The 144,179-nt window shown below is 42.8% G+C and overlaps 1 protein-coding gene across 1 annotated transcript; it reads left to right on the top strand.

The window, feature by feature from the left end:
* Positions 1–48,774: 48,774 nt before the first annotated feature.
* On the top strand, positions 48,775–134,940 carry YES1 (YES proto-oncogene 1, Src family tyrosine kinase). Its single transcript, XM_073550874.1, has 12 exons — positions 48,775–49,127; positions 93,601–93,858; positions 102,292–102,391; positions 103,204–103,302; positions 106,068–106,171; positions 109,297–109,446; positions 125,434–125,589; positions 128,919–129,098; positions 131,013–131,089; positions 131,175–131,328; positions 132,025–132,156; positions 132,702–134,940. Exons 2-12 carry the CDS (start codon positions 93,606–93,608, stop codon positions 132,908–132,910), a joined length of 1,614 nt encoding a protein of 537 aa, XP_073406975.1. The 5' UTR covers positions 48,775–49,127; positions 93,601–93,605; the 3' UTR covers positions 132,911–134,940.
* Positions 134,941–144,179: the final 9,239 nt, after the last annotated feature.

Raw genomic sequence — 144,179 nt, 5'->3', positions numbered from 1 at the left:
CAACGGTCCTATGCCAGTTGGCAAACCGCTGGGCCTTTTCCTGAGAGAATGACAACTTATCCACCACTTGGTCCCAAATCTGCTGCATTCTCTACCACAGTGTCCACACCTGGGCAGGCTGAAGATTCCACTTGCCCTGAAGAAAATCGAGGATGAAACCCAAAGTTACAGACAAAGGGCGACATCAAAGTGGCAGAACTAGCTCTATTGTTTAGCGTGAATTCGGCCAAGGGCAAAAATGAGACCCAGTCATCCTGATCAGCAGATATAAAACATCTCAAATAGGACTCCAAAGTCTGGTTTGTTCTCTTAGTCTGCCCATTGGTCTGAGGATGAAATGCAGAGGAGAAAGATAACTGAATTCCCAGATTGGAACAAAAGGCTTTCCAGAATCTGGAAACAAACTGGACTCCTCTGTCCGACACAATGTTCTCAGGAATCCCATGCAACCGAACCACCTGTTGTAAAAACAAGGGCACTAACTCTGAGGAAGATGGCAACTTTGGGAGTGGTATAAGATGGACCATCTTAGAAAATATATCACAAATCACCCAGATAACGGTCATTCTCTTAGAGACAGGAAGATCAGAAACAAAATCCATTGAGATATGGGTCCATGGCCTCTTGGGCACCGGCAGGGGCATTAACAACCCACTAGAACGAGAACAGGGTTTAGACCGAGAACAAGTACCATAGGACTGCACAAAATTCCTGACATCACGAGATAAGGCAGGCCACCAAAAAGACCGACTCACCAAATCTCTTGTACCAAAAATACCTGGATGACCAGCCAATGCGGAGCAATGAACTTCAGACATCACTCTCTTCCTCCACTAGTCAGGAACATACAATTTTCCCATAGGACAACGCTCAGGTTTATCTTCCTGAAATTCCTCCAGGGCGCGTCTCAAATCGGGCGAAATGGCAGAAAGAACTACCCCCTCACCTAGGATGGTAGTAGGCACGGTCACAATAAGAGAATCAGCAAAGAAACTCCTAGAAAGGGTGTCTGCCTTATCATTCTTAGTGCCAGGAAGAAAAGAGACCACAAAATTAAAACGCGTGAAAAATAAGGCCCACCTAGCCTGTCTAGGATTCAAGCGTTTGGCCGACTCCAGATAAATCAAATTCTTGTGGTCGGTGAGGACCACAACTTGATGTCTAGCTCCCTCCAACCAATGTCTCCACTCTTCAAATGCCCATTTCATGGCCTACAATTCCCGATTCCCCACGTCATAGTTGCGTTCAGATGGGGAGAACTTTCGAGAAAAGAAGGCACAGGGATTCATTTTACAAGTCGCAGTATCTTTTTGGGACAAAACAGCTCCTGCACCAATCTCAGAAGCATCTACCTCCACCTGAAATGGAAGTGAGACATCAGGTTGCCTTAAAACCGGAGCAGAAGTGAATCTCCGCTTAAGCTCCTGAAATGCCGAAACAGCCTCTGGAGATCGATTTAGCACATCAGCGCCCTTCTTGGTCAGATCAGTCAGTGGTTTGACAATACCACAAAAATTACCTATAAATTTTAGGATAGAAATTAGCAAAACCCAAAAACTTCTGGAGAGTCTTTAAAGAAGTGGGCTGATCCCAATCATAAATGGCCTGTACCTTGGCCGGGTCCATTTCAATAGTCGACGGAGACAAAACAAATCCCAAAAATGAAATCCTCTGTACACCAAAGAGGTATTTCAATCCCTTAACAAACAGGGAATTCTCCCTCAAAATCCGGAACACAGTTCGGACATGTTCCACATGAGAATCCCAATCACTGGAAAAGATCAAAATATCATCCAGATAGATGATCAAAAACTTATCCACAAAGTCCCGGAAAATATCATTCATAAAGGATTGGAAGACAGAAGGGGCATTAGTGAGCCCAAAAGGCATCACCAGGTACTCAAAATGTCCCTCCGGAGTATTAAACGGCATCTTCCATTCATCCCCGTGCTTGATGCGAATAAGGTTATACGCCCCCCTGAGGTCAAGCTTAGTAAACCAGCAGGCACTTTTAACTCTGGAGAATAAATCAGACATCAGGGGTAATGGGTACTGATATTTAACCGTCATCTTGTTAAGGGACCGATAGTCAACACAAGGTCTTAATGAACCATCTTTCTTGGCCACAAAAAAACCCCCAGCACCTAAGGGTGAAGAGGATGGTCTAATATGACCCTTCTCCAATGACTCCTTAATATAGGATCGCATAACATCATGTTCGGGTGCTGATAAGTTGAAAAGACGACCCTTGAGAAATTTACACTCAGGCAATTGCACAGTCATAACTCCTATGAGGAGGCAAAGACTCAGACTTACTCTCACTAAATACATCAGAAAAATCAGCCAAATAATCAGGAATATCATGAGACTGAGGAGAGGTGGAGAAAACAGAAGTGTCCCTAAGAACACACTGACAACCCCAACTCACCACAGACACAGATTTACAATCCAAAACTGGATTATGAGTTTGCAACAAGGGAAAACCCAGAACAATAGTATCATGCAAATTGTGCAGCACCAAAAATGTACAATTTTCTTGGTGGTCTGGGGCAACTCGCATTATCACCTGGGTCCAAAACTGAGGTTTATTCTCCGCCAAAGGAGTAGCATCAATACCCCTCAAAGGAATAGGCATCCGCAGAGGTATCATAGGAAAACCACAAAGTTTAGCAAAGTCCAAATCCATCAGATTCAAAGCTGCTTCTGAATCTACAAAAGCCTTAGCGGAAAATGTGGATAAGGAGCAGATCAGAGTAATTGCCAAAAGAAACTTAGGTTGTGCACTGCCCACAGCAAATGTGTGTGCAAATCATTTCTCTCGTTTAGGGCAGACAGAAATAGTATGAGAGGCATCTCCACAGAAAAAACACAGCTTATTACGCCTTCTAAACTCCTGATGCTGGGCCCTAGACAAAACCCTATCACATTGCATAGGTTCAGACGTATGTTCAAAAGGTGGCAATGCCTCTCGTGTAGTTTTACGTTCACGTAAACGCCGATCAACTTGAATGGCTAATGACATAGAATCATTAAGACCAGAGGGAACAGGAAATCCCACCATCATATCTTTTACGGTCTCTGATAAACCCTTCCGAAAGAGAGCTGCCAATGCACCATCATTTCATGTAGTAAGGACCGATAACTTTTGGAATTTTTGACAGTATAACTCTGCAGAATCCTGACCCTGGTTCAATGCCAATAGGGTTTTCTCAGCTTGATCAATAGCATTAGGTTCATCATACAACAACCCCAAGGCTTGAAAAAATGCATCCACATTAGTCAGAATAGGATTTTCAGGTGTCAGAGAAAAAACCCAATCCTGAGGATTGCCGTGCAGCAAGGAGATGACAATTTTAACCTGCTGCGCAGAGCTCCCCGATGAGTTAGGCTTCAAGGCAAGAAATAATTTCAATTATTCTTAAAATTCAAAAATTTAGACCGATACCCAGAAAAAACATCAGGAGAAGGGATCTTTGGTTCAACAGCATGTGACTGAGCGAGATAGGCGGAAATTCCCCGCACTTCAGCAGTGAGCTGCTCCACACGATCAGACAATTTCTTAATCTCCATTAGAGAAAAAATCCTCCTACGGCCCCAGAGAAGAAGAGGGAAAAATACATATAAAAAAAATTCTGACTTTTTTACCCTTTTTTTACCAATTTTTTCCTACTTTTGAGTTCCCTAGAATCTGCGGTATGGCTGGTGATTCTGTTATGAATGGGTCACCGAGGAGAAAAACAAGACCAAGCCAAGTCACAGAAAACCAGAGAGTTTGGTAACTACGCGGATTGCAGACCCCTGATCCTAACCACACAACTAACAGCAGCCATGGAGCATACCTACGATGATTCTAGATGCCTCGTCACAGCCGGAGGACTAAATAAGCATAAAGCAAGAAAAGGGGAAATCTAAAACTGCCCCAGAGCAGACCCCAAAGGAATAGACAGCCCCCACACATGTATTGACGGTGAGACAAGATGAAAACACAAACACAGGTAGGAAAATAGGCTGAGCAAACGATGGGGCCCACACTAGCTAGAAAGGACAGGAAAGGAAAGATACGAACTGCAATCACGCCAAAAAACCCTGCAAAAATGTCCAACACTTCTGATAGCAAAAAATACCCTGAAGTCACTAGACTTCTCCCACTATATCAACACTCTGGCATATTCTGAGAACAGAGGAAAAAGAGGCCAATCTAGTAAGGGACAAAAAGCAAACTGGCACATACAGTGACATAAGAGTGGAAATTCAGCACAGCCCCAGCCGGGGCTGGCTGGCCACACAAAAAACTGAATAGACTAAACCAAATCAAAAGTGAACATTAGCAAAGACAACTTAACTTAAGAAGGCAGGAACTGAGCTGGAAACTAAGACCTCAGGAGGCAGGAAAAAATCACCAGCATGGGAATAGGGAGTCGGCTGTCTTAAATCCAGTCTGAGACTCCAGATGTCCAATCCTCTTCCTCATTATCAGGTGGCAGGTCTCTGTTAATTAGATCAGCTTCACTACCTCCTGCCACCACCAGAGGGAGTCCGCAAAGAGAACTCACTCTCCTCTGTCAGCACAACCAGCTCCCTCACCAGAAACCAGAGGCAGACCAGAAAATGAGTTCACAACATACAACATTTTTTAAGAGCCATTTGCCACTTAATTTTGATGACACTGGTGAAAATTGCAACTTATGATGCTTTCACTCCACTTTCGACCAGCTCTGACAAAATCGGACGAGCTTGGCATGATGGGGCTTGACAACCACCGTTCATCAAATTCATGATGAACAGGGGGGTTAATTACAACACAAATCTAGCTCATCAAGACCGGCATGAAAATCTCCAGTCTTGATAAATCAGGGACTGCATATCTGCTTCATGAAATGTGGAAATTCTTATTTCATATAGCACAGTTCCTAAAAGCGGTACAGATGCCATGTAATAAAGGTTGTGTTATACAGCCACCTCCCTGCATATGCTGTAATATCTGCCTAGAGGCAGACTTGGAACGGTTTGTGTCTCAGAAAGTTGCGCAATATCGCAATTTCATGTTCTGAGGCAGCATTTATTAATCATTCAGAAGCTTTTTAGATCCTGCTTGTAGGTTAAAGTCGTATCTGTGACATAAATCTGTGGACAAGTTTACTGTACGATGCTGGCACTAGAAATATTGAATGACTATGTCACAAGATGCAGTTTTATTATTTATTTTACGGTAAAACCATCATTATTTTGAGTAATGGCTGCAATATATTGTCTCACAGTCCTTTGTAAATGTGTCTAATGCTATTGGCTCATGACCACAGATATTTACATATAGCATAGACCAAAAATATGGGGTTACTGTTATTCCATGCTATCAACATGGCTATATTTTATACCTGTTAGTTTAGATCAGCTTTCATTGGAGAAAACTTGAATATTTTCTGCAGGTAGTTGGCAATAATCTGGTGTATCTACAACTGTAAAGCGCTTTAGTCCAAAATGTGCATTGTAAATACTGTACATAATCAGGGGAGTTAGAAGACTCTAAAGATACCTGAGTCAGGGCAGACAGGAGAGGAATCGATTGATTAAAACTGAATATAGTGATTGTTGGCATCAGGAGATATGGGGAAAGTAAACACAACTTTAAACAAAATCACTATAACTACTGTATACAATATCACTGTATACAGTATGCCACCATATGTACTGTTTATATAGTCGCTGTAAATGCTATAGTCTCATTGTAAGAACTGTACATTATTATTATTAATATTTATTTATATAGCGCCATTGATTCCATGGTGCTGTACAAGAGAAGGGGTTACATACAAATTACAGATATCACTTACAGTAAACAAACTAAGAATCACAGACTGATATAGAGGGGAGAGAGGACCCTGCCCTTTCGGGCTTACATTCTACAGGATGGTGGGGAAGGAGACAGTAGGTTGGTGGGCTGCAGCAGCTCCAGTGATAGTGAGGCTTTAGTAGTGGTGAGGGGGCAGCGGGGATCATTGCAGGCTGTAGGCTTTCTAGAAGAGATGGATTTTCAGGTTCCTTCTGAAGGATCCGAATGTGGTTGATAGCCGGACGTGTTGGGGCAAAGAACATAGCATAATTGTAAAAAATGCATTATATGACTGTACACACTGTATCCAACAATTGGAAACACTGAAACCATTCAAGGCTGTGTTCACACGTTGAGTTTTTGCAGCGTTTTTTGTTTGTTTGCTTTTTTTACTGCGTTTTTACTAACAATGGTTTTAGTTTGCTGACTGATTTGGAAAACTGCTGCGCCTTTGAAAACTGCAGCATGTCACTTCTTTCAGTATTTTTTCAGTGTTTTTGAAGAGTTTTTCACTCATAAGAAACAATTGGTAAGTGCAAAAATGCAGCAAAAAACACAGGCATCCGTTTTTGCTGCATTTTTGGTGCAAAAACCTAAGGAAGTTACATCATTCTTTTTTTGGGACACTAAACTTTATCAACATGCACAAGAGGCAACAAAAACGCACCAAAATCACAGCAAAACCTGCTTTTTGTAAGCAGCGTCTCTACTGCCAAGAGAGCAGGTTTTGCCTGCTGAATAAATTGCAAAAAGGCAACGTGTGAACATAGACTAATATTGTGGACATCCCACTTGAGCCATCTACAGTATATACATTTAAACAATGGACATCAGTAGACTACTGATGGTCTCCTGTGGTGCCGAACCCCAAGAGTTTGCAGTAGATCCGTTATCTCCTACCTTTGGAGACTACTTCTCAATAATCTGGGGCTGTTCTTTTTATTTAAAGAGTGAGCAGCCCTATTTTGGCGATTTTCATCTAACATGATATGATAAAAAAAAAAGCTTAAAAGGGTCACAAATATCACCCAAAAGGTCCCAACTTTTGATAAAAGTCACAGCATACAAAACAGGCTCCCACAACACAACCCTGTGAATCTGCTCTTGAGTGAAAGAAGGAGATCTCAGTCTTTGTATTAACTGAGTGCTGCCGCATACTTTATTTAGATGTTAGGCTAGTTTCACATTTGCGGACGGAGGGCTGCGGACTTCCTCCGTGAAGTCCCACCCCCGCCGCGCCTCCTCCGGTCAGCTCCGCCTATTTCTGCATGCGGCCTGCGTACCCTATCTTTAACATTGGGTATGCAGGCCGTGCCGCAGTATGCGGATGCCACCACATGCGTCGTTTTGACGGTGCGGCGACCCACATAGAACGCATCATGTTGAAATTTTATGCAGGTGCCGCATCGTCAAAACGATGCATGCGGCGCATGATGTGGGTTCCCCTATAATTAATAATCAGCAAAGACTATGCAGACAGCTGCAGGCTGATATTAATAGCCTAGGAAGGGACCATGTATGCTGGCCCCCCAGCAAAAACATCAGCTCTCAGACGCCCCAGAAAAGGTTTCCAGGAAATTCTGGCACTTAGCCTCGCTCTTCCCACTTGCCCTGTAGCGATGACAAGTGGGGTAATAGTTGGGGGGTTGATGTCACTTTTGTATTGTCAAGTGACATCAAGCCCCGAGGTTAGTAATGGAGAGGCATCAATAAGATACCCCCATTACTAACCTCCATCTATATGTAGCAGAGCTGAACCCGTCGTGGGACTAATGGATTAAAAGCATCTCTGCGGAAAGGTGAGGAATACTGTTGTTTGGTTTTTTACCTCTTTTACAGATGACGAGAGCATCGGGGGAATGGGCAAGGTTGTAAGTATGGTTTAATTTAGAATATTACAGGAGTCTGTGTCTTTCTTTCAATTAAAGGACTCTTTTCTGGGTGTCTGTGTTTTCTTACAATGTGACTATGGAGTTACTAATGGGGATGTCTTATTGACACCTCGCCATTACTAACCTTGGGGTTTGGTGTCACTTGACAATACAAAGGTGATATCAACCCCCCCAACTATCACCTCACTTGCCACCTCTACAGGGCAAGTGGGAAGAGCGAGGTTAATTCCAGAATTGGCACATCTTAGAGATGGGCCTTTTCTGGGATGGCTGAGAGCTGATGTTTTTAGCCAGAAAGGCAGTATCCATGGCCCCTTCCTAGACTACTAATATCAGCCCGCAGCTGTCTGCATAGGCTTTGCTGGTTATCAATTATAGGGGGACTGTTGTGTACTCATTTTCTGGTCTGCCTCTGGTTTCTGGTGAGGGAACTGTTTGTGCTGACAGAGGAGTTGTGAGTTCGCTTTCCGGGCTCCCTCTGGTGGTGGCAGGAGGTAATGAAGCTGATCTAAGTAGCAGAGACCTGCCACCTGATAATGAGGACGACGATTGGACATCTGGAGTCTCAGACTGGATTTAAGACAGCCGACTCCCTATTCCCATGCTGGTGATTTTTTCCTGCCTCCTGAGGTCTTGGTTTCCAGCTCAGTTCCTGTCTTCTCAAGCTAAGTTTTCTCTGCTAATGTTCACATTTGATTTGGTTTTGTCTATTCAGTTTTTGTGTGGTCAGCCAGCCCTGGCTGGGGCTGTGCTGAATTTTTACTCTTATGTCACTGTATGTGCCAGTTTGCTTTTTGTCCCTTATTAGATTGGCCTCTTTTTCCTCTGTTCTCAGAATATGCCAGAGTGCTGATATAGTGGGTAAAGGCTAGTGAGTTGCAAAATTTTCAATTTGTCTGATTTTTCTCTTTATATGTATATTTTTGAGTAAAATGTAAATTGCTCATTTATTCTATAAGCGACTGACAACATGTCTTCGAATTTCCAAGAACTAAATTTTGTATTTATTTTCAGAAAATGAGAAATGGTGAATATAACTAAAACTTACAGTGCTTGCAGACCTCAAATAATGCTAAGAAAGCAAGTTCATAATCATTTATAAACAACAATACTAATGTTTTAACTCAGGAAGAGTTCAGAAATCAATATTTTGTGGAATAACCATGATTTTTAATCACAGCTTTCATGTGTCTTGGCATGCTTTCCACCAGTCTTTCACACTGCTTTTGGGTGACCTTGTGCCACTCCTGGTACAAAAATGTAAGCAGTCCTTTGCTGGATTGTGACTAACCATCATCCTCTTGATTACATTCCAGAGTTTTTCAATGGGGTTCAGGTCTGTAGATTGTGCTGGCCATGACAGGAATTTGATGTGGTGGTACTTCATCCACACATTTATTGACCTAGTTGTGTGGTATGGTGCATTGTCCTGCTGGAAAAAACAGTCCTCAAAGTTGAGGAACATTGGCTGATCACTCAAGGAACGGCATAAAATAAACCCCCAAAAAACAATTTCTGAATTGCTGTTTTTTGTTCATTCTGCCTTTCAAAAATCAGAATAGAAAGCGAATGCCGATAGCTGCTACTGCACTGGCGCTAGTGGCAGCATCTTGGAGGAGGCAATTTTTTTTCTCTAGCAAGATGGCGCCGCCGGCACTTGCACTGCAGCAGCTGTTGGATCAATGATAGCTGCTATTGCGCAGGTGCTGCTGGTGCCATTTTGAGACACTTTTTATATATCAATTTATAGCATTAAATGAAGCAATTAACTGCACATTATACATGCAGTCATGCTGCAGCGCTGGCGTCTGCCTGCTGCAGGTGACTTTTTATTTCTCAATATACAGCTCTGGTAAAATTTTCAACCACTTTCAAATGTTCAGTTTGTCTGATTTTTCTCTTTAACCCCTTTACCCCCAAGGGTGGTTTGCATATTAATGACCTGGCCAATTTTTCCAATTCTGACCACTGTCCCTTTATGAGGTAATAATTCTGGAATGCTTCCATGGATCCAGGTGATTCTGACTTGGTTTTCTCGTGACATATTGTACTTCATGATAGTGGTAACATTTCTTTGACATGACTTGCATTTACTTCTTTTAAAAAACGGAAATTTGGCAAATATTTTGAAAATTTTGCAATTTTCCACCTTTGAATTTTCATGCCCTTAAAAACAGAGAAATATGTCACACAAACTAGTTAATAAATAACATTTCCCACATGTCTACTTTACATTATCACAATTTGGAACCAAATTTTTTTTGTTAGGAAGTTACAAGGGTTAAAGGTTGACCAGCAATTTCTCATTTTTACAGCACCATTTTTTTAGGGACCACATCACATTTGAAGTCACTTTGAAGGGTCTATATGACAGAAAATACCCAAAAGTGACACCATTCTAAAAACTGCACCCCTGAAGGTACTCAAAACTACATTTAAGTAGTTTATTAACCCTTCAGGTGCTTCACAGGAATTTTTGGAATGATTAAAAAAATGAACATTTAACTATTTTTCACAAAAAATTTAATTCAGATCCAATTTGTTTTATTTCACCAAGGTTAACAGGAGAAATTGGACCCCAAAAGTTTTTGTACAATTTGTCTTGAGTACGCTGATACCCCATATATGCAGGTAAACCACTGTATGGGCGCATGACAGAGCTCGGAAGGGAAGGAGCGCCGTTTGACTTTTCAATGCAAAATTGGCTGGAATTGAGATCGGACGCCATGTCGCTTTTGGAGAGCCCCTAATGCGCCTAAACAGTGGAAACTCCCCTCAAGTGACACCATTTTGGAAAGTAGACCCCCTTAGGAACTTATCTAGATGTGTGGTGAGCACTTTGAACCCCCAAGTACTTCACAGAAGTTTATAATGTAGAGCCGTAAAGATAAAAAATCTTATTTTTTTCACAAAAAATATCTTTTTGCCCCCAATTTTTTATTTTCCTAAGGGTAACAGGAGAAATTGGACCCTAAAATTTGTTGTGCAATTTGTCCTGAGCATGCGGATACCCCATATGTGGGGGTTACCACTGTTTGGGCGCATGGCAGAGCTCGGAAGGGAAGGAACACCATGTGACCTTTTCAACGCAGAATTGGCTGGAATTGAGATCAGACGCATGTCGCGTTTGGAGAGCTCCTGATGTGCCAAATCAGTGGAACCCCCAAAATTCTAACTCCAACCCTAACCCCAACACACCCCTAGCCCTAATCCCAACCCTAACCATAACCCTAACCACAAACCTAACCCTAACACACCCCCTAACCCTAATCCCAACCCTAACCCTAATCCCAGCCCTAACCTTAATCGAAACTTTATCCCCAACCCTAACTTTAGCCCCAAACCTAACCCTAACTTTAGCCCCAACCCTAGCCCTAACTATAGCTCTAATCCTAACCATAGCCCTAACCCAAACACTAACCCTAACCCTTATAGGAAAATGGAAATAAATACACTTGATAAATTGGGGTTTGATTTACTATTTATATCAGGTTTTTATAGCTGTTTTTTATATTTGATAGCTGTCACACACTAAAAGACACTTTTTATTGCAAAAAATAGTTTTTGCATCACCACATTTTGAGAGCTATAACTTCTCCATATTTTGGCTCACAGAGTAATGTGAGGTCTTGTTTTTTGCGGGAGTTGACATTTTTATTGATAAAACATCGGGTTACCCTTTTTTTGGAAGTGCATTGAGCAGCAGGGTGGTGTGCTGAAAACCTATAACAAATACCTGTGTGAGTTGCTGAATTGTAGGTTGCTGAGTGCTTTCTACCTGTTAAATTTTGGGGGGCTTGTTTAACCTATTTTTTCTCTCTACAGGGTTAATCTCTTATTTTACTATCTGTGTTTTTAAGGGTTAACTATACTGCATTTAAATCTTGAGGTGTAACTATATTCATAAGGGGTTAATTAAGGGTGGGAGTTCATAATTAAGGGTTTATAAGGGGCAGCTGGTTGGGGCTCAACTCCTTTTGGAAGTGCATTGAGCAGCAGGGTGGTGTGCTGGTAAAAGGGAAAAAAAAATCTCTTTTAAATCTTCTGCCCGAGTGAGTGTCAAAAAGCTGAGTGTGACCTGAGCATAAGTGCGAACTGTGGTAAGTGTGTGACTTGTGATTCAGTGACTTTGGATTCAGGGAGTTTCCAAGGGAGGTATTACTGAATTGCTGTTATATTTTATTAATACTTTTTATTTATTTTTGCGCTTATCTTTTTGTCTGGTGCAATCTCCATTAGGATGTGCTCCACTATTGCCAATGCCATCCAGTGCACGTCTTGCCGCATGTATGAAATCCTTGAACAGCCGGTCAAGGGTAAATACTGCCGTGCGAGATGTGAGCACGTTGTGCATTTGGAAGCCCAGATACTGGATCTAAATGTGCAGCTGGCAACACTGAGATCCATTGACAATATGGAAAGGAGTCTTCTGCTCACTGAGCAAACGTTTATTGGGATAGATGAGGGGGAGATGCTAGGTTGGAGCTGCAGAACAAGGAAGCAGCTAGCTGGGTGACAGTTAGAAGGCGGGGTAGAGGGAAGAGCACCAGGGAGGCAAGTCCTGATCTGGCACACCCCAATAAGTTTGCTAAGTTGACAGATTAGGGGAGTGTTAGTGCAGGAGTAGCACTGCTGCAGCAAGGCATGTCCTCTGAAAGTCGGAGGAGTGTCTGCTCCAGTAAGGGGGGAAATAGGAGAGCAGGGCAGGCCAGACAGGTTCTGGTAGTGGGAGACTCAATTATTAGGGGAACAGATAGGGCAATCTGTCACAAAGACAGGGATCGTCGAACGGTGTGCTGCCTACCTGGCGCTCGAGTCCGACACATTGCTGATCGGGTTGACAGATTACTGGGAGGGGCTGGTGAGGATCCAGCGGTCATGGTGCACATTGGCACAAATGACAAAGTTAGAGGTAGGTGGAAGGTCCTTAAAGATGATTTCAGGGAATTAGGCTGTAAGCTTAAAGCAAGGACCTCCAAGGTGGTATTTTTGGAAATACTTCCTGTACCACGTGCCACGCCAGAGATGCAATGGAAGATTAGGGAGGTTAATAAGTGGCTCAGGAAGTGGTGTAGGAAGGAGGGGTTTGGGTTCCTGCAGAACTGGGCCAACTTCTCAGTTGGCTACAGGTTCTACGCTAGGGATGGGCTGCACCTCAATGGGGAGGGTGCACCTGTGCTGGGGGAGAAAATGGCTAGAAGGTTGGAAGAGTGTTTAAACTAGGGATGGGGGGAGGGTATTCCTTTTATAGGAGGGGAAGACAGTGCAGATAGAGACCTGGGCACAAATAATGAAATTGGGGATGGGGGTGGCATGGGGGTGGGGTTAGAACAGTTAATAACTTAAGAAAGAATAGAGGTACAGAGAGATACATAAAGTGCATGTATACTAATGCCAGAAGCCTCGCCAACAAGATGGAGGAATTGGAGTTAATGTTGTTGGAACATAATTATGACATGGTGGGGATATCTGAGACATGGCTGGATGAGAGCCATGACTGGGCAGTTAATTTACAGGGCTATAGTCTGTTCAGAAATGACAGTACAAATAAGCGAGGGGGAGGCGTGTGTTTTTATGTAAAATCATCCTTAAAACCCATCCTTCGTGATAATATATATGAATCTAATGAAAATGTAGAGTCCCTGTGGGAAGAGATAAGGGGAGGGGGGAAAAACAATAAATTACTGATAGGGGTTTGTTATAAATCTCCAAAAATAATGGAAGCAACAGAGAATATCCTCATAAAGCAAATACATGAAGCAACGACTCAAGGAGAAGTCATTATTATGGGGGACTTCAACTACCCTGAAATACATTGGGGAACCGAAACCTGCAGTTCCAGCAAAGGTAATAGGTTTTTGACAACTATGAGAGACAATTACCTTTCACAACTGGTTCAGGACCCAACAAGAGGGGGGGCACTGCTAGACCTAATATTAACCAACAGGCCAGACCGCATATCAAATGTAAGGTTTGAGGGTCACTTGGGTAATAGTGATGACAAATTAATAAGTTTTCATGTATCCGTTAATAAGATGTGTAGTAGAGGGGTTACAAGGACACTAAACTTCAGGAAAGCAAATTTCCAACGCATGAGAGATGATCTTGGTGCAATTAACTGGAACGATATCCTGAGACATAAAAATACACAAAGAAAATGGGAGACGTTTATTAGCATCCCGAATAGGACCTGTGCACAAATATATACCGTATGTGAATAAACATGCTAGAAATAGGAGGAAACCTCTATGGCTAAATAGAGCTGTAAGGGGCGCAATAAGTGACAAAAATAAAGCATTTAGAAAATTAAAGCAAGTATGTAGTGATGAGGCATTAACGAAATACAGAAGATTAAATAAATTCTGTAAAAAGCAAATCAAGACAGCAAAGATTGAGACAGAGAGACTCATTGCTAGAGAAAGAAAAAATAATCCCAAAATATTCTTTAACTACATAAATAGTAAGAAGCTAAAAAATGATAGTGTTGGCCCCCTTAAAAATAGTCTGGGTGAAATGGTGGATGAGGATGAGAAAAAGCCAATATGCTAAATCACTTTTTTCAACAGTATTTACACAAGAAAATCCCATGACGGATAACATGATCAGGGATAAAAATTCTCCATTAAATGTCACCTGCTTAACCCAGCAGGAAGTACGGCGGCGTCTAAAAAATCACTAAAATTGACAAATCCCTGGGCCCGGATGGGATACACCCCCGAGTATTGCAGGAATTAAGCACAGTTATAGATAGACCATTATTTTTAATCTTTAAAGATTCCATAATAACAGGGTCTGTAACACAGGACTGGCGTATAGCAAATGCGGTGCCAATATTCAAAAAGGGGACAATAACTGAACTTGGGAATTATAGGCCAGTAAATTTAACCTCAACTGTGGGAAAAATCCTGGAGGATTTTCTAAGAGATACTATACTGGAGTATCTGAAGAAGAATAACCTCATGACGCAATATCAACATGGGTTTATGAGGGACCGTTCCTGTCAGACTAATCTGATAAGCTTTTATGAAGAGGTAAGTTCAGGACTGGACCAAGGGAATGCAGTGGACTTGGTGTACATGGACTTTTCAAAAACTTTTGATACGGTGCCACACAAAAGGTTGATACATAAAATGAGAACAATGGGGATAGGGGAAAATATGTGTAGGTGGGTTACGAGCTGGCTCAGGGATAGGAAACAAAGGGTGGTTATTAATAGAGCACACTCGGACTGGGTCACGGTTAGCAGTGGCGTACCACAGGGGTCAGTTTTGGGCCCGCTTCTTTTTAACATATTTATTAATGACCTTGTAGGGGGCATAGAGAGTAGAATTTCAATATTTGCAGATGACACTAAACTCTGCAGGGTAATCAATACACAGGAGGACAATTTTATATTACAGGAGGATTTATGTAAACTAGAAGCTTGGGCTGATAAATGGCAAATGAGCTTTAAATGTAAGGTCATGCACTTGGGTAGAATGAACAAGATGTATAATTATGTGCTTAATTGTAAAACACTGGGCAAAACTGTCACTGAAAAAGACCTGGGTGTATGGGTGGATGACAAACAGTGTCAGGCAGCTGCTGCAAAGGCAAATAAAATAATGAGATGCATTAAAAGAGGCATAGATGCTCATGAGGAGAACATAATTTTACCTCTATATAAGTCACTAATGCGACCATACTTAGAATACTGTGTACAGTTCTGGTCTCCGGTGTACAAGAAATACATAGCTGAACTGGAGTGGGTGCAGAGAAGAGCGACCAATGTTATAAGGGAACTAGGGGGTCTGCAATACCAAGACAGGTTATTACACTTGGGGTTATTTAGTTTGGAGAATCGAAGGCTTAGGGGTGATCTTATTACAACGTACAAATATATGCGGGGACAGTACAAAGACCTTTCTAATGATCTTTTTACTCTTAGACCTGTGACGGGGACAAGGGGGCATCCTCTATGTCTGGAGGAAAGAAGGTTTAAGCATACTCACAGACGCGGATTCTTTACTGTAAGAGCAGTGAGACTATGGAACTCTCTGCCATATGATGTTGTAATGAGTAATTCCCTACTAAAATTTAAGAAGGGACTGGATGCCTTTCTTGAAAAGTATAATATTACAGGGTATATACACTAGTTTCCTTAATATTGCGTTGATCCAGGGAGCTAGTCTGATTGCCGTATGTGGAGTCGGGAAGGAATTTTTTTCCCCAATGTGAAGCTTACTGTTTGCCACATGGGTTTTTTTTGCCTTCCTCTGGATCAACATGTTAGGGAAAGTTAGGATAGGATATGGGTTGAACTAGATGGACTTAACCCTGCTGTTCTGTTCATTTCCACTATACACTTGTACTGCTCCGGTCATTTTTGACCGGACCTATTAAAATGCTGTTTTAGCTACTTAAAAAAAATTTTTTGAATACCTGTTGCATTATTACACTGTATGTGAACATGGTTGGTCATTATAAAAAAAAAACGTAAAAAACTCCATTTTTTTTATTTATTTTGTGTTTATAAAGGTTACAAAGGCTTATTGAATTCTGCACAGAAATTACAAATTTGAGCTTAACTAACTAACTAAAACAACTAATACTACTACTATAACAACTATAACTAACTATAACTAAAATTAACTATAGTATAAAATGCGTGCAAACATTTTGAAAAAAAATAGTAAAAATAAAAAAAATAAAAAAAATCAGTCTTTTTCAGAAAATCTTCACATAATTCTATTGTTTACATTCAGGACAACAATAATACACAAGTTTATAAGCCTCATACCTTTACAGGCTCAGATGTCTCCAGATCTTCTCTCCAACAAAACTGAGACTGAAATGGCTGGCTGAACTGCTTACTTACTGATAGGATAAGAAAAGAGACACCAGACACCACCCCCTGGAATGCTGAGATAGCAGAGAAGAAAGCAAACATTTGGCAGACATGACTTTTCAGGTCTGCTTTGCACAGAGAACCAACACAAGGAAAATAAAAAAAAAACCTCTTTTCTTTTACAATATGCAATGGTGACAACTGAATTTATTTATTTTTAGAGGAAAAGCAGGGTAAATAACATAGAGAAAAAAAATTGCACAGAACTGTACTGAAAGCCAATGCGTATGGTTTGTACTGAAAGCATGTGTAAATCTGCACCTAAAGCAACTGTTTACTTCATAAACAATAGTAGATGCAATAAGTGGTCTCAAAAGAAATTATAACTCATTTGTTTTACTCAAAAAATGGCTGAAATTAGCATAAAATGCTATTCGGTCATTTTTGACCGGAACAGTACAAGTGTAAAAAAAAATGTGGCGCAAAAACTAAACCAAAAAAAGTACCCTTAGAAAGAACCCCTCAAATTAGGAAAATAGAAGTAATCACAAGTTTCAGAACCACATAATGAATTTTTTTAAAAATATCAAAGTTCAAAAACGGTCATTTTTGACCGAACATAACAGCAGGGTTTAAAGTCTTCCTTCAGCCTTAATAACTATGTTAATATGTTACCATGGGAGCGATTGGGACCCCGTGTTGTACCGAGGGGTCTCCGATCCAAAGGCAGAGGGGCTGTCACAGCTGGCATCCCCTCTGCCTGCTCCCAGAATGCTGCAATCATGTTTGATTGCAGTGTTGCAGGGGTTAAAGTACCTGGAGCGGTCCGTGACCGCTCCTAGACCTTAATGCCGGGTGTCAGCTGTGAGAATCAGCTGACACTCGGCCGCGAGCAGCTGCACTCTCCCCGTGAGCACGGCTGATCGGTATGATGTACTATCCTGTCCATGGTCATATGGGCCTGGGTCACCTGGACGGGATAGTACGTCATATGTCGGAAAGGGGTTAAAGGTATATTTTTGAGTAAAATGTAAATTGTTCTTTTAGTCTACAAACTTCTGACAACATGTCTCCGAATTTCCAAGCAATAAATTCTATATTTTTTTTCTGACAAAGAAAAATGGTCATAATTTTTTAAAACATCCAGTGCATTCAGACCTCAAATAATGCTAAGAAAACAAGTTCATAAACATTTAGAAACCACAATACTAGTGTTTTAACTCAGGAAGAGTTCAGAAATCAATATTTTGTGGAATAATCATGTTTTTTTAAAACAACTTTCATGCGTCTTGGCATGCTTGCCACCAGTCTTTCACACTGCTTCTGGCGCAAAAATTTAAGCAGTTCTTCTTTGTTTGATGGCTTGTGACTATCCATCTTCCTCTTGATTACATTCCAGAGGTTTTCAATGTGGTTCAGGTCTGGAGATTGGGCTGGCCATGACAGAGATTTGATGTGGTGGTCCTTCAGCCACACCTAGCTGTGTGGCATGGTGCATTGCCCTGCTGGAAAAAACAATCCTCAGAGTTGGGGAACATTGCCTGAGCAAAAGGAATCAACCATTTTTCCAGGATAACCTTGTATGCGGCTTGATTCTTATGTCCTGCGCAAAGATTAACCTGCCCAATTCCAGCCTTGCTGAAGCATCCCCAGATCATCACCGATCCTCCACCAAATTTCACAGTGGTTGCAAGACACTCTGCCTTGAACGGCTCTCCAGGTCTCCGCCTAACCAGTAGACGACCAGGTGTTGGGCAGAGCTGAAAATTACACTCATCAGAGAAGACTACATTACTCCAGTCCTCTTTGGTCCAATCGTTATGGTGTTTGGCAAACTTCAGCCTGGCTCTCCTTTGCTTCTCATTGATGAAAGGCTTTTTTGTAGCTTTTCATGACTTGAGCCCTGCCTCTTGGAGCCTGTTATTAACTGTTTTTGCCATGCACTTCACCCCAGCTGCCATTTACCATTCCTTTTGTAGGTCATTTGATGTCATCCTGCGGTTGCTGAGTGACATTTGAATAAGATGACGGTCATCCCGGTCAGTGGAGAGTCGTTTTCGCCCTCTGCTGGTCTGTAGCTTTGTTGTCCCCAATGTCTGCTGCTTGACCTTGTTGTAATAGACTGCCATCTTAGAAATTTTATGGATGAAGGCAACATGATGCTCACTGTATCCCTCTGCTTGTAAAACCAGATTTGAGCCCTTCTTTTCCTCACTCAAGACTTTTCTTTTCAACTCCTTTGGCATGGTTAAAAGTTATTCTTTCATTCCTATTACTTTTGGGATATTACAAGCACTTGTTTTGCCATCCAGCTTGTCCTATTGCAAGAGGATTGTGAACACCACAGCAGGGTTTTTCATACTTTCCTTCATTAAATAAGATTTGGTTCAGGTGATCACCTAATCAGAAGCACATTAAGTAGAATGAGGTGTCCTCTGGTTGGAATTCAACTGACACTGGAATGGAATGGCTGTCAGACATGTAGAGGAGCTGATTTTTGTAAAACTGTGCAGTGGTCTCTTAATTTTTGCTAGAGCTGTATATGTAGCACTGTATATGCTGTTACTGTGTGTATATTTGAGGGGGGGCAGAGCCAGGGCTGTAGTCGTGGCTGTAGGTATTTTCGTTAGTGATCCTTGCCCTCTCATCACGTACTGTACACATACTGTCCATAGCTGTGCATACCTGTGGCTTCTTCACCTGCACCGTCAGAGCCCTCTGTACTTTTCTGAAGGCTTCCTTGGTCCGGTTTTTCACAAAATGAGCCCCAGTCCAAATTAAGTTGCAAATAAACAACTTTACTGACCCGTATACACAGCATATCTATATTCGCTCCAGCATCAGATTTCACATCATGCAACTCTTCCTACGCCCCTGTCATTTTCTCTGTGTCACTAAACTCGCTTCCGGATGGACCGTACCTTTCAGCCCTTCACCGCCCTGGTCCTGAGGGCATCAGCCCACGCGTTAAGCTGCCACATGGTGAGCCCGTACTGCTTAGTCTTCCTTAGGAACTGTAGTTCCCACTAAGTTGCGCCGATAGCACTGTTGCCGCTGCTTCTTCTGACGATGATGACCTGGCCACAAATACCAGATGGCTGGGTCTTACGTTTTCTAACGTTGCGCGGCACGAAGTTGCCCAGGGCTAGTTAACCCATGTGAGCTGAATGGGCGCCCTGGCCCCAAATGAGATATATCAGGAAGTCCTTCCTGCCTTATCCACCGTGCCCATCCTATCTTAACTATATACACTATGTGGCATTCCTATCTAATGCTATGTACAGTAGACTAAATTTCCCCCATCAAGTGGCCAAACTATGGAACTACACTGTCCTTAGACAACTATGAACATACAGTATTATATTACAAAACATTAGCGCTATATACATAGCAGCATTACAAAGCAAGACGAGAATATATACAATATATGCCATAAAAATATATACACTAATATGTACAGCATTAATACTTAACCGGGACCTGCTTGGGGAACACAACAGTCCTTGTAACCCCTTACATACTGTATATACTGTATAAATGTAGCACTGTATATGCTGTCCTTGTGTGTGTATATACTTTATATGTAGCACTGTATATGCTGTCCCTGTGTGTATATACTATATATTTAGCTCTGTATATGCTGTCCCTGTGTGTGTACTATATATGTAGCACTGTATATGCTGTCACTGTGTGTATATACTATATATATTGTAAGGCAGTGGTAGCACCGTACGCAGTGAAGAGACAGTGACCCACAAAATTCAAACACAAAAGTCTCTTTAATGTGTTATCTTCACACATAAAAGTCCAAACTCACACAAGTGCAACTAATATTAGTGTTCAGTTCACAACAGTTCATAGCACTTCATAGAAAACGTCATCCTTTAGTTTACAGTCACTACATACGCTAGTCATCCTCTGACTAGTTCCCGTGGGTGTCTTGCACTGCTGTATCACAGTCTCTACTCACAGCCGTACACAGTCCTCGATATCCTGCAGGTTGCAGCCGGGCACCATATCCACCTGTTTTGCAATCGTTACACACCAGTCCTCTTTCGGGCACAGGACATCCACCTCCGGGCTCAGAACTGTCCACATCCGAGACCAGTTATCGTGGATAACTTGCATCGCTGTGTATGCTGTCAGTGCCAGGCCTATTGGCTCCACTCTGTCCTATGCTCTGCACACCAACTGCTCTGCACAGCAACAAGCACCAACTCATTCTGGCCCTGACACACCTGAGACTCACTCAGAACTCCTCAGATCTCACTAACCCTTTTCTGCAGGGCTTTTATCACAGAAACCTGTGACTTTCATCCACATGGAAAACCTGGGCCTGGAATGGAACAGACTGCACAAACTACTATCATACTGCAATCTGTTTCATACACAACATCCAGAGCAGGTTTTCCCTACCTCTGTCTTGGACACTAACATATCCAAGACTAAGGCTATGTGCACACGCTGCGGATTAGTCTGCAGATTTTTCCGCACAGATTTTGCAAAATCCGCAGGTAAATCCGCAGGTCAGAAGACCTGCGGTTTATCTGAGGATTAGCCTGCAGGTTTGCCCTGCAGTTTATCACCTCTACAATGGAGGAGATGGCAAACCGTAGCAGAATCTGCAGAAAAGAATGACATGTCAATTCTTTCTGCGGATTGGAAACCGCAGCAAAAACCGCGTGGAAAATTCCGCACCGCGTGCACTGCAGTTTCCATTTTCCATAGGTTATAATGGTACTGTACAACGCACCAGATTCTGCTGCGGATCCGCAGGGCCAAATCCGCTGCGGATCTGCAGCAGAATCCGCAGCGTGTGCACATACCCTAACACTTACTTTTATTATCAGTTTGCATTGCAGTCACAGCTATCCACATGACTGGCATGCACACCTATGGCCTTCATACGCCTCCATGCACATCCTGGAGAGACTGCACATATATATGTAGCACTGTATATCCTGCCACTGTGTATATACTATATATGTAGCACTGTATATGCTGTCACTGCGTGTATATACTATATATGTAGCACTGTATATGGTGCCCCTGTGTGAATATACTACATGGTAGGCCATTTATATGGATACACCTAAATAAAATAGGAATGGTTGGTAAGATCAACTTCCTGCTTGTGGCACATTAGTATATGGGAGAGGGGAAACTTTTCAAGGTGGGTGGTGACCAAGGTGATTTTGAAGTCGGCCATTTTGGATACAACTTTATTTTTTTCAATGGGAAGAGGGTCATGTGACACATCAAACTTATTGAGAATTTCACAAAAAAAACAATGGTGAGCTTGGTTTTCATGTTACTTTTTTGTTTCTTAAGTTATTTACAAGTTTTTCTTTGTTTACAGCCATTGACATGTCGCAGAGATTAACACGTGAGGAGCGGATAGAAATTGTGTTGATGTCTGGTGAATGTAGTACCTGGGTCATTGCAGCAGATTTCAATGCAAGACACCCTACGCAAGAGAACTGTCACCATTCCCATTTTATTTAAGTGTATACTATATATGTAGCATTGTATATACTGTTCCTGTGTGTATACTATATATGTAGCACTGTATACACTGTCCCCGTGTATATATTGTATATGTAGCACTGTATACAGTCCCTGTGTATATATTGTATATGTAGCACTGTATATGCTGTCCCTGTGTGCATATACTATATATATGTAGCACTGTATATACTGTGCCTGTGTGTATATACTATATATGTAGCACTGTATATGCTGTCCCTGTGTATACTATATATTTAGCACTTTATATACTGTCCCTGTGTATACTATATATGTAGCACTGTATATACCGTCCCTGTATATACTATATATGTACACTGTACCCGTGTATATACTGTATATGTAGCACTGTATATGCTGTCCCTGTGTGTATATATACTATATATATGTAGCACTGTATATACTGTCCCTGTGTGTATATACTACATATGTAGCACTATATATACTGTCCCTGTGTGTATATACTATATATGTAGCACTGTATATGCTATCCCTGTGTATACTATATATGTAGCACTGTATATACTGTCCCTGTGTATATACTATATATGTCGATTCAAGAAGTCTGCGGTCATTATTCTGATGAATATATCTCATCTCAATGTAGAATACTGCTAGCATTATTAGGATGTACCACTAATCACGATACTAAGAAATTCCCAATAATGATGTGCACTAGTAGCCTCACTTATGTAGCATTGTATATACTGTCCCTGTGTATATACTATATATGCAGCACTGTATATACTGTCCCTGTGTATATACTATATAGGTAGCACTGTATATACTGTCCCTGTGTATATACTATATATGTAGCACTGTATATACTGTCCCTGTGTATATACTATATATATAGCACTGTATGTACTGTGCCTGTGTATATACTATATATGTAGCACTGTATATACTGTCCCTGTGTATATACTATATATGTAGCACTGTATATACAGTCCCTGTGTATATACTATATATGTAGCACTGTATATACTGTCCCTGTGTATACTGTATATTAGGATTAGGATATTAGGATGTACCACTAATCACGATACTAAGAAATTCCCAATAATGATGTGCACTAGTAGCCTCACTTATGTAGCATTGTATATACTGTCCCTGTGTATATACTATATATGTAGCACTGTATATACTGTCCCTGTGTATATACTATATATGCAGCACTGTATATACTGTCCCTGTGTATATAGTATATATGTAGCACTGTATATACTGTCCCTGTGTATATACTATATATGTAGCACTGTATATACTGTCCCTGTGTATATACTATATATGTAGCACTGTATATACTGTCCCTGTGTATATACTATATATGTAGCACTGTATATACTGTCCCTGTGTATATACTATATATGTAGCACTGTATACACTGTCCCCGTGTATATACTATACAGTCATGGCCAAAAGTATTGACACCCCTGCAATTCTGTCAGATAATACTCAGTTTCTTCCTGAAAATGATTGCAAACACAAATTCTTTGGTATTATTATCTTCATTTAATTTGTCTTAAATGAAAAAACACAAAAAGAATTGTCCTAAAGCCAAATTGGATATAATTCCACACCAAACAAAAAAAGAGGGTGGACAAAAGTATTGGCACTGTGCGAAAAATCATGTGCTGCTTCTCTAATTTGTGTAATTAATAGCACGTGTAACTTACCTGTGGCACCTAACAGGTGTTGGCAATAACTAAATCACACTTGCAGCCAGTTGACATGGATTAAAGTTGACTCAACCTCTGTCCTGTGTCCTTGTGTGTACCACATTGAGCATGGAGAAAAGAAAGAAGACCAAAGAACTGTCTGAGGACTTGAGAAACCAAATTGTGAGGAAGCATGAGCAATCTCAAGGCTACAAGTCCATCTCCAAAGACCTGAATGTTCCTGTGTCTACCGTGCGCAGTGTGATCAAGAAGTTTAAAGCCCATGGCACTGTGGCTAACCTCCCTAGATGTGGCCGGAAAAGAAAAATTGACAAGAGATTTCAACGCAAGATTATCCAACATCCGCACAAAGAACCTCGACTAACATCCAAACAAGTTCAAGCTGCCCTGCAGTCCGAGGGGACAACAGTGTCAACCCGTACTATCCGTCGGCATCTGAAAGAAAAGGGACTGTATGGTAGGAGACCCAGGAAGACTCCACTTCTTACCCCGAGACATAAAAAAGCCAGGCTGGAGTTTGCCAAAACTTACCTGAAAAAGCCTAAAACATTTTGGAAGAATGTTCTTTGGTCAGATGAGACAAAAGTAGAGCTTTTAGGGCAAAAGCATCAACATAGAGTTTACAGGAGAAAAAAGAGGCATTCAAAGAAAAGTACATGGTCCCTACAGTCAAACATGGCGGAGGTTCCCTGATGTTTTGGGGTTGCTTTGCTGCCTCTGGCACTGGACTGCTTGACCGTGTGCATAGCATTATGAAGTCAGAAGACTACCAACAAATTTTGCAGCATAATTTAGGGCCCAGTGTGAGAAAGCTGGGTCTACCTCAGAGGTCATGGGTCTTCCAGCAGGACAATAACCCAAAACACACTTCAAAAAGCACGAGAAAATGGTTTGAGAGAAAGCACTGGAGACTTCTAAGGTGGCCAGCAATGAGTCCAGACCTGAATCCCATAGAACACCTGTGGAAAGATCTAAAAATGGCAGTTTGGAGAAGGCACCCTTCAAATATCAGGGACCTGGAGCAGTTTGCCAAAGAAGAATGGTCTAAAATTCCAGCAGAGCATTGTAAGAAACTCATTGATGGTTACCGGAAGCGGTTGGTCGCAGTTATTTTGGCTAAAGGTTGTGCAACCAAGTATTACGCTGAGGGTGCCAATACTTTTGTCCGGCCCATTTTTGGAGTTTTGTGTGAAATGATCAATGTTTTGCTTTTTGCTTCATTCTCTTTTGTGTTTTTTCATTTAAGACAAATTAAATGAAGAGAATAATACCAAAGAATTTGTGTTCGCAATCATTTTCAGGAAGAAACTGAATATTATCTGACAGAATTGCAGGGGTGTCAATACTTTTGGCCATGACTGTATATGCAGCACTGTATATACTGTCCCTGTGTATATACTATATATGTAGCACTGTATATACTGTCCCTGTGTATATACAATATCAATATCAATATATCAATATCAAAGAAGCTTTATTGGCAGGACTAAATACACATTAGTTTTGCCAAAGCAGGTGTACAGAAGGGAATAGGGATAGGGACTGTAGGGATGTTGGGAAGGGGCTGTAGGAAAGGTGGATGGGGCAGATCCAGGATGGGGCTATAGAAGTCCATGGCATAGGGAAGGTGGATGGGGGCATGGGGGCAGATCCAGGATGAGGCTATAGAAGTCCTATACTATATATGTAGCACTGTATATACTGTCTGTGACGGGAGTATTCTCCAGAGCAAGGAGGGACAGCAGGCCTGGGAATAATCCAACAGATTTATTGACCAAAAAACAGGAACAACACGAAGGTAATTTGCAGAGTCCCAAAATAAGTCCACAGGAAACTGATTCGGGGGCACCTCCCGACAATCCTTGTGCCAGATCACAAAACCATAGTCCTTTAAGAGTCCCAGAAATCCACCACGATCACACAGAGGCCGAAGCTTCCTCAGACAGCCTCGTCCTTCTCTTTTAGCATCCAACTCACATCTGATCTTAAAGCAAGAATGTATTGTCAGGGCTCCTGGGATCAGTCCATCTGAAGGGGGGTAGGGGTCACACCTACTATTCAATGGTTTGGTCCATCAGAAGATTCTAGAAATGTAAGGGCTCCACTTAGTCTACAGGATGTGTATTGTAGGTTATCTTCTGCTTAGGAAAACAATAGCCAAAGTTCCACTAGCTGTTGACACAAGCCTAAATTAGATTATGGTCCAGGTACATCACAAGACATTGCAAAGTATTGGGGGAAGGAGACATGGTTAATTTACAGCAAATACAACCAGAGGAAAGTTACATGACATATTATACAAAATACAGGACAGGGCAAAACTACAAATCATGACAATCCCTTCCCCTCCCAATTTGCGTACGTACTAGGGACCTCTACAGGTCACTGGTTAAGTACACACAGGCATGGCTGACAGGACTCAGGGCTCCTCTTGCCTGGACAGTCCATCTGCATTTTGGTGTTGGCTGCCTCTTCTATACTGTATGGTAAAGTTATAGGGCTGCAGTGCCAGGCTCCATCGTAGTAAGCGTCCATTGTCCCCAGAGACTCTGTTCAGCCAGGTGAGGGGATTGTGATCAGTAACCACAGTGAATTCTCGTCCATACAGATACGGCCTTAGTTTCCTAAGGGCCCACACTACAGCCAGACATTCTTTTTCAACAGTTGCATAGGCCACTTCTCGGTCCAGCAGTTTCCGGCTGAGGTAGGCAATGGGGTGCTCGTCCCCAGCTGCATTCACCTGGCTGAGGACAGCTCCCAGTCCATAAGCAGAGGCGTCCGTCTGCACAATGAATCTCCTCTTGTAGTCTGGAGCAGCCAGAACAGGGTCACAGACCAGAGCGTCCTTCAGCTGGTTAAAAGCCTCATCACAGGCTGGAGTCCAGATCACCAGCCGGGGCATCGTTTTCTTGGTCAGGACGGTAAGAGGCTTGGCCACAGTGCTGAAATGAGAAACAAATTTTTGGTAATAACTGGCAGTGCCCAAAAAAGCCATAACTTGTTTCTTAGTTTGGGGTACAGGCCAGTCTCTAATAGCCTGGATTTTGGCAGGTTCAGGACGGAGCTTCCCTCCTCCTACTCTATGCCCTAGGTACTGGACTTCACCCATCCCCAATTGGCATTTATCTGGTCGAATGGTTAGGCCTGCTGCAAGAAGCAGGTCAAGAATAACGGCTACTTGGTTCAGATGTTCCTCCCACGTCTGGCTGAAGATGGCGATATCATCCAAGTAGGCACAAGCAAAGTCACCACATCCCCGGAGGATCTGGTCCACCATTCTCTGGAAGGTGGCCGGGGCATTCTTCATTCCAAAGGGCATATTTAGGAATTCATACAGACCAAAGGGGGTTATAAAAGCGGACCGTTCTCTCCCCTCCTCCGTCAGAGGGATTTGCCAGTATCCCTTACTGAGATCAAAGATAGTGACATATCGGGATCCAGCCAGTCGGTCTAGAAGTTCGTCAATACGAGGCATTGGGTAAGGATCACTGACGGTATGGTCGTTTAGTCGTCGATAGTCCACACAAAATCGAGTACTCCCATCCTTCTTGGGTACTAACACCACAGGAGAGGCCCAAGGGCTATGGGAGGCCTGGATTACCCCAAGCTGTAGCATCTCCTCCAGTTCGTGCTGCATGGTGTTTCGAACTGATTCAGGTACCCGGTAAGGAGCCTGTTGTATGGGACGGATGCCCTGAGTGTCCACATGATGTTGGGTGACGGTGGTTCGACCTGGTTGGGATGAGAAAGCAGCACGTCTCTGTTGAAGCACTCCCAGCATCTGTTTTTTCTGTAAGGAATCCAGGTGATCTCCCAGAGGAACCTGTTCCACAGTGGATGGGGCTCTCGCTGCTTCCACGAGATCAGGTAGGGAGTCCTCATCCTCTTGACCGTCCTCTGAAGCTAGCCGACAGCTTGCTATCATTGGAATGGTCCGGTCATGGTACTCCTTAATCATATTCACATGGACAGTCTTTTGTCTTAGCCCCTGATCATCTAAAGCAAGAAGGTAATTGGTGTCATTCAGTTTTCTGAGAACCCGGAAGGGACCCTCCCATGTTGTCTGCAGTTTATTCTGCCGATGGGGAACAATCATTAAGACCTGTTGTCCTTCTACAAACTCCCGGTAGCGTGCTTTACGGTCATACCATGTCTTCTGTCTGGTTTGAGCCATCCGCACATGACTCTGGGCAAAACTAGCAAGTTGGGCCAGGGTTTCTCGCAGCTTTAGGACATAAGGGACAACAGGGGCCCCTGTATCTTCAACTTGCCCCTCCCAGTATTCCTTGAGCAGGGTTAAGGGTCCTCGGACCTTTCTTCCATAGAGTAGTTCAAAGGGGGAGAACCCAGTGGACTCCTGGGGAACTTCCCGATAGGCAAACAAGAGATGGGGTAGGTACTTCTCCCAGTTTGAATCTCTGTCAGTGAAGGCCCTCAGCATATTCTTCAGAGTGCCATTAAATCGTTCACAAAGTCCATTTGTTTGGGGATGATACGGGGTCGTGCGGATCGCTCGTACTCCACAGGTGCGCCACAGACACTGGACCAGCTCTGACATGAACTGGGAGCCTTGGTCCGACAAGATCTCACTGGGAAATCCTACTCTGGTGAAAATGGTAACCAGGGCCTCGGCCACCTTGGCTGCAGAAATACTTGACAAGGCCACCGCTTCTGGATATCGGGTGGCATAGTCCACAACAGTGAGAATGTACTGCTTTCCAGATTTACTTGGTTTAGCCAGAGGTCCAATGATATCAACAGCTACTCTTTGAAAGGGTTCTTCTATTATAGGGAGCGGTTGCAGGGGTGCCTTTGGGTGATCTCCGGGTCGCCCTCTACGCTGACATATGTCGCAAGTTCGGCAGAAATGCGCCACTGCTTGGGAAATCCCAGGCCAATAGAAAGATTGAGTCAATCGCCTCTCGGTGCGGGTTTTGCCTTGATGGCCAGCAGTAGGAATATCATGAGCAAGGTGTAATAGGGGAATTCTGTATTTCTGAGGAACAATCAGCTGTTTGCTATAAGTCCAGGGCTTATCTAGGGAGTCGGCATTGGTAACCCGATACAGAAGTCCATTTTCTCTGATAATTCTTTCTCCATTCTCCCCTAGCTGCCCTATTCAGCTCGAGCTCTAAAACTAGCTAGGGTGGGGTCAGTCTCCACTTCTTGTCTAAACTGAACTTTATCCCAGGTAACATTCATATTATCCCCACAAGAAGAATCACTCACCGGCTGTGACGGCGGTTCTGGTGGCCTCATTTCCATGGATGGGTTGTACACGTCCACATTTGCTGCTCTCTTGGCTTGACTTCGGGTTACCGCACCGACAAAGTGGCAATGAAGATTCCCCACATCATTTCCTAGAAGAACGTCTGCAGGGAGGCCGCTCATCACACCGACCATGCATTGTTTGGCCCCAAAGCCATAATCCAGGGTCACACTCGCTCTTGGAATATATCTCTGGGTACCTCCAGCCAATTCAATGGCAATTCCTGGTCCCTTTTGAATTGCTTCTGGTTGAATTACTCGGGGATCGGCTATGGTGAGAAAAGCCCCAGTGTCACGGAAGCCAACAACTTTTTGACCATCCAGCACGACCTCCTGTAGATGTTTGTGCTGAAGATCAGAAGAACAGGTGGCTGGGGCTCGCACCCCATAGACTCCTGGTAGGGAAGCCAGGATATCAGAGTCACTTGGCAAGTCATCAGGCACTGAATCCATCTCTTCTCCAGGTGAGGGGGTCTGTAGATAATGAACAGGCAAAGGCGGTCTGTAGGTGTTCTGCCTCCGTACACCTGGACATTGGAATTGCATATGCCCGGGCTGCCCACATCCATAGCATCTGCGCTCTGGGATTCTTCCTCCACGTCGTAGTCCCAAAGGTGGAGCAGGAGTAATGCGAGGCACAGTCACACGAAGGTCACCATGAGTTGATGGTCTAGTGGGATGGTGAATATTGGAGGCAGAAGGACCAGGGGCTGCCAGCGTTGGGGGGCTGGTAGTGTTTTTCTCCCTGAGTAGTAATTTTTTCCACTAAGGCTTGATGGTGAGAGCCTCATCAGCTAGAGCTGCAGCTTCCTCCACTGTTGCTGGTCTTCTTTCACGCACCCATTCCCGTATCTCAGCGGGGCACTTAAAATAAAACTGCTCTTTTAGGATGACCTGCAGGAACGTTTCCCAGGTTATGGCCTCCTCTGCCTCCAGCCAGCGATGACATATATGTTTGAGTTTGTGAGCATACATCTTGAAGGACACTTCCTCATCACAGGCTAAAGTACGGAACTGAGTCCTGTAAGTGTCTGGGGTCACAGCATAATGTTCTAGAATAGTCTGTTTAATCTCCGCATACTCACAGTTCAACCGAGGGTCCATAGCTCTATAGGCTGTAGCAGCTCCACCCTCTAAGAGCCCCACAAGATGTCGGACGCACTCCCTTTCCGGGACTTCCATTAATCGACACTGATGCTAAAAGTCCAGGAAGAAGCCCTCAATGTCACCGGAAGCCTCATTAAACGGCTTGAAGTCTTTGCGGGACACTCTGGGGAGTTCCCTCATGGGGGATGCTGTGGGTACAGTCTGTCTGGAGCTTCTCGCTGCCTCCAAAGTGATCTCCCTCTCCAGCATTGCCCTCTCCTCCATCCTGCGCTGCCTCTCCTTGGCTGTGCGCATGACCTCCCTCTTATCTTCTATGGTAGCCTCTTCTCCCAGCAAGGCCATCTCCTCCTCGTACCACACAACCCACTGACTTTTTTGGGTATTTACCTCCGACTGCCGCCTTTCCTCTCTTTGCTGTGAGGATCCTTCCTCAGCATCATCTTGCAGGTGAACTGCTTCCAAAGCCTCAATCAGCTGCTCCTTGGAGAGTCCCTTGTAGCTGACTTCCAGTTCACGGGCCTTTGTTTGTAGGTTCACCGCAGTCCAGTTCTTGTACTCTGCGGTGCTGGTTCCAGATGTTGATGGGCCGTTGTCCTCCATTCCTTCTGCTCTGATCCCAGCGCTGCCAACCAGTTTGTGACGGGAGTATTCTCCAGAGCAAGGAGGGACAGCAGGCCTGGGAATAATCCAACAGATTTATTGACCAAAAAACAGGAACAACACGAAGGTAATTTGCAGAGTCCCAAAATAAGTCCACAGGAAACTGATTCGGGGGCACCTCCCGACAATCCTTGTGCCAGATCACAAAACCATAGTCCTTTAAGAGTCCCAGAAATCCACCATGATCACACAGAGGCCGAAGCTTCCTCAGACAGCCTCGTCCTTCTCTTTTAGCATCCAACTCACATCTGATCTTAAAGCAAGAATGTATTGTCAGGGCTCCTGGGATCAGTCCATCTGAAGGGGGGTAGGGGTCACACCTACTATTCAATGGTTTGGTCCATCAGAAGATTCTAGAAATGTAAGGGCTCCACTTAGTCTACAGGATGTGTATTGTAGGTTATCTTCTGCTTAGGAAAACAATAGCCAAAGTTCCACTAGCTGTTGACACAAGCCTAAATTAGATTATGGTCCAGGTACATCACAAGACATTGCAAAGTATTGGGGGAAGGAGACATGGTTAATTTACAGCAAATACAACCAGAGGAAAGTTACATGACATATTATACAAAATACAGGACAGGGCAAAACTACAAATCATGACACTGTCCCGGTGTATATACTATATATGCAGCACTGTATATACTGTCCCTGTGTGTATACTATATATGTAGCACTGGATACACTGTCCCTGTGTATATACTATATATGTAGCACCGTATATACTGTCCCTGTATATACTATATATGTCGCACTGTATATACTGCCCCTGTGTATATACTATATATGTAGAACTGTAGATTCAAGATTCAAGATTCAAGATTCAAAGAAGCTTTATTGGCAGGACTAAATACACATTAGTTTTGCCAAAGCAGGTGTACAGAAGGGAATAGGGATAGGGACTGTAGGGATGTTGGGAAGGGGCTGTAGGAAAGGTGGATGGGGCAGATCCAGGTTGGGGCTATAGAAGTCCATGGCATAGGGAAGGTGGATGGCGGCATGGGGGCAGATCCAGGATGAGGCTATAGAAGTCCATGGCATAGGGAAGGTGGATGGGGGATTGGGGCATATCCAGGGTGGGTGCCATAGAAGTCCATGGCATATCAGAGTTCTCTTATGTATATACTATACATTATATAGTATATATATATATAATATATATGTATATAATATGTATATATGTATATAATATATATGTATATATATAATATATATATAATATATATATAATATATTATATATTATATATATATAATATATATGTATAATATATATATAATATATTATACAGTATATACTGTATATACTGTCCATGTGTGTATACTATATATGTAGCACTGTATATACTGTCCCTGTATATACTATATATGTAGCACTGTATATACTGTCCCTGTGTATATACTATATATGTAGCACTGTATATACTGTCCCTGTGTATATACTATATATGCAGCACTGTATATACTGTCCCTGTATATACTATATATGTAGCACTGTATACTTCATCCCTGTGTATACTATATATGCAGCACTGTATATACTGTCCCTGTGTATACTATATATGTAGCACTGTATACTCCGTCCCTGTGTATACTATATATGTAGCACTGTATGTACTGTCCCTGTGTGTATACTATATATGTAGCACTGTATATACTGTCCCTGTGTATATACTATATATGTAGCACTGTATATACTGTCCCTGTGTATATACTATATAGGCAGCACTGTATATACTGTCCCTGTGTATATACTATATATGCAGCACTGTATATGCTGCCCCTGTGTATATACTATATATGCAGCACTGTATATACTGTCCCTGTGTATATACTATATATGTAGCACTGTATATACTGTCCCTGTGTATACTATATATGTAGCACTGTATATACTGTCCCTGTGTATATACTATATATGCAGCACTGTATATTCTGTCCCTGTGTATATACTATATATGTAGCACTGTATATTCTGTCCCTGTGTATATACTATATATGTAGCACTGTATATACTGTCCCTGTATATATACTATATATGTAGCACTGTATATACTGTCCCTGTATATATACTATATATGTAGCACTGTATATTCTGTCCCTGTGTATATACTATATATGCAGCACTGTATATGCTGTCCCTGTGTATATACTATATATGTAGCACTGTATATACTGTCCCTGTGTATATACTATATATGTAGCATTGTATATACTGTCTCTGTGTATATACTATATATGTAGCACTGTATATACTGTCCCTGTGTATATACTATATATGTAGCACTGTATATTCTGTCCCTGTGTATATACTATATATGCAGCACTGTATATGCTGTCCCTGTGTATATACTATATATGTAGCACTGTATATACTGTCCCTGTGTATATACTATATATGTAGCACTGTATATGCTGCCCCTGTGTATATACTATATATGTAGCACTGTATATACTGTCCCTGTGTATATACTATATATGTAGCACTGTATATACTATCCCTGTGTATATACTATATATGTAGCACTGTATATACTGTCCCTGTGTATATACTATATATGTAGCACTGTATATACTGCCCCTGTGTATATACTATATATGCAGCACTGTATATACTGTCCCTGTGTATATACTATATATGTAGCACTGTAATATATGTAGCACTGTATATACTGTCCCTGTATATATACTATATATGTAGCACTGTATATACTGTCCCTGTATATACTATATATGTAGCACTGTATATACTGTCCCTGTGTATATACTATATATGTAGCACTGTATATACTGTCCCTGTGTATATACTATATATGTAGCACTGTATATACAGTCCCTGTGTATATACTATATATGTAGCACTGTATATACTGTCCCTGTGTATACTATATATGTAGCACTGTATATACTGTCCCTGTGTATATACTATATATGTAGCACTGTATATACTGTCCCTGTGTATATACTATATATGTAGCACTGTATATACTGTCCCTGTGTATATACTATATATGTAGCACTGTATATACTGTCCCTGTATATATACTATATATGTAGCACTGTATATACTGTCCCTGTGTATATACTATATATGTAGCACTATATGCTGTCCCTGTGTATATACTATATATGCAGCACTGTATATACTGTCCCTGTGTATATACTATATATGTAGCACTGTATATACTGTCCCTGTGTATATACTATATATGTAGCACTGTATATACTGTCCCTGTGTATATACTATATATGTAGCACTGTATATACTGTCCGGTCCCTGTATATACTATATATGTAGCACTGTATATACTGTCCCTGTATATATACTATATATGTAGCACTGTATATACTGTCCGGTCCCTGTATATACTATATATGTAGCACTGTATATACTGTCCCTGTGTATATACTATATATGTAGCACTGTATATACTGTCCCTGTATATATACTATATATGTAGCACTGTATATACTGTCCCTGTGTATATACTATATATGTAGCACTATATGCTGTCCCTGTGTATATACTATATATGTAGCACTGTATATACTGTCCCTGTGTATATACTATATATGTAGCACTGTATATACTGTCCCTGTGTATATACTATATATGTAGCACTGTATATACTGTCCCTGTGTATATACTATATATGTAGCACTGTATATACTGTCCCTGTATATATACTATATATGTAGCACTGTATATACTGTCCCTGTATATATACTATATATGTAGCACTGTATATACTGTCCCTGTGTATATACTATATATGTAGCACTGTATATACTGTCCCTGTATATATACTATATATGTAGCACTGTATATACTGTCCCTGTGTATATACTATATATGTAGCACTGTATATACTGTCCCTGTGTATATACTATATATGTAGCACTGTATATACTGTCCCTGTATATATACTATATATGTAGCACTGTATATACTGTCCCTGTGTATATACTATATATGTAGCACTGTATATACTGTCCCTGTGTATATACTATATATGTAGCACTGTATATACTGTCCCTGTGTATATACTATATATGTAGCACTGTATATACAGTCCCTGTGTATATACTATATATGTAGCACTGTATATACTGTCCCTGTGTATACTATATATGTAGCACTGTATATACTGTCCCTGTGTATATACTATATATGTAGCACTGTATATACTGTCCCTGTGTATATACTATATATGTAGCACTGTATATACTGTCCCTGTATATATACTATATATGTAGCACTGTATATACTGTCCCTGTGTATATACTATATATGTAGCACTATATGCTGTCCCTGTGTATATACTATATATGCAGCACTGTATATACTGTCCCTGTGCATATACTATATATGTAGCACTGTATATACTGTCCCTGTGTATATACTATATATGTAGCACTGTATATACTGTCCCTGTGTATATACTATATATGTAGCACTGTATATACTGTCCGGTCCCTGTATATACTATATATGTAGCACTGTATATACTGTCCCTGTATATATACTATATATGTAGCACTGTATATACTGTCCCTGTATATATACTATATATGTAGCACTGTATATACTGTCCCTGTGTATATACTATATATGTAGCACTGTATATACTGTCCCTGTATATATACTATATATGTAGCACTGTATATACTGTCCCTGTGTATATACTATATATGTAGCACTGTATATACAGTCCCTGTGTATATACTATATATGTAGCACTGTATATACTGTTCCTGTGTATACTATATATGTAGCACTGTATATACTGTCCCTGTGTATATACTATATATGTAGCACTGTATATACTGTCCCTGTGTATATACTATATATGTAGCACTGTATATACTGTCCCTGTATATATACTATATATGTAGCACTGTATATACTGTCCCTGTGTATATACTATATATGTAGCACTATATGCTGTCCCTGTGTATATACTATATATGCAGCACTGTATATACTGTCCCTGTGTATATACTATATATGTAGCACTGTATATACTGTCCCTGTGTATATACTATATATGTAGCACTGTATATACTGTCCCTGTGTATATACTATATGTAGCACTGTATATACTGTCCGGTCCCTGTATATACTATATATGTAGCACTGTATATACTGTCCCTGTATATATACTATATATGTAGCACTGTATATACTGTCCGGTCCCTGTATATACTATATATGTAGCACTGTATATACTGTCCCTGTGTATATACTATATATGTAGCACTGTATATACTGTCCCTGTATATATACTATATATGTAGCACTTTATATACTGTCCCTGTGTATATACTATATATGTAGCACTGTATATACTGTCCCTGTGTATATACTATATATGCAGCACTGTATATACTGTCCCTGTGTATATACTATATATGCAGCACTGTATATACTGTCCCTGTGTATATACTATATATGTAGCACTATATGCTGTCCCTGTGTATATACTATATATGCAGCACTGTATATACTGTCCCTGTGTATATACTATATATGCAGCACTGTATATACTGTCCCTGTGTATATACTATATATGTAGCACTATATGCTGTCCCTGTGTATATACTATATATGTAGCACTGTATATACTGTCCCTGTGTATATACTACATATGTAGCACTGTATATACTGTCCTTGTGTATATACTATATATGTAGCACTGTATATACTGTCCCTGTGTATATACTATATATGTAGCACTGTATATACTGTCCCTGTGTATATACTATATATGTAGCACTGTATATACTGTCCCTGTGTATATACTATATATGTAGCACTGTATATACTGTCCCTGTATATATACTATATATGTAGCACTGTATATACTGTCCCTGTGTATATACTATATATGTAGCACTGTATATACTGTCCCTGTATATATACTATATATGTAGCACTGTATATACTGTCCCTGTGTATATACTATATATGTAGCACTGTATATACTGTCCCTGTGTATATACTATATATGTAGTACTGTATATACAGTCCCTGTGTATATACTATATATGTAGCACTGGATATACTGTCCCTGTGTATACTATATATGTAGCACTGTATATACTGTCCCTGTGTATATACTATATATGTAGCACTGTATATACTGTCCCTGTGTATATACTATATATGTAGCACTGTATATACTGTCCCTGTGTATATACTATATATGTAGCACTGTATATACAGTCCCTGTGTATATACTATATATGTAGCACTGTATATACTGTCCCTGTGTATACTATATATGTAGCACTGTATATACTGTCCCTGTGTATATACTATATATGTAGCACTGTATATACTGTCCCTGTGTATATACTATATATGTAGCACTATATGCTGTCCCTGTGTATATACTATATATGCAGCACTGTATATACTGTCCCTGTGTATATACTATATATGTAGCACTATATATACTGTCCCTGTGTATATACTATATATGTAGCACTGTATATACTGTCCCTGTGTATATACTATATATGTAGCACTGTATATACTGTCCCTGTATATATACTATATATGTAGCACTGTATATACTGTCCCTGTGTATATACTATATATGTAGCACTGTATATACTGTCCCTGTGTATATACTATATATGTAGCACTGTATATACAGTCCCTGTGTATATACTATATATGTAGCACTGTATATACTGTCCCTGTGTATACTATATATGTAGCACTGTATATACTGTCCCTGTGTATATACTATATATGTAGCACTGTATATACTGTCCCTGTGTATATACTATATATGTAGCACTGTATATACTGTCCCTGTGTATATACTATATATGTAGCACTGTATATACAGTCCCTGTGTATATACTATATGTGTAGCACTGTATATACTGTCCCTGTGTATACTATATATGTAGCACTGTATATACTGCCCCTGTGTATATACTATATATGTAGCACTGTATATACTGTCCCTGTGTATATACTATATATGTAGCACTGTATATACTGTCCCTGTGTATATACTATATATGTAGCACTGTATATACTGTCCCTGTGTATATACTATATATGTAGCACTATATGCTGTCCCTGTGTATATACTATATATGCAGCACTGTATATACTGTCCCTGTGTATATACTATATATGCAGCACTGTATATACTGTCCCTGTGTATATACTATATATGTAGCACTATATGCTGTCCCTGTGTATATACTATATATGCAGCACTGTATATACTGTCCCTGTGTATATACTATATATGTAGCACTGTATATACTGTCCCTGTGTATATACTATATATGTAGCACTGTATATACTGTCCGGTCCCTGTATATACTATATATGCAGCACTGTATATACTATATATGCAGCACTGTATATACTGTCCCTGTGTATATACTATATATGTAGCACTATATGCTGTCCCTGTGTATATACTATATATGCAGCACTGTATATACTGTCCCTGTGTATATACTATATATGCAGCACTGTATATACTGTCCCTGTGTATATACTATATATGTAGCACTGTATATACAGTCCCTGTGTATATACTATATATGTAGCACTGTATATACTGTCCCTGTGTATACTATATATGTAGCACTGTATATACTGTCCCTGTGTATATACTATATATGTAGCACTGTATATACTGTCCCTGTGTATATACTATATATGTAGCACTGTATATACTGTCCCTGTGTATATACTATATATGTAGCACTGTATATACAGTCCCTGTGTATATACTATATATGTAGCACTGTATATACTGTCCCTGTGTATACTATATATGTAGCACTGTATATACTGTCCCTGTGTATATACTATATATGTAGCACTGTATATACTGTCCCTGTGTATATACTATATATGTAGCACTGTATATACTGTCCCTGTATATATACTATATATGTAGCACTGTATATACTGTCCCTGTGTATATACTATATATGTAGCACTATATGCTGTCCCTGTGTATATACTATATATGCAGCACTGTATATACTGTCCCTGTGTATATACTATATATGTAGCACTGTATATACTGTCCCTGTGTATATACTATATATGTAGCACTGTATATACTGTCCCTGTGTATATACTATATATGTAGCACTGTATATACTGTCCGGTCCCTGTATATACTATATATGTAGCACTGTATATACTGTCCCTGTATATATACTATATATGTAGCACTGTATATACTGTCCGGTCCCTGTATATACTATATATGTAGCACTGTATATACTGTCCCTGTGTATATACTATATATGTTGCACTATATGCTGTCCCTGTGTATATACTATATATGCAGCACTGTATATACTGTCCCTGTGTATATACTATATATGTAGCACTGTATATACTGTCCCTGTGTATATACTATATATGTAGCACTGTATATACTGTCCCTGTGTATATACTATATATGTAGCACTGTATATACTGTCCCTGTATATATACTATATATGTAGCACTGTATATACTGTCCCTGTGTATATACTATATATGTAGCACTGTATATACTGTCCCTGTGTATATACTATATATGCAGCACTGTATATACTGTCCCTGTGTATATACTATATATGTAGCACTGTATATACTGTCCCTGTATATATACTATATATGTAGCACTGTATATACTGTCCGGTCCCTGTATATACTATATATGTAGCACTGTATATACTGTCCCTGTGTATATACTATATATGTAGCACTGTATATACTGTCCCTGTATATATACTATATATGTAGCACTGTATATACTGTCCCTGTGTATATACTATATATGTAGCACTGTATATACTGTCCCTGTGTATATACTATATATGCAGCACTGTATATACTGTCCCTGTGTATATACTATATATGCAGCACTGTATATACTGTCCCTGTGTATATACTATATATGCAGCACTGTATATACTGTCCCTGTGTATATACTATATATGTAGCACTGTATATACTGTCCCTGTGTATATACTATATATGTAGCACTGTATATACTGTCCCTGTGTATATACTATATATGTAGCACTGTATATACTGTCCCTGTATATATACTATATATGTAGCACTGTATATACTGTCCGGTCCCTGTATATACTATATATGTAGCACTGTATATACTGTCCCTGTGTATATACTATATATGTAGCACTGTATATACTGTCCCTGTGTATATACTATATATGTAGCACTGTATATACTGTCCCTGTGTATATACTATATATGTAGCACTGTATATACTGTCCCTGTGTATATACTATATATGTAGCACTGTATATACTGTCCCTGTGTATATACTATATATGTAGCACTGTATATACTGTCCCTGTGTATATACTATATATGTAGCACTGTATATACTGTCCGGTCCCTGTATATACTATATATGTAGCACTGTATATACTGTCCCTGTATATATACTATATATGTAGCACTGTATATACTGTCCGGTCCCTGTATATACTATATATGTAGCACTGTATATACTGTCCCTGTGTATATACTATATATGTAGCACTGTATATACTGTCCCTGTATATACTATATATGCAGCACTGTATATACTGTCCCTGTGTATATACTATATATGTAGCACTGTATATACTGTCCCTGTGTATATACTATATATGTAGCACTGTATATACTGTCCGGTCCCTGTATATACTATATATGCAGCACTGTATATACTGTCCCTGTGTATATACTATATATGTAGCACTGTATATACTGTCCCTGTGTATATACTATATATGTAGCACTATATACTGTCCCTGTGTATATACTATATATGTAGCACTGTATATACTGTCCCTGTGTATATACTATATATGCAGCACTGTATATACTGTCCCTGTGTATATACTATATATGTAGCACTATATACTGTCCCTGTGTATATACTATATATGTAGCACTATATGCTGTCCCTGTGTATATACTATATATGCAGCACTGTATATACTGTCCCTGTGTATATACTATATATGTAGCACTATATATACTGTCCCTGTGTATATACTATATATGTAGCACTGTATATACGGTCCCTGTGTATATACTATATATGTAGCACTGTATATACTGTCCCTGTATATATACTATATATGTAGCACTGTATATACTGTCCCTGTGTATATACTATATATGTAGCACTGTATATACTGTCCCTGTGTATATACTATATATGTAGCACTGTATATACTGTCCCTGTGTATATACTATATATGTAGCACTGTATATACTGTCCCTGTATATATACTATATATGTAGCACTGTATATACTGTCCCTGTGTATATACTATATATGTAGCACTGTATATACTGTCCCTGTGTATATACTATATATGTAGCACTGTATATACTGTCCCTGTGTATATACTATATATGTAGCACTGTATATACTGTCCCTGTGTATATACTATATATGCAGCACTGTATATACTGTCCCTGTGTATATACTATATATGTAGCACTATATGCTGTCCCTGTGTATATACTATATATGCAGCACTGTATATACTGTCCCTGTGTATATACTATATATGTAGCACTATATATACTGTCCCTGTGTATATACTATATATGTAGCACTGTATATACTGTCCCTGTGTATATACTATATATGTAACACTGTATATACTGTCCGGTCCCTGTATATACTATATATGTAGCACTGTATATACTGTCCCTGTATATATACTATATATGTAGCACTGTATATACTGTCCGGTCCCTGTATATACTATATATGTAGCACTGTATATACTGTCCCTGTGTATATACTATATATGTAGCACTGTATATACTGTCCCTGTATATATACTATATATGTAGCACTGTATATACTGTCCCTGTGTATATACTATATATGTAGCACTGTATATACTGTCCCTGTGTATATACTATATATGCAGCACTGTATATACTGTCCCTGTGTATATACTATATATGCAGCACTGTATATACTGTCCCTGTGTATATACTATATATGTAGCACTATATGCTGTCCCTGTGTATATACTATATATGCAGCACTGTATATACTGTCCCTGTGTATATACTATATATGTAGCACTGTATATACTGTCCCTGTGTATATACTATATATGTAGCACTGTATATACTGTCCGGTCCCTGTATATACTATATATGCAGCACTGTATATACTATATATGCAGCACTGTATATACTGTCCCTGTGTATATACTATATATGTAGCACTATATGCTGTCCCTGTGTATATACTATATATGCAGCACTGTATATACTGTCCCTGTGTATATACTATATATGCAGCACTGTATATACTGTCCCTGTGTATATACTATATATGTAGCACTGTATATACAGTCCCTGTGTATATACTATATATGTAGCACTGTATATACTGTCCCTGTGTATACTATATATGTAGCACTGTATATACTGTCCCTGTGTATATACTATATATGTAGCACTGTATATACTGTCCCTGTGTATATACTATATATGTAGCACTGTATATACTGTCCCTGTGTATATACTATATATGTAGCACTGTATATACAGTCCCTGTGTATATACTATATATGTAGCACTGTATATACTGTCCCTGTGTATACTATATATGTAGCACTGTATATACTGTCCCTGTGTATATACTATATATGTAGCACTGTATATACTGTCCCTGTGTATATACTATATATGTAGCACTGTATATACTGTCCCTGTGTATATACTATATATGTAGCACTATATGCTGTCCCTGTGTATATACTATATATGCAGCACTGTATATACTGTCCCTGTGTATATACTATATATGTAGCACTGTATATACTGTCCCTGTGTATATACTATATATGTAGCACTGTATATACTGTCCCTGTGTATATACTATATATGTAGCACTGTATATACTGTCCGGTCCCTGTATATACTATATATGTAGCACTGTATATACTGTCCCTGTATATATACTATATATGTAGCACTGTATATACTGTCCGGTCCCTGTATATACTATATATGTAGCACTGTATATACTGTCCCTGTGTATATACTATATATGTTGCACTATATGCTGTCCCTGTGTATATACTATATATGCAGCACTGTATATACTGTCCCTGTGTATATACTATATATGTAGCACTGTATATACTGTCCCTGTGTATATACTATATATGTAGCACTGTATATACTGTCCCTGTGTATATACTATATATGTAGCACTGTATATACTGTCCCTGTATATATACTATATATGTAGCACTGTATATACTGTCCCTGTGTATATACTATATATGTAGCACTGTATATACTGTCCCTGTGTATATACTATATATGCAGCACTGTATATACTGTCCCTGTGTATATACTATATATGTAGCACTGTATATACTGTCCCTGTATATATACTATATATGTAGCACTGTATATACTGTCCGGTCCCTGTATATACTATATATGTAGCACTGTATATACTGTCCCTGTGTATATACTATATATGTAGCACTGTATATACTGTCCCTGTATATATACTATATATGTAGCACTGTATATACTGTCCCTGTGTATATACTATATATGTAGCACTGTATATACTGTCCCTGTGTATATACTATATATGCAGCACTGTATATACTGTCCCTGTGTATATACTATATATGCAGCACTGTATATACTGTCCCTGTGTATATACTATATATGCAGCACTGTATATACTGTCCCTGTGTATATACTATATATGTAGCACTGTATATACTGTCCCTGTGTATATACTATATATGTAGCACTGTATATACTGTCCCTGTGTATATACTATATATGTAGCACTGTATATACTGTCCCTGTATATATACTATATATGTAGCACTGTATATACTGTCCGGTCCCTGTATATACTATATATGTAGCACTGTATATACTGTCCCTGTGTATATACTATATATGTAGCACTGTATATACTGTCCCTGTGTATATACTATATATGTAGCACTGTATATACTGTCCCTGTGTATATACTATATATGTAGCACTGTATATACTGTCCCTGTGTATATACTATATATGTAGCACTGTATATACTGTCCCTGTGTATATACTATATATGTAGCACTGTATATACTGTCCCTGTGTATATACTATATATGTAGCACTGTATATACTGTCCGGTCCCTGTATATACTATATATGTAGCACTGTATATACTGTCCCTGTATATATACTATATATGTAGCACTGTATATACTGTCCGGTCCCTGTATATACTATATATGTAGCACTGTATATACTGTCCCTGTGTATATACTATATATGTAGCACTGTATATACTGTCCCTGTATATACTATATATGCAGCACTGTATATACTGTCCCTGTGTATATACTATATATGTAGCACTGTATATACTGTCCCTGTGTATATACTATATATGTAGCACTGTATATACTGTCCGGTCCCTGTATATACTATATATGCAGCACTGTATATACTGTCCCTGTGTATATACTATATATGTAGCACTGTATATACTGTCCCTGTGTATATACTATATATGTAGCACTATATACTGTCCCTGTGTATATACTATATATGTAGCACTGTATATACTGTCCCTGTGTATATACTATATATGCAGCACTGTATATACTGTCCCTGTGTATATACTATATATGTAGCACTATATACTGTCCCTGTGTATATACTATATATGTAGCACTATATGCTGTCCCTGTGTATATACTATATATGCAGCACTGTATATACTGTCCCTGTGTATATACTATATATGTAGCACTATATATACTGTCCCTGTGTATATACTATATATGTAGCACTGTATATACGGTCCCTGTGTATATACTATATATGTAGCACTGTATATACTGTCCCTGTATATATACTATATATGTAGCACTGTATATACTGTCCCTGTGTATATACTATATATGTAGCACTGTATATACTGTCCCTGTGTATATACTATATATGTAGCACTGTATATACTGTCCCTGTGTATATACTATATATGTAGCACTGTATATACTGTCCCTGTATATATACTATATATGTAGCACTGTATATACTGTCCCTGTGTATATACTATATATGTAGCACTGTATATACTGTCCCTGTGTATATACTATATATGTAGCACTGTATATACTGTCCCTGTGTATATACTATATATGTAGCACTGTATATACTGTCCCTGTGTATATACTATATATGCAGCACTGTATATACTGTCCCTGTGTATATACTATATATGTAGCACTATATGCTGTCCCTGTGTATATACTATATATGCAGCACTGTATATACTGTCCCTGTGTATATACTATATATGTAGCACTATATATACTGTCCCTGTGTATATACTATATATGTAGCACTGTATATACTGTCCCTGTGTATATACTATATATGTAGCACTGTATATACTGTCCGGTCCCTGTATATACTATATATGTAGCACTGTATATACTGTCCCTGTATATATACTATATATGTAGCACTGTATATACTGTCCGGTCCCTGTATATACTATATATGTAGCACTGTATATACTGTCCCTGTGTATATACTATATATGTAGCACTGTATATACTGTCCCTGTATATATACTATATATGTAGCACTGTATATACTGTCCCTGTGTATATACTATATATGTAGCACTGTATATACTGTCCCTGTGTATATACTATATATGCAGCACTGTATATACTGTCCCTGTGTATATACTATATATGCAGCACTGTATATACTGTCCCTGTGTATATACTATATATGTAGCACTATATGCTGTCCCTGTGTATATACTATATATGCAGCACTGTATATACTGTCCCTGTGTATATACTATATATGTAGCACTGTATATACTGTCCCTGTGTATATACTATATATGTAGCACTGTATATACTGTCCGGTCCCTGTATATACTATATATGCAGCACTGTATATACTATATATGCAGCACTGTATATACTGTCCCTGTGTATATACTATATATGTAGCACTATATGCTGTCCCTGTGTATATACTATATATGCAGCACTGTATATACTGTCCCTGTGTATATACTATATATGCAGCACTGTATATACTGTCCCTGTGTATATACTATATATGTAGCACTGTATATACAGTCCCTGTGTATATACTATATATGTAGCACTGTATATACTGTCCCTGTGTATACTATATATGTAGCACTGTATATACTGTCCCTGTGTATATACTATATATGTAGCACTGTATATACTGTCCCTGTGTATATACTATATATGTAGCACTGTATATACTGTCCCTGTGTATATACTATATATGTAGCACTGTATATACAGTCCCTGTGTATATACTATATATGTAGCACTGTATATACTGTCCCTGTGTATACTATATATGTAGCACTGTATATACTGTCCCTGTGTATATACTATATATGTAGCACTGTATACACTGTCCCTGTGTATATACTATATATGTAGCACTGTATATACTGTCCCTGTATATATACTATATATGTAGCACTGTATATACTGTCCCAGTGTATATACTATATATGTAGCACTATATGCTGTCCCTGTGTATATACTATATATGCAGCACTGTATATACTGTCCCTGTGTATATACTATATATGTAGCACTGTATATACTGTCCCTGTGTATATACTATATATGTAGCACTGTATATACTGTCCCTGTGTATATACTATATATGTAGCACTGTATATACTGTCCGGTCCCTGTATATACTATATATGTAGCACTGTATATACTGTCCCTGTATATATACTATATATGTAGCACTGTATATACTGTCCGGTCCCTGTATATACTATATATGTAGCACTGTATATACTGTCCCTGTGTATATACTATATATGTTGCACTATATGCTGTCCCTGTGTATATACTATATATGCAGCACTGTATATACTGTCCCTGTGTATATACTATATATGTAGCACTGTATATACTGTCCCTGTGTATATACTATATATGTAGCACTGTATATACTGTCCCTGTGTATATACTATATATGTAGCACTGTATATACTGTCCCTGTGTATATACTATATGTAGCACTGTATATACTGTCCGGTCCCTGTATATACTATATATGTAGCACTGTATATACTGTCCCTGTATATATACTATATATGTAGCACTGTATATACTGTCCGGTCCCTGTATATACTATATATGTAGCACTGTATATACTGTCCCTGTGTATATACTATATATGTAGCACTGTATATACTGTCCCTGTATATATACTATATATGTAGCACTGTATATACTGTCCCTGTGTATATACTATATATGTAGCACTGTATATACTGTCCCTGTGTATATACTATATATGCAGCACTGTATATACTGTCCCTGTGTATATACTATATATGTAGCACTGTATATACTGTCCCTGTATATATACTATATATGTAGCACTGTATATACTGTCCGGTCCCTGTATATACTATATATGTAGCACTGTATATACTGTCCCTGTGTATATACTATATATGTAGCACTGTATATACTGTCCCTGTATATATACTATATATGTAGCACTGTATATACTGTCCCTGTGTATATACTATATATGTAGCACTGTATATACTGTCCCTGTGTATATACTATATATGCAGCACTGTATATACTGTCCCTGTGTATATACTATATATGCAGCACTGTATATACTGTCCCTGTGTATATACTATATATGCAGCACTGTATATACTGTCCCTGTGTATATACTATATATGTAGCACTGTATATACTGTCCCTGTGTATATACTATATATGTAGCACTGTATATACTGTCCCTGTGTATATACTATATATGTAGCACTGTATATACTGTCCGGTCCCTGTATATACTATATATGCAGCACTGTATATACTGTCCCTGTGTATATACTATATATGTAGCACTGTATATACTGTCCCTGTGTATATACTATATATGTAGCACTGTATATACTGTCCGGTCCCTGTATATACTATATATGCAGCACTGTATATACTGTCCCTGTGTATATACTATATATGTAGCACTGTATATACTGTCCCTGTGTATATACTATATATGTAGCACTATATACTGTCCCTGTGTATATACTATATATGTAGCACTGTATATACTGTCCCTGTGTATATACTATATATGCAGCACTGTATATACTGTCCCTGTGTATATACTATATATGTAGCACTATATACTGTCCCTGTGTATATACTATATATGTAGCACTATATGCTGTCCCTGTGTATATACTATATATGTAGCACTGTATATACTGTCCCTGTGTATATACTATATATGCAGCACTGTATATACTGTCCCTGTGTATATACTATATATGTAGCACTGTATATACTGTCCCTGTGTATATACTATATATGTAGCACTGTATATGCTGTCCCTGTGTATATACTATATATGCAGCACTGTATATACTGTCCCTGTGTATATACTATATATGTAGCACTGTATATACTGTCCCTGTGTATATACTATATATGCAGCACTGTATATACTGTCCCTGTGTATATACTATATATGTAGCACTGTATATACTGTCCCTGTGTATATACTATATATGTAGCACTGTATATGCTGTCCCTGTGTATATACTATATATGCAGCACTGTATATACTGTCCCTGTGTATATACTATATATGCAGCACTGTATATACTGTCCCTGTGTATATACTATATATGCAGCACTGTATATACTGTCCCTGTGTATATACTATATATGTAGCACTATATACTGTCCCTGTGTATATACTATATATGCAGCACTGTATATACTGTCCCTGGACACGGTGCATCCTGGCTGGAGCCCGGTGCTGGGTGAGGCTGTGTCTCCCTGAGGTAACCACCTCCGCAGGCGGCCATGTTGGGCACACGCTTTCTCTCCGGCACTGTCGTCGCCCCTCCTCGCCTCCCTTGGAGAGCGGCTCATACACAGGAGGAGGCGGCTCCTCTGCGCTCACACCGCCAGCTGCCACCCTGCAGCCAGTCCTCATCCACGTCCTCTGTCTCTCCGCCTCCTGGACTGTTGGGAGGGTGGGAGAAATCACAGACCGGACCCTGGATGTGTCAGCCTGCCGGAGGTGGGGAGAGAGCAAAGTGCACGGCCCGGGGCTGCAGTACCGACATGGAGTGATTACCGCCGGCCCTCCGCTGACCATGGCCGCCCTCAGAGAGTGAGGCAGACGCGTCCGGCATTAGCCCTCGGAGGAGCGAGTAACTTATGTGAGGCCGGGGCTCGGAGGACACCCAGGTAAGAGCCGCGCAGCCCCGGCAGCTGCCCCGGCCGCCTCCCTCTCACACCCCGCTGCCGTCCCCGGCCGCCTCCAGGCCGTATAGAGCGTGCTATTGTGCTGGGCAAGCCCGACTGTAGGCCCCGCAGCCCGCTCTCCTCCAGCCGCCAGGATGCCGCCTCTCCGGGCCGCGCCGTGGCCTCCCAGGATGCTGCTGGCAGGAGGCACAACTTCGCCACAACTTGCGCCCTGTCCGGAGGCCGCTGCTGTGCTGGAGCCCCTGTGCCAGGCCGCCCCGGGCTGCATCCAGGGTGCCAGCGGCTGGGAGACCGGGTACAATGGATGGTCGTGAGATGACCCTGCAGGCAGCCACAGTCTGACGTGGGGAGCCGCTGCCTCATTGCCCAGGTTGGCTGGCATTCGCCCTCGCCATGTCAGTGGGCTTCACTAGTGGTGTAGTGTGAGTGGTCCAGGGCCAGGCATCGCCCCTAATAACGAGGCCTCCTCTGTGCCATCACCAGGAGCCCGCGCGTCCTCGCCACCCCGGTGATGGTGCTGCACCGCGCGCCACGGGGCCCTCCATGGATTGTAGCCCATCGGCCTACAGCGTAGGACACTGGTGGGGCAGGCGGCCGATACTGGTCATGTTTGGGCCTACACGAGCCGTCAAAAACCATCACAAATGGCATACAGGTGCAAACGTCATCCTGATGTTCCCATAAAATTCTCATACACTAAGGGTGTAGGACAAAAGAAGTGGGAAACGTGTAAGAGCCTGTCCATTGCTCTGCTCATTGTAGGTGAGCGGTGGTTTTCGGTCACTGGTGTACTGCGCTGTGCTCTTCCTCTCCAGCCAGTTTACATCCGGCCAGGGTCTGCTAACAGCTCTTCGGACCCCCACCGGTGTGACATGGATGAGCTATCCGATGCATAGGCCTTCAAGTTTAGAGGTTGCCAACAGCTTTGTAGCACAAGAATCTAAATCCTTTATTCTTTCTCTAGGTATTGATATCTAGGTACTGATCAGATCTTTCCGTGATGTGTTTTCATACTGTGACAGAGAAGTGTCCAGGATTGAGTTCCGGTCCTGAATTGCTGGCAGTATCCTGCAACGCAGGAACCCGACCAGTGTCTCTGTGCTGCTCTGACTGTAGATCCTGACACAGGAAGGCACTGTGTCTGGAGTGACGCTGCTGACTGCGGGCAAGTTCCTGGTGAAGGCATAGGAAGCTCCTAGAACTGATCCCATTCTTGCCAAAATCCTGTTTCCTGTCCAGTGCTACTTTGGCATTTTCATGTGTCCCAGAAACATCTGCCACAATTCTTCTCCATGTGCACATGTCACTTATCTGCTTGAACCTGGGTCTCCTATGTATGGGTTTTTTCTCAGCTCATAGGGATCTATAGTGCTATTAATTTGGGTCATTAGGCCCGCAAACCAGCCAGGACTCATGAGGCTGGACCCAATGTGATCTTTTTTTTGTCTGCATATTTATCAATGTTGTCTAATTAGTGTACCCTGAGGCTGGGCAGTCCTAAAATGTGCTGGCTTTATCATAATGGTTAATGCTGTCTGATAAATTTGGAACATCCTTAAAGGGAGCCAACCTCTGCTATAGTGGTACTGTAGTGGAATACATGGCAATTCCTATAGTCTGAAGGGGCAATTTGTGTGCTGTACTATTATTGCCTATGCTGTTGAAGCAGGATATGTCTTCGCCCAGACTAGTCCTACCCCAGATCCTCTACTCACATCTACCCTGTTATAATTGACAGCTTCAATACACTTCTGGTCATGGCAGAAACATTGGAAGTCTCACACATGCAAAGTGCTGGCGACGCTGCCATGACCAGTAGTGCGTGGACGCTGTCGGGCATGCCGAGGTAGGTGTGATTAGAGGGTCTATGGCACATGTAAATCAGCCCTATTGTTTCCTTACTACACAAAGTGGCAAAGCTGAGCAGCCATGTAGGATGCCGTGGTTTTCATAGTTTATTTTGGTGGAGTTGGTGTAAAATTAACGGACTCCTAAAATATATAATAAATTAGGTGCTGTAGTACAATGCAAGGATGTGCTGTAAAGGTAGGTGCACCCATTCAGTAAACGCTTTGGGTTGGACGTGTGCAGCGTCCAGATGTTACAGCATAGTTTCAAGAAATCCCATGTCCACTATGCGTGCAGCTTACCTGTGGAGACAGACATGTGGCGCATCTTTCCAGACAGCAGAATGTCTATCTTGCGGAGAGGCGAGTCTCCGCCAGATAAATTTCACCCGTATAATGTATTGGACCCGGTGAATCCGCACGGTTCAATAAACTCATGTGGATTCACCTCCGTTCAATAGCCGGCAGCGGTTTGGACGCAGTGGACATGTGCTGCGCCCAAAGTGCTACCAATTCCTGAAAGTGTGCACACACCCAAAATGTTTTCATAAGAATTTGGGAAAGTTATTAAATATTGATCTAAGGGTCTGGGCTTTTAGTGGAGATGACTCTGTGCTGCTCTTTATGTACATGCTCAGTAGTGACCAGTGCTGTGGAGTCAGTCTGTCGGAATCTGTGGTTGGCTTACCGATTGCACAGCCCTGGTACATCATGGCGAGAGTAATGGCACAACACAGGCTGCACTGTACATGCCGACATCGCTACTGCGCTCATTGATTGGAGCGGCAACTATAGGATCGGGACAGCGGGCCTCATGGAAATCTATTTGACTATTTATCACTCAATTATTTGTAGTTTGAGTTGGCTGAAAAACCGATTGATTTGTGTACTTCACTAGTAACCATGCACGTGCCTTCATATTTCTCTAAAGCTATAGAACCTCATGTTACCTGTGGTTTTCTAATGTCTCTTAAGAGGTTAATAGCTTTGCTTGTTGGAAGAGGAAATAAATCCTGTAATCCTGCTTTTGACCCTCTTCCACATGAATAGTCATAGAGAAGGAGGAGGAAAGGAATTCATTCACAGGCGCCCCCTCCCTCCGCTCACATCCCTTCATACAAACGCACTGCTGTCCTGTCTGATGGCTGACAACAACTGTTTGGAAGGACTCGGTGGCATCTTTCTTCATCTTACTGATTGAAGATGGCAGAATGGCCATGTTGGTGACACTGAGGTACAACTGTGACTTGTGTCAATGTGAAGCCTTCCCTCCAGAGCTTGGGCTAATGGGTGCTGTCTGCAGAATATTAATGCTGTTTACAGTGCATGTATCCTGATACCAAGAATCCTCTCCTGATGACCTACAAAAATCTCATCAATCAAAGTTACACAGAGAAAAGTGTCCAAATGTTTCTATCAAGGTATTGCCATAAATGTGGTGAAGTGATAGGATTACTGAATCCATCGCTTGTCCTTTTTTTATTTTTGTCATCAAAATACACTCCTAAAATAAGACTGGAAGTATTTCATGTATTCCCTTTTAATTCAAGCTGTTAAAACGTCCGGCATGTCTTGGTTAGAGTCTCGAGACACAGCCCTTTCCTACAATAATATAAATATATGATCTTCTAAGATCTAGTGCCAATCCCATTGCAATCAGTGGCCCTGTATGTAATGCGTTGTTAGGCCATCTCTTCTAAAGTAAGCCTAGAGATGGACCTGCAGGGCAGATAGTTACATCCTCCGCATGGCTACTTAGAAGCAGATTGAGCGTGGATGTATTCGATGGGTTAGATTCAGAGATGTCAGGCTTAAAAACGTAAACAAAATCGCAGGCCAACCTTGATATTTATTAAAAACACACAAAATATACAATAAATGTAAAAAATGGTTTCAGATACAAAATGTGCTGCAAATGTGAACACATGTAATCCTAATACAATAATATACAAGAATGTAACCTTGTACAGAGAGGACATCAGTGGATTTCTAATCACACACCTGAGACCTACTAACCAATAAGTAAGAGAACCTTGTATGATCACCTGACATATTTTCAAAGACTGTTGGTCGTAATGGCCATTGTTGTGCCGGCAGCCATGTAATATCCTACAGGGCCATGTTCTGCCATAGACATGGTTTGGGAGTGGTGTAAGTGGGCACCACCTGTACCTGTGGCAGCAATGACATCTGATTGTCAGCTGCAGCTTTCTGTACAGTTCAAGCGCATAGGATACCTGATAATTATGGTGAATTCTTAGTGTGCCCCTGGGTTACTTCCAAGGAGTCCAGCAGAAGTTTGGCCACGTCCTTGGTGCTGAGACTCTGCAGTGTCCAGCAGTGAGAAATGATCGTCGCCCTCTTTGCTGTCCTCCTCCACCCATTTCCTGATCATAACTTTTTTGGCTTTGCCCTTCTTGGTAGTCAGCACCTGCACTGCGGGTTTAGGTGCCTCCAGTAAAACTCCAACTACTGCTGCAGTCGTATGTCGCTCTGGGGTAGCGACGCGCTTTGCGGACGAAAGTGCTGCGTCAAGGGAGCAATGTGAGGTGTTGGAGGCACGTGTGGGGCGAGTGCAGGTGCTCCGCGTCATTCGTGTGGTCGTGGTGACAGGTTGTTAGTAGGAGGATGTGGGTTATGAATTTATAGTGTTTATAGTATTAGCATGCGCTGTTTACAAGAGCAGGGCAGCTCTAGTAGAGATTGGATATTACCTTGTGGGTCAAATATAATTGCACTGCAGGCCTGAGATAGACAGGGATGGGTTAGAAGATAGCCTTAAGGGCCTGTCACACTAAGCGATATCGCTAGCAATATCGCTGTGACGTAGCAGCGATATTGCTATGTGTGATACTTACCTCCGACCGGCTCCCCGCTGGTTATCGCTGATCGCGCAAGAACGTCCTGGGCCGTTTTTTCGTCGTCCGCTTCCTGCTGTGACGACGAGCAACGCATGGATGCGGGTGGGAGGTCGTCGGGATCGCCGCGTCTGACAGGTAAGTAGCGACCCACGACCGCTGCTATGTCGCTGGTGAGATCTGCCTGTGTGGCAGCTCACTAGCGACCACTTAGAGATGCACCAGCGATCCATATCTTTGTCGGGATCGCTGGTGCATCGCTAAGTGTGACAGTACCCTTAGTCCAGTTCTTAAGGTGTCAGATTACCTCCACAGAAAAATTCAAAGGTGTCAATACTGAAATAAAAATGCTCAACCTAAGCAATCCCTTGCTGCTTTCTTTGAGACACTTGCCTAGTCTCCACTGATCGCTATTCCGTGGCTTTCTACAATTACTTGACCACTGGGGAATTTACATATGACAATAGTGGGGGGTCTACAGAGACCAGAAGAGGACACTGTTTAGGTGAGCACGGTTTCTTTAGTTATAGAAGGTTTCTGCCTCAAATCCAACCCTTGTAAATTTACCCTCACCTTGTAAGGGTTTCTGCAAAGTTCAGTGTCTAATCTGCTCATGTACATCTTGCTGTATCATATTGCCACACAACAGAGTAAGAGGAGGACATGTTGGCTTTGTTGTAGTAGTTCTGGACCCTGCTGTTACTTCTTTTCTCAGGTCACCTTTATAGTGTTTGATGGATGTGGTTATACTAGACCAGACATCACTTGGGGCATACACAGGTGCATCCACCACATCCGTATCCATCACATTCCTGCCGTCTCACATTTCACTGCCAGGTTATTGTTTTTAGAACTAAATCTTTGAAGTGAGTTCTTTGTATGAACATATCTCATGGTGATACATCTCTATTCTGAGACCTAAAACGTTGTTGACTAGCTGCCCTAAGGAAAAGATATCTGACAGGTACATGATGGAGGTTCAGCGCTGGACATTGTTAACCGAACAAAGAGAACAATTTGACTTTCATGGGACAATATTAAGGACTTCCATTGTGTCCAAAAGATAACCACCTAAATTCCCACTAAAAGTAGCTGGAGTCCATTTGGGCTTGTGCACACGTTGCAGTTTTGCTGTGTTTTTTGCCATGCAGGTTTGCTTGCAAAACTTGAAGCAATCTTGCTGCTAAGTGAATGAGAAACCTGAAGTTTCATGCACACGTTGCTTATTTGTGACTTGCAGATTTAATGCAGAAAATCTGTTGCATGTCCATTCTGTGTTTGTTGTTTTTTTTCCCCCTTCATTTTTCACCATTGACTTCATTCAAATCAGGCAAAAACATGGGTGTTTTCAGCTGCGTTTTTCCTGACAAGAGATGCAGAAATTTGTGCACCCATTTACTCAGCGCGTGCACATAGCCTAAGGCCTGTTTCACACACCAGTTTTTTTGGCGTCCGCCAAAGTGTGAAAAAACGGATCCGTTTTGCCACAAACGGATGCTACCGGATCCGTTTTTTTTGACGGATCCGCTTTAGCCACTAATGCAAGTCTATGGGGGAAAAAAACGGATCCGCCAAAAAAATGGCGGATCCGTTTTTTTAACGGAAACCGATGGATTTTAACGGACGTCAAAAAATGGAAGTGTGATCCACCACTAAGATGCCACAGCTCTCCGCTGTACTACTATTCTGGCATAGCGCCATGGCTTCCATTATGAACAGAGAATAGCTTGTACTGCTGTGAATGGTGTTTACTTGGCAGACTTGTATTTTGCTAATTACTTCAAAATAGTTAAGAATTTAATGCAGTAATTGTATTAATTTGGTTTTTAAAAATTAGAATTTCTGTAAAATGAAATCCAGGAATGTCTTCATTGTTCTATTTTTCCTTTTAATTGTATAGTTAGCTCATTTGCTTTCTGCCTGGCAAGTGGTGTGATGTGATCATCCATTCATCTCCACACATTGCTGCTCGGTGTGGCCCGGTTGGTGTGTGTGTGACACTAGCTGCTTATTAGTGGTTTCATTGGTATACTATTTTTATTAGATTTTATGCCAGGAACGTGGTTCTTATCTAATTCCCAGAGTTGACGTATCTATGATTGATTATTTGGAGTATACTGGTCTACATATGGTGATAGAGGAAACAGATGGTTCATTTATGTCAAAGAATATAGATGGGACATTTGCTACTGAAAAAGTGTGGATGTGGCTGGGAGTGTTGCCAGCCAGGAGTAAAAGCTGACTTTTCAGTTGTATTTACCTGGTGATCACTCGCATCATATTAATTAGCAGGGACTGGAGATATATTGGTAGTGTTAATTTATCCCTGAACCTCCAGGGCCACTCCATTACTTGCTAGCGCAGAGGCCTAAAATTGTCTTTTACTTAACCCCTTTCTGTCATGTGACGTACTATCCCGTCCATGTTCCCTGGGACTTAATTCCCAGGGACGGGATAGTACGTCACAGCGATCAGCGGCGCCCACGTGGTGAGCGCCGCTGATCGCAGCCGGGTGTCAGCTGATTATCACAGCTGACACCCGGCACAATGTGACAGGGGCGGTCACGGACCGCCCCCGACACGTTAACCCCTTGCACACCGCGATCAAACACGATCGCGGTGTACCGAGGGTTAAAGGGAAGCATCAGCAGGGAGGGGGCTCCCTCCGTGCTTCCCTGAGCCCCCCACAGCAGCGCAATGTGCAGCGCTGCTGCGGGGGGCTCCATCCCTGCAGGTCCCCGAATCCAAGATGGCGACGGGGACCTTCGGGGGCCTGCAAGGAGCTGGCTTCCTCATGCCTGCAAAGCGCAAGCAATGAGGAAGCCAGCAGCACTGCCTGTGACAGATCGCTGATCTGTCACCGTGATCTGTGATGTGACAGATCAGCGATCTGTCACAGGACAGGGATGTCCCACCTGGTACAATGTAATAAAGTTAAAAAAAAAAAATGTAAAAAAATTTTAAAAAATCGCTAAATAAAAAAAAAATGTTCCCTAATTCATTTTTTGGAAATAAAAAAACAAAACAATAAAAGTACACATATTTGGTCTCGCCGCGTCCGTAACAACCTGCCCTATGAAACTGTCCCATTAGTTAACCCCTTTAGCGAACCACTTAAAAAATAAAAACGAAGCAAAAAATGATTTATCATACTGCCGAACAAAAAGTGTAATAACGCGCGATAAAAAAGACGCACATAAATATGCATGGTACCGCTGAAAACGTCATCTTGTCCCGCAAAAAACGAGCCGCCACACAGCGTCATCAGTGAAAAAATAAAAAAGTTATAGCTCGCAGAATAAAGCGATGCAAAAATAATTATTTTTTATTTAAAATTGTTTTCATTGCATAAAAGTGCCAAAACATAAAAAAAGACCTAAATGAGGTATCGCTGTAATCGTACAGACCCAAAGAATAAAACCACTTTATCAATTTTACCGCAGGCGGAACGGTGCAAACGCACCCCCCAAAAGAAATTCATGAAACGCTGGTTTTTGTTCATTCTGCGTCCCAAAAATCAGAATAAAAAGCGATCAAAAGATGTCACGTGCCCGAACATGATACCAATAAAAGCGTCAACTCGTCCCGCAAAAAATAAGACCTCACATGACTCAGTGGGTCAAAATATGGAAAAATTATAGCTCTCAATATGTGGTGATGCAAAAACTATTTTTACAATAAAAAGCGTCTTTTAGCGTGTGACAGCTGCCAAACATAAAAACCGCCATAAATAGTAAATCAAATCCCCCCGTTATCACCCCCTTAGTTAGGGAAAAATAATAAAATTAGAAAATGTATTTATTTCCATTTTCCCATTAGGGTTAGGGGGTGTGTTGGGGTTAGGGTTGTAGTTATAATTGGGGGGTTTCCACTGTTTGGGCACATCAGGGGATCTCCAAATGCAACATGGCATCTGATCTCAATTCCAGCCAATTCTGCGTTGAAAAAGTCAAATGGTGCTCCTTCCCTTCCAAGCGCTGCCATGCGCCCAAACAGTGTTTTACCCCCACATATAGGGTATCAGCCTACACAGGACAAATTGCAAAACAACTTTTGGGGTCCAATTTCTCCTGTTGCCCTTAGGAAACTAAAAAATTGGGGGCAAAAATATCATTTTTGTGGAAAAAAATGTTTTTTTTATTTTCACGCCCGGGCGTTCTATACTTCTGTGAAGCACTTGGGGGTTCAAAGTGCTCCCCACACATCTAGATAAGTTCCGTGGGGGGTCTAGTTTCCAAAATGGTGTCACTTATGGGGGGTTTCCACTGTTTAGGTACATTCGGGGCTCTCCAAAGGCAACATGACACCAGCAGAGCATTCCATCAAAGTCTGCATTCCAAAACGTCACTACTTCCCTTCCGAGCCCCAACTTGTGCCCATACAGTAGTTTTCTCCCACATTTGGGGTATCAGCGTACTCAGAACAAATTGGACAACAACTTTTGGGGTCCAATTTCTCCTGGTACCCTTGGGAAAATAAAAAAAATTGGTGACTAAAAGATCATGTTTGTGGAAAAAATACAATTTTATTTTCACGCCCGGGCATTATAAACTTCTGTGAAGCACTGGGGGGGTCAAAGTGCTCACCACACATCTAGATAAGTTCCTTGGGGGGTCTAGTTTCCAAAATGGTGAAATTTGTGGGGGGGGTTTTCACTGTTTTGGTACATCAGGGGCTTTCCAAACGCGACATGGTGTCCGATCTCAATTCCAGCCAAAAACGTCAAATGGCGCTGCTTCCCTTCCGAGCTCTGCCATGCGCCCAAATAGTGGTTTACCCCCACATGTGGGGTATCGGCGTACTCAGGACAAATTGCACAATAACTTTTAGGGCCCTGTTACCCTTGGAAAAGTAAGAATCGAGGGTGAAAAGATCATTTTTGTGGAAAAAATATGATTTTTTTAATTGTACGGCTGTACGTTATAAACTTCTGTGAAGCCCTTGGGGGTTCAAAGTTCTCACCACATAGATAGGGTCTAGTTTCCAAAATGGGGTCACTTGTGGGGGGTATCCACTGTTTAGGTACTTCAGGGGTTCTCCAAACGTGACATGGCGTCCGATCTGAATTCTAGCTAATTTTGCATTGAAAAAGTCAAATGGCGCTCCTTCCCTTCTGAGCTCTGCCATGCGCCAAAACAGTGGTTTCCCCCCCACCCACATATCAGGTATCAGCGTACTCAGGACAAACTGCACAATAACTTTTGCAGTCCAACTTCTCCTGTTACCATTGGTAAAATAAAAAAAATTGAACCTGAAGTATTTTTTTTGTGATAAAAAGTTAAATGTTCTTTTTTTTTTTTTTTTTAAATATTCAAAAAATTCCTGTGAAGCACCTGAAGGGTTAATAAACTTCTTGAATGTGGTTTTGAGCACCTTAAGGGGTGCAGTTTTTTAGAATGGTGTCACTTTTGGGTATTTTCTATCATATAGACCCCTCAAAGTGGCTTCAAATGATATGTGGTCCGTAAAAATAAAATGGTGCTGCAAAAATGAGAAATCAATGGTCAACTTTTAACCCTTATAACTTCCTAAGAAAAAAAATATGGGTTCCAAAATTGTGCTGATGTAAAGTAAACATGTGGGAAATGTTACTTAAGTTTTTTGTGTGTCGTATCTGTGATTTAAGAGCATAAAAATTCAAAGTTGGAAAAGTGCGAAATTTTCAAATTTTTTGCCAAATTTCCGTTTTTTTCACAAATACACGCAAGTTATATGAATGAAATTTTACCACTAACATGAAGTACAATATGTCACGAGAAAACAATGTCAGAATCACTGGGATCCATAGAAGCGTTTCAGTCATTACCTCATAAAGGGACAGTGGTCAGAATTGTAAAAATTGGCCCGGTCATGAACGTGTAAACCACCCTTGGGGTTTAAGGGGTTAAATGATTTTTTTACTTAGATTTTAATATCTGTGTTTTCCTTTAGCAAAACAAATGCATTTTGTATGGGTCAGTAGGGAAATATCACATGAAATCATACTGCTTTTTTTTCTTCTTTTGTTAGTGGAGGCTTTCACTTGCGTGCTCATCCATTTGTTTGCCCCTTGCAGATATATTGATGTACAAATTCAAATGGATGATCAGTGAGAACCAGTCTTGGTGCATTAGATATATTTTACTTTCTCCATGTCTAATCGACCATTGATATGGTGAAATTGGGGTAAAGTGGCTATTGAAACCATGGATGCATATCTATACTTGTGTAATATTTGAGTCTACAAATAGGTGATTTACTATATTTTTGAACAAACTAAATGTTGATGTTTGATTCCTATGATATTGGAGCAATAGACTGCGGTGACAGGTTGAGTGCGGTTATTAGGGTTGGGAATGGTGCTCTCCATGATTAGTTCGCATCATGAATACTTGTCATATCCTTTCAGATCTTTAACTTTGGATATTTCAGTTTTATGTAATCCCCTTAGTGATGTATGAATAACTCTGTATAGTGCTAGCAGCTCCCTATGTGTGTACCCACGGTGATACATTGTTATATACAGTGCACCTTAGGGACAGCCACTGAGGAGCGGGGGTGCCACAACATTGCCCCCCTAGGATGCCAAATTCTGCTGGTAGGCAGAGTACATACCCAGTATAGGAGATATCAGGGTACATATATAACATTCCATTTTACTTGATCGTTTGCACTTTGTGTTGTTTGTCAGTGCATTACATTTTTAAAGTTGTTTTAATAGTTAATATATTAAAAAAAGTCCCCCATATGATTCCCTATTGATTGAGATGTTGTAACTATTTTTCTTCTCCTTTTTATACAGACATTACAGCACCAGACCACAGCTGATTCTTTCAAAGATAAAACATTGCTTTAAAACAGGCAGTGAAATGTTTTGCCTCTTTATGGTCACACGGTCATTATACTGTTAACAGCAGGGGCACATTTATAAGATTATCTCAGCACAGGAAAAAAATTCTTATCACATCCAGTTGTGGATATTATTTTTATTCCAAGATCTAGAGAATAAAATGAATATATCTCCAGAGGAAGCTGTAAACTCCACGCGAAACATGCGTTGGGGCTCTACTCTTTAGTCCTGGTAACTATTTGGCTCCATGTGTGTGTGTGAGTGCAAATATTAAGCATATGATTTACTGATAATTATGGACATGGTACCTGTATATCCATAGTGATAGTTAGATTCATGTTATAGGCTATGCTCATTACACATTTTTCATCCCTATAATATTTTTGCTGCACTTATCTCCATTGGGACCTAGAATTTTGTCACAGTATATACTTGAGTCTATGCCAAGGAACCTAATTTTACCACAGAAAAACTGGGAAAACTAATTGACTCAAGTATAAGCCAGGTATGAATTAGCTCCTCACCCCTATCGTTGTATGCATGGCCTCCTCATCCCCATCGTTGTATGCATGGCTCACAACAAAAAGCTTTAAAAAAATAATCCATTCTACTTACCTTCTTGTGCTCCCTCGCAGCGTCTTGTTCCGGTGCCAGCAGCTGCTTTATGCTTGTAAGCAGCACATGGCAGTGACGTAATGCGCTGCTCACAAGCAGAGCACAGCTGCCGGAATACTCACCATTCCCACGCTGGAGCTATGTGCCTGGAGGGCAGTGAGTATTCTTTCCTATTTAATAGCGCGCACAGTGTCAGCCACAGCAGCCGGCTCCTGCAGCTGCCGGGTGGTCACGTGTCTCCACTACTTAATATATATATACACCCCTCTCCACTCCCAGTGCAGTGAATATTAATTTCTCTTTAGCAGCGGACACAGGCTTTGGCCGCAGCAGCCGACTCCTGCCTCCTGTGACCCGCTGCTCCGCTGCTGATGCCCTCCCTCCATGTTCTGATCCTCACTCGAGGATAAACGGGGGGGGGGGGCATTTTTAGCCCGAAGAAGTGCTGAAAAACTCGGCTTAAACTCGAGTATATACAGTAACTTTTCATGCATCTGTCGTGTGTATTTTATATAATTGTCAGTGTATGTTTTGGCAAAAACTGCTTTCTGTCTTATTGCTACATATTAATTCTTTGGAGTGGCATTAATATCCACTCCCAACTTTTTGGGCCGTAATATGGTTTAGGTGGACCTTTTGTAAAAATGTACCTAGTGAATCTATTGCTATTTATAAGATTCTTAGCTCAGGAACATTTATTTTAATCACATCAAATTATGGAAGTTATTATTCAATCCAATCTACCCGAAGATTTCATCTATTATAAATTTATGCTTAACCTACAACACTGCCCTTCACCTCCCCAAACAAACCTATTTCAACACTCTCATCACCTCACTATCCAGTAACCCGAAATGTCTCTTTGACACTTTTCATTCCCTACTCAACACAAGAGTGCAGGCCCCATCCACAGATCTCCGCTTTGACGACCTAGCCAATTACTTCAAAGAAAAAGTTGACCATATCCGACAGAACTGTCCTCCCTCCCCCACTGCAGCTAGCTCAATCTCTGATTTTGAACCAGTCACAGAAAAAGAAGTAATCAGGCTCCTTGCATCTTCTCGCCCTACTACTTGCGCCAGTGACCCAATTCCATCACATCTCTTCCATTCCCTTTCCCCTGCTGTCACCTCTCACATAACAAAAATATTCAACCTCTCTCTCTCCTCCGGTATCTTTCCCTCCACATTTAAGCATGCCATCATACATCCACTACTTAAAAAACCATGCCTCGACCAAAACTGTGCCGCTTAAGGGGGTTTTACACATAGCGATATCGCTATAACGTCACCGATTTTGTGACATTATAGCGATATCGCTATGTGTGATACTTGCCTCCGACCGGCTCCCCCGCTGTCCATCGCTGATCACGCGAGAATGTCCGGCTCCATTTCTCGCGTGGAGGCGGGCGGGAGGACGCCAGGATCGCTGTGTGTGAAGGTGAGTATCGTGCGCTGCGTCACTGCTGCATCGTTGTGAGGTCTGCCTGTGTGACAGCTCACCAGCGATCCTGACCGGGTCGGATCGCTGGTGCATCGCTAAATGTAAAAGGGCCTTAACTATAGACCTATCTCTAAACTCCTGGAACGCCTGGTCTTATCGACCCTCTTCAATCCGGTTTCCGCTCTCTACACTCTGCTGAAACTGACCTCACTAAAGTCTCTAATGATCTACTAACAGCTAAATGTAATGGTCACTATTCCATGCTAATTCTCTTGGATCTCTCTGCAGCATTCGACACTGTGGATCATCAGCTCCTCCTCACTATGCTCAGCTCCCTTGGCCTCAAGACACCATTCTCTCCTGGTTTTCCTCCTATCTCTCTGACTGCTCCTTCACTATATCTTTTGCTGGCTTCTCTCATCTTTCCCTTACTGTTGGGGTTCCTCAAGGATCGGTCCTAGGCCAATTCCTAATTTCATTTTGTCCAATAGGGGTAGTATACATTCAGTAGATTTGGTTTCAGTACCATCTCTATGCTGATGACACCCAATGATACCCCTCTTTTCCTGACATCACGCCTGCCTTTTTAAAATAAAAAACACCAGTGATTGTCTTACCGCTGTCTCGAACATCATGTTCTCCCTCTGTCTAAAACTCAACCTGTCAAAAACTGAACTCCTCGTGTTTCCTGCGTCTACTAACCTACCTATGCTCGACATTGCCATTTCCGTGTGTGGTTCCACCATTACTCCCCAGCAACATGCCCGCTGTCTTGGGGTCATACTTGATTCCGAGCTTTCATTCAACCCCCACATCCGATCACTGGCTCACTTTTGTTATCTGCACATCAAAACATTTCTATAATTCAACCATTTCTTACTTTCAACTCTGCAAAAACTCTTAGGCTGGGTTCACACGTAGCGGAACTCTTGCGGAAATTACCTCGAGAAGTCCGGAATTCCATTCCGCGGGAAAATCGCATTTTAAATTCCTGCGATTTTCCCGCGGAAAAACTAGCATTTTGCAAGCGTAATTAGCTTGCAGAATTGCTAGCATTTTCCAAGCAATCTGTAGCCTCGCTTGGAGAACTGATTGACAGGTTGGTCACACTCGTCAAACATAGTGTTTGACGAGTGTGACCAACTTTTTACTATTGAGGCCGCCTATGCGACATCAATAGTAAAAGAATGTAAATAATATAAAATATATAGTTAATCTCACCTTCCGACGTCCCACGCAGCCTTCCCGCCTCTCTCCACGCTCCCGGTCCCAGTAATCCTTTGCGACAACGATGACGTCCATTCTCGCGGGATCGCGACGTCTCACGAATGACCGCTCGCAAAGGCTTACTGGGAGCGTGGAGAGGAGCGGGAAGGCTGCGTGGGACATCGGAAGGTGAGAATAACAATATTTTTTATCTTAAATTCTATTTTTTACAGGGATATGGTACCCAAAGCCCGGAGGACAGTCTCCTCTCCTCCGGACCGTGGGTACCATCCGCAAATGTTCTGCTTACTTTTCGCATGGTGTGCACAGCCACATGCGGAAAGTAAGCAGAACAATGCATTCCTATGGGTGCGGGATCGCCGCGATTCCGCGAAATTATTGAGCATGCTGCGTTTTTAACCGGAAAGCGATTCCGCCTCGGTAAAAACCGCAGCATTAGCACAGCATTGCGGAACCCCATGGGATGCTTATTTTTCGCTTCAAAATCGCGTGGTTAAAACCGCCGCGGAAACGCGAAAATAACGCCACGTGTGAACTCAGCCTTGCTGTTTCTCATAGATTCTCGTTTGGACTATTGTAACTCTCTACTAATCGGTCTCCATCTTACCAAACTCTCCCCTCTACAATCTGGCTTGAATGCTAAAAAACGAGGACAAGGAGTATGCGGTAAAAAATACTACAAAAATTTATTAAGTACTTACCACAAAGGATGTCCAATATAAAGAGGGCACTTCAAACAATCACATCACTCTTATCCCATACTCCACTATGCTAAGGGAAAACTAAGAGATCCCAATATAATAAAAACAAAAATCTTTATTAACAATGGTTAAAATTATAATAAAATATATATAAAAAAGTGCAATGCTGTCCAAGGGACACTGAGCAGAGAAAAATACCAAAAATGGTATATAACAAGCAGATTATTTCTGAAGTTCACAAAGAATATAATAACATATCAAAAAAGGTCACCTACACATGGATGTAAGGTGCAGTTCAAAGTGCCATAACTGTCCACACTTAAATTAAGATCACTAGCGCTCCCAGCATATGTGATTAAGGCAACATAGCCAAATAGAGAAAAAATTATATCAAGATATTATAAGGAGGACACGAATGTGACCGCTGTGAAACTAGCACCACCCAGTAATCCTAACTAGATCATAGCGTGAATATCAGATGAAAAAAGAGGTATTGCCTGATTTAAGAAAGCGTAACTGCTCAGCGTCCCCTCACCCCAACGCGAGTTTCGCCACCAGCTTCTTCCGGGGGCGTGTCAGGATGAGGGGTATCTGAATATTTATAAGGCGGACAGCCAATGAAAAAAGGGAAGGGAAAAGTGGGACGGTATCAGCTTACTACGGCGCATGATGCATTAGCCCGCCTCATCATTGACATACTTCCTCCTAATCGCGCTCGATGACACGCAGGCTGTGACGTCTGCATGTCAGTGTGAGAGCGCTTCAGGAAGTTATCAGAGGCTGGGATAATTGCGCATGCGCGCTGTATATTCCACATCTCACTTTGATATATATAATGTATACTTTATATTAGCAATGGGACGCTGAGCAGTTACGTTTTCTTAAATCAGGCAATACCTCTTTTTTCATCTGATATTCACGCTATGATCTAGTTAGGATTACTGGGTGGTGCTAGTTTCACAGCGGTCACATTCGTGTCCTCCTTATAATATCTTGATATAATTTTTTCTCTATTTGGCTATGTTGCCTTAATCACTTATATGCTGGGAGCGCTAGTGATCTTAATTTAAGTGTGGATAGTTATGGCACTTTGAACTGCACCTTACATCCATGTGTAGGTGACCTTTTTTGATAAGGTATTATATTCTTTGTGAACTTCAGAAATAATCTGCTTGTTATATACCATTTTTGGTATTTTTCTCTGCTCAGTGTCCCTTGGACAGCATTGTGCTTTTATATATATAATAAAATTTTAACCATTGTGAATAAAGATTTTTGTTTTTATTATATTGGGATCTCTTTGTTTTCCCTTATCATAATGGAGTAAGGCTATGTGCACACGTTGCGGAAACGCAGGTAAAGTGACCTGCGATTTAGTCTGCGGTTTTACCCTGCGGTTTCACACCTCTACTATGTTAAAGGTGTGAAACCGCTGCGGAAACCGCACAAACAATTGACATGTTGCGGATTGTAAACCACAGCAAAACCGCGCGGAAAAAAACGCAGCGTGAGCACAGCGGTTTTGAAAACCCATGGGGTTACATGGTACTGTACCATGTCTGTGGAACTGCTGCGTTTCCACAGGGCCAAAACCGCTGCGGAAACGCAGCAGAATCCGCAACGTGTGCACACAGCCTAAGAAATATTTATTAAGGACACAATATACTATAAAAACACATATAATAATAATGAAGTGATATGTTTCCAGGAACGTCCCAACAATAGGGGAAAACCACTCAGAAAAAGTATAAACAACTCCATGACTATGGATCCCTACAACCATAATTTTGTCACCATACACAAGGGATTCCATAGAACATGATACAGACAGAGCAACAGAAGATGTAAAGGTGTTGATGGTTTTGCATTTCAAAGACCTCTATGCACGTGTATGGGGGAGTCGATATTAATGACAGATTCTCTTTAGCAGTGGAACTGTAAGACTAAGTGCACACGTACCGGAACTCTCGCGGAAATTACCGCGAGAGTTCCGGAATTCCAGTCCGCGGGAAAATCGCATTTTAAATTCCAGCGATTTTCCCGTGGAAAAACTAGCATTTTGCAAGCGTATTTAGCTTGCAGAATGCTAGCGTTCTCCAAGCGATCTGTAGCATCACTTGGAGAACTGATTGACAGGTTGGTCACACTCGTCAAACATAGTGTTTGACGAGTGTGACCAACTTTTTACTACTGAGGCCGCCTATGCGGCATCAGTAGTAAAAGATAGAATGTAAAAAAAAATAAATAAATACTGTTATTCTTACCTTCCGACATCCCGCGCAGGCGTTCCCAGTAATCCTTTGCGAAAATGCCCGCGATGACGTCCGTTCTCGCGGGATCGTGACGTCTCGCGGTCATTCGCGATGACCGCGAGACTTCGCGATCCCGCGAGATCGGACGCCATCGCGGGCATTTTCGCAAAGGATTACTGGGAACGGGAGCGTGGAGAGAGGCGGGAAGACTGCGCGGGACGCCGGAAGGTGAGAATAACAATATTTTTTATTTTATAATTCTATTTTTTACAGGGATATGGTACCCAAAGCCCGGAGGACAGTCTCCTCTCCTCCGGACCGTGGGTACCATCCGCAATTGTTCTGCTTACTTTCCGCATGTTGTGCACAGCCACATGCGGGAAGTAAACGGAACAATGCATTCCTATGGGTGCGGGATCGCCGCGATTCCGCAAAATAATGAGCATGCTGTGGTTTTTACCGCGAAGCGATTCCGCCGCGGTAAAAACCGCAGCATTAGCACAGCATTGCGGAATCCCATAGGAATGCATGGGATGCTTATTTTTTGCGGCAAAATCGCGCGGTTAAAACTGCCGCGGAAACGCGAAAAAAAACGCCACGTGTGAACTCAGCCTAATTGTTATCATTCATTTTTTTTTATTTTTATTACAATTAGGTCACTATTGGGCTCCAGATAGGGAAGATAGTAGTGACCGCTAGACTGATGGCTGTAATTTTGGATCTGTTCGGCACCTATTTCTGATTAGGCTTTCTCCCGGGGAATGTGGGTATATCTTTATTTAATGTGACATGAAAACGGGAAGCTTGAAGGAACACTAAGCTACAAATAGCCCTGGTATGTATGACTATTTAGTCAGCTGTGGACTTCCTGCAGTAACAGGACAAGATATCCTTCTCCCAGGCAGGGTGTGGAGTTCCTGACTGTTTTCCTGCTTGCTGTGGTACTGCTTTCCATGCTGACTGCTTGCATGTTTCATGTACAGTCATATGAACCAGAGATGATTTCTTCTGTCTCTATGGAATAAAGCCTGTTTCTAACCATGAACTTTGACTCCAGATAAACATTTCTGGCTACACCTTGTTTATTTTATAGCCTTGTGCTTTTGTTTCCGCTCTGGATCTGTTCTTTGCTTGAACGCAGCCGTTTCTTTCGACTTTTTCTTTTCTTACTTCTCCTCCCCTTCTCTTGTCTATGGTTACTATTAATGTACTTTCACAATTTTCTGTGCTTTAATGGGAACCTGTCAAATGTGTATAAAAAAAAAACACAAAAAGGAAAACATGCAGCCATAGTGATAATTTGCAGGTATATGGGTATGTGCGCATGTTGGGTATTTGTTTCCGGAAATTTCTGCAAGGTTTATGCATCTCTTAGCAAAAACGTGCGTGTTTTTTTTTTCTGCATGTCTTTTTGTACAGCAATGAATGCTTTTTTGAGTAATGGGATTAGGACTTGGTGTCAGCAGCAGTCACTGGCACCAAGCCCTAGGTTTAGTAATGAAGAGGTGTCAAGTGGGATGATAGTATTGGGGTTGATGTCAGCCTTATTATTGGCAGCTGACATGAAGCCCAGGTTAGTAATTGCGAGGCGTCTATAAGACGCCCCTGTTACTAACCGCATGGTAAATGTTTGTAAATAAAATACACCCAGAATAAAGTCCTTTCTTTGAAAAAAAAAAAATGAATCCTTTATTAAATCTAAATGTACCATACTCACTGAACACTTAATCCCCGATGCCCATATCCCCTGTAAGCAATCAAATATAATAACCATATACTCTTCTGCCTGCCATAGTACACGTAAGCCAGAGTGTACCACGGCAATCTCACTTATAGAACAGTCACATCGAGCGATGTGACTGCTCTAACCGGCCGCCAGCAATACCTTGACAAGAGCGTCATCACTCCGTCAGTGTATAGTGCGGAGCTGCCACGAGTGGTCACACGAGTTCATCAGCTGATGAACTCGTGTAACCTCATTTAAGGCAGCTCCGCTCTATACACTGCAGGAGTGATGACGCTTGTCGGTGAGCTCACCGTAATCGATCCCCCTGCTCCTTTATGGACATCCCATTCCGCACACATACTGCAGAGCAGCGTGTCGATCAAGGAGTAGTTATTGCAGGACGCTGACTGTTAACAGACCTGGTGTCGCACCAGAGATGGTCTTAAACTAACTGTTCGGCCCCAATAAAATAATAAAGCCTGTATTCTCCTTACATGCTGGCTCTGTTGAAGTGGTGTCAGCACTCGCGGTCCTGGGGCTCCCGTGCTGCTGTTGTGACACCGGCGCCCAGTCAGCACTGGCATCACTGTCTCTTCCTTGAAACAAACTGAGCATGAAGAGGCAGTCCGGGCTGCATTTGATCCCTTGCTTCCTCTTCATGTTCAGTTTGTCCGAAGACAGAGACAGTGACGCTATCTCTGCAAGATAGATATCACCGTCCTATGTATAGGACGCGGTGATTCCGCATGGTTCAATGAATCACCTCGCGTACAAAAGCCGGTAGCGCTTTGGACGGAGCTGCGTCCAAAGCACTGCTAATACTGACCATGGAGACATATACCCTAAGAAGTAGGGGCAGGAATTTGTCTGCTTTCCTGCCTAATGAACGTAATGACAAGTGTGAAGTTCTAGCACCTATAATGATGGCAGAATTCTGATGAAGGAACTGCACATTAATTATAGAATAGATTAGATGTTCCAGACAATAATAGGGATAATTCTTATTGTTGGGAAGAAGGCAGTAAGAGCTTAATTTTCTGCAGGTTTTGTGTGAACAAACACATTTACTTTCATTATTGTCACCTCTCTAAAGCATACTTGATATTTGTTAAATTAGTTGTTGACCAGGTGCATGATCACTATAAACGGGGGGGGGGTGTATCCCAGGGCTTCACAGTTGATGGAATAAAGTGAACTTTCTCATATTGTCTGAACAATAGTTTACATTGATCACAATCCTGATGAGTATAATGTAACTCGTTTTTCTTCTCTTTCAGGTTACATCGGGGGCTTAGCTACAGCATTACAGAATGCTGTAGATAAGCCCCTGATGGCGGTGGCCGTAACTCATAGGGCAATAATGAGGTGACAGATTCCCTGTAACTTGAGGTTTCCAAAGATGCCAAGCAGTTAAGACATGACCATTCTTCAGTTGTTTTCAGCTTGGAAATGCAAGTTTTTATTTAAAAAAAAAAAAAAAAAAAAAACCCCAGACTAAACATGGCTGAAGAGATGCTTCAGGACAAAAACCACCCATGTGTCCTAAGGAACCTTACTCCTAAAAAACTTGCCAGGTTCATGTCTAAAAGATGTTGTGTGCACATACCCTGAATTATTTGGGCTATCAGGTCTTAAGATACTGTCACACTAAGCGATATCGCTAGCAATATCGCTATAACTTGTGACGTTATAGCGATATTGCTAGCGATATCGCCGTGTCTGATACTTACCAACAACCGGCTCCCCCGCTGGTTATCGTTGATCGCGCGAGAACGTCCTGGACTGTTTCTCGTCGTCAGCTTCCCGCGGCGCTTCCTGTGGAGAGACGAGCGCGGAGCCGGGCGGGAGGACGTCAGGATCGCCTAGTGTGACAGGTAAGTAGCGACCCCCGTCCCCAGCGATGTCGCTGGTGAGATCTGCCTGTGTGGCAGCTCACTAGCGACCACTTAGCGACCAGTGATCCTGACCGCGTCATATCTATATTTACTTTTCATCAAAGCAGTTCATGAAATGCACATTGCGCATGTTTACCATCCACAAAGCTGCATGAGACACTACATTTCAAGTCATCTATCAGTAGGATCTACCCTCCTAATCTGTTTACATGGGCATGCCGATCATGGGGATCATAGCAAGTTGAATGAAATGATACTTTGATATCCACAATCTGTTATTCCAAAGAAATCCACTTTCTTTTATGTAAATGAGATGTTCAGGACTTAGAGCTTATTTTAAATAAAAGGAGACATTACCTTTTGTGAGACATGTAATGACTGACACTTTTCTCTCATAATCACAAACAGCCTTGAAGTGAGGTTAGAACTAACTCCGTACAGCAGAAGTGAACTTTGTTACATAACAAACATTTGTTTTTACAGTTCTTGCTCATGTCAGCTCTGCTGCAGAGCTGTACCTGATTGTAACGAACACAGTACAGCAGAGATGAACCTTGTCCCTGTACAAACAAGAAAGATATCTGTGGTGTCCTCTCACAGTGCTTAAGCTTTTATTTCGCAAGCAGCCAGTACAACAGAACTGACAGCTCTGGAGTAGACAACTGCAAATGTTTTTTTTGTGTATATAATGAGACAAAGTTCAACTCTACTGTTTTGTGCTGATTATAATCAAGCACAGTTCTGCAGCAGAGCTCACAGCACTTTCAGACGAAATCTGTAGATGTAAATGTCTTTGCAATAAGACAGAGTTTGCTTCTGTTTTGTGTTCTATCTCACTGCAGAGCTGAGTGGTTAGGAAGTCAAAGTGTCAGTCATTACATGTCTCACAATGGTAACATCCAATTTCATTTAAAATAATCTCTGGAGACAGATTTTCTTGCAGATCAGGGTCCGGACCATAGTTCTTAACATTTTTTTGCATAATAGAGCATGGATTACTCTGGAATATGACATCAGAGATTAAGGTATCATTTTATTAAACGTCCTATAGCCTACATGTCCATATAGATGGCTGGAGAGGGTTGATCGTACGGACAAGTTCCCTTTTAAAGGGAAACTCTCACCATGAAAGTGCAGTCCAATCTGCAGGCACAGTGTTGTAGAGCAGTGGCAGCTGATTAGATGGATATATAGTTTGAGAGAGTATTCCATATAGCCTGTTTTCATTATTTAAACCTCTGCTCTTTCTGGGTTTATTGGTCCAGTGAGCGGTCTTATTAGTAATTGACAGCTATCTTTGTATGCACAGTTATATAAAAGAAGCTGTCAGTCACTGATGGGACTTCCCACTGGACTGAAAATGACAGAACAGGGATATAAATGAATAAAACAAGGGTCATACTGAATCTTTCCTAAAACTATATATTAATTTATTTAACTCTGTAACATAATGCCTGCAGATTGGACTGCCTGCATTTTCATATTGGCAGGTTCCCTTTAAGTACATATGTATTGATTAATTGATTTGAGTAGAGTGACAAGACTTACAGTTCCACAACTTTTTTTTTTTTTTTTTTTTAACCCTTTTACAACTTTTGACGTATAGGTATGTCATAGGTCGCCTCCCCCTGTTTGATGCGGGCTCCAGCGGTGAGCCCGCAACTTTTAAGGCACGTCAGAAAATCAGCTGACACATGCCCCTAAGAGCCGCACGTGTTCACATGTTAAATGCTGCTGTCAATCTCTTAACAGCGACATTTAACATGATCTCGTCGGAAGCGCGTCACTAACTCCGCCTATTGTGCCCGTGTCGCCGATGGGTTGTCATGACAACACAGGGTCTGCAGGAGGCCCATGTGGTTGTCATTGCTTGATTACTTTGAGCCCCTCTGTGGCCGGTTCTCATAGCAGATGAGCATTTCTGCTGCGCTTTTCAGGGCTGCAGCCCTGCTATGTTGTAGCACAGGCGATCGGATGATTGCTGTATCTAGTCCCATGGAGACTATTGAAGCCAGGTTGCTGCAGGTTATCATTCACAACACCCCTATTGTAATAACCTGGAGCTTGCCTGCTTGTATAGATGTGGACACACCCCTTATGTGCCACACCAGAGTCACACAAGGACTCTAATATACCTGCAGAAACGCATGAAACATAAGGCCCTTTTACATTTCGCGATCCGACCAGCGATACGACCCGGTCAGGATCGCTGGTGCATCGCTAAATGATCGCTAGTGAGCTTTCATACAGAAAGATCTCACAGCGATGCAGCAGCGACGCAGCGCACGATACTTACCATTCACACACAGCGATCCTGCGTCCTCCCGCCCGCCTCCACGCGTCGCTCGTCGTCACAGCAGGAAGCGCCCGACGAGAAATGGAGCCGGACATTCTCGCGCGATCAGCGATGAGCAGCGGGGGAGCCGGTCGCTGGTAAGTATCACACATAGCGATATCGCTAGCAATATCGCTACAACGTCACAAAACCAGTGACGTTTTAGCGATATTACTAGCGATATCGCTATGTGTAAAACCCCCTATAGACTTGATATCACCAGCAATCACCATGTTGGTTTCCAACTTCCAAAAAAGTTGAGCTGCAGCCCACTGACATTGATTTGACTTCTGCTCTTCCTCTTTCACATCTAGGTTTCTGTTGAGAGTGTGATATGCAATGAGGTATTAGATCATTTGAACTATTTACACAGTGAAAACAAAAGGTGTTTGTTCTTGCCCAGTTGCTTGTAATGTGTGGTTGGTGATGTACTTTGTACTCAGGGCTTTCATTTATGCTAATAAGTTGCCGATAACGACTTTCACGTTGTTCTTATTAATAACGTGTGTCATCGAGCAGTAAAGACCTAACCGGCCGTTCTCTACAGCCTGCTTGCTGTTTGCTACATCTAGAAATAAGCATTTTTACCAGTCAAAACAACAACTTTTTCATTTTTCTTATTTGATAAAAAAAACTTGACATTCAGTACCAGGACTGAACAGCTGTGGACAAGCAATCCTAGGTCTATTCCCCCAATGCTCTACAGACACCTCTACAGGCGTCAGACATGTAAAGGCTTATTTCTCCCAAGTAAGACTGAAGGCAGATGGGATGATGTGCTGCAGAACTCCTTATGTAAAGCAGAGAAGGGTTAGGGTACCGTTACACCTAGCGATGCACCAGCGATCCCGACCAGCGATATGACGCGGTCAGGATTGCTGGTGCATCGCTAGGTGGTCGCTAGTGAGCTTGCCACACAGGCAGATCTCACCAGCGACATCGCTGGGGACGGGGATCGCTACTTACCTGTCAGACGCAGCGATCCTGCGTCCTCCCGCCCGGCTCCACGCTTCGCTCGTCCTCACAGCAGGAAGCGCCGCAGGAAGTGACCGACGAGGAATGGTCCAGGAGCTTCTTGCGCGATCAGCGATTACCAGCGGGGGAGCCGGTCGGAGGTAAGTATCACATGCAGCGATATCGCTAGCAATATCGCTGCAACGTCACAAAATCGGTGACTTTACAGCGATATTGCTAGCGATATCGCAGTGTGTAACGGGGGCTTAAAGCAATCACCAGCAGTGCCACCCATATCGATAGGACATTTATGGCATGAGTCTACCCCTTTAAGCTTTCCAGGACTGAACAGCTGTTGGCAAGCAATCTTGGGTATATTCTCCCAGTGCTCTACAGACACTTCTACAGGCATCAGACATGTAAAGGCACATTTCTCCAAGTAAGGCTGGGGTTACGCTTGCGAGTGTGATGCAAGAAACTCGCACATCAATAACCAGCGCTGCCGCGGAACCCAGACCGGAGCGTTCAGCTGCATAAAAATACTTGCAGTCGTACACTTCAGTCCCGAGTGCTGGCAGCAGTGCCGGGTATTGATGTGTGAGATTCGCGCAAGTTTCTCGCATCACAATCGCTACTGTGACCCCGGCCTAAGACTGATGGCAGAGGGGATGATGTGCTGCAGAACTCCTTAAGTAAAGCAGAAAAGGGTAAAGTAATCGCCAGCAGTGCGACCCTTATGGATAGGACATTTATGGTATGAGTCTACCCCTTTAAGCTTTTAGCTATTTTGACCACTTCACGTCCTTTCACCTACCCATACCTCATAGTTGGGGAAGAGTTCCCAACCATTGACTTGTGTGTACCACCGTATCTAAAGGCATGGTGATCGCATTTATGTGCCTGTTTAACAGCAGGGCATCAGGATTCTTTTCAACGGAGGGAGGGGAGTTTTCACCACCCCCTGCCCATTGCTACGATCGATGTGATTAGTTGTTCTATTCTGAACAGCCAGTTGTAGAGATTTCAGTGTTTCTGCAAATGAAATTGCCAGAAACATTGAAGACCAGCTATGATCTCTTTTAACCCACACACATTGCATCTTGCAGCTTCCGAGCCACTGATCAGTGACACACATCGCTGATTGGTATCCCTGCTCGCTTTGGGCCTAGGACTTTTTTTTTCCCCGATTTTTAATCCCTCTTTTGCATCACCTCTGAAGTGCGTCCTGCAGCTGCTGATCAGTGACACCACTGATCAACATCCCTGCTCGCTTTTGGCTTGGGACTTTTTTTTTTCCTCCTGTCCATCCTCTTTCACCTGTAACACCACCTTTGTGCGTGTGCCCTACAGCCATTGAATGCTAATTAGTGACTCGCATCACTGAACAGCATCCAGTTGTTGTTGGGTTTTGTTTTTTTTTTTTCAAAAAGTGTAAAAAAAAATAGATTACTAGATTAGAGTGAGTAGAAATGTACTGTAGTAGTTCAATTATACTACAGTATTTACTAAAATATAAGCACAATTTGCGTCAGATTATTGCATGTGTTCAGTAATTTGTTTTTGCTAACATTCGATTAGCAATTGTAATTTTACAATTTTAGTGGAAAAATCTTGTAGTACTTAGGCTAGTTTTTTTTTTTTTTCCTACTGCATAGACTTGCGGTTAGTATAATTTAGTTGCAGGCACTCGGTAATTGTTTTTACTCTCATCCATTTAGCAAGTTTTTTTATTTTACCTAATTTTTATATTCTACTTTCTATTTTCATATTTTTATTTCTAGATTCTTTTTTTCTATTCTTTCTATTCTCATTTTTTTTAAATTTCTTCTATTATAACCTTAATAAATAAAGTTTACAGCACACAACTTAATTAAATTTAGTTATCCATACATATACATGAAAAAGACAACAGACACTCACACCACCCACGTGAAAAATAAAATGTCCTGCTCTTCTCAAAGATGGTATTTAGCTGAGGAGGCATACACCTTGTCTGACATTGGTGAGGGAGAGGATACCACCTTCCTCTACTTTTCTTCCTCCAGTGATAATGAACACCCATTCAGACGCCCCAGGACAGCAAATGAGCCAGCGCCCACTGTTGGTGACGCTTTTTAGAACTCGCCCTCCAAAGATTGAGTCACAGGTTTATGATTTTGTGGCCTGATTAGGAATCTAATTGGACATTGCCAGCCTCAAAGAAATATATTTTTTTAAAGTCTTTTGCACTGAAGATTTTGTAATCTTTATGGTGGTGTAGACAAATGTACATACTCAACTATTTATTGCCAAAAAATCACACTTTAACACTTTATCATATGCTAATTGGACCTAACATTAATCCTGAGAAACCCCCAGCACTGTGTGTCATTGGTGCGAGAAGACTGCCATCTATGGTGCAGACTGGACCATGCGGAATGAAGCGGAAGGGTTGCAGGGAGCACGAGTTTGGATGGAACACCTAGTCAGGTGCCATTAATGACTGGGTTCCTGAGTATAAAAGATCTGTATGCCAAATCGGAGCCTCTTTGTGCCAGGAAAGAGCATGGACCAAGCAAGTGCAGGGGAAGATGCTGCAGCAGGGTTGACAGACCGCAGTAAGGTTTGTGCACCAACAGGCCGCTGCACGGTCAAAGACAGGACCTGAGCGGCGCCAGTCCTGGAGTACAGACTTCGCCAGTCAAGGCTGAAGATTTGATCTACGTCTGTCAATACCCAGAGATCCGACTACACCGGTTCGAGGACCAAATCCCAGTCCTACCTCAGTAAAGTACCGGAGCCCAGCCTCATCCTTTCAGACCCAAGAGACACCTGCTGACAGTCGAGCACCGAAGATCAGTGAGGAGACTTTGCTCCGAGAGAGGATGCCTGTGATGGTGAACACAGTGCAAGTGAGCCTGGCCATTGCCTTCAGCAGTGTTGTGTGGTACTGGGGTTGGCCTGGCCTATTACAGGGGACAGGGCGGGGGTCAATTGAAGTGAAGGAGGCCCAACGTGCTTTAGTAAACTTTGTCAAGAGGACTTGTTGCCCAGCGTGAAGAACCGGTGATGCCTCCTTCCCCCTACCTGTGAGGCCTGTTTCACACTTCCGTTTTTTCAAATCCGTCAAAATCCGTTGGTTTCCTTAAAAAAACGGATCCGCCATTTTTTTGCAGGATCCGTTTTTTTTGTCCCATAGACTTCCATTAGTGGTTACCGCGGATCCGTCAAAAAAACGGATCCGTTTTTTTAAAAACGTATCCGTTTGCATCAGTTTCCGTCAAAAAAACGGAAACGGATCCGTTTGGCGGACACAAAAACGGAAGTGTGAAACAGGCCTTAGGGCCATTGCTTCAGGAGGAGACAACGCAGTAGCTTCCACAGGAACTGGTAGATCACCCCTGTTAAACTGACATATGCAAAATTCCTAAGAGACTTCCCTAATGTTTAAAGTGAACGCTAAGGCTCATATTATTAATGTATAATTTACTTGTGATTATTCTGTTCTATACTTTTTAACTGTTTCCACCACTACTGTGAGTTCCTCCATATAGGAGTTCAAATAGTTCATTGGCTGTTACCGCCTCGTGTCCTCTAAGTTTTGCGTTCGGTCACTTGCATTACCGATGGCGTAGAAGTGATCAATTTTTGGGGCCTTGTCCTTCACATGGGAATAGTGAAGAAGCCAGAAGTTAAGCAATATTGAAGTGTTTTATTTAACACTTCGGTTTTCTGCATGGATTTGACCTGGAAACACTTTGATGCCATTCACAAATTCATTTCATTCATTGCATTTCAACAATTATGCACAGTGTTCAGCCCGAGATGACCCCAACTTTGACTGACTTTATAAAATTCAGCTAGTCTTTGATCACTTCAGCAATACATTTGTGTAATTCCCAAAGGGAAATTTTGCGTCGGGGAGGCTTAAATTCCCAACAATACCTGCCCAGTAAGAAAGCCAGGTACGGAATAAATTTGTGCAAACTGTGCAGGAGTACCTCAGGGTACACACACACAGATTTAGGGTTTATGAAGGGAAGGACACCCAGATTCAACCCCTTGAATGGCCATCCTGTCCTGGGAGTGAGTGGGAAAAAGAGCTACCACAACATGTAGTGCTGTGCTCATAAATCAGAGACAACTCCCTGGTTCACAAATTGGGTCCCTGCTTATTTCAAATTTACTCTAATTTATTGCACAACTTGATTTACCCTACACAAATCACACATCCCGACCTGATGCACTCTACACAACTTGCATATGCAACCAGATTATAAAATTTACATATCAGGAAAACACTGGATCAGTTTCAATATAGGGAAACAAATTCCATCAAACTCGCTGCTCTAAACCATCACTCCTTCCTTTTGGAGTCCGGCAGTGTGCCCAAACAGTAGGTTTCCACCACATATGGGGTATCTGCGAACGCGGGAGAATTTGCACAACAAATTGTATGATGTATTTTCTGTTACCCTTGTGAAAATGAAAAATTTGGGGCTAAAGAAACATTTTTGTGGGAAAACGTAAAACGTACATTTTTTTTTTCCCATGCATTGCTTTAATTCCTGTGAAGCACCTGAACGGTGTTAATAAACTTCTTGAATGGTTTTCAGCACGTTCAGGGGTACAGTTTTAAAATGGTGTCACTTTTTGGTATTTTCTATAATTTAGGGCCCTCAAAATCCCTTCAAATGTAATGTGGTCCCTAAAATTATTTTTTTAAATTTTGTTGACATAAATGAGAAATTGCTTATCAATTTTTAACCCTTCTAACTTCCTAGCATAAAAATTACTGTGTGTTTCAAAAATGATGCTGATGTAAAGTAGTCATGTGGTAAATGTTATTGATTAGCTGCTTTGTTTGACAACTCTGGTTTAAGGGCATGGAAAATTGCGAAAATGTTCAATTGTTTTTGCCAAATTTCCAATATTTTCATCCTAGATTCACCGCTAACATAAAGTCCAATGTGTCACAAAAACACAATCTTTGAATCAGTGGGGTGCGTTGAAGTGTTCCAAAGTTAATGTCACATAAAGTGACAGTGGTCAGAATTATAAAAGTTGACTTGGTCAGGAAGGTGAAAACAGGTTTTGCGAGTTAAGGGGTTAAATGGATATCCTTTATAACTGTAGATGGGAGAATTCTACCCTATTTGGTGTACGATATTATTTTTTCCTAACGTTCCTAATTTTCTATCTAAAAATCTCAAACGAAATCCATAGGAGTCGTAATCTGATTTACGATTTCTTTATAACCAGGAATCGGCAGCTAGAGGAATTAGACTAGAAACTGTTAGTTTTCCATTAGGGCCAGGAGTTTGGCCTGGTCATGCAGCTCCCGTTCTTCGTGTAGCAGGTCACTAGGTTAATGTGTTTTTGCGCTTGCTTTCTTATGTTTTTGCTCCACTAATTGTGAGTTTTGGACAAATGTCTTTGCTATTTATAGGCCTAGACACTTATTAACATTTAATTTGATTTGTTAGTTGTGACGTTCTGAACATTGCACATTGAACCAGCTAACGTGCGCCCTCGCCGCTCTACACTGCCTGCTGATGGAGACCAGACACGAGATAGACACTGGAGCCTTCTAGATCTATATTTTTGGCATATGCAGTACCACGAGTGATTTTGTTTTAAAGCACTGGACTACTACTAATAGGGGATCCCGTCATCACGTTTATGCATCTAAAAGTAGGGATATTGCTGTATACGTTTTTGTAAACACCTCTGGCGCTGACTGACTGCATTAAAGCTGGCTGTCAGTGCTGGAGACGCAGTTTCATCCATCGCCCAATGTGTACTGAGTAGTGATTAAAGCCGTGCCGGCCCGCACCTTTCACTGGCAATCCGAGGCTCCAGGGAGGAATAAAGTTCATTCCGTGCCAGCGCTGGGCAGCTTTGGAACGCTATTAACTTGCAGATTAACCCCATATGGCAGGTTAATAGCATTGCATTTTTTTAAATGGCTGGTTTCCTTTAAGATACCACCTATCTTAATTATAAAAAAAAAAACCCTACAGCGCTGAATTTCTGCTGCCTAAGACTCAAGGTTTTCCTGCAAAGCATGTGAAACATGGAAGGTTTTTTTTTATTGCTGACATTTATTAAGTGTTTTTTTTAGGGTGAGCAGTTCTCCTCTTTGTGAATTACTGGGTAATTGCATCCTCTGGAAGGTTTCCTATCTGAGTTATTTTAGGAATAGCATTTTAGGATAAAGAGAAACGGTTGATAAAATGTATGACTCTTCAGCTACATTAATATATCAGTCTTAGGTTTCTTTTTTTTTCCCCTTGTTTTTCTCATCTGAAAGGAAACTTGACCTTTTATGGCAGGAATATTGGCAAATGCTTGATGATGATGCTTAGTCTGCCGTCGGCTTGTCAGTCATAACGCATTTTCAAAAAAAGCATACCATCCAAAAAAATATGGTTTCCATAGCAACCTTTATGCCTTTATTTGCTGTGCAAGAAGGTTGATATCTTCATGAGCAGTTATGGTTCTTGTCGGCAGTGCCCTTTTCAAGTTCCAAGGCATTGATCTCTGTTGTCTTTGCCCTCTATTCATTGCAGCTTCAATATCTTCAGTCTGTAAATTGGATAAACAAGATGTGGTATTCATGCTGAAGAACAACTTCTATGTGTGTGTGTATATATGTGTGTGTGTGTGTATATGTGTATATGTGTATATATATATATATATATTTATTATAATTTTTCTTTTTTTTAATGGATCATGAATTGAATAGTTTGAGGATAGAACTGTGACCAGTGGAAAAAGCCCAGATTTGACGGGTCAGCTTATAATGGTGGGCTTGTTAACTATGAGCAGATGTGAGTGAGGCTGCCATGTATTTTATTTTGCACAGATGTTAATGCCTTTATGTAGTGTGCGTGTCTGGCTTGATGGCAGGATGGTTTGTTTTCTATGATGAATCTCCCTTATTCTGCACTTTATTATTGCCCACTATACACTTGGGATTTCAAGCTACTATCTGTAGTTTGTATAATACGCTAGATATATTATTTGAAGAATTGTCAAATGATGCTTTATAACTGGTTCGTCATTCACCGTGTGCAAATCGGGCTCCCAACCAAGTCTTTGAAGACAAGCCACAATGCGGTATTCTGATTTTGGCCAGTGCCAGGCTAAAAGTATTATTTTTCATGAGCCTTTAGAAAGCCAAACCACGAACATGGCACGTGTTTCTTTATGATGATGGACAGTAGTTTGTGTTTTGGCATCAAGGCACCTATGGGGAGGTAGTATACGAGTCAGCGTTGGTTTGACATGTTCTCATGGGGTCAGGGACATAGTGGTTCTCCATGAAATACTCTTGCTGTTGGAAGATACTAACAACTCTTTTCTACCCCGGTTGTATTTTTAGTGTAATTCTTTTCATTTCCCGTTACGGCATGAGAAATTACAAGTTTTTTTTAACTTGTAATTTCTCATGCCGTAACGGGAAATGAAAAGTATAAAGAAAAGACTGAACCTTAAACTGAATTAAAAGCTGCAAAAAAAACCTTAAGGTTAAGTTGTCACAAGGAATTTTTTTGCCGTGCAAAAAGAAACAAAAAGTCGTAAACCGACCTGCAGAGTGTTTGATATCCGTAACGTGATTTTCTCCTGTGAGTGCGTTGCGGTTTATGTGCAGATGTTCCCCATAGAATTACATTAATTGTAGAAAATCCGCAGGTAACAAAATGCATGTAATATTGCCATGACTGTATCAATAAAGTTTTGTTACAGCCAAACACCAGGAAATGTCAAAAACAAACCATTTTTTTAATATAAGCTTGACATCCTAAAAAGCCAAAAATCTGCCACTTAAAAAAAAAAAAAAAAAAAAAAAAGCACGCTAAAAGCACATGTAATAAAAAAACACAAAATAATGCAACTAAAAATATCCAAGTAACCTGATTTACTTGCCCAGCTGGCATCTCCGCACCCTTCTCCATTGATTGACCTGTCAATCAACTGGAGTGGGGAAGGGGATAAGCCGAACAGAGACTGCACGGACCAATCACATCTTCCTCTATAGTCTCTTTTCATCCTATGGTCTCAGGACGACTTTTCAAACTTTGTTTTCTATAAAACATATTTGTCTGCAACCTCAGAGCCAGGCTGTGAATCATGCTGCCCATGGTTCTGACAGCAGAAATCTGATGAGATTTATAATCCTATTCTGAAAGGTGTTCACGGGCATCTCTAGAGGAACAATTAACTTCTGCAGGCTAATAATCGACGTTGGTTTGAAGAATAAGTAATGTTAATATCACTTAGATGCAAGCTGTACATTTCTAGGCTTATTGGCTGCTTGGCTCCTGGATTTTCTAGCCCTGTTTGATCTAATGAGGTTGGGTGACAAACTACAGGATACAACCAACAGTTTTGCTACCCTGATAGTTTTTAAATTTTTGGCATACTTAAGGTTTCTTTAAGGTTTCTTTAAGGTTTTTTTTTTTATATATCTTGCACTCCCATACCCTTAAATAGACAGCTGGCAAATTGTAAAAAATGCCTCTGAGGACTCATGGATGCCTATATGCATTTCAAGTACATGCATTTTATCATGAAAACATGGGGGTAAGTTCCTACTGCAGCTGTTTGTCTTACAACCATATACTGGTGAGGAGAAGGGGCCGAGGCTGACCTTGAGCACACACAGATTTTGTTGTATATTTTTCAAATTAAAATGTATTATGAGGCAAAATCAGATCACCGGAAAGTAGGAAATTGAAGGATGTACTTCATTTTATTATCTTTGGGGCTCTTGTAATTGAGTCTGGCCCTGGACTCGGAGGCAATGCGTCATTTCTCCTGCTGCCAATAGAACATTAAAAGACACACACCAGTTGGATAAACAGCACATTTTCTATGAAGAAAAATCCATTGCATATTACAATAGCATCGATGAAATATTACGAAAGTATGAAAAGTTAAAAAATGGCTTACTGTAAACTTGTGCGTGCAGAACCAGTACAGGGGTGTTTCCTTGGCTTGTAGCTAAGAGATCTATCACTTTATGAATGTTACAGCTCCTGACTGGTCATGAGAAAGAGGCGGCACTACATGTGTTTAGTACTATGTTGCTCCTGTGCAATAAGTCTATCGAATTGAAAGGGGCTGGTTGACGTTCCGTAGGGTCTGAGAGGTGTCACCTTCAAATATTCTGGTGGTTCACATATTCTTGTGATTATTTCATTACTTAAAGAGCATGTCCACTACAGTGTTTAATGCACCAATTGATTTACACCTTTTAAAGAAGTATTTTTGTAAATACCTTCTGTTTCCATATGTGCCTGTGAGTGGCGCTATTGTTGCTCGCTCAGTCCGCTTCATGTGACCTCGGCTGTAGCCACTGCGGACATCCGCTGATGTCATGTCAACTTCTGGTTTTCCAGGATTCATCCAGGCATGACCCAGTCGCACACATTCCCCTTGATTGACTGGACTGTGGGCTGCCTTACTGGCTCTCTTGTCTCCCTCCTTGCTAAGACCATGGGGAATGCCAGCAATACCACCACACAAAGAGAGGGAATAGTACAAGAACCAGTGTTAGATTATCTCCCCCCCCCCCCCCACACACACACACACACACACACACACTCTCCCCCCACCCCTGCACACCCATAGCCATGTGCCCATTTTTTTCACTGTGCACCTGAGCTCCAGGCACGGCCACCAAATCCCATGACAACATGAAAGGATCTGACTCATTCCCAGTGTACGGTGTGCCCTGTGCTCAGGGGTGTCGCATAGACACCGCCTCATGCTATTGTACAGTACCTCTAGGCGTGAGAGAAATGACAAAATGCAAAAGTGACCACAAACAGCCAAAAATGAGAACAGAGAAATGGTCTGTGGTCATCCCCTCCAAAACCATTCCTTCTGTAGGGGTTGTCTTGCTAATTGCCTATCATTTCTACCTGTTGTCTGTTCGATTTGCACAACAGCAGTAGAAATTGATTGTCAATCAGTGTTGCTTCATAACTGGACAGGTTGATTTCACAGAAGTGTGATTGACTTGGAGTTGCATTGTGGTGTTTTGTAAGTGTTCCTTTTATTTTTTGAGCAGTGTACATTACATAAAAACCAAAGAAATGAGCTGGAGAATAAGTTGGTATACGTGCAGTGTGTAGGAGGATGTTCACACTGTGGCCATCTCGCAGACAAAGCCCAAGAAAGGAAACAAAATGAGCATGTACCATGTAGAAAGTTAATAGTACATGTAAATAATATAGGGTATTTAATACTTAACACTGTTTTGATTGTAAAAGCCATCCCGCTGCAACAAGGTGTTCCCAATCAGGACTGTCCCATCTCTAACATTAAAACCTCACCTTGTGTCAACCCACCTCATTATAGATAAGGGCACAGCAGGACAGGGGCCTGTCTGTTTAGACACCTGCCCATGGCAAGCTGTATAGACGAAATGTCAAGCCCAAAAAAGTGGAAGCAATGCCCCTGTTTGTACAAAGTTCAAGAAGCTGCAGCCAAAAAAAAGCTGGAGCATAAGATGGGTGTGGATCCCCCCTCCCCCAATTGAGCTAGGAATTTTGTCTATATAGCTTCCCATGGCAGATGTCTGAACAGGCCTGTATCATGCTCTGCCCTTATCTATACTGAGGTCGGTTTACACAAGGTAAAGTTTTAATACTAAAGATATGACCGAACGGATTGGGTACACCTTGTCACGGTGGGATTGGTATTACACCTTTTGTTTTGGCTATCACTCTTCTTTGACTTTGCCATATCACACTATATGGTGCTGTGCTACTTTTTCAATGGAAGTCTGAGATTCAAAATGAGAATACATAGACCTGTATTGAGAAAGCAAATTCGGGTCCACACACCAGCCCCTGTGCATTCCTGCTAATCTGATTGCAAGTCACGTGGACCGAAAGCACTAAGGGGCATTACATCCTGTATATACTCGAGTATAAGGCGAGTTTTTCAGCATTTTTTTTTATGCTGAAAAAGCCTCCCTCGGCTCATACTCGAGTGAAGGTCCCAGAAGACGGAGGGGTAGCTGCATCACCAGGAGGCAGGAGCCAGCTGCTCTGGCTAAATGGCCTGCTGCGATGAATAGTCACTGCAGTGGCTATTCGTTTCTCTTTAATAGCGGTCACATGTGCCCACTACTAAAGAGAATAAATATTCACACCTATAGGTGAATATTTTTTCCTTATGTAGTGGGCACATGTGATCGCCCTGCCGCTAAAGCTGCTAGCACCAGAACAAGACGCTGCAAGGCCATGCATAACAGGATAGGGATGAGGAGGCCATGCGTACCAGGACGGGGGATGAGGAGGCCATGCATATCCAGCCTTTTTTTTTTTTTTTTTTTGTAAACTTAGGTTCCTCGGCTTATAATCGAGTATATACGGTACATATTTAGGAGAGATTAGGGGAAAAAAATTTGCTGAGACTTTTTTTTCTTTTCTTTTTTTTTTTTTTTTTTGATGCACAAGGCAGAAAAACATAGGTTTATTTAGCTAGAGTGTACATTTGGGGCAGCATTATACAAGAAAGAGGGTGGCTATCATCATTAAAATAATTTTGGTAGAGGGCTTCTATTTTTCTTTACATATGGAGCAATGAGTAATGGTAAAATGAAATTCAAGATTTTTAAAAAAAAAATGTACTCTATTTTTCATAAAGGTGCTCTAGCGTGAGTTGCACAAAACCCAAACGTGTAAAAGCTTTTTTCTGCCATTCGGTACTTGCAGGAGTCTCTGACCATGCAGTGTTAAGGGGGTTTTACACTAAGCGATATCGCTAGCAATATCGCTAAAACGTCACTGGTTTTGTGACGTTATAGCGATATTACTAGCGATATCGCTATGTGTGATACTTACCAGCGACCGGCTCCCCCGCTGTCCATCGCTGATCGCGCGAGAATGTCCGGCTCCATTTCTCGTCGGGCGCTTCCTGCTGAGACTTCCTGCTGTGACGTCCAGCGACGCGTGGAGGCGGGCGGGAGGACGCAGGATCGCTGTGTGTGAATGGTAAGTATCGTGCGCTGCGTCGCTGCTGCATCGCTGTGAGATCTTTCTGTATGAAAGCTCACTAGCGATCATTTAGCGATGCACCAGCGATCCTGACCGGGTCGGATCGCTGGTTGGATCGCTGGTGCATCGCTAAATGTAAAAGGGCCTTTATGGTGTCTTCACACCTGCTGTGTAAATTCTTGGGCCACATGTCTCCATGATGGTGAAAGAAAGCTCGCCTTTTTGTTGGGATCTCCAAATGAAATGTCATCTGTTTCTGACGGAATGGCATCTTATGTTACATGCCTGTGTTTGGTTAGCTGTGGCTTTTGTTTATATATGCCTTTTGTTATTGCTGACAGAAATAGATGTATATTAACAGTCACTGTCATAAATGCTGGAGGCTTTCAAGGCTGCCTTGGGGAATGACTTTTAGCCGGCACCTGTTAGAGAAGCATCATTATAATATATATTTTTTTTTTTTCTGAGTGAAAATAGAGTAGAAATAATTTGCTCTGATATCAATTACTACGGCCACTAATGAGCTGAGTTTTATACAGCCTTGTTCATTCGGATAAGAAGCAAGTACTGCTCCAGAGTTGGCATTACTCAGCGGGGTGTGTGGGGTACATCAGAGGAAAGGGCTCTGTTATCTGCGGTATATAATGGCCTTATTTCTGATGCTAATCCTTGGGCAGCGCTGTGAGACATCGCACCATTATTATGCGAGAAATGGATTACATGGCTGATAATGAAGTTAATAGCTTGTCCAGTATACATGCTTACACTACAGCCTTTGGGGTTGGCATCATTTTCCACTCTGGCTAGTAGATGGGATCCTGGCATTAACAATTTTACATTTCTATCTTCCAATAAACCATTTTGACAGTGAGCATCCCATTAAAATGATGAAGGTTCTTGATGTAGTTTGATAATTTAACATACTTTGTGTAGAGAAGATTGGTTAAAGGAAATCACCCATCAAAAACAGCTCTTCTCAAAATCCAGCCCTGGGGAGATTACTAAACACCCTGGCTCCGGCTCCTGGCAATCGCAGCTATCATCTGATGTTGCAGGGAGAGTCATGACCTGCTAGGCACTGTCCGGGCAGCAGCCATTGCAGAGGGGATTATTGCATAATGATGTACAGCCATCCTGGAGGTGCCATTACAGCTCAAGGTCTCCAGAACTGGATCCCACTGTTTTGGCTTACAGTGGGTTTTCCCAGGCAGGCCACTAACCTCTGACATCCATATGCCCAAGTGGGTCATATCGGGAAGGATTGTGTTCGTGCAACAGTACACTTTTAATAAGAAAATTCTTATTTATACCGGGTGAGTCATAAAGGACGGACGTTTTTAAACTAATCATAAAATCGTTAAATATAAAGGACGGATGTATTTGAAGTGGCTATAACTCACCACCAGGTGGAGGTAGAGATGTGCGGGAGGCGGGGTTATGTTTGTGAGGTGAAAGCATTGTTTTTATTTTAGTTTCAGTTTAAGCTATGGTGCCGTGGACGATAGAACATCGCGTTTTTGCGTACGACAGTTTTGTCAAGAATAATGAGTGTATCACAGCCGTTCAGCGTGAGTTTCGGCGTCATTTCAATATTCACAGAAATCAAGCTGTTCCCGCTCGTAACACTATCCTACGTTGGGTTGAAGCACTCCGTACACGAGGTACACTAATGAACAAACGACCACCGGGGGCTCCACGAACGGCACGTACCCCTGAAAATGTGGAACGCGTCAGGCAAGCCATGCTGCGTAGTCCGAGTCGATCTGCTCGGAAACATTCTTTAGAACTTGCCCTCAGTAATCGTACAGTAAGGCGTATTTTGCATTTAGACCTGCATTTCCACCCCTATAAATTGGCCATTGTGCAACAGTTGGAGCGCGGGGATTACGCAGCGCGACTGAAGTTCGCACATGAGATGGAAGCAATTATTGAGCAAAACGACAACCTTATTTTATTCATGAGTGATGAAGCTCATTTCCATGTCAATGGCATGGTTAATCAGCAGAACTGCCGTTATTGGGCCTATGAAAATCCGAAAGAATTACATGAACGACCGCTGCACAGCCCTAAGGTAACGGTGTGGTGCGCTATGGGCAAATATGGCGTGATCGGTCCGTACTTTTTCGAAGGCGATAATGGCAATACTGTTACCGTGAACTCACAACGTTATATCGCCATGATAGATAACTTCTTTGTTCCTGAGTTACGACGGCAACATATCCCCATCTCTAGTGTGTGGTTTCAACAAGATGGGGCAACGGCCCACACAGCCGGAGCAACAATGAACGTTCTTCGCCCTCTCTTCCCTGGTCGCATCATTTCCAGGTTTGGCGATATTAATTGGCCTCCTAGGTCCCCAGACCTGTCCATGTGCGATTATTACTTATGGGGTCACCTCAAATCACGTGTATACAAGCTTAAGCCTCGATCATTACAAGAACTGAAGGAAGCTATTCGAGTGGAAGTTGCCCAAATCGACAGAGTTGTGTTGGAACGTGTTGATGCCAACTTCCAAGAACGCCTTTGGAAATGCATCACTGATAATGGCCACCACATGGCAGATGTTGATTTCCACACTTGAATTTGTCAAATGCTATTAGTATACGTAACCAAATCTGTGAATACATTTATATTTAATAAATATTTAACGATTTTATGATTAGTTTAAAAACGTCCGTCCTTTATGACTCACCCGGTATATATATAAGAATGTTTTTCAATTAATAGTGAACTCAAATGTGTGGACCATTTATAGCCATCCCATATTGAAGCTGTGGAAGAGGCAATTCTGTGTGTGGAGGGCTTTTCCGATTAAAAGTAAGCCTCTTACACCATAAGACGTAGAACTTATTTTCTAGTACTGAAAATAGTGTATACCATATCCCAGCAGTACAGATACAGCCTACGGCATTGACACATTTTGCATCTTGACTATTCTACCAATATCCTTTATAAGTTTCCATTATTGACGTTAATGGTTATTACAGTGTATTAAAAAAGCTCGTATAGATAAATTTGTAGACTTTCCTACAGGCCATTGTCTTAATAACAGTGCTCTGTAAGCTAAATTACTATCCTGCGGGTGCCCTGCATTATGAGATCCGCCACTACATCACAGATATTACTGCGGGCTGCACAAATCTTTCCCCAGTTTTCGAGCTGACAATGATACGACGCAAAGCCACCAATAGTAGAATGCTGGACGGGATATTCAATAAATGTCTAGTGGGTGCAGATCCCTCCTGTGAGTCAGGAGATGTTCAGTATTTTCATTCATTTGCACGGGAGTTCTGACCAGCTCACAACAGAGACCCATTCTTTGCACGTGTGGGAATTAAATCTTTCATACATTCCTGGTATATTTTGTGGACGCATCATAAATGTTATGAGCTCACAATACCCTTTTACCAGTAGCTGCCAGTAGTATTGGTGGTCCAATATGACTTCCTGTCTCCATTTTCAAATGAGATTTATATTTATATTATAGCATAGTCCTACCTCCAACCTATTTATGTAGTGGTATGCAGAAATCCCATGGATGGCAACAAGAACAAATCAATTTTGAAACATATCAAGGCAGACCTGTCAATTGAAGCAAGGATAACCAAGTTACAACTCTCCTATTTTAGACATATCATGCTAAGACAGCAATCACTGGAGAAGGACATCATGGTTGGAAGACTAGAAGGAACAAGATGAAGAGTAAGACCAGCAACCCGATGCTCAACCCAAGATAATTGCGGAGAAGACTTTGCTGGAACTATCTAGGCTTGCACAAGAACGATCTTACAACAGATCCTTCATCCATCAAGTCCCCATCGCTTGAGATAGTTGAAGGCCATTTAAAAAAAAAAAAAGTGACAGCCACAAAATAGCCATAGAGCCAAACAGAGCCCACAGTGCAATCAATGGCATCAATGTGCTCTCACTGCTGAGGAAAGCCTTAGGGGATTGCCATCACATCTACCAGCTCAGTAGTAGACAAATGCATGCTGAAAATGACATCTGATTAGATGGTTTACCTTCTAAATAAGGGCCCCGTCGCACATAGCGATCTCACTAGAGAGATCGCTGCTGAGTCACAAGTTTTGTGACGTAACAGCGAGATCGCTGTGTGTGACACTGACCGGCCCCCCTGCCAGTATCGCTGATCGCTGTTTGAAAGCCCTCGACATTTTTTTGGTCGCTGGTCTCCCGCTGGCCAGCACGCATCGCTGTGTGTGACAGGCGGGAGACCATCGATCATCTGGTAACTAAGGTCAACGCAGGGTTTCTTAGCACGGCGCTGTGTCTAGAAACCCTCTGTGTACCTTAGTTACCAGCGCGCTGATGCAGGGAGCTGGTAACTAAGGTACACATCGGGTTTCTAAGTGACGCATGCCCCTTAGAAACCCGATGTGTACCTTAGTTACCAGCTCCCTGCATCAGCGCACTGGTAACTAAAATACACACCGACGCCGTACGCTCGGCGTCGCTGGTCCTGATCGCTGGTGAAGCTGTCTGACAGCTCACCAGCGATCATGTAGCGACTCACCAGCGATCCTGACACGTTGATATCGTTGTCGGGATCGCTGGTGAGACGCTATGTGTGACGGGGCCCTAAGTCTTTAGCATCTGACGGCTTTTGTCCAAAGTAGGACAATTCTAGGGTTTATGTTGGGCACTGGCTTAGGATTGACACTGAGGCTTTTTTTTCAAACCCTATAAGGGAAAATAAAAGGTGGTTTCTTGTTGTCTTTGCAAGGAAATATTTATGAAAGCTAAGAACATCATTGGCGTCCAGTTTTTGCCCACCAGCTGGAAAGAGGTGGCTATGGGCAACAATTACCGTATATACTCGAATATAAGTCGAGTTTTTCAGCCCCTTTTTTGGGGCTGAAAAAGACCCCCCTCGACTTATATTCTGGTCACGGTTCAAACTTACCTGGTCCCCGTCGTCTCCGCGTTCCCCGGTATGTGTCTGCGGTCCCCTGCAGCCTGTCAGTGTCCCGGCGGCGGCGGCGTTACAAGTCGCTGTGCGCCGCTCTCTCCCAGCGCGCCGCTCTCTCCCGTCCTCCGGCAGTGACGTGCAGGGGGCGCGATGACGTGGATAGCACGCGCCCTCTGCCTTAGTCGCTGAAGAGCCGGTAACGCTCAGGAGCAGCTGTCAGCAACGGAGGTGAGTATATAGTGGTTTTTTTTTTTTTTGTTTTTTTTTTTTAAATTCCAGCAGGGGCAGCAGCAACATGATAGGATTACCGGTACCGGTAATCCTATCACTTGGCCAAGAAATCATGCACTGTGCAGCATTTATGGGGCATACCTGTTGTGCAGCATTACGGTATTTGGGCCACCATTACTCACTGTGCAGCATTTATGGGGGCATATGTTCTGCAGCATTACGGTATTTGGGCCACCATTACTCACCAGTATCTTCGGCAATTCCCACCCTAGACTTATACTCGAGTCAATAAGTTTTCCTAGGTTTTTGAGGCAAAATTAGGGGGGGTCGACTTATACTCGGATCGACTTATACTCAAGTATATACGGTATTATGCTTTTTTTTATCTACAATCTTATTTCATAGAAAGTTGCAACAATTTCTAATATGCTCAGTTCGTCATTGATTAAACAGCAATTCATTTCTATTCCTTTATTTTTATTACTTGAACCTGATAGGCTCCAGGACTAAGCCATAAGGAACAATTTCTTACTTTTTTGGGGTTGGACATGCTATACTAAACACATGAACTCTCATGTTTTGACTTTAATTTGCGGGTTGTGATTTTTGATGCATATTGTTTTGTAGAAATCTTGCCAGGTGAACCCAGTTCCTGATTTTTGGCTTGCATCAGGCTGAGGTGTGAGGTTGGCTTATAATGTTTGATCTCCCATTACAGACACTAGAAGTGTTCCTTGTATATTTCTCAATTTGCACCTAGCTTTGATTTTTTATTTTTAGGCAGTTTTTCTGACACAGTACCCATTTTAGCTACTGCACCAAATTCCAGATTGTTCTCTGAATAAAGCCACATTTCTTTCATACATTCTTCCGTTTCCATCCTGTAACCTTAGAAGCACCTTTTTATGTGACCACAGTGTTTATTTGCTGTTACACTGCGACAGAGTATTCAGTAATTAATAACCTAGAAATACATGGATCATTTTTTTTTTTTTGCAGAGGGCTATAATCTGGCCTAGCAAATCCCCTGGATGTTAGCATTGCCAGGCAGAGATTAAGCAGTTGTTTAGCAGCGGCTGGTGTGACATCAGGACAGATGCTTTTAATTATTGCTACATTTAGTTTGCAGATTTATCACAGGGTTAGGCTTTTAGCCTAAAGCCTGGGCTTTTTTGTTTGTTTTCACTATGCTCCAAGGAAAAAAAAAAAAAATCAAAATCAAGGAAACTGAAGGTATGACGTGCATAACCATTTGCACCTTGTTCAGTCACCTTATGTGGACTCCAATACTTGACATCTTATTTTAGGTCAAAACTGCTGAATACAATAGAAAGCTGGCACTGTAGCTGCCCCAGCAAAATGGCCTACACCTTTTTTCTGCAACGTGGAACTACAGCCTGGCTCCATCTGCCGTGTAAGGACGGTTTCCATGTCCAGCATTGACTGTGAGTGTGGATAACAGTGTCCAGACCGTCCACAAGTCTGCTGCCCGAGCTCGAAAATCTGCTCAGTACACTGATCGTGAATGTCAGACATGAAAAACATGACCTAACGCAGTTAGGTCTCTTGTCTTGAATGCTTACATGTCTGTTCACACACCACAGATTTGTATGCGGTAAATCCAAAGTGACATTCAGATTTCTGCCCTGAATTTGTGTAAGGATTAGCCTCCCTTAAAACGTAAAATGCATTTTGAGATAAGCGGTTAGGTTACCAGATGATCATATTGATCATGGAGATGGAGATTATGTGGAATATACAGTAGCATAAGGATGTTGGAGTCTTGTGCTTTTTCCCAAACGTGGGGGGAGGCTAACTTTTACAAAATCCATATTCGCATGCATCAGATGCAAATTGTTGATTTGGTGAGGATCTGTGCCAAAATCCACTGATCCGATCCAGAAATTGTGAATTGGGCCTGATTTCTCATTTTGGCAGATGCTTTTAATAAAATGGAGAATAAATGAAGCTAAACTGCAATACCAGACATAACCCGTGGACATGGGGATCACAGTGTCAAAGAGGAATAAAAGGTTGCCTTTTTTTCTCCCTTAATTTCTTTTAGTTAGAAGAAAACATCATGAGGTTATAATTTTTATTTCTTCTACATAATGTAACCTTCTAGATATGACCGTCAGGAAGTATTTTTCTTATGGACAGTAGTTCTGTTACAGTGGGTGCAGAGCACCATGTCTGGACTGCAATCTGTGGAGCTATTTTTTATAATCAGGTAGAATCCGTGCGCTAATTAGTATTTTGCATTACCATTATGTTGTTGGCATTGATGCATATAGATGCCGTACTTGCTGCCTTGGCCGTTTAGACCTTCCCTGTAAGGGCTGCATTCAGGAGAACAGTGTATACCGTTCCTGACACTCCTCCAAACACTTCACAGGTCTCTGCCGCTTTAACTGTTTTTATGGCGACCTGCAGAACCGGATTGCCAAGGTCATGTATAGAGCACATGCATTCATCTGAGGAGAGTGAAATATTACTTTCTCCATATAAATACGGTATGAAATAAGCTTTTGTACATGGCAAGAGATGTTCTGGTGGAGTAATGCATTGTTCTCGTCCTCCAGTCACTTATAATCCATTCTCTTTTGTTTTGTATAGATATAATGGGCTGTATTAAGAGCAAGGAGGACAAAGGTCCATCAATAAAGTACAGATCGGAGCCCAAACAAGAACCTATTACCCAATATGGCGGTGACCCGACACAAGCTGTACAGTCGCCAGCTGCTAAAGGACCACCCACAAACTTCAACAGTCATTCCATGACACCATTTGGAGGGTCTTCTGGAATTACTCCTTTTGGAGGGGCTACTTCACTATTTTCACCAGTGCCAGTTTCTTACCCCGGAGGGTTGACCGGTAAGTTTTTCGAAGAATTTTATTTATGTACTAGATAGTGGCCCGATCCTAATGCATCGGGTATTCTAGAGTGTCTGTGTCTCTCTCTCTCTCTCTCTCTCTCTCCCACAGAGGCGTGCATCGTTTGAATGCGCTGATTGGTTGTACGCGGCCAGCCGTGACCAATCAGCGCCGCGGGATTTCCGTGACAGACAGAATTAGACGATTATATAGTAAATTTATTTTTTTCGTAACCCACATGCTGAAGTCACACACAGGTTTGCTGTTTTTTAACACTATTTTTGACCAATCTAACGGAGCAAATATTTAACTTTAAAATTTAATACCTTTCCGACGTGGTGTAATAGTAAGCACATGTTGGACTCCCCCTGTTTGGTGCGGGCTCTGGCGCTGAGCCCGCACTTTTCCAGGCACGTGACAGCTGATCTATACAGCTGACATGTGCCTGCAACAGCCGTGGATGGAATCGCAATCCACCCCATGGCTGTTAACCAGTTAAATGCCGTTGTCAATTGCTGCGTCACTAATCCCGCCCATCAGTGACCTCGTCATATGATCAAGGGGTCACCGATGGGTCGACATAACCAAAGGTCTGCAGCAGACCTCTATGGCTGTCATTGCCAGATTGCTATGAGCGCCGCCCCGTTGACGGTGCTTATAGCAAGTGAGCATTTCTGCTACACACAGGCGAATCTGATCATCGCCTGTGTGTAGCAGAGGTGATCAAAGTACTGCAGCTCCATAATGACTATTTAAGCATGCAAAAAGTAAAAAAAAAAAAAAAAAAAAAAAAAAAAAAAGTTCAAATAAACACCTTTCACCCCATTCAAAATAAAACAATAAAAAATGTAAAAAAAAAATCAAATATAGACTCATTTGGTATCACCGTGCCCGATCTATCAATATATAAAAAAAAAAGAATTAGCCCAATCACTAAACTATGTAATGAGAAAAAAATTCAAAACTCCAGAATTGTGGTGTTTTTTGGGGGGTCACCGCTCGCTATATTGCAGGAAAATGCCATAACAGGCGATCAAAAGATCGTATCTACACCAAAATGATATCAATAAAAACGTCAGCTCGGCAAGCAATACATAAACCCTCACCCAGCCCCAAATCATGAGAAATCGAGACGCTACAGGTCTCGGAAAATGGGTCCTTTTTTTTTTTTTTATTTCCTAACAAATTTGGGATTTTTTTGTAGCCACTTAAAGAAAAAACTTAGACATATTGTTTGTTTGTGAACTTGGAATGACCTGGGGAATCATAGTAGCAGGTCAGTTTTAGTGAACATGGTTTTAAAAAAAAAAAACAAAAAAAACTGAAATTTTCACTTTTTTTTTGCAATTTAACCACACTTGGAATATTTTTCCCCTGTTTTCCAGTACACATAGTAACATAGTTAAGGCTGAAGGAAGACTTTAAGTCCATCTAGTTCAACCCATATCCTATCCTAACTTGCCCTAACATGATGATCCAGAGGAAGGAAAAAAAAACCCATGTGGCAAAACCAATGGTGTCATTCAAAAGTACAACTTGTCCCGCAAAAATCAAGACCTCACATGGCCATTTTGAACTAAAAGTAAAAATGTTATGGCTCTGGGAACAAGGGGAGCAAAAACTAAAATACCACTGGTTATTAAGAGGTTAAAGCAGATAATTGAGAAGTCTACACATACCCAAATTTGTTTTGGCCATTTGTATATTTTTAACCCCATTACAGTATTTAGATTTGATATTAAACATCGTAAAAAGCATGTTGATATTTTAGAAATGAAAGTAAAACAAAAATAAAAATGCCATAATACAGGATTGTACAAAATGGAAAACAATGTTTCAAGCCTGAAAATACAATTCAGAGGTGATCTAGGATTTTTTTTCTACTGTATGCCTAAAAATGAACAGGCAAGTAGGTTCTAACTACCTGCTCTATCTGGCGCAGAGCGGTCACCAACCACTCCTGTAAGCGAATCCGATGCTCTGGGTCAACAGAGCAGCTGTTCTTCGTGGGTTGCTCTGCTTGACTGTGATAGGGTGTGACTGCCAGCATCATGTTGATTGATAGCCGCCTTCCTGCAGTTAGGCAGCTGGCGGTCAATTAGCATGACATAGGGAGTCACGCCCCATCAGCAGATAATGAAAAGAAGCCATTTCTTTGTCAGTGTAATGTCAGCAGAAGCCGCTAAATCTCCAGTAGGAGCAGTCAGCGCCAGCAGAGACCTGTGCCTGTAACAGCTGGCAGGTAGTTAGCGACTACCTGCCTATTCTTAGGCACATTGTGTTAAAAAAAAAAACCTGGATAGCCCCTTTAAAGGCCTAGTTCTGCTTGGCTCACTTCTACATTGAGAGGTGAGCGGAGCAGATGACATCACTTCTACTAATACTTCATCCCTCAATGAGGAAGTGAACCAAGTAGGACTAAAACTTTAGAATGAACGTGTTGGTAGAAAAGAGCTTGCTGTTTAAATCGGTTATCCTGTTTGTATGGAGTGAATGCCGAAAGTGTTTTCACCCTTGTATTTTTTCCAATAAATTATTGCAATTGCACGTGTTTTGGTTTTTGTGTTCTTACAATACACACAAAGGAAATAGAGCTAAAAAAGGCAATTTGGACTTATGGTAATTTCACACAAAACCCCAAAAATAGGTCGTACAAAATTGTTGGCACCCATTAAAACATTGTTACCCTTTTGCTCAACACAGTGTATGCATATGTGTATGCACACACACCGCACACAGTCATACATACACCAAGCACATTCACACATGTATACAGAGCACATACATACACATGTCTTCATGTATACAGACATAGCCAAAAGTGTTGGCATTCTTGAAATTGTTCCAGAAAATGAAGTTTACCTCACAGAAAATTATTGCAATTGAAAAATGATTAATATTACACACGTTTATTTCCTTTGTGTGTATTAAAACACCAAAAAAAGAGGGGGAAAAAAAGGCAAATTGGACATAACTTCACACACAACCCCAAAAGTGGACTGGACAAAATAGTTGGCACCCTCAAGTTAATATTTGGTTGCACACCCTTTGGAATAAATAACTGCAATCAGTCGCTTCCTAGAACAATCAAGCTTCTTACACCTCTCAACTGGAATTGTGGACCATTAGTTTTACAAACTGCTTCTGGTTTCTCATATTTAACGGAACCCCTGCTCCCAACAACAATTTTAAGATCTCTCCACAAGGGTTGATCGAATAGCTTCGGATAAGAGCTTATCCGATTAGCGCTTACCGAATAGCTGCATCGGGAACCCGGATACCTGGAGTGCTCCCGATGATCAGCCGTTCGGCACCACAGCTGCATGTGTAGCGGCTGTTTCACTGTCACAACATATGTATGGAGATCCCAACAAAACAGGCTCCACATGCATGTGTTGTGACTGTCACACAGCCGCGACACATGTACCTGCGGAGCCGAACTGCTGATCATCGGGAGCGCTCCAGATATCCGGTTTCCCGCTGCAGCTATTTGGATAAGCTCTTATCCGAAGCTATTTGATCAACCCTACTCTTCTCAGGTGTTCAATGGGATTCAGATCTGGACCTATTGCTGGCCACTTCAGAACTCTCCAGCTCTTTGTTTCCATCCATTTCTGGGTGCTTCCTGAAGTGTGGGGTCATTGTCCTACTGGAGGACCCATTTCCTAGGGCACAAACGCAGCTCTCACTACATTGTGAACCCAAATCCTTTGGTATTCTCAAGATTTCATGATGCCTTGCACACAGTAAAGGCACACAGTGCTAGAGGTAGCAAAGCAGTCCCAAAACATCTGTGAACCTCCATCATATTTGACTGTAGGTACTATGCTCTTATCTTTGTAGGCCTCATTCTGGTTTTGGTAAACAGTAGAATGTTGTGCTGTTCACAAGAGGCTTTGCCAGAAGGATTTCGGCAAACTGCTGTCTAGCTTTTTTATGTTTTGTTTCGTTCAAATGTCGATGGATAGTTTGCACTGACACTGGTGCATCCTGAACCTGCAGGACGGCTTAAATTTCTTTAGAAGTTGATTGGGGCTGCTTAGCCACCGTCGAGACTATCTTGCGTTGCAACCTTTCATCAATTTTTCTCTGCCATCCAGGTCCAGGGAGATTATACAGTACCATGGGTTGTAAACTGCTTGATTACGGTATGTTGCACATCATGGACAAGGGAACATCAAGATCTCTGGAGATGAACTTGTAACCTTGACATTGTCCAACAATTTGGATTCTCGAGTCCTCTTCTCTTTCTGTTCTCTATTTTTAGTGTGGTACAAACAGACACACAATGCAAAGATTGAGTCAATTTCTCCCCTTTCTATCTGGTTTCAGGTGTGATTTTCATGTTGCCCACACCTATTATTTGCCACAGGTGAGTTTGGACGAGCATCACATGCTTGAAACAAAGTTGTTTTCCCACTATTCTGGGAAGGTGCCAACAACTTTGTTTGGCCCGTTTTTGGAGTTTTGTGTGAAAATATGTCCAATTTGCCTTTTTAATCTTCTCTGTAATTTTGTATAGTTCCGATAGACACACAAAGCAAATAAACATTTGTATAGGAAAACATGTAATTGCAATAATTTTCTGGAAGAAATACTTAATTTTCTGGAACAACTTCATTAGTGCCAATATTTTCGGCCAGGATGAGAGATGAAAGTCCCTTTTATTTACCATTTATATTGAATCTACTCTTGTCTTTGACTAAAAAAGCCTGACTGTATTTCCAGCCTGAAAAACACTTGAATCTCATGGGCTGCAGATTTATTTATACTGGTGTTATGCACGTTTGCCTTAATGAAGAGCTTGCTGGAGTACGGCGCACCGAATTAGGAGTTTCACACCTCTTGTGAACTTACCGCATATTTTCAGTGGTGTGCCAGAGCGGGAGTAGCGTTTCTTGCATTACAAATGCTAGTAATTTTGTTAAATTTGATGGGTGGACGTAACCATCCCTGTACTACTCCCCAGTTCCTCTCAATTTAGCAGATCCGCTTCAAATTAGCAGATCCGCTTCAAAAGAGTCAAAATACCACCAGTCACACAATTTTTGTGCAGCTCTTTATGTCATGAAAATGTTGCAACTTTTAAAAGCATTAAGCATTTTTAGTGTGTGAATTAGGCCGTAACCTGAATGTTGTCATTTGTTTTTCAACAAGGTTGAACTTTAAAAGTGATATACAAAATCCCATATTTATAAGGTTTATTGATGTTGTAACTTACTGGGTGTAGTGATGACTATATCAGACATGTATTTTTGCGAGGACGTTCATGATGTTTTATGGTTGTCATAAAATAATAAGTATCAGTTCCCAGAGATGACAATGGCATAGCTTACCTAATGATATTTTGGACTTTAAGGATCAGAAAGGGTTTAGCTGTTTTTAGTATGCTTTTTAATATATGCGCTGTACTTTTTTGTTTGACTACCAAAGGGATTTTTGCTGCATTTTACCTTTCATTGGTTTTATTTTTATATACGTGTTTTAAAGTGATTCCTCGGGAATGCATAAAAATAAATAACTGAAGGAAATGTAATTTATAAATGCATTTAACTAGCAAATCACAATTTTTTTTTCTAGAGAAGTAAACACTACAGAATTAAAGTGGCAGTCATCTTATACTGACAGCCTGTGAGAATGTGCAGTAGGAAGCTTCTTTGCCATGACCTAGAGATGTTTATATTGTTTTTCAGAAATACGGGACACAGAGGTGCAAGTGGCCTCTTACCTCAGACTCCTGGTATCTCCAGTATTAGATCAGGTAGACATGGTGGACAGCAGTGTGAGCAGCTTCTTCTTACCTCAGCACCTCTGGTATCTCCAGTACTGGATTAGACATTCAGGGCACACATCAGTGTGAGAAACCACCTCTTCTACCCAGAGTACCCTTGGTGTCTCCAGTACTGGGTCAGATAGACAAGGTGGACAGCAGTGTGAGCAACCTTCTCCTCTTACCTCAGCACCTCTGGTATCTTCAGTACTGTATCAGATTGACAAGGTGGACAGCAGTGTTAGCAGGCTGCTCTTACCTCGGCACCTTTGGAATCTCCAGTAGTACTAGTGGAGGATCTTCCTACATTAAGGGATGGAGCAGAGCTTCCTACTGCACATGCTCTCAGGCACCCGGCCTAACTTTCTAGGACAGTGAAATGAGCGGCGGCCATTTTAATTGCATGGTTATTACCTTCCTAAACAAAATGATTGTGATTTGCTAATTAAATGTATTTAGGAACTTATACTGACACTTTAGCTTTTTCTATTCCCGAAGAACCCCTTTTAATGTGTCGTCTAAAAGGTGGTTGCCATAAAACAAGACTCTTTCTTTGTACTTTCACATTCTACCATTCTTTTTGTCAGCCCTATTAGAGTTGATGTTATCACTTGTAGAGCTAATCACTATAAGCCCGCTTAAACCTATACATTGGGTCGAGGTTAAGCAGGACTATCTTTACCGAAGCTGTGAAGAGAGTAGGGCATAAGAGAACATGTTTCCCACTTTTGTGCTGCATGTGTGATGACAATACCGTGTGTTTAAGCCAATTAAAAGGTAGTTGTTATGTATTCCAGAAAAGCTATTATAAGCTGTCATGTGAAGGCTAAGAAATAACGATCCTTAGATAAGTCAGAATGTCTTCTCTTTGCTTCAGCTCCTTCAGGAGGAAACCCATTCAGTAGATGGCCCTGCCCCTCACATCTCCTCATTCTTCGTGGTGTTTGTGTATAACCATTGTAATTTTCTGCTGTCATATCCTGCACTGATCCATCAGCGTTGTAGAACATCATTTTCATAGAATCACACCTACGGTCTTTGTTTCCACCCACTTACAGTTGCTTAGCAGTATTGGCAGCGGTGGGCGAGCACAGTAGTGGCCACTGCTAAATCCAATCTTATTTCATTGTTAATTTTTGCTATAGATGATACAACACCCATAGAAGTGAATGGGCCTTCCAAGTAATACACACGGGAGATGGATCATCCAGAGGGAGAACCAGTTTTTGTAGCTGCTCATTACGCTATCTAATAAAGAGGGAGTAACTTTAAGATGGGTTGAATATAGCAGACTACCATTTTTAATGCAAAGATCAGGACAACAAGCAAAAGACTAGATGGTTACTGTTAAATATTGTGTATAAATCTAAAAACTATAAAATACTGAGCATTCAGTGCATTCAATTTAGACGGGTGGTCCAAAACTTATAAATGCCTGCCCTAAGCACTTTTGTAATTCACTTTATTTCCTTTTTTTTTTTTTTTTTTTTACTACTTTTATTCCTGTATCTTTTCATTTGAGAGGAGTCTCAGGAGGCTGGGACTTCACTCGGAGTGGTGTTGGAAGCCGTGTGAGTGACACCCCCTGATGATTCATTTGAGTGTGGTAAATGGAAACAGGGTGAGTGACAGCATCGGCGCCACACAGCTTCTATCACTGCTCTCAGAAGAATTTTCATCAATGGTCAGTGCCTGTGTCACTCACACTGTTTCCATCACCGCTCCATGATAAGGAAAAAGTGACTGTGATGGCGGCAGCGGTGCATGAGGATGTGGTCACTTCTTGATCACCTCTACTGTACCAGGATGTCATCAGGTGGTGATGGTGACAGTTTTGGTGGTAAGTGACCACTGCGCCACACCCTGATGTCATCCTGTTTCAGGCAGGGTGATTGATGTTGCAGAAAAGTGAGTGCAGCCCCAGCCTCCTGTGACGTACCATTTGATAACCATTTGATACACCTCTCAAACAAAACATCACAAGAAGAAAAGTAAAGAAAAAAAACTATCGGAAATGGCAAAATAGGGAGAAGTGTAGACAATTTAATAATAAAGCTAATACAAAAGTGCTTAGTAATTAACGATAGAGATTCATAAAAGGCTTCTTTGGTATCAGACTACCCCTTTAAGGCTGAATTCAGACATCAATATATCAGTTTGAATGTGTTAGTCTACTGATCCCAAATTGACGGCCTCATAGGCTGTCAGTCTATGCATCGTGGTCAATACTCGGACGGTGATACATGTATGTCTGAATTCAGGCTCATTGTCAGATATCGTCTTTATTTGGAAGCCCCTCCAAAATTTGGTTTCACATTGGAAGAGTTAAGATGTTAAACTTGGTCCAATTAAAAGGCAGTTTTGTATTATACATTAATAAGGGAAAACCACGTTGACCTACTTTTACCTTTTAAACATGGTGTGTGTGTGCTTTATTGTAATGCAACCGATGTAAAGGAAAAAAAATAATTGAACATTCATTTCTAAAGTTACCCATTTCTAGTTTGTGCCAATTTCTTACTTTCACAGGGAATGATTTCTGGGTAATGATTTCTGGGTACTGGAGGGGTAAGGTGTTCTCTGATCTCCGCTATGGAATGGAGTGTGCACATATATGAAAACCGTAATTGCTGTATACTTTACATTGGCTATTGTCTTTTCAGGGGGTGTTACAGTTTTTGTTGCCTTATACGACTATGAAGCTAGAACATCAGAAGATCTTTCCTTCAGGAAAGGTGAAAGATTCCAGATCATCAACAACACGTATGTTACAGCCATGTTTCATTAGTGTTTTCATTAATGGCATGTCCTGGCTTCCTTCTCTTCCTCTCGTTTCTTGAGACAGTAGACATGAACTGGCATACTTCAACCATTTTGCATCTCTTTTTAGCTACCCCTAAAAAAAGTTAAAAAGAAAAATATATATTAACTGAGCTTCATTAAATGCTTACTTTTATTTTCTAAGGGTATGTGCACACATTTAAGTATTTGGTGCGCCAATGTCTGCATCTCTTGGCAGGAAAAGCACAGCTGCAAAAACGCGCTTATTGCTCGGTTTTTTAGTTGTGTTTTTGGTGCAGATTTTTCCCCCTGCTCTTTAGTATAGCTGAAATCAGCAGCAAAAACGCCAAAAAAATTGTCCTGCTGCAGATTTAAATCTGCTCCAAATCTGCAGGTAACAAATGCACGACGTGTGCATGAGACGTCGGGATTCTCATTCACTTTGCTGGCGTCAGGAAGCCCTTCCTGATTTGTGACAAATCTGCACTGAAAAAATGCAACGTGTGCACACAGCCTAACACAAGAACCTAATTTAAATAATATTCGTCTTGTCTGTGATTTTATAAAATGTAGTTTCCAATCAATAAAAAAAAAAAAAATGAAAAGGCAAGTCATTATTGGTTTAGGCTGAAATAAGACTTTGGGCTACACAATGTAATTACTATGTGTATATTTTACTACAGTTCTCTTCACCTAGGCAGACAGATTACAAGAAGTCTCCGTGTCGCAGTAGATCATTGCCCCGATTGTCCTATTTGTGCACTACATTAAATCATTTATTTTTCTTAATTCAGGGAAGGAGACTGGTGGGAAGCTAGGTCCATAGCCACTGGAAAAACAGGTTATATTCCCAGTAACTATGTTGCCCCAGCGGACTCCATACAGGCTGAAGAGTAAGTACAATGTTCCGTGTATCCAACGATAAACTGATAAATGAAAATAAAAGGCTATTACTGCATTTGGGACTTACGGCACAACATGGTATATCACCAACTGGCTATGTGGAAAGCCAATTTCACCCTGATTGACATTATATAACTATTTATTGCGTTCAGTTGCCTTATATTTACATAAGATACCAGTATATAAATGGTCCTGTTCTGGTAATTCCTATTAGTCCAGTCATTTTCTACATCATGTGTCAATGTACTCTACCTGGTCAGTGACTATTTCTTTATTATGAATTTCATAGCAGACAATATAAAATTCTTACAGAGGGAGCGGTAATCCCATTTTTAAGATCCTAGCCTATACATAGTAGATGAAATAATATTGGCAAATACCTCCAATTAGAAATGTAGTATAGTTATTCTGATTCGCTATTTCTTTCCTTGTGTGCAGGCTTTGTGGTATCTTAGGTATCCATGGTTACGACCACTAGCGACAAGCTAACTGTCACTAAATCAGTGGTTGTAACCATGGATACCTAAGGTCCTGCAATGCCTGCATATAAGGCAAATCAGAATAACTACACTACATTACTAATTGGAGGTATTTGGTAATACTATTACTACAACTGCTACATGTTGGGATAAGATCTTAGTGATGGGAACAACCATTTTAAATCCTTTCTGAACATCTACACTAAATCATGACAGAGAGCACATGTATATACTGTTATTCTCCAGCTAAAGTTTCTTTTGACCCCATATTAAGGCTAAGTTCACATGTTCGCGGGAAAATCGCATTTTAAATTCCCACGATTTTCCCTCGGAAAAACTAGCAATTTGCAAGCGTAATTAGCTTGCAGAATGCTAGCGTTTTCCAACTGATTGCCAGGTTGGTCACACTCGTCAAGCATAGTGTTTGACGAGTGTGACCAACTTTTTACTATTGAGGCTGCCTATGCAGCATCAGTAGTAAAAAGATCTAATGTTAAAAATAATAAAAAAAAATAAAAAATCAGGTTATATTCTCCTTCCGACGTCCCGTGCAGCATCCCCAGGCCTCCACGATGCTCCGGCAGGTCCTGTTCCCAGTGATGCATTGCGGCAATGACCTTTGACGTCGCGGTCTCACGAGACCGCTACAGTATTGCGAGACATCGACGTCGGTAAAGGTTATTATCGTAATGCATTACTGGGAACGGGACCTGCCGTGTGTATCGCTGAAGCCTGGGGATGCTGCGTGGGACGTCGGAAGGTGAGATTGACAATTTTTTAATTTTAATTCTATTTTTTACAGGGATATGGAACCCAGAGCCCGGAGGACAGTCTCCTCTCCTCCGGACCGTGGGTACCATCCGCAAATGTTCTGCTTACTTTTCACATGGTGGGCACAGCCACATGCGGAAAGTAAGCAGAACAATGTGGGCGGAATTGCCGCGATTCCGCAAAATAATACCATGCTGCGTATTTTTCTGCGATGCGATTCTGCCGCGGGAAAATCCGCAGCATTAGCACAGCATTGCGGAATCCCGTAGGATTGCATGGGATGCTGTTTTTTTGCGTTTTCGCTTCAAAATCGCACGTTAAAAACCGCCGCGAAAAAAAACGCGACGTGTGAACGCAGCCTAAAGGGATTTTCCGCAATGAACAACCCCTGCTTAAATCTGTTAAGTCCCCATAGAAAATAAAAACAATGTATGCTCTCCCCCTGCAGCGGCGCTGACCCAGCAATGTTGGCGCTGTTATTAGTGTTGAATTACATGACATTGGCTGCAGCGGTCATGTTACACAACAGTCAGCATTCTCTGACTTTACTATTTTGGCAGAGAAGACATCCGTTCTAAGGTTAGTTTCACACTAGCGTTTATTCGACGCAGCGCACGGCGCCGCTAAGCCCCGTCCCCTGCCGGCTCCCTGCCCGCCCCATCCGGTCATCACCGCCTACTATCGCACATGGACGCTTGCGATCTGCGCACCCTATCTTTAGCATAGGGTGCGCAGATCGTGCGGTAGTAGGATTTTGGCGTGCGCTGCGCACTTTTGAAGGTGCGCTGTGCGCGCCGAAATGCAACATGCTGCGTTCGGCGGGCGCACCTTCAAAAGTGCGCAGCGCACGCCAAAATCCTACTAGCGCACGATCTGTGCACCCTATGCTAAAAATAGGGTGCACAGATCGCAAGCGTCCACGTGCGATAGTAGGTGGCGATGACCGGATGGGGCGGGCAGGGAGCCGGCAGGGGACGGGGCTTAGCGGCGCCGTGCGCTGCGTCGAATAAACGCTAGTGTGAAACTAGCCTAACAGAGTATTTATGAGCTGCAGCCGATTAGTGTCCTCTGATTGTCTGCAGTGGTAATATGTCTTCTTTGGAACGGAAAGTGAGAATGTGAACCTTTGTTTTTATTCTGTGATGCCCTGAAAAGCTGGGGTTGTATAGTTCCGGACAATCTCTTTATGCATTTATCTCTTCCATCGTGACTGTAGCCGTGTGTACCAGAGCTTGTGTTGACTTTACCTGGACGTCTAAAGGTAATATTGTAAAAAAATAAAAGCATGTAGTGTGCTACATCAGTGGAAGTTTCATCATCCTAAAAAGAGCAATGCGTTTTTCTATAGTGAATGGTAAATTAGTGTTTTGTATCTATGTTGAATACGAAAGGGAAATGTTTCAGCAAACAACATGTATAAAAGCATGTCTGATGGAGACTGATGAATATGGGGATGTTCTGCTGCATGTAAATCATGAGACTTGTGCTGCTTTCCTTATTTCTAGGTGGTATTTTGGCAAAATGGGGAGAAAAGATGCCGAGAGATTGCTTCTCAGCCCGGGAAATCAAAGAGGGACGTTTTTAGTTAGGGAGAGTGAAACCACTAAAGGTAATTCTATATATGCCATATGCAGTGATGTCTCTTCATGCCTCATTACACAATTTAAATTGCAGGTTTTTTTTCAGTGCAAAACAACCAAGTTTACATGAAAAAACAATGGGATTCATTTATCAAGCCTGGCGATTCGTATGCTCATTTTAAGCCTAATGCCTACGAGGTTTATTGAAAAGCTTGCATCGATTAATTTGGGCTATTGTAGATTTCAGCTACAATATTTGCTAGTTTATTGGCGCACACATAGTAAATTTATTGCACGTCAGTAGGTCACACAACCCACTTTTGTGCAACAGAAGAGATGAAAAAAAAAGTTGCATTTTTGTGTAAATTTGGAGTTCTTTGCACCAAATTCTTGACACCTGCCTCTGAGCAAATTTGGTGCATTTGGGAGACCTTGAAAGTAAAAAATGAAATCTATGCATTCTGTGAGCCACTGTAGATTTGCCCCATTTTCCGTACCCTAGACTCAAAGATTCGACCTGATTGCACCCACGTTTCCACCTGAAATTATTGTGAATTTTTTTTGGACAAAATAAGTTTGCTACCGTTTTTGGTATTGTTTACAGCAAAAAAAGGCTTTAGCATCTTGTAATAACATTTTCACAGTTAATGGCATTTGTTTTGGCAAACAATGGAATAAAAATAACAAACCCTACCCTAAAAATGTTCTCTTTTACACAACATTCAAACACCTGGTAACTAGTGTATTATAAACACCTATTTAAATGGGATGTCTTGGGAATACCATTCCACAGCCGATTATCCTGGGCTAGCTTAAAATAATAAAATCAGATGTTATTTACAGTCTAAGGCCCCGTTCACACGTTCAGTATTTGGTGAGTTTTTTTACCCCAGTATTTGTAAGCCAAAACCAGGAGTGGGTGATGAAACCAGAAGTGGTGACGTGTTTCCATTATATTTTTCCTCTGATTGTTCCACTCCTTGTTTTGGCTTACAGATACTGATATAAAATACTGACCAAATACTGAACGTGGCCTAGATCCAGCGCTGCCTCTCTGCCACCGCTCTGGTCTTTGTATATAGACTGCAGCCATGCCGTTGTGAGTACACTGCATATCACCACATGCTTCTGTAGAAATAATTTTTTTGACGGATGGATATCTTGTGTACGAATTACATGACAAAAAAAATTGTTATTTAACACTCTATGTCTTGTGGGAAAATAACATCCGTTTCAATCACTGGGTAATAATCCGTTCCTGTATTTTCATTCTTTACCTTTATTCAGCTTTTTTATTAGGGAAAGTAGAAAATTCGACTTTAAAGGGAATGTGTTGGCTGGATTTCACTTCCCCAAACTATTTATCCTTTGTAGAGTAATCCAGCAATACCTTTACTTGGCCAGTCCGTTCCTCTTTAACTGAGAAAGCAGTGTGTGAATTGATATGCAAATTAAACTAAACTGCTTTTGGCATGGGAAGTGCTTTCATGAGCTTTTGTGTCTCCAGTAGTGTTGAGCTCACCTGCTCGAATAAGGTGTTATCTGAGCATGCTTGAGTGCTAACAGAGTATCTTCGGCGTGCTCGAATGCTATGTTCAAGTGACCACAGTTGTTCAACAGCTGCAACACATGCAGGGATTGTCTGTTTTATACAATCCCTGCATGTGCTGCGCCTGTCGAACAGCCACGAGACATTCAGCTGCTCGAAAGTAGTGTTCAAGCACGCTGAAGATACTCTTAGCACTCGAGCATGCTCAGATAATACCTTGTCAAAGTACGATCGCTCAACACTAGCCTCCAGCTTTATTTCCTTCTCATCGCCACCGCCTCCTGCTTCACTGACAGCATCTTTTGCTTGAAGTCACACAAGCATAGAGGCTGTGAGTCAAGCAGGAGTCATCGCTGTGCAGGGAATAAGGCTGAAGTGACAGGCTTGGGAAGTGCTTCCAAATGCCAAAAGTACTTAAAGCGAAACTCTTGCCTGTTTTGTCTGCTATAAGATGCGGCCATCGCCTTTCAGGGCTTTATCTACAGCATTCTATAATGTGGTCCAGTCCGATGGGTGTCGTGGGTCCGGCGCCTCCCATCTTCTTGCGATGCCGCCCTCCTGCTTGCTTGATCGCTCTCCGGCATCACTCTTCTGCGCAGGTGTACTATATCTGCCCTGTTGAGGGCAGAGCAAAGTACTGCAGTGCACAGGCGCTGGGCCTCTCTGACCTTTCCCAGCGCCTGCGTACTGCAGGAATTTGCCTCAACGGGGCAGATATAGTACACCTGCGCAAGAGCGCGATGCCGGGGAGCGAGGAAGCAAGCAGGAGGGCGGCGTCGCAAGAAGATGGGAGGAGCCAGACCTGCGACACTCACCGAACCGGTGGCAGAATGCTATTAGGGTGTTTTCACATTAGCGTTTAAGGCCGCAGCGTCGGCCTGCGCACAGCCACCGCTAAGCCCCACCGCGCCTCCGCCGGTAGCTCCGCCTACGGGCGCATGACGCTGCATGCGTCCCCTATCTTTAGCACTGGGGACACAGGCCGTGCGCAGGTATGTGTTTGGCGGCGCATGCGTCCTTTTGATGGGTGCGCCAACCAGGCGCCAAACGCAACCTGTTGCAATTTGGTGCGCTCCGCGCACTGTCAAAAGGACGCATGCGCCACCAAACGGATACCTGCGCACGGCCTGCGTCCCAAGTGCTAAAAATAGGGGACGCATGCAGCGTCATACGCCCGTAGGCGGAGCTACCAGTGGAGGCGGGGCTTAGCGGCGGCCGTGCGCAGGCCGATGCTGCGGCCTTGAACGCTAATGTGAAACCACCCTTACCTGCATAATAACCCATATCTGCAGGTTAATAGCGTTATTTTACATGACCGGTTCCTTTTAAAGTGACTCTCTTGTCAATATTTTAGGTTTATTTAACTTGACAATAAAAGTGCTGATAGTGGCAAAGTGTTCATCAGGGCCGCAGTATCAATGTTCATCTGTATCTGAGAAAAATGTACGACCACGTAGTAGTGCCAAGTGTTTACCCAAGAAACCTTTTCACATGCTGTACATTAGAGGTTGGAGGGGGTTATGGAACAAAGCAAAACTTGCTGATCGATAGTTGTTTTTTCGATGATGGATTAGTAAATTCTCTTGCACACATTTTGCTTTGTAGGAGCTTTTTCACTGTCCATCCGGGACTGGGATGAAGTGAGAGGCGACAACGTGAAACACTACAAGATAAGAAAACTTGACAATGGAGGATACTATATCACTACACGGGCACAATTTGAATCACTACAGAAACTTGTAAAACACTACTCTGGTAAGGGCTTAACTCCACTTTTTACATTCTTTTGGTAGTTGTTCTTTTTTTCCTCCTTCTATACATTTTGATACAGGATATGTGATACCTACTAGATCATTGACAGTTCAAACACTGAACCCCCAACCAAATGGCAGAACATTAGAGTAGCACTCCATTCAATCTTTATGGGGCTTGTGGAGATAACCATGTGCCCAAGTTCTGGCATTCAGTGGGGTCTCAAGCAGTTGGTTTGCTGTTTTTTAGTTCTTGGTGTGGTATCTGAAATACTTCTATAATATAACGGCATTTTTTAAAAAAATTTGCATTATAGGTACTGTGGGAAAAAAAACATTAAAGAAGGATGGGATGAAAAGTTTTTTTTCTCGTTCGCCTTATTGGGGGACACAGAGACCATGGGTGTATGCTTTGCTGCCACTAGGAGGCTGACACTATGCACAAAAAAATGTTAGCTCCTCCTCCGCAGTATACACCCCACCGACCGGCACCAATTTCCTCAGTTTAGCTTAGTGTCAGTAGGAGGTGGACACGAGTCTTTCGTTAGACCCATATCTACCTCGTCGTGCGTCGTTCCTTTACAGGTTCTACGGAGGGATACAGAGTGAAAAGTCACATCTGTACTCCCACATGAAGTCTGCGAGTACGGCGTGTACTGTCACCCCGTATCCTTGCAGTTCTCCGCGGCAGGACCAGCCAGACGGACGCCGACACCAAGACGTGCCAGCGACTCCAGGGGTCCTTGTCGCCAGTCTCCCTCCCACTCGCCTACCAGAGCCTGTCGGTTGGATGAGACGCAGGACTTCTTCAGACCCAGGTAACGGATCGGGGATGGGTGAGTATAGATTTTTATTACCTGGCTGCTCATTCCCGGCGGACAGGGGGCCTCTTCAATGGCACAGGGATGCGGGCGCTCGCAGTCGCCCTACATCTATAGGCACACCATGCTCTTTTTTGCTGGCCCCGCATTCCCCCCCCCCTCCCCCTTTCTGGGGACAGGGAGCACAGGGCCTTTTTCCTTTCCTCCCCTTGAGAGCGGCTGCGGCGTCCCCTTCTGCCGACCTCCGCGCCGACCCCCTGCTGACAGGCGGCCGCCGCAACTAATTTAGGCCCCGGCTTCACTTTGGGCCTACCGCTGCGTCGCGGCCACGCCCCCCGCCCCTTTCTTCTAAGCGGGCTTCTCTTCCCAGGCCCTCCCACCGCCTGTCCTTCACCTGCCCAGCCTGCTATTGACTAGAAGGCGGTGAAATTTAACCCTGCAATGTGCTCCGCCCTCCCTCCTCTCCTGGACGCGTGCTCTTTGGCAGGCGCCATTTTACCAGCCTGTTAGCCGGACACCAGCTCGTCACCGGATCATCTTCTGCCAGCTGTTTTTTTCGTTCAGGAGGTCTATCGGCCGGATTTTGCTCTGACCTGCATCCACTGACAGGTCGCAGAGCATCGCTTCTGGGGACACCGGACCGTGAGTAGCTCTGCACTGCAGACTGACCCTTCTCCGCCCTCTGTCCCCCAACCTTCCGGCATTACCTCAGCTTTTCACTATGTCTACCTCTAAGTCTGATCGTACCCGCTCTACTGCCCCCCCCTGCACTTTAGTCAAGTTCTTTGCATGTTCTTCGTGCAATCGCAAACTTCCAACAGGCCAGTCCACTCCCCTCTGCCTGGATTGTAGCAACCCAATTCAGCCTGACGCCGTCCAGGAGCCATCTACGGCTCCAGGTGAGAGTGAACCCCCCATGCCTGGCTGGGCCTCCTCGCTATCTCAATCAGTGGCAGACCTCACCAAGGTGTCTCAGTCCCTGGTGGCCGTTCTTGATAAGTTGCCCCTGGACTCTTCAGCAGGGCCAAGCAGGTCCCAAATTGTTCCATCTGAGTCAGCCAGCGTTAGTCGCAAAAGACCCAGGCAAGATGCCCAGCCGGATTCCTCTCCTCGTCCCATCTCACCGCATAGCCCTTCTCAGCAGCCTCCCTCTCGGGCCTCCTCTCCCGAGTCAGGTGAAGCGCTTTCGGACAGGTCATCTGAGGGGATTTTAGAGCTGGATTCAGACCAGGATGCAAACATGAAGGTCACAGTGCAGAACCTCATTGCAGCGATCCATCATACTTTCGATATTGCTGACTCCCCTGCGAAATCCTCAGATCAGGAGGTTTCGTTCAGACGGGCAGAAACTCCCTCCAGGGTTTTTCCTTTCCATTCCGAGTTTGGGAAGATTTTTACCAAGGAAAGAGAGGATCCGACCAGACGCTTTCAAAGAGGAAAACGTCTAGGCGTACTCTACCCATTTGCTAAGGAGCTCACGGACAACTGGTCGGCCTCTCCCTCGGTGGATCCGCCTGTGTCCAGGCTTTCCAATAACACGGTTCTCCCGCTTTCAGGCGTGGCGTCCCTAAAGGATTCTAATGACAGGATTATAGAATCCCTGGCGAAGTCTGCCTTTGAAGCGGCTTCAGCGGCTGTGTGCCCAATCTTTGCTTCATCCTGGGCAGCAAAGGCCATAGCCACGTGGGCAGACGACCTTCGTCAAGGCGTCTTAGATAAGGCGCAACCGGAGCGTTTGGCCGATCTCGCCAATCAGATCTCCCATGCTGGGGACTATCTTCTTTCCGCTTCCTTGGATGCCGCATCCTGTGCAGTTCAGGCGTCAAGCAAGGTAGTTGCAATTCGACGTACAGTTTGGCTAAAGGCCTGGCAAGCGGACTTCTCTTCTAAAAAGTCCCTCACTAACCTGCCTTTTCAGGGGGTGCGCCTCTTTGGGTCCCAATTGGACCAGATTAAGGACGCCACCGGAAGCACGAGTTCACTTCTCCCTCAGTCCAATCCTCGCAGACCTCCACTAAGGCGTCAGTTTCGACCCTTTCGGACTTTCCGCCGCTTCAATACAGCCAACAGAGACCGCAGGCTCGCCAGGAGAGAGAGAAACTTTTCCCTTCACCCATGACAGCACCACCTGAGAGAGGGATCCGCCCTGCCAGGACAGGAACCTACTGAGACATAAGGGGCGGCACCTCTCCCCCGCTTCAGTTGGGTTCCTGTCCTGGAAGGAATCCCACTGTGGCGGTGCCTGTCATGGGCGAAGAGAAAAGATAAAGACCCAGGCCCGTCCCGGCGCGGGAAGAACAGGTAGCTTACCTGTAGCGCCGGCCGTCGGGTCCTGGAAGCGCAGTCCCCGGGGTCCCTGGGGCTCCGGGTTCGTGCGGGCGTGGATGGGATCCCGGTGGCTCCGGGAAGCCCCCACCGCGCCGCCCTCCCCTCGCGCACGCCGCATCTCGATCCCTTTGGTAGGGGAGAGACGCTGGCGTCTTCCGGCCGCTGACGTCAGCGGCGCTTGGAATGCTGGGTCGCAGGGGGGAGGGGAGGAAGACGCTCACCAGGCGGAGGCATGCAATTTAAAAGGGGAAAGACAGCTGTAGATCGGCGGTGCAAGATGGAGTCCGAGCAGGAACGTTCAGCGTCCCTGCCTCCCTCACAGCCCTCTGGCAGAAAGCATGGAAGCCATTCAAGCAGCAGTCGCCCCAGCCGCAGGTCGGGGCACTCCTCAATTTCCAAAGAGCGCGGGTCAGGTGCTCCGACGCAGCCTCCAAATCCGGTACCCTTGATTACGGGTGGTGAGTGATCTTCGTGAATGTCAGCAGTATATTAATAGGGGGTTTTTCTATTGTATGCTTCACCCTGTAGGAAAGGCCCAGAAAAGCAGGAAGCAAGAAGAATAGGGATTGTGCTATATGTAAATCTCCCCTAGCAAGAGACTGGCAAAAAGATCTCTGTGCTTCGTGCATTCAGCGGACTATGGCGGAGGAAGCGCCTAGTTTCGCAGCCAATCTAATATCTGCCCTCAGGTCAGAAATGGAAGGCTCAATTAAGTCCTTATTGAAAAAAGGGAAAAAAAGCAGGAAGGATTTCCCTAGTTCCCCCTCAGATTCCGCATCAGTATCATCTCAGGCGGAAAAATCATCCTCCTCAGACTCCTCAGATAGTGACACAGGGGGAAAGCCATGTTTCCCTGTAGAAGATACAGATGCCCTCCTAAAGGCCATTAGAACCACAATGGGCCTACAGGAAGAAAGGGCGGCTAAAACCCTAGAGGACGTCATGTTTGGGGGGCTTCAGGAGAGGAAAAAACGAACCTTTCCAGTAAACGCGAAAATCCAGGCGCTTATTGAGAAGGAGTGGAAAAAGCCTGAAAAATCGGGGGCCCTTCCATCCGCCTATAAGAGACGATACCCCTTTGAATACAAGGATACGGAAATATGGGACAAAGTCCCAAAAATAGATGCAGCGGTGTCCAGGTCTTCCAAAAGGTCGGCCCTGCCCTTGGAAGACGCAGGGGTTCTTAGAGACCCGCTAGACAAAAAAGCGGACTCATATTTGAGGCACGCATGGGAAGCGACAGCAGGAGGTCTTAAGCCGGCGATAGCAGGCACCTGCACGGCACGCTCCCTCATGATCTGGCTGCAGCAGTTAGAAGAGAAGCTGGCGTCAAGGGTCCCAAGAGAGAAGATCTTATCAGACATGTATCTCTTGCACGCGGCAGCGGCTTTTCTGGCAGATACCTCGGCGGACTCTATGCGATTGACAGCCAGAGCAGCGTCACTATCAAATGCTGCTAGACGCGCGTTATGGCTTAAGGGCTGTCCGGGTGACCTTCAGTCCAAGGCCAAATTGTGCTCTCTCCCCTGCGATGGCCGATTCCTGTTCGGCAAGAACTTGGACGATATTCTGGAGAAAGCAGGCGATAAGAAAAAAGGCTTCCCCAGATTCCCTATGGATCAGAGGAGACAGCCCTTTCGGAGGGGGAGATTCAATAGAGGGCGTCCTCCCGCTGACAGAAGAAGATGGGAGGATAAAAAGAAGAAAGAATCAGGGTTTATGTTTGGTGGAGGCACCTCCATCTCAAAAAAGTCACCACAGTGACGCCAGTATTCCAGTAGGAGCGAGATTGGCACTCTTTTTCCAGGCCTGGGAAAAGATCTCCTCCAACACCTGGATTCTGAGCATCCTAAAAGAAGGCCTGAAAATCCCCTTTATTCGTCAGCCAAAATCCGTGGTCGTCATCACACCTATCAGGAAGATGACCGAAGAACAACTGGCCTTAGAAACAGAAATCCTGAGCCTGATAGACAAGCGGGTACTGTCCGAGGTGCCACGCTTACAGGAAGGAAAGGGGTTTTATTCACCCCTTTTCCTAATAAAAAAACCGGATCAGTCGTTCAGGACAATCATAAATCTCAGACGCCTCAATCTACGGATAAAGAACCCGACCTTCAAGATGGAATCAGTAACTACGGCAGTGAAGCTGCTACATCAAGATTGCTTCATGGCCGTAGTCGATTTAAAGGATGCGTATTACCACATCCCTATCCATCCAGATTACCAGAAATACCTGAGGGTAGCGCTTTATATTCAGGGCACACTAAGGCACTTTCAGTTCAGGGCTCTTCCGTTTGGCATATCCATAGCCCCGAGGGTCTTCACCAAGGTCATAGCGGAAGTGACAGCCTTTCTCCGGATTCACGATACGGTCATAATACCATACCTGGACGATTTTCTTATAGTGGGCAGTTCAGAGGACCACTGTACAGCACAGCTGACTCAGGTGATCAACACCTTGCAAGAGTTAGGGTGGATAGTCAATTTCAAAAAATCAAAATTACAACCCCTAAAGAAACAGACCTTCCTGGGATTTATACTGGACTCAGAAAGGCAAGAGTGTCTGCTCCCAGAGTCCAAGATAGAGAAGGTGCAAAATCTGGCCTTGGCGGGCCGAAACCAACCATGTATGACATTAAGAAAAGCAATGTCCCTGCTAGGTACCCTAACATCCTGTATTCCGGCGGTCAGGTGGGCTCAGTTTCACACCCGGCAACTCCAGGGGGAGATACTAAGAGCACAAAGATCGCTAAGAGGGCGTTTGGAAGGAAAGCTGGAGCTTTCCTTAAAAACCAGAGACTCTCTCAACTGGTGGTTGAACGAGACAAATCTGACCTTAGGAATACCATGGGACAGACAGGCGACAGATATAATTTTAACAGATGCAAGCTCCTCGGGGTGGGGGGCACACCTAAGGGGCCTCATAGGTCAAGGTTCCTGGACACCTCAAGAAAGGAAGGCATCCTCCAACCTGAGAGAACTGTGGGCAGTGGGCAAGGCCCTAAACCACTTCATTCCGCTACTCCAGGGTCGAGATGTACGCATCATGTCAGACAACAAGGTAGCAGTGGCATACATCAACCACCAAGGAGGGACAAGATCACACTCCTTAATGGAAGCAGCAACAGACATTCTGAGCAGTGCAGAGGATCACCTACACTCCGTGACAGCCCTACACATAAAAGGGGCAGAAAACATAGAGGCAGATTTCCTGAGTCGCAATACCCTGAGGCAAGGAGAATGGGCGCTAAACCGATCCATTTTTCAAAAGTTAATTCAGCTTTGGGGGGAACCGGTGATAGACCTCTTTGCAAACAAGCACAACAGGCAAACAGAAAGGTTCTGCTCTCTAAACCCAAGAGAAAACCCATGGGCAGTGGACTCATTGCACATCCAGTGGAACTTCAGACTGGCTTACGCGTTCCCCCCAGTAGCTCTGATCCCGACTGTGGTAAGAAAAATCAGAAACGATCAAGCCAGGGTGATTCTAATAGCTCCATTTTGGCCAAAAAGGCCCTGGTTCGCTCTGCTACGGAAGATGTCCCTCTCCGATCCTTGGGTTCTGCCAGAAATCCCGGACCTACTAGTTCAGGGTCCAATATTGCACGCTCAGGTCAAAGGATTCCATCTGACGGCGTGGAATTTGAAAGGTCGCTTTTAATAGGGGGTTCTCCCCTGGGCTGGTGGCCACTCTGCTAAAAAGCAGGAAACCGGTGACTACTAACATCTACGGCAGAACATGGGATAAGTTCCTACAGTTCTTGGGTAAGCCGTTAGGGAAAGAACCCCCGATTAGTGACATCCTAGAGTTCTTACAATCTGGGTTGCAGATGGGGTTAGCAGTAAACACACTTAAGGTTCAGGTGTCGGCACTAGGGGCGCTCTACAATTGCAAACTGGCGTCAGATAGGTGGATAGCCAGATTTATTAAATCCTGCCATAGAGCTAGGCCTATTCCAATACCTAGAATAGCCCCCTGGGATTTAAACCTGGTGTTAGAAGCCCTTACAAAAGAACCGTATGAGCCATTACATCAGCTACCCCTAAAGTTTTTGACCCTAAAAACGATTCTGTTAGTAGCCCTCACATCAGCCCGCAGGATAAGCGACTTACAGGCTCTCTCAGTAAATCCTCCTTATACGCAAGTCTTTCAGGATAGGGTAGTGTTAAGAACAGACCCCAGTTATCTGCCCAAGGTAGTGTCAGATTTCCATCGGGGTCAGGAAATTGTTCTTCCATCCTTTTGCGAAAATCCAAAAAATCTGGGGGAGGAAAAATTCCATAGTCTGGATGTTAAAAGAGCTCTTGTAGAATATATATCTGCCACTAGCCAGTGGAGGAGGTCACAGTCCCTATTCGTAGCTTTTCAGGGTGCCAGGAAAGGCTATGGGGTTTCAAAAGGGACTATTGCTAGATGGATCAGGGAAGCCATTAGTGTAGCCTATTCAGCTAGTGGTATCCCGATTCCTGACGGCATCAAGGCTCATTCCACCAGAGCCGTGGCGACCTCCTGGGCTGAAAAGGCAGAGGTATCAATCGAACAAATTTGTAAGGCCGCTACCTGGGCCTCACCTTCAACCTTCTTTAAGCACTATAGATTAAATCTATCCTCCTCTGCTGACTTAACCTTTGGTAGAAGGGTGCTGCAAGCGGTGGTCCCTCCCTAAGGTGTTTCGAAGTCTCCAAAAATCTCTCAGGTGGTGCTGTCATGGGTGAAGGGAAAACCACCATGGTTACTTACCGGTAGCCGGTTTTTCCGGAACCCATGACAGCACCCGTACATTCCCCCCCTTTTTCACTGTATGGTGTGCACAATTAGTAGGGTGTTTTGAGTGTTGTGGTGTTGGATTAAACATGTAACTAACCGGGAAGTCCTCTCAATGCTCTGTAACCCAACTGAAGCGGGGGAGAGGTGCCGCCCCTTATGTCTCAGTAGGTTCCTGTCCTGGCGGGGCGGATCCCTCTCTCAGGTGGTGCTGTCATGGGTTCCGGAAAAACCGGCTACCGGTAAGTAACCATGGTGGTTTCCTTCAGACCCACTCCTTCCTGGCGATCCCACTCTTCCCAGGGCAGACCGTCCAGATCTGGATCTGGACGGTCTACTTCAGCATGACTATCGTCGGACACGCGAGGCGCCTTTCCAATTGGGAGGCCGACTTCCTTCCTTCAGGGACGTTTGGCTGGCCTCCGTAGAGGACGCTTGGGTCAGGGAGGTCGTATCCTCAGGATACAAGATACAGTTCGTCTCTCTCCCACGGGATCGTTTCTTCGAATCCCGGCTTCCAAAGGATCCAGCCTTGGTCCCGGGGTTCTCTACGACTATCGCCTCTCTCCTCAGACAGCGCCACTACCAGCTCGTCGCATGGCCCTTCGGTCTTGCCACCGCTCCCAGACTCTTCACGAAGATCGTGGCTGCGTTGATGGCTTTGTTGAGAGTCAGAGGTCTCGTTCTTTTCCCGTACCTAAACGATATTCTGATCAGGGCTCCCTCATTTCAACAGGCTCACCAAAGTTTGTCAATCGTCCTGGACACTCTTTCCGATTTCGGGTGGATCGTCAACAGGAAAAAGTCCTGTCTGGTTCCTACCCAACGCCTGGTCTTTCTAGGCCTTCTGTTCAACACTCGTCGGTCAAGGGTGTTTCTCCCACAAGAGAAGATTCTCTCTCTGCAGCAGGAAGTACGATCGCTTCAGATCTCGCGATTCCCGTCCCTCCGTACAGCCAGGAGGGTCCTGGGAAAGATGGTGGCGGCGATAGAGGCAGTTCCCTTTGCCCAATTTCACGCCAGACCTCTCCAGCAGGCCATTCTGTCGAAGTGGAACAGGTCGCCTCGGTCCCTGGATCGCCCTGTTCCTCCTTCTTACCGGATCAAGCGGTCCCTCAACTGGTGGTTGTCGTCACCTCTCATTCTATCGGGTCGATTCTTCCTTCCCATTCGCTGGCAGATAGTAACCACAGATGCCAGTCTCCTCGGTTGGGGTGCAGTGTTCCGCAACCACACTGTTCAGGGTCGATGGTCGGATCGGGAATCGGTACCGATCAACATTCTGGAGATTCGAGCTATCCATCTTGCTCTTGTTCACTGGGAAAGGCTCCTCAAGGGACTGCCGGTACGGATTCAGACAGACATCGCCACAGCGGTGGCATATGTCTACCGCCAAGGGGGAACACGGAGTGTCTCAGCCCTGGCGGAGGGGTCCAAGATTCTTCGTTGGGCGGAGATTTCCGTTCCGACAATTTCCGCGGTGCACATTCCCGGCGTAGACAACTGGGCCGACGATTTTCTCAGCCGCAAGGGTCTCGCGGCGGGAGAGTGGTCCCTCCATCCGGAGGTGTTTCATCTGCTCTGCCTTCAGTGGGGAACCCCGGATGTAGACCTCATGGCGTCTTGCCTCAACAGGAAAGTCCCACAATTCGTGTCCAGGTCTCGGGACCCTCTGGCAGTGGGCGCCGACGCCCTGGCCGTTCCTTGGTCCCAGTTCGACCTTCCCTACCTGTTCCCTCCTCTGCCTCTTCTTCCCAACCTGTTGAAAAAGATCAAGGCAGAAGGAATTCCAGTCATTCTCATCGCCCCGACTTGGCCCAGAAGGTCTTGGTTCGCGGACATTGTCAACCTTCTCGCGGACGCCCCCTGGAGCTTCCAGACAGAACAGATCTGCTGTCTCAGGGACCGATTTGCCACCCCAATTCTCGGCCGCTCAATTTAACGGCGTGGCTGTTAAGACCGAGGTTCTGAAACGGGCAGGATTTTCCGACCAGGTAGTTCAGACCATGATCCGAGCCAGAAAGCCATCATCTTCCAAGATCTACTACCGTACTTGGAAGGCCTATTTCACTTGGTGTGAGACCAATGACATCGCGCCCATGTCCTTTTCGCTCCCTTCAGTCCTAGCGTTTCTTCAGGCAGGATTGGATGCGGGCCTTGCCCTCAGTTCCCTGAAGGGTCAAGTTTCGGCGCTGTCCATTCTATTTCAGAAAACATTGGCTTCCCGTCCTCAGGTTAAGACCTTTCTTCAGGGCGTGGCTCACACGGTTCCGCCGTACCGGGCGCCCGTGGATCCATGGGATCTTAATCTGGTTCTTGCGGTTCTGCAAGGTCCTCCCTTTGAACCCCTCAGGGATATTTCCCTTTCTCTCCTTTCTTGGAAGGTAGCCTTTCTGGTGGCCATCACCTCCGTCCGGCGCGTGTCGGAATTGGCAGCTCTTTCGTGCCGCTCCCCTTTTCTGGTGCTCCACCAGGATAAGGTAGTTCTGCGGCCTCCGCCCTCTTTCCTGCCGAAGGTGGTGTCCTCGTTTCACCTCAACGAGGATATCGTGCTACCATCCTTTTGTCCGTATCCAACTCATCCCCGAGAGCGGTCCTTGAACAAGCTGGACCTGGTTAGGGCGATAAGAGTCTATCTGTCTAGGACGACTTCCTTGCGAAAGACAGAGTCTCTCTTCATTATCCCTGATGGGGCGCGGAAAGGTCACTCGGCGTCAAAGGCCACTATTGCTCGCTGGATCAGATCGGCAATTTTGGAAGCCTACCGAGTTAAGCGTCGCGGAGCCCCTCCGGGGATCAGGGCCCACTCTACTCGGGCAGTGGGTGCCTCCTGGGCGGTGCGCCACAGAGCTTCCGCGCTGCAGCTTTGCAAAGCTGCAACATGGTCATCGGTTCACACGTTTGTGAAATTCTACAGAGTCCACACCTACGCTTCGGCGGACGCCAGCCTAGGTAGACGGATTCTGCAGGCCGCGGTGGTGAGTCCGCTGGCCTGATGGAAGTTTGTTTCCCACCCCAGGGACTGCTTTGGGACGTCCCATGGTCTCTGTGTCCCCCAATAAGGCGAACGAGAAAACAGGATTTTTTGGGTTGCTTACCGTAAAATCTGTTTCTCGGAGCCTTCATTGGGGGACACAGCACCCTCCCATGTTTTACAACTCCTGTTCTTATGGTTGTCGGTTGGTTACAGTTGAGTTGTCTGTTCTGTTTTCATTCTGTTTTGTTACTTCTCCTACTGCTTTCTCACTAACTGAGTAAATTGGTGCCGGTCGGTGGGGTGTATACTGCGGAGGAGGAGCTAACATTTTTTTGTGCATAGTGGCAGCCTCCTAGTGGCAGCAAAGCATACACCCATGGTCTCTGTGTCCCCCAATGAAGGCTCCGAGAAACAGATTTTACGGTAAGCAACCCAAAAAGTCCTGTTTTTTTGTTTTTTTTTGTTTTGTTTGCGAAATAATTTGCTTTCATGCCACACTTATTTATGGCATATCACATGTAAACAAATACCTCCTGTTAATATTATTGATTGTCCTCTCCATACAGGTATACCAAAAGATGAAGGTACAGAATAGGGCCAGGATCACATTACCGTCTGTGATGCAAGAAACTCAACGAGTCTCTCGCATCAACACCCGGCACTCGGGACTGAAGCTGCGGCTGCATAGAAATACATGCAGCCACAGCTCCGGTCCTGATTCGAGAGACTCGTGCGGGTTTCTAGCATCACACACGGTAATGTGATCCTGGCCTAAGTCAAAAACTCAAACGAAAAACAAAAGGATACAACAAATTCATTAGATATAATATATTAAAGCATATCAAAATGGCTTGTTTATTCCAATTACACATTGAAAAGAGATATGAACAAACTACAAGGGAGGGACCTGGATGAAAATGGTCTTACAAAAAAAATCCTCAGCTATACACACAACAGCCTCCCAGTACTAATGCCGACAATCTTCAAGAGAAAAATGTTATATGAACATGTAGTATATGTAAGTCAATAATGAATGTTAAAAAGAAAACCAATCTGTAATGTCCAGGGAAACTTATCAAAAAATGAATGTGTCATTGGTGTGTAATATTATGTATAATGGTCCAATACATACAAATAAATCTCTTGGTATTACACTAGATATTCATTTAAAGGGAACCTGTCAGCAGGATTGTGCACAGTAACCTACACACAGTGTCAAGTCGGCGCCGTTATACTGAATAAAATTATACCTTGTTTGATGAAATCTGTCTTATGGTTGTTCTTTAATCTTTATTTTCAGTTTTATGTTAATGAGATTCTCGTGCCCTAAGGCGGAGTTCATGTATATGGTGCTCTGATTACGTATTCATAATGCAGACTGCTGACAGGTCACTGATCCCTCACTGACCTGCCCCCTAGTTTGCATAATGAATATACTAATGTATGTATTTAAAATAAAGCACGTCACTTAATCAAAATGGTGACGACTGTGCACTTTCTCTTATCGGTTAGTGCCTATTATCTTCCTGTGTTTCAAAGAAATAAAAATCACCATCAATATTGCGCCGTCGGGAGCGCCTGTGCATTAGCATCTATCGTCTTCCGATAGATGCTGCTGCGCAAGCACCGCCACCAGCTCGTTGTTGCTGCAGCCCAAAAAAATGTACGCTACAATAAAATGGTGCTTGCGCAGTAGCATCTCTCAATACAAGATAGAGGCGCTTGCGCAGTAGCATCTGCCGGTTCCTTGTTGCTGTACAGTAGTAAAAAAAAAAAAAAACTACAGTACATCAAAATGGTGCCAGAGGCGGCACATGTGCAGTAGCATCTATCACATACCGAGAGATGCTACAGCGCAAGCGCTGCTGCCAGAGCCATTTTGTTGTAGTGTACGATTTTTTTAGCCGGAGCACCAAAGAGCTAGTGGAGGCGCTTGCGCAGTAGCATCTGTTGGCACGTGATAGATGCTAATGCGCAGACGCACCCGACGGCGTAATATTGATGGTGAATTTTTTTCTGTTTGAAACACAGGAATATAATAGGCACTAACTGATAAGAGAAGATGCCCACGCGCCGCCATTTTCATTAAATGACATGCTTTTTCAAATACACACATTAATATATTCATTAAGCAAACTAGAGGGCAGGTCAGTGAGGGATCAGTAACCTGTCAGCAGTCTGCATTATGAATATCTAAGCAGAGCACCACATACACCAACCCCGCTTTAGGGCACGAGCATATCATTAACACAAAACCAAAATAAAGATTAAGAAACGACAACAAGACGGATTCCATCAACAAAGGTATCACTTTATTCAGTATAATGGTGCCAACCTGACACTGTGTGTAGGTTACTGGGCACAATCCTGCTGACAGGTTACCTTTAATGTATAGTCATAATAAAAGGTTCATAAATACGGTAGTCTGTTATGAATGAGTCACCGTAGGAGGCAAAAACAGAAATACTAGCTAAGTCCAGAAAACCAGAGAAGTTGGCAGCTATCGGATTGCAGACCCCTGAACCTAACAACAACACCTAGCAGTAGCCGTGGGGGGTTCCTACGGTGCCCTAGACCCCTCGATCACAGCCGGAGAACTAAATAGCCTAAAGACAGAATGGGAAATCTAAACTGCCCCAGAGCAGACCCCAAAGCAATAGGCAGCCCCCAACATATAATGACGGTGAAGCAAGATGAAAAAACACTCACACAGATAGAAAGATAGGCTGAGCAAATGATGGGGCCCAAACTAACTAAATAGGACAGGATAGAAAAGCTGCTGTCTGCAATCTGCCAAAACCCTCTCAAAACAAGAGCCAACAGACTGATAGGGAAAAAAGCCCTGAAGACGCTAGGCTTCAAAAAGACTATCAGTACTCAGGTATTTTCTGAAGACAGAGCAAAAAGGAATTCAGCTCACCCCAGCAGGGAATGGCAGAAATCCAGAAAAACAAGGCAAAACAAAACCAAAACACAAATGCAAAAAGCAGAGCAGAAAACTTCGCTTTTGAGGAGCAGCAATCAGACTGGTCTCCTAGAATCCCTCAGAGAAATCACCCGCAAGGCAGAAGGGCGTCGGCTGCCTTATATCCAGTCAGCAATTCCAGTCACCAAGTCGTCATCATTCTGCTCAGGTGCTTTGTAATCAGCCTCACTACCTTCCTTCACCAGAAGAGGGAGTTCATCAGACCTGGTGAAGGGGAAAATGAACTCACAACAGTAGTCACAGTAAGAAAAGGAAATTGTCAATATGAATACACACCTACAAGTGACTTGCAAAAGTATTAACACTCCTTGGCGTTTTACTTATTTTGTTACATTACAACTTGTATTTAAACATTTTTGTAATCCAGTTTGTATGTGATGCATCAGCACTAAATTGTCTTTGGTGGTGAAGTGAGAAAATTGTAAACCTAAATTAAATTTATGGATTAAATAGCTAAAAACTGGCATATGTATTCACCCTTTTTGCTATTAAGTCCCTAAAAATTTCTGGTACAAGCAATTACGTTCATAAGTCACATGCTTAGTGAAAGGAAGTCCACCTATGTGCAAGCTAAGTGTCACACGGTCTGTCAGTATATACACACCTTTTCTAAAAGACCACAGAGGCTGCAAAAGCATTAAAGTGAACCTGTCAGCAGGATTTTGCTTAGTAAACTACAGGCATTGTCATGTTAGGCAGAAATAACCTTTACGTACACATACATTTTGAGGTTCATTTTACATTTGTCACAAGATATGTGGGAGACTCCCGAAATGTATGGAGGAAGTGTGGTCAGATGAGACCATAATTGAACTTTCTGGCCACCAAGATAAATACTATGTCTGGTGCCAATCCAACATCAGCTCATCACCCCCAGAACACCAGCCCTAGAGTGAAACATGATGGGGGCAGCATAATGCTGCGGAGATTATTTGCGGCAGCAGGAAAAGGGAAAACTCTTCAAGTCAAGGGGAAGATGGATGGTGCCAAATACAGGGATATTCTTGAGCAAAACCGTGATTTGAGACTGGAACTGAGGTTCACCTTCCAACAAGACAATGACCCAAAGCATAATGCAAAAGCAACATTTGAGTGTTTTAAGGGGAAACTTGTACATTTTTTGGAGTGGATTAGTCAAAGCCCAGACCTTAATCCAATTGAGAATCTGTGATCAGACTTGAAGATTACTGTTCACAAACTTGAAGGAGCTGGATCAGTTTTGCTTTGAGGAGTGGGCAAAAATCCCAATGGCAAGATGTTGAAAGCTCATAGAGACTTATCCAAAGCGACTTGCAACTTTAATTGCCTCAAAATTAGGATCTTCAAAGTACTGACTTTAGGGAATGAATAGTTATGCACACTGCAAGTTTTTATTATTTTGTCCTATTTATTTTTGCTTTACAATAAAGAGAACCAAATGTTCACAATTGTAGGCATGTTCTTTACATAAACTAAAGCAAACCCTCAAAAAACCCAGTGAAATTCCAGGTTGTGAGGTAGCAAAACATGGAAAATGCCAAGGGGTGGATACTTTCACAAGCCACTGTATAAAATCCTTTAAGGCCGTGTGAGATGTTAATCCTAATATGATTGGACTGGGTGGGTCACGCAACATGCATGTTTAACCTCTATCTGGTCTTTGTCAGGAGGTGCATCTACATTACAAATAGGGGTACTTGTAGTAAAAGTAATAATGAAGCTCACCAGTGACATGCACCTCTAACATGCCTGGCTCCATAAGGTTGGCGCCCATGCCAACATAATCTATGAAGGTTGGATATCAGTAGCCGTTTTTTCCAGACGCTGGATTGCGACACATTGCCGGATCCGGCGAAAACCGGATGAAACGCATGGCCATCCGGCACGATCCGGCGCTAATGCAAGTCAATGGGGGGGAAACCGGATCCGGCATTGCATTTCGCCGGATCCGGTTTTTGTCAAAAGTGCCGGATCGCGCCTGACGGCGAAAACCTGATGTGTGAAAGAGGCCTTAGCTAGAGGACTAAGACACAAGATCATTTTTCTAACATTATTTCTGACACAGTTCATTCACATTTGTATATCATTTAATTTTTTTCAGAGCATTCATGAAATATTTTTTTTTCTTTGTAAAGAACATGCTGATGGCTTGTGCTATAGACTAACAACTGTGTGCCCCACCGTGAAACCGCAGACCCAGGGACTAGCAAAGGATGCGTGGGAAATTCCAAGAGAATCCTTAAGACTTGAAGTTAAATTGGGTCAAGGATGTTTTGGTGAAGTGTGGATGGGTAAGTACAAACTTTCTTATTCTGTATATTCGTGCCAAGCAGCTGGTAAATGTTGTATGCGTCATCTGCCACTCTCCCCAAGTGTATCCAAAACATATTGCTCATAAATCTTTACTAAAGCCAGATGACACGTCTCATGAAATGAAGATAATGGTATAAAATATGGCAGTGCTTGTTCTGAGATTCGGCCCCTTCAACCAGTGTCTAGTTTACTAAACACACTAATTTCTCCCAAGATACTTTGATGAGATACTGTTTCCTTATTGACATGATTTAAAGCCGGGAGGGGAAAATATGACAATGTTTTGGGGTATGATCTCATGTGGAGTCTTTATACATCTCAAAGAAATTTATTAAATGCTTGACCTCATTGATTTTGCATCCAAATAAATCCAATTCTTATTTTCAGGCTTTGTTATGACGCCTGTGATGTCTGCCCTATTTTGTATCGATGTCTTCACATTTTCTTTTGCGGTTAAATAAACGAATCCTCATATTTCCTTATCGATTTACCCATTACTATAGCAGCAACCTGTTTTGGAGCGTCGTACAATAAATGCTTCTCAAATTTTGCATGTTTACTGGGAAATTACTCCTGGATTATGTTGTGGAACTTTGTTGGAAATCTTAGTAACTGCAGCAAATCCAGAGTTTCTAAGGGCCCCGTCACACACAGCGAGATCGCTGATTTTTTTTATGCATCAGCGATCTCTCCAGCGACATCACTGTGTGTGACATCCATCAGCGACCGCCCCCCCCCGCCGGGTATCGCCGATCGTGCAGCATCGTCCTGGGCCATTTTTTGATTGTTGTCCCGCTGGCCAGCACGCATCGCTGCGTGTGGCAGCAAGAGACCAGCGATCAGCGACACTGGTATCCAACGTAAACATTGGGTAACTAAGAGCCGCCCGGCTCTTGGATACCCGCTGTTTACCCTAGATACCAGCGCGCTGGTGTCTAGGGTAAATAGCAGGTATCCAAGAGCCGGGCGGTTCTTAGTTACCCAATGTTTACGTTGGATACCAGCGTGCACTCTGGTATCTAGGATAAACAGCGGGTATGCAAGAGCCGGGCGGCTCTTAGTTACCCAATGTTTACTTTGGATACCAGCGTGCACTCTGGTATCTAGGGTAAACGGCGGGTATGCAAGAGCCACGCGGCTCTTAGATACCCGCTGTTTACATTGGAAACCAGCTTGTTTGCTGGTCCTGATCGCTGGAGGGGCTGTCTAACGATGTCCCAGCGATCCCATCCATGTCGGGACATCGTTAGTATAACGGGCCTCTAAGGCTAGTTTCACACTTGCTTTTTTTTGCAGCGCGTTTTTCCCGCAAAAAAACGCATTGAAAAAACGCATACAAAAGCATACAACTGCTGCGTTTTTTTTCAAGCATTTTTATGAGCATGCATGAAAAAAACGCAGCGTTTTTAGTGCGTTTTTACCGCGTTTGCGTTTTTTTCCAACATTGGATGTCCCCTCACACTAACCCAAACCATGACTTTACTGACCCTAACCCTGACCCTAACCCTAACCCTGACCCTAACCCTTAACCAAATCATACTTAACCCTAACCCAAACCCTAACTAACCCTAACCCTGACCCTGACCCTAACCCTTAACCAAACCATACTTAACCCTAACCCTAACCCTAACCCTTAACCAAACCATACTTAACCCTAACCCTGACCCTAACCCTTAACAAAACCATACTTAACCCTAACCCTAACCCTGACCCTAACCCTTAACCAAACCATACTTAACCCTAATCCTGACCCTAACCCTGACCCTAACCCTTAACCAAACCATACTTAACCCTAACCCTGACCCAAACCCTAACCCTGACCCTAACCCTAAACCCCCTTAACTAACCCTAACTCTAACCCAAACCCCTAAATTCCATGGTTAAAAAAAAAAAATGCATATGCAAAAAAACGCATACATGAGCATGCCAGTGCGCACATATGCGCATCCATAGGCTATAATGGCCATTTTTAGCGCAAAACGTGCGCATATGTGCGCATGCGCTTTTTTGCAGGGCCAAAAAATGCAACATGCTGCGTCTGGAAAATACCAACGCACACCCCAAAAAAACGCAGCGCATGAAAATCCATGTTAAATATAGGGGAAAAAACGCATGCGCACATATGCGTTTTTTTCCAGCGCTAAAAAACGCAAATGTGAAACCAGCCTAAGTCCATGATTTTGCTTTATTCACAGGTCTGTATTGTGATTGTTCTAACATCTGAGCCACTGTACTGTACGCTCCTAGTGGGAAGATTTGGTGGCTAGATCGCTGTGCTTAGGCTGCCATTGTTCTCGGCAGTGCGGTCCTGATTACACAGGACGATGCACCTCGGAGAACGATGATCGCTTACGCTGCACAAAAGATAATGTCACCAATGAATGGGCGTGGTGCCTGTTCTTCCAGTGATCAGCCGTATGTTTACACTGCAAGATAATTGTCAAACTAACATTTTTAACAATCATTTACGATTCTCTTTTTGTATAAATGCCCCTCTCATTTGTTTCATTGTGCATTCTGTGCATATAAGGGTGTGACCGCCCTGTTTCTGAGTTGGAAAATCCATCCTGTCTGGCCTATACTATTATTGGTGGTTCAGTCCCTCTGTCCTTGTTCACATTTACGTCACTTGACAAGTGGAAAGGTTTTAAATAAAAGAGTTAGGACTGTCCCACAAGGGTTGCCGTGATGTGGCGGGATGGCTTCTACATTATTTTGATCAAAATTATGTTAACTAAATACCCTTATTATTACTATTATTACTACCTTCATGCAATTTTTGCAATATATTTTTTTACTTTTTTATTCCAGGATATTTGTTTTGTGTTTTGCTTTTGGTTTTCTCTGTGTAAAGGTCATGTGTTCATATGCAATTACATTTTGCATGCACATTAATTTACTTTTTCTGCTCAGACCCAGTTTCTCAACTGCAAGATAATTGTCAAACTAACATTTTTAACAATCATTTACGATTCTCTTGTTGTATAAGTGCCCCTTATGTCTTCAGTCCTCACTCATCAGCCTAACTGATGTTAATGGAGAATTGGCAGCGATATCTGCATGGGTTATGAGTATTGCAAGATGTGAAATCTGTTGTGAAAATTATCAACAAATCAACATATGTACGCACTGTGGATTAAGCTTTTTATATCACATGTGGATGGTGTTTTTAAAATCCTGTCCACATGGTTTGCACTATAAATGGCTGAGGATTTCAGGTATGTATGGACTGTTTCCTCATCTAGCCAAGGTGAATGGTATATTTTGCCTCTTTTCCTCTAATTATAATTTTTGCTATGTATTATAGGAACGTGGAATGGAACAACAAAAGTAGCAATTAAAACACTAAAGCCTGGGACGATGATGCCAGAAGCCTTCCTACAAGAGGCACAGATTATGAAAAAGCTCAGGCATGATAAATTAGTTCCTCTTTATGCTGTGGTGTCTGAAGAGCCAATCTACATTGTTACAGAGTTCATGACAAAAGGTTGGTCACATTTAAACTGGATAACACTTGAATGCATGGAATAGGGTTGTCATAAGTAATAATGATTTATTACAAATACCCTTTGCAGTGAAAGGATTAACACTGGGTGTTTTTTTTCAGCTTTTTTTTTTTTTTTTTCTTTTTCTGCAGCAAAACCTGATCTCTTGGCCGGAAAGAAGCTGCAGAAAAAAAACATGTTTTCTTTGGTTTTTCTTACTGCGTTTTTTTTTTTTTTCCTTATGTGCATTTTTTGTGGTTTTGGCATTCTAAATTTGTGTCTTGTGCATTCTGATAATGTTTAGTGTTGAAAAGAAAAGTCCTAGTCTATAGAATCAGGTTTTGACACAAAAAAAAAGTAGCAAAACCTGATACCTGTGTGTTTGAGTTTTTTTTTTTTTTTTCACCACCCATTCAGTTCAGTGGGTGAGAAACGCTGAAAAAAACACTGAAGGTGACATGCAAAAAAACATGCAAAGCACAAAATCCTGCTGACAAAAAACAAGTTGTGCGCATGAGAGTTCTTAAATCTCATAGACTTCGCTGGTGCTGTAAAATGCAGCTGAAAATTTGCATTAAAAAAAACACAAAAAAGCTGGAAAAATGCCCAGTGTGAACTTAGCCTAAAACTTTTCAAAATATATATTGCAGATGATGTTTAAGGGTACGTGCACACGCTGCGGAATGCTCTGCAGATTTGTCAGCGTGGATTTTGTAAAATCCGCAGGTAAATCCGCAGGTCAGAAGACCTGCGGATTACCCTGTGGTTTTGCCCTGCGGTTTTCCATCTCTACAATGGAGCAGATGGCAAACCGCAGCGGAATCCGCAGAAAGAATGACATGTCAATTCTTTCTGCAGTTTGGAAACCGCAGCAAATCCGCGCTGAAAATTCCGCAGCATCTGCACTGCGGTTTTCATTTTCCATAGGCTATAAAGGTACTGTACAACGCAGCAGAAACTGCTGCGGATCCACAGGGCCAAATCCACTGCAGAGCCGCAGCAGAATCCGCAGCGTGTGCACACACCCTTAAGGGAAACTGTTACCAGGTTTTTGCCATTTCATCCAAGAGCAGCATAATTGTAGGAAAAACCCTGGATTCCTGCAATTTATCACTTATTGGGCTGCTTTCTGCAGTTTTGGATAAAATCACTGTTTTCTCTGCTCCAGATGTTCCATCTCTTAGGGGTACTTCACACATAGCAAGATCGCTGAAACGTCACAGGTTTTGTGACGCAACAGCGACCTCGCCAGCGATCTCACTACGTGTGACACATAGTGGCAACTGCCCCGCTGCAATATCGCTGATCGTGCTCGAATGTCCTAGGCCATTTTTTAATTGTCGGCGTCCCACTGGCCAGCATGCATTGCTGTGTTTAACGCCAACGAGCGACCTAGGGACGCAGGCGTTAGTCGTCAGAATCGCTGCTGTGTGACAAGGTCCCAACGACTGCTGAGTTCGTTATACGGATCGCTGTAGCGTTGCTGCATCATTGAATAGATCTGCCTGTTTGGCAGCTTACTAGCGACCATGTAGTGACGTACCAGCGATCCTTACCAGGTCGTATCTTTGTCGGGATCGCTGGAGCGTCGCTATGTGTAACGGGACCCTTAGACTGCTGAACCCTGTTTAATCTCATGCTCGTCTCTGGGAGTTTTTTGTCTAAATTGGCAGAAAGCTGCTAATGAGTTGTGTAGGTGGGATCACAGAGAGCCGTAGGACTATATGGCACGAGACAGCTAGTCTTCTAGTGATAACTTTTTTGCTGATTTAAAACACTGATTTTATTGTCACATTACAGGAATTGGTGTCTCTCTGCATCATGCTGTTTTCATATTACACAGCAAAATCCTGCTGACAGATTCCTTTTAAGCAAATACTTTGCTAATTGCCTTTTTTCTTTTTATTATGGCCCAGGTAGCCTATTAGACTTCCTTAAAGAGGGGGAAGGGAAGTATTTGAAGCTTCCGCAGCTGGTCGATATGGCTGCACAGGTAAGTATATATTTTACTCTCTGAATCCTGCTTGGCTCGATACCAACAAAACGATACTTTTAGCCGGTTCCTTTTGTTTCTCTAGATAGCAGATGGCATGGCGTACATTGAAAGGATGAACTATATCCACAGAGACCTCAGAGCTGCTAACATTTTGGTTGGTGACAATCTTGTATGTAAAATTGCTGACTTTGGCCTGGCCAGATTGATAGAAGATAATGAATACACAGCGAGACAAGGTATAGCTTCTGTTCTTTTATGCTTTTTTATGTATACTCCTACAGGATATATGTGTATGCATGTATGTGTATGTTTGTGTATACAAGTGTGTAGATATAATTTCCAATGTATTCAAATCATCTACTAATACATCCGTTAATAATGCAGTTAGTTTTATTGTGCTGTTGCATATAAAAGATGGTGGGCAGTGGTGTATACATTAGATAAGATAATCTTCATACATTTCACAGCGACTTTATCAACGCTAAGAAGAGGCTCGCCTTTTTTCAAAGGTGTGCAGATCAGTAGATAGTTTACAAAATTTCTTATGTTCGGATTGTCTTGAGATCGTACATTTAGAGAGAAAGTTGCATTTACACTGCACGATTATTGGGAAATGAACCTTCCTATGAACTTTTGTTCCCGCTAATCATGCAGTGTCACCAGGCTGCAGGTCATCCCAAGAACGAGCCACATTTGTTCTTGGCAACACGTCATCCTTGTGCAAACACCATACGCTATAGAGAACTATGGCAGCCTATGTGCACAAAAACCTTGTAATGATGAGTGTTCTATGCACCTTCCATGATAGTTTTCGGCCCCATATGGTGCAAGGTATATCCGCTGTAAGCAACGTTTCCAGCATTTCATACAGTCTTCGTATCTGTTGTCCTAAAATTTATTCGTATAATACACTGATGTATTATCATTTTTAGGAGCTAAATTTCCCATCAAGTGGACGGCTCCTGAAGCCGCTTTATATGGACGGTTTACAATAAAGTCTGATGTCTGGTCATTTGGAATCCTCCTGACAGAGCTGGTTACCAAAGGAAGAGTGCCATATCCAGGTACTGTGTCCGTCACCTTACTGTGCAAATAGGTGTATGCTTTTAGAGTAAGGACCATTAAGACATTTTGCAGCTGAATATAGTAGTAGGCAAGCTAACTGAACAGAGCTAGAGGTAGACCTGGTCTTAGATACTGATGAACCATTCACGCACCCACCATCCATGGGGGCAGAGGTGATTGCTTACTATTATACAGGCACAGAGAAGAGGCTTGTATAAGGGCCAGTCACACAGATACGTGTAGTGCGCCATGCCGGCTCTTTAGCGACACCCATACAATTAGATCAGGCCTACTGCCCAGCACTATGTAGGTGCACCCCACAAAGACAAACGCCCCAATTTCACCACCAACATAGGTACGTTTATTCCTAAAACAATTGGAGATTTCTATCAAGACTGCAATGTTTCTTTATTTTAGATGCAATGAAAGATTAAAAAAGAAACAATAGGAAAATGGATTTATCCTCTATGAAACCTTGTGTTTTGGTTTGATTACATGATGCTGGTAATGATTCTGTAATAATGGTGATGAATCCTTTCCATAGGGATGGTGAATAGGGAAGTTCTGGAACAAGTGGAGCGGGGCTACAGAATGCCCTGTCCTCAAGGCTGCCCAGAATCCCTGCACGAATTAATGAAGCTGTGCTGGAAGAAGGACCCAGATGAAAGGCCGACCTTTGAATATATTCAGTCCTTTTTAGAAGACTACTTTACTGCTACAGAGCCACAGTACCAACCTGGAGACAATCTATAAGGCGAAAGACTTGACATCAAATGCACAATTCTGCCAAAAGTATAAGCAACACTGCATAAGTTTTTACCTGTTTCTGCGAGGGAAAGGAGAGTCGTGATACCTCTGCATGCTTATGGCGAACTGGAAATCCACAATACAGTTGCACAAAACCACTTTGAAAGTATTGTAAAAGGACAAATCATGTGAGTCAGAGCAGGTCCCAAAGAAAGGTCTGTGTTTGGTGTTGATGGTGAGAAAAGCCATTAAGAGTAGCTTCCAGCCCTGTGCTCCAATGCAACATTTCAAGAAATGGAGGCTCGCTGGACCAAACATTTCATTCCTCTTCAAAAGGTTTTTTCCCCCTTCCCTAGTAAATGCTAATCCTAATCCGATCACTGTCATATACCCAGTCCTATTAGTAACTACACACTTGTTGGGTTTGCATTGAGCCATGTCATTAAATCTAAATCACTGTAGGTTTTAGGTGCAAAAATATTTATACAACGAATTAGACGAAGATGAGCTGGTGGGGCACAGTGTGTGCTGTGTTTCCATGATTTCTCCTTCATGGTGGGGTCACTGTTGTCCTTTAGGGAGCGGAGCTCCTTATCCTTGCTCTCTGCAGTATCACGGGTTTTGCCTTTTAGAGGCTTTTATACTGCTCTGAACATCTCTAAAGAATGGCAGTCCGAGAGTATACTTGCCGATGAAAATGGCGACAATGGCCCAAGGTTAGGTGAGCATCTGCCGGAGTGGTAAGTGGAGATAATCGTGTGTATGCAATCTCTCCCTACAGTTCTTTTCTGGACCCTTGTTTTTATAGAGAAAAGCTTAATGGGCTGTTAGCGTTTCACTTAATAAAACATATTCTTTGTAAAATGAAAAGTTATACAACGTCTTCAATATACTTTCCGTTCCTATTAAATTTTACCTCTTAAGATTTCTGCGTGTAGTCACACAGTAGAAACCTGAATATTACACTACAAATCTATCCAGGCCGTGTGATGGACACCTATGTGCTCAGCTAGTGGCGGTGCAGTAATCACACCTGTACCTTCTAACATGACCACACATGTGCACAGCATCACATGGGCAGGACAGATTTTTGTCAGTAAGCAGAGATTATGCAATGTGAATTGATGGAGAATGTATATTGGAAATTGTGTAAAACGTAACGGTCATTTCTTTCTGTCTTCACATCAAGCATCCAAATAATGTAGCCCTTGTCGATACCACTTTGGCTTTTCTTTGACTACAGCTAATATTGGTGTGAGGTGACTGGAGACAAAATGTGAATGTTTTTACTGACTGTATGCAGACTCTATTTTCTGTGGTGAAAGCATTAGATCCCCGGTGTATCCCTGGATGGCCGATATGCTCATGCAAATTTTCACAATTACGGCTGACACATATCTGGCAATATGAACTTTAGTTTCACTGCCCTCTCATGAATATGCTTATCTAATAATAGATCTTGAAGATTTGGTAGATCCTAGATGACATTTGATGATGCAACTTGTAAAGGTTTGATCGTTCTCTGTATCAGGAAGGCATTGGGTAATGTATTTTGTTTACAGCCTGAAATGTTCTCTTTCTGTAATGGCGGTGCCATCATTCCGCTTTAATACCTGCATTCTGTTTAACATGGCAAATCTTTTTTTTTTTTTTTTTTTTTTTTTAATTCTTTTTTTTTTTTTAAGGGCTTTATACAAAAACTATGAAATTGTATCTTTTTTATAAGTCTTTTCAAAGCCAATTTAACTTGACTTCTGTAAGTTTGTGTACTAAGTAAAGGAGCACAGTGTTTGGCAGGTTCACTGTCATTCATTGTGTTTTCACAACTAAACAAAATCATGTAATATTGTTTGTATAGTAAAGGATTAAAACACTAATTAGCGCCTTTATTTTAAGTGATTATGATGCATATCTAATGGACATGAGAGGTTATTGGTTTATATATTTAACACCATTTTATGTCAAACTTGATGCCTGCAGAACAGCGGGTCATCGGCGTGTAAAATAAAGAAACTTTTTTTTTTTTTTACAAAGATTATACTTGTTGGATAATTTTTCCTTGTGCAATAATGTTTTGTAGTACAATGTTTATTATTAGGCCACAATTTAGACAAGAACATGGTCCTAGTAGTGGGTGGATGGGGGTGCCAAGAAGTTACTCTGCTCTTGCCATGGGATCAGGTTATATGGGAGCTAACTTAATATTTTCAGCAACTGAAGAAAATCCTTGCTATGCCTTTGCATTCTCATTTGTATACCCATATGTGTCGATAAGGCTGTATGTTCGGATTGGGAGATCCGTTGGTGGATCTGGTCATATATAGGTCCATATATAGAAACTGTCAAATACACCCGTCTGAGCCTGGCCTAATCCAGTGTACTCAACACGAGTGCCCTGGACTAGAAATTCTAAAGACCTGAATTCTCCCACATTGTAGTACTCTCAGGAGATTCTCTACCCTGGGATCACATGGTCGCACCACAGTTCTGCCACCCTGCACCAATTCCCTAATGACCAGATAAGTGCAAAGAATTAATATTCAAGCCAGCTAGACAATTCAAGTCTTAAAAGCAACTATTACAAGCTTATAGAGCTGTGAAGTTGGTAAGTTAAACCACTGACTCAGACGCCTCAATTTTCCTGACTCCGACACCAAAGCACTGGTCATTACTGAGCATGTTCATAAAGTACAGCGGAGATTCAGCTCAACTAAAAGCCAAGATCCTTAGATCAGGAGTAGAACAGACGTTTACAGGACATTTCATAACTTTCCAAAGTTATTTTGAAAACATTTGCAGCACATTCTGCACTGAACTACGGTACTAAAACTGCAACAGGCCAGGTAAAATACGCCTGCGTAGGAGCCGTGGCAGAAGTAAGAAGGAGGATGTCATCGCTAGAAGATGGGAGGGACTGGACCGCAACGCCCATCAGACCGGACCCCCGGGTGAGTATAATCTAACTCATTTTTCTCTAGTCATCTTCCACGACAGCCACCTTGGAGGTTGTCTCCCCGCCCTAAATGGGGGACAGGAAACAGAGGTTAAATAACCCTCCCCTTCCTGTTACCTCAGTGTTTTTCCTGTCCCTTATCGGGGCATGAAGAGGTTACAAGGGGCTGCCGTGGCCAGTGAGCGGAGCCCCTATGTACTTATAGCTGGGCAGCCGAGGTTGGGGGGTTCGCCTCCAAGCGCTGCTCCCGTCTCCACCGCTGGTGTGACTCGGGACGTCTGCCACGCCCTCCGGGGTAAAGCGGGGCGGTATGGTGCCTGCCGTGGTCCTGTAGCAGCTCCCCGGCTTCCTCCTTCCTCCCACACTGTGTTGGAGAGCAGCGCGCGCATCTGAGGGGGCGGGCTGTCGACCGGAAGTGACAGTGACACACACTTCCGGTTTGCGTCCCCCGGCGTTCCTGTGATAGGAAACGTGCGTGGGGACCCGGGAAATTGATCCTAGGGCAGCAGGGTTCCTCCCCAGGGACGGGGAAGGAGGAGCACCAAGCAACGAACGTGGGAACACCCACATAAGGGTGCCACGGCCCCAGGTAAGCGGTGTGTCTGGTGTGTGCAGACATGGATGGTGAGAAGCCCTCGACTGCAGCATCTGCGGAGCCCAACGTTCCCCCTCCTACAGTGAGTAGCAGGGCCGGTCCCTTGTCTGTCAAAAAAAAATTGGTGGCACAGGTCTGAGTAAACCTTCTCTTTCTTGTTACAGGAAGACAAGGCCTCTGCCCCTAGAAACCCCAGCAAGTGTGGTATATGTGGTGCCAGGTTTCCTTCTGACTATAAAAAGTTGTGCCAACCTTGTACGCAGAATATCCTGCGCACTGAGCAACCCTCCCTGTTTGACAGCTTAAAGACTCATTAGACAGGAGGTTCAGACCTCCATGGTAGCCCAGACCCCTCCCCCAAAAAAGAGGAAAAGGGCGCCTATGGAAGTCGACTCAGATTTGGGGAAGTCCGTTCCTCAGGATCGGAGGATGTTTGGGGAAATGAGGGCACCGGCGGCACCACCACCACCTCCAAACATGGCGCAAAAAAATACTATTTCTCCTCAGAGGATATGGAGGAGTTGGTCTCCATGGTAAGAAATACCATGGGAGTGGAGGAGGTCAAGCGCTCAGTCCAGGATGAGATGTTTGGGGGGTTGAAACCCAGAGGTAGGAAGGGTTTCCCGGTTCATGAAGTTATACAGGACCTAATAGCTCAGGAGTGGTCCTCCTCTGAGCTAAAAAATCGCTTTCCCCTAGAAGGTGACAATTCTATTTGGGAGATCCCTAAAATAGACGTTCAAGTCTCTAAAGTTACTAAGAAAACGTCCCTTCCATTTGAGGATGCTTCCCAGTTGAAGGAACCTATGGATCGCAAAATAGAAAGTCACCTTAAAAAAATCCTGGGAAGCTTCTACGAACCTACTCAAAGCGAATATTGCATCCACCTGCGTAGCCACATCTTTGTTCTTCTGGCTGCGTACGTTGGAGGACCACCTATCGGGGGTACCCCCCAGAGAGGAAATCTTAGACTCCCTTTCAAATCCTCCAGAAGGCAACAGGTTATTTAGCCGATGCTTCAGGAGAAACCGTACGGGTAGCAGCAAGGTCCCTAGTCCTTTCAAATTTGGCTAGGAGAGCCTTGTGGCTGAAGTCATGGGGTGGCGACATCACCTCCAAGACAAAACTGTGCCATCCCCTTCCAGGGGCACCACATGTTCGGGCCTGTCTTGGATGACATCCTTGAGAAGGCTTCAGGCAAAAACAAATCACTGCCGGATGAGAAATCCACCAAAAGGCGACTTTTTTTTTTTTTTTTTTTTTTTTTTTTTTTCGTCCCTCAAGAGAGCAGACCTCGCAGAAGGCATTCAGAGGGAAAGGCAAGATGGGACGATGGAGCTACCCATAAGAGGGTAAAGGAAGAAACATCCTTGTGCCCCAGCAGCGACAGCCCCCGGAGAAACAGTGACTCCCAGGTCGGGGGTCGACTCACTCAGTTTCTTGCCCAATGGCAGGCCACGACCTCGAACCAGTGGATTCTGCATACTATACAATTTGGGCTGAAACTGGAGTTCGAACACCCCCCCCCCCCCCCCCCCACATGCCATGAGAATCACCCCGGCACAGTCCCCAAGTCTCCAAAAGGTCCTGCTGCTTCAAATAGAAGATCTATTACGGGAAAGAGTGATCTCGTATGTACCTCCACAAGAGGTTGGCAGAGGACATTACTCTCGCCTGTTCCTGATAAGAAAACCCTCAGGAAAGCACAGGCTCATCATAAATCTGAAACCCCTGAACCGCTTCATCAAGTATCGAAGGCTCAAGATGGAGACAGTGAAATCGGCGATCCCTCTTATTGGACGGGGCTGGCAGATGGCTACAATAGATCTAAGGGACGCTTATTACAATGTCCCCATTCATCCAGATCACCGGAAGTTCGTGGTCTCCCACGACCAAGGAATCAGCCATCTCCAGTTCAATGCCCTGCCATTTGACGTATCCCCGGCACCAAGAGTGTTTACGAAAATCATGAGGGAAGCAGTCATCTCAATTAGTCTTCAGGGGATATGCATTGTGCCATATCTAGACGATCTGCTGATCGTCGCTCCATCGTTAGCCCGGCTGAACCAGGATGTATCGAAAGCCCTGCAGATACTCGAATTCCTAGGGTGGATACCGAATCTCCAGAAGTCGGCCCTCTATCCTTCCCCAAGGAAAAAATTCCTGGGAATCCTCTTAGATTCAAGAAAGAGGACATCCTTTCTCCCCAAGGATCGTCAAGCAGACCTTCGGCAGAGAATAGTCCGGTTCAGAGAACAAAGGGCGCGGACGGACGCCATGTCTATCTTGGGTTCCCTGACATCGTGCATTCAGGCGGTGTCTTGGGCACAAGCACACACGTGAGTCCTCCAGTCATACGTCATCTGTACCTCAAAAACATTTCTAGAATTTGACCTTTTCTTACTTTTGACTCTGCAAAAACTCTTACTGTTTCTCTTATTCATTCTCGTCTCGACTATTGTAACTCTTCTAATCGGTCTCCCTCTTACTAAACTCCCCTCTCCAATCCGTCTTGAATGCTGCAGCCAGGATCATATTCCTCACAAATCGCTACACCGATGCCTCTACCTTGTGCCAGTCATTACACTGGCTACCCATCCACTCCAGAATTCAGTATAAACTTATTACCCTCACCCACAAAGCCCTCTTTCCTCTTGGTATTTGTTATAATCTATGTGATTATTGTTATGCTGTAATGTCTATTGTCTGTACAAATCCCCTCTGAAATGTAAAGTTCTGCGGAATATGTCGGCGCTATAGAAATAAAATTTGTTATTATACGTCCTGGTAAACGCGAGGAAGTATCAGAACAACCTATCAAAAAGGGTTCCACTTCCAGGACACGTAAATTTGGCCTTCTTGTGGTGGCTGAATTACCGAAACTTGAGACGAGGAATAAGCTGGGATCAGCTTCCTCTGAAGATATTACGTACCGATGCCAGTCTGAGAGGCTGGGGAGCCGTGGTTTAGGATTCATACTTCCAGGGACAGTGGCCCCAGGACATAAGATCCAGATCCTCGAACCTAAGGGAATTGACAGCAGTGGAAGAATCACTGAAAGCCGCATCTGCCCTTATCAAGAACCATCTCGTTCGGATATATTCCGACAATGTAACCACGGTGGCATATCTCAGACACCAGGGGGACACTAAGTACGCCAGTCTAAAGAGGGTGGCAGCAAGGATCTTCCTCTGGGCAGAGAAGCACCTGTTATCCATCTCTGCGGGACACCTGAAGGGGTCGGAAAACATTCAGGCGGACTTCCTAAGCAGGAAGGACGTCCATCCGGGAGAGTGGTGTCTGAACCAGGAGGTATTCCAGGCTCTAGCCTCGAGATGGGGAGACCCAGAAGTCGACCTATTTGCAAGTGCGCAAAATACAAAAACGACAACCTATTTCTCCCTCAGTCCCACGTGCGGAGCCTGGGGGACGGATACATTCGCCCATCCATGGGTCTTCAGACTGGCCTACGCCTTTCCCCCAATCTCTATGCTGGCAAGAACGTTACAGAAGATCAGAGCAGACCGGGTTACGACAATCCTGGTGGCTCCTATGTGGCCAGGACGAAGCTGGTACAGCGCCCTATTGGACGTGGCCCAGGAAGGTCCCTTGCTCCTACCCCAAAGGACCGACCTCCTTTTTCAGGGTCCCTTACTGCACCCAAACCCCACCAAGTTATTTCTAGCAGCTTGGTTACTGAGGCCAACATTCTAAAAGCCAAAGGGCTATCGGATGAAGTAATCCGAACCCTTCAAAAACAGTAGAAAGCCGGTAACAAACGCCAATTACGGTAAAATATGGAAAAATTTTTCCTCCTGGTGCTTTCCGGGGGGCCCTGACCCCGCCCATCCAAATGTTGACCTGGTATTATTATTATTACTTATTGTTATAGCGCCATTTATTCCATGGCGCTTTACATGTGAGGAGGGGTATACATAAAAACAAGTACAATAATCTTAAACAATACAAGTCATAACTGGTACAGGAGGAGAGAGGACCCTGCCCGCGAGGGCTCACAATCTTCAAGGGATGGGTGATAATACAGTAGGCGAGGGTAGAGCTGGTCGTGCAGCGGTTTGGTCGATCGGTGGTTACTGCAGGTTATAGGCTTGTCGGAAGAGGTGGGTCTTCAGGCTCTTTTTGAAGGTTTCGATGGTAGGTGAGAGTCTGATATGTTGTGGTAGAGAGTTCCAGAGTAGGGGTGATGCGCGAGAGAAATCTTGTATGCGATTGTGGGAAGAGGAGATAAGAGGGGAGTAGAGAAGGAGATCTTGTGAGGATCGGAGGTTGCGTGCAGGAAAGTACCGGGAGACGAGGTCACAGATGTATGGAGGAGACAAGTTGTGGATGGCTTTGTATGTCATGGTTAGGGTTTTGTAATGGAGTCTCTGGGCAATTGGGAGCCAGTGAAGGGATTGACAGAGGGGAGAAGCTGGGGAATAGCGGGGGGACAGGTGGATTAGTCGGGCAGCAGAGTTTAGAATAGATTGGAGGGGTGCGAGAGTGTTTGAGGGGAGGCCACAGAGCATGAGGTTGCAGTAGTCAAGGCGAGAGATGATGAGGGCATGGACTAGGGTTTTTGCAGATTCTTGGGTGAGGAATGAACGGATGCGTGAAATATTTTTGAGTTGAAGTCGGCAGGAAGTGGAAAGGGTTTGGATATGTGGTTTGAAGGAGAGATCAGCGTCAAGGATTACTCCGAGGCAGCGAGCTTGTGGGACTGGGGAGAGTGGGCAGTCATTTACTGTAATTGATAGGTTCGTAGGGGGGGTCACGTGAGATGGGGGAAAGATGATGAATTCTGTTTTGTCCATGTTGAGTTTCAGATATCTAGTGGAGAAGAAGGATGGTACTAGATTTCCTACAAAAAGGGTTAGATCTAGGACTCACTCCAAGCACATTAAGAGTACAGGTATCTGCCCTTAGCTCCTTTTTTGACCAAGACCTAGCCAAACACCGCTGGGTCAAACGATTTATGACCGCGGCAGGCAGAATTCGCCCTTCGCTCCCTAGTCGGGTTCCCCCCTGGGATCTTAATTTGGTACTCAATAGCCTAACACAGGCCCCGTTTGAACCCCTGTCAGAAATTCCATTAAAAAAATCTCAAACTCAAAACAGTGTTTCTTGTAGCAATCGCATCAGCCAGACGGGTGGGGGAGCTACAGGCCCTATCAGTACAGGAACCATACCTCCTACTCAACTCGGACAGTATAGTACTGCGCCTAGACCCCTCCTTTATGCCCAAAGTGGTGTCAGACTTTCATAGAAGTCAGGATATCGTGTTGCCTTCATTTTGCCCAAATCCTTCTAATAACGAAGGAAGAAAAATTTCATACCTTGGATGTCCGCAGAGTGGTTCTCCACTACCTCGAATCAACCAGGGATTGGAGAATCGATCAGAATCTGTTCCTTCAATATTCAGGACGGAATATAGGATAGAAAGCGGCAAAAAACACGATAACGGGTTGGATCAAGCAGTCCATCTCCCTGGCATATTCTTCAAGACATCTCTCTCCTCCCGAGTCGCTAAAAGCCCACTCTACTCGATCAATCGCTACATCCTGGGCAGCAAGAGGAAACGCGTCTTCGGAGCAGATATGCAGAGTTGCCACCTGGTCCTCTGTACACGCCTTTACCAGACACTATAGACTGAATTTCAATAGGGATCTGACATTCGGCAGACGCGTCCTGCAAGCCGTAGTCCCTCCCTAAGAAATTAACGTTGGTATAACTACAAGGTGGCTGTCGTGGAAGGTGACTAGAGAAAGTAGAATTAGACTTACCGGTAATTCGGTTTCTAGGAACCTTCCGCGACAGCACTAATTTCCCTCCCTATATAATATGTTTACCTGATGAGTCTTGCTCTACTGGCGGTAACTATTCATGCTAGTACATTCAGAAAAAACAGAGGTAGCAGGAAGGGGAGGGTTATTTAACATCTTTGTGTTTCCTGTCCCCCATTAGGGCGGGGAGACAACATCCAAGGTGGCTGTCGTGGAAGGTTCCTAGAAACCGAATTACCGGTAAGTCTAATTCTATTTTCTTATCTTTCAGGTTACATCGGGGGCTTATCTACAGCATTACAGAATGCTGTAGATAAGCCCCTGATGGCGGTGGCCGCAGCTCATGGGCCAAAAATGAGGTGACAGATTCCCTTTAATGTTACCTTAGTATCATTCAGTTTACATCTATTATTGCCCTAAGTAATACCAGAAACCTATTTTGTATGTGGTCCATTTCATTTTTTTTTTTACTATAGTAACTAGCAGTAGAGCTTATACATTTTATTGTGAATGACTTGCATTAAAAAAAACTTATTTTTTTTTTTTTCTTGCGGAGACACTGCGACTCTTCTGCGTGCTATGTCTAGTATCTCAGATCAGCTTCTTTCACTTCCTGCTGAAATCCATTCTCATTGTAGAATAAACCAAAATATGGAAATAAACATCAGAATACAGCGGGGAAAAAATTGCATTAAAATTTTAGGTCTTCTATTGTTTGGCTTCTTATCCTAACTCGTGGCAAAACTGAAAAAAAAAAAAAAAGATACCATAATGACACTTAGGTTGCTACAACTAATAAGTGGTGCCAGAGATGTAGTCCTCTTCCTTCTAAAGAAGCTGTTTACATATTTAAATTCCCTTAAGTGCATTGCATGGCCTATAAGTCTCCTTAGGCGGCTGTGTTCACACAGTGTGGATTCTTCCTCGTATCCGCAGCGGATTTGCCGCTGCGGGTCCGCAAGTCATGTACAGTTGTGGCCAAAAGTATTGACACCCCTGCAATTCTGTCAGATAATACTCAGTTTCTTCCTGAAAATGATTGCAAACACAAATTCTTTGGTATTATTATCGTCATTTAATTTGTCTTAAATTAAAAAACACAAAAGAGAATGAAGCAAAAAGCAAAACATTGATCATTTCACACAAAACTCCAAAAATGGGCCAGACAAAAGTATTGGCACCCTCATCCTAATACTTGGTTTCACAACCTTTAGCCAAAATAACTGCGACCAACCATCAATGAGTTTCTTACAATGCTCTGCTGGAATTTTAGACCATTCTTCTTTGGCAAACTGCTTCAGGTCCCTGATATTTGAAGGGTTCCTTCTCCAAACTGCTATTTTTAGATGTCTCCACAGGTGTTCTATGGGATTCTGGTCTGGACTCATTGCTGGCCACCTTTAGAAGTCTCCAGTGCTTTCTCTCAAACCATTTTCTAGTGCTTTTTGAAGTGTGTTTTGGGTCTTTGTCCTGCTGGAAGACCCATGACCTCTGAGGGAGAACCAGCTTTCTCACACTGAGCCCTACATTATGCTGCAAAATTTGTTGGTAGCCTTCAGACTTCATAATGCCATGCACACGGTCAAGCAGTCCAGTGCCAGAGGCAGCAAAGCAACCCCAAAACATCAGGGAACCACCACCATGTTTGACTGTAGGGACCGTGTTCTTTTCTTTGAATGCCTCTTTTTTTTCTCCTGTAAACTCTATGTTGATACCTTTGCCTAAAAAGCTCTACTTTTGACTCATCTGACCAGAGAACTTTCTTCCAAAACGTTTTAGGCTTTTTCAGGTAAGTTTTGGCAAACTCCAGCCTGGCTTTTTTATGACTCGGGGTAAGAAGTGGGGTCTTCCTGGGTCTCCTACCATACAGTCCCTTTTCATTCAGACGCCGACGGATAGTACGGGTTGACACTGTTGTACCCTCGGACTGCAGGGCAGCTTGAA

This window comes from Dendrobates tinctorius, unplaced genomic scaffold, assembly GCF_039654945.1.
Source record: "Dendrobates tinctorius isolate UK_male_01 unplaced genomic scaffold, ASM3965494v1 ptg000171l, whole genome shotgun sequence".
Classification (NCBI taxonomy): domain Eukaryota; kingdom Metazoa; phylum Chordata; class Amphibia; order Anura; family Dendrobatidae; genus Dendrobates; species Dendrobates tinctorius.
Note: the sequence above shows the minus strand (reverse complement) of the source record. Positions and strands in the feature narration are given on the sequence as shown.

What these genes read in the sequence shown, in the direction of transcription:
- YES1 (XM_073550874.1), top strand. Translation starts at nt 93,606, where the DNA reads ATGGGCTGTATTAAGAGCAAGGAGGACAAAGGTCCATCAATAAAGTAC. An exon ending in GACTCCATACAGGCTGAAGA is followed by an intron (nt 103,303 to 106,067) that starts GTAAGTACAATG and finishes CCTTATTTCTAG; the next exon opens with GTGGTATTTTGGCAAAATGG. An exon ending in GGAGAGTGAAACCACTAAAG is followed by an intron (nt 106,172 to 109,296) that starts GTAATTCTATAT and finishes TTTGCTTTGTAG; the next exon opens with GAGCTTTTTCACTGTCCATC.